This window comes from Zalophus californianus, chromosome 5, assembly GCF_009762305.2.
Source record: "Zalophus californianus isolate mZalCal1 chromosome 5, mZalCal1.pri.v2, whole genome shotgun sequence".
NCBI classification, from domain to species: Eukaryota; Metazoa; Chordata; class Mammalia; order Carnivora; family Otariidae; genus Zalophus; species Zalophus californianus.
This window is the reverse complement of record NC_045599.1, coordinates 67,184,016-67,328,194: the sequence shown is the minus strand read 5'-3', so window position 1 is coordinate 67,328,194 and position 144,179 is coordinate 67,184,016. Positions and strand designations below refer to the sequence as shown.

At 35.9% G+C, this 144,179-nt stretch overlaps 1 protein-coding gene and 1 pseudogene across 8 annotated transcripts; one reads left to right on the top strand and one right to left on the bottom strand.

Moving 5' to 3' along the window:
• Positions 1-44,434: 44,434 nt before the first annotated feature.
• On the top strand, positions 44,435-115,743 carry TMEM161B (transmembrane protein 161B). Of its 8 annotated transcripts, none has more exons than XM_027606398.1 (13): positions 44,534-44,571; positions 63,407-63,510; positions 72,579-72,643; positions 75,245-75,328; positions 77,295-77,392; positions 81,427-81,583; positions 105,288-105,439; positions 105,932-105,992; positions 106,486-106,626; positions 109,265-109,378; positions 111,470-111,644; positions 112,914-113,010; positions 114,174-115,261. In XM_027606398.1, the coding sequence occupies exons 6-13, from the start codon at positions 81,519-81,521 to the stop codon at positions 114,446-114,448; spliced, it is 1,080 nt and encodes a 359-aa protein (XP_027462199.1). In that variant the 5' UTR covers positions 44,534-44,571; positions 63,407-63,510; positions 72,579-72,643; positions 75,245-75,328; positions 77,295-77,392; positions 81,427-81,518; the 3' UTR covers positions 114,449-115,261. The 8 variants fall into 8 exon arrangements, with proteins under 8 accessions (XP_027462197.1, XP_027462198.1, XP_027462202.1 ...); XM_027606400.1 differs by lacking the exon at positions 44,534-44,571 and adding an exon at positions 68,138-68,165 and having other exon boundaries at positions 63,415-63,510; XM_027606396.2 differs by lacking the exon at positions 72,579-72,643 and having other exon boundaries at positions 44,435-44,571; positions 114,174-115,743.
• A 6,733-nt stretch (positions 115,744-122,476) lies between these two features.
• Positions 122,477-123,321, bottom strand: LOC113929542 (annotated as a pseudogene).
• Between the last annotated feature and the right edge of the window lie 20,858 nt (positions 123,322-144,179).

Below are 144,179 nucleotides of genomic sequence, written 5' to 3'. Positions count from 1 at the left end.
GTATTTTAATTGAAAATTTTAACCCATTGAAAGTTATTGTCATAGCTGACATCTTCATGCATTTTAAAATGTGTCATTTTGTTTTATGCTTCTTTGATAATTCTACTGATTTCTAGTTTTGCTGTAAGAAAACTGAAATTTAACTACTTACCCTAGTGATGTTGGTAATATTTGTTTTTATCATTCTACTAAAGATTACCATCATATTACATAAATAAATCCATGTTTCTTTAATGACTAATGTACCAAATAAAATAAAACAAAATATGTAGTACAAAAGAATGAGTACCCCCTACATCCAACATCCAGATTATTGTTAAATATTTTTATACTGTGTCTTTTTAAAGTGATCTTTGCCTCTTGTTTTGAAATCATTCAAAAAATCATTTTATTAATTTAATTCTACATTTCATTGTCTAAATTGTTTTTAACTAACTAATTTATAATGCCATCATTGAGTTTTCCATTTGCTTTGTTTCTCATTTACCTGAAATAGGTCTTCACGGTTTATTTAAGGATAGATGAATAGCACATGTTCTAAGGCCTTCCATACCTGAGACTTATTTCTGCTGCTTTCAAACATAAATGACAAATTTGGTTTTGGTTGAAATTCTTGAGTCTCAATCTTGTTTTCCCTCAGAACTATAGATGTTGCTCTATTTTCTTCTATTTATTATGAGATACTATTTCGTTTGTTATAAGTTGTCTAAGACAAGTTCAATTCTTATTCTAGGATAGGAACTGTTTTTTTGTTTTGTTTTTCCCTAATGCCTCTAGGATCGTTTCTTTTGCTTGTAATTCCCTACAGTCCTGGAGGTATATTTAAATAGTAGTGATGTCTTTTCATTAATTTTGACACCTACAGATGAGCCTATTCCGTCTATATAGACCAGGCTTTCCTCAGACTAGAAACTTTCTTCTGCGCAGTCTAAAATTTCACTTTGCTTTCATTTGTCAACTCTCTGTTCTCTGCATTCTCTATGATCTTCTCTTTCAAAATTTCATTTTTTTCTTTTTTTATTATAATAGAATTATCCAAGTGTATCATCCTAATTGCCAAAATACTTTTCTACATCTGTAATTTATTACTTATGACAGTGTTTCCACTTTTGCAGATGACTTTTCTTTTTGTTTCTTTCTGATCTGTCTATAATTCACATCATCTGGTTTTTAGCCAGCTCCCTTTCATCCAAGTGTGTTAGCTCACCTTTTAGTTCTTGATTCATAGAATCCAAATTTTTCTGGATTTGGGGGGATACAGAGAAGAGCTCTCTAAAATTTCTCATGGTAAACGTTCTTTGAAACTGAGGTATCTATTCATATCATAAAAGTGAAATACTTGAATTTGACATCACAGAATATTTTCATAGGCTTCATATTGTTTTTTTTTTCTATACCTTTATGCATTAGGGAAAAAAAAATCTATCCAGTTCAGTCTTTCGCCATTGACTACTTGGTTGTTCTTGGATCCATTGTCTTAGATATTAGGTTGGAGGGATAGTTGATATGTATTTTTTGCATACAGTTTTCTGGATATTTAAAACTGGAAGCAACCCAGATATTCTTCAGCAGGTTTATGGTAGAACAAACCAATGCACCCATACCATGGAATACTACTCAGCAATAAAAAGGAGAAAAGGCTTGATACACACAACACCCTGGAATAATATCATCAGAGAATTATGCTGAGTGGAAAAAAAAAAAGCCAATGACAAAAGGCTACACACTATATGATTTCATTTATTACATAATATTCTTGAAATAACAAAATTATCAAATGGAAAACTGATTAGTGGTTACTAGGGTTCAAGGAAGGGGTAGGAGTGAGAGGAAGATGAGGGCAGTTATAAAAGGGTAAAAGAGGGATCCTTGTTTTGATGGAAGTGTTCTGTATCTTGACTGTATCAATGTCAATAATCTGGTTGTGATGCTGTATTATCCTGTACTAGTACTATGTTACCACTGGGGCAAATGATGGGTAAAGTGTACCCTGGATCTCTGTATTATTACTTACAACTGCATGCCAATCTGCAATTATGTCAAAGCAAAAGGTTTAATTTAATTTCTATTTTTTTTATTTTTAAAGATTTTATTTATTTATTTTAGAGATAGAGGGAGAGAAAGCACGAGTGGGGGAAGGAGCAGAGGGAGACGGACAAGCAGACCCTGCGCTGACAGCGGAGCCCGTTGTGGGGCTTGATCTCAGGACCCCAAGATCATGACCTAAGCTGAAACCAAGAGTCACACGCTTAACCGACTGAGCCGCCCAAGTGCCCCCAAAAGGTTTAATTTTAAAAGGATTTTTTACATGTTATACGCAAACAATGAATCATGGAACACTACATCAAAATCTAATGATGTAATGTATGGTGATTAACATAACATTAAAAAAAAGAATGAAAAAGGATTTTTTATAGAAAGGATATTTGGACATTTACCAAGAAATCTCAAAAGTGACAAAGTGAAAAGATATTTGACAGGCATGAGGACAAAGCAACAAAAGATAGAAAAGGAAGTGAACCTTCCAAAAATAAATACCGCCCACGGGCAATATTCATGCTTACACTATATATACATAAAGTACAGTCGAATACTTGCTCAGGTGAAATGAGCTCGCATAGATCCTCTGGCTGTGACCTACTACAAGATTTTACCCTGAGAGAGGGAAGGAGAGAAAGTCAATCTCAAATTGATAAGCACTCTTTCCCCAAGGCATGGACTACTTAACTCAGTATGAGAGTTTTGGAAAAAGACCCCATCTGAACCTTCTAGGGTTTACCTTGACTGCAGTACCATCTGATTTGCTCAGAGGTCATTTATTTTGGAGTTCTAAACATATAAACAAATTTGCTGTGATTTGGGAATGTTGCCTCTTTCACCTCTTAGTTGGTTGGTGCTAAGCAACGTTAACAAAGCAGAATTTTCTGTAATTATTCATATAGCTTAGTGGGCAAATCGATGACTTTTTCCTCCTCTGGCCTCTGCTGCTGTCTGTCTACATTTCATGTTATTTAATGCCCGCTCTGTCACTAAATTGCTGCAGTCCTAATATGATAGTTCTAATATGATCATAATGGCTAATCCTCACTGAGTACTTACTACATGCCAGACACATGCCAGGCACTATTTAAACACTTTACATTTAAACTCACTTAATCTTGCTCACAGTCCTGTGGTTGGCTTTTGTTATTATCACCATTTTACAGATGAGGCTCAGGGAGGTGATTTAATTTATCCTAGGTGACACCTGTGCTTCAAACCCTGAAGCCAAGAAACAAATCCAAGTCATTTTTAACTCTAGAGCTCATGCTTTCAACCACTGTGTTTTACTGCCTTCCATGAAACCGTACTATATAGTAAAGTATAAGAAAGTCCTCTAAAAATTGTGTGATACAAACATAAGGTGTGACAGATTCTGACTAGTTAGACCTTACATTTTGGTGCAGCAGGATGACTGAATTTTGATACGTGAGCAGTAGTGATACCCATGACTTCAGGGCTGACCCATAAAACCTCCCTCCCATGATTTTCCATTTGCTTTTTCCATCCTTTGACTGAACAGTATAGACTTAAAGGACTTGCAGGACTCCGAATCCCTTCACTGCTGCTGACAGAAGAGCCACCTAAGCAGGAATCCATGTTGGGCTTTTGCTTGAGTGAGAGAAAAAATTGTATTGTTTGAAACCACTTAAATTTGGCATCGTTTATTGTTAGCCAATATTGAGTAAATACAAGGTGTTAGCAGTATTATTTCTATCCATGTTCTCTTCTGTCTTTCACTGTTTTTCTTGTCTCACCCCAAACCAAGCCTTTAACCCCCCAAGTTTTTGTTCTCAGCCCTCTTATCTTTTTTCTTTTTACTCACCCACCTGCTCGGCAATTTTGTGCTTCACTGATTAGTTCCATGAGTAAGTCCCAAGTTGCTTTCTTTTCCCATTCCTCTCTTTTATAGAGCGACAATACTTTCCTGTTTTTTGGTCACCTCTACATAGATGCTCTCCTTCTAGTCCTTCAGACTAGTCATAACCAAAACCTACTATGCCTTCTTCACTAATCTAGATCCTACCCCCTCTGCTTCGGTGTGCCCAGACTGGAAACAAAATCTTGAATTTATCTTTGACTTTCTCTCTCCTCATACTTCAAGCAATTGTCCCAGTATTCTCCCTGTTCCCTAGTCTTTCTTTTCCATGTCTGCTGTCACCATTCTTTTCTAGATTGCCTCTTCTGAACTTTGTACTGTCCTGCTAATTGGAATTTGGACTCAGATCTGCTTCATTCCAGTCTTTCTCTTTCCCCTGTAATCAGAGATTTAATCAAATCATGCTCAAGTCACCAATGGCTATCAACTGCAGTAATAATTTTAATCATCACAATTTAATATTCAGTCATCAAACAGTAATAATACAAATAATTTTTAGTTGTATCACATTTAGTTGTATCACACTACTTTAGCTGTATCACACTACTTTTATGTTCTAAGTAGTACAGTTTGAATCTAAGTAGTCCGAGGCTTTTCAAGTACTTGTCAGGCTCTTGCTGTTTCTACCCTCACTTCTTGCTTTATCAAGATAGTGCCCTTTTGTCAAGGTCTATCTTAAATGCCACTTCATTCATGAAGCCTTTTTTATTTAAGAGACACTTTTTATTTTGAAAAAAATTAAATGGACAAAATACTGTAATGAACCTTCATGCACCCATTTTACAGCTTCAGTAGTTATCAATTTATGCCCAGTCTAGTTTTATCTCTACCCCTACCTACTACCCTCCCTTTTATCAGCCATCGAGCTACATATAATCACTCTCTCCTCTTTTTGTAGCACTAACAATGCTGTGAGGATTTCATAACTATTGGGATATATTTTATACCCTCTCCTAGATTTAAAGTCCCTTGAAGGTAAAATGTGTGTGTTGCGGCCCTTCAGCACCTATCCAGCACAACCCAGTGTCCTAAGTCTACTAGGAAAAACAATAAAAATTTTTCATTTGAATTGAAATACCTAATGTTATTTGAAAAGGAGTTATTTTCCCCAGAGTTAATAATTGTGTCTTTTGACAAAATTATTTCTATCCAAAGCCAACATGAGTACCAATCTTATTTTTATATTTTCTAGGAAGGAGATCCATGGGCTTCTTTAGTAATCCAATGCCCTATTTAGATTATCTCAATAATCACTCAATTCTATGCTGAACCTTAGCTCAGGGTGACATTAGATAAATCATTTGGAATTAGCATAGTGAATATATTCTCTTTGCCTGTTTCCTTATTAGCAAATTGCATCTTCCCATTCTAGCTCACAAGAGAATTACAAGATTAAATAGGGTAGTCACCTATTTATTATACAAGTTATGAACCATTCAGAATTTCTTTTTTGTCCTTTCTAGATCTGTTGTCCAATTTTGTGTTTTTATTATTCATTAGCTCTCCCTTTAAAGGATGATGTAAAGGGAGAAAGAGGATGTTAGGCTTAAATTATTTAGCAGTGGGGTCAGTAAAAAATTTGGCAGGGTAGAAAATTAAAGCCATTAACTAAAATGAAGATCATCTGCCCTTCATTAACATGAATGACAAAGAATCATCTGTGAAGCATTTTGAATTCCTTAGAGAAAGCCTTTATTTATGCTTATTTATCTGTGTGTGTTTTTATCATGGACATCCTTAATTTCCTCAATTCTGATATTTCATTGATTCAAGAATTTCATCATGCCTTAAGAGTATATATAGTATTGAAACATGAACTTCACAAAATCATTTACTATATTACCACAATAATTTCTAATGTTGAGAATGAGATTGGGGGTTGTATTTAGTTTCTGTTATGCTTATGCACACTTTGGACTGACATAGTGAATCCAACGTTAAACCAAAAAATGGTATTATATAAAAGATGATGCATAAGGCTCTATCTGAACAGTTAGATTATTTTGCAAGGTTGATGTGTGGGAACAAGTCATATAGGTAATAAGTGAGCCTGGGAATTACCCAGCCTGTCATTTCAGAATGTTTTCGTAGTTTTTTTATGCAGTGCATGTGTGGTTACTCTGGTTAAATTATGTCATATTGGGGAAGGTAGGGATAAGTTTATACTTTAGTGGTATTAATTTGGAGATTTGCAAAAATCTAAGGATGCATCTTTATAAAAGCCGGGCTGTTCTATCATTGATCAAGGGATGTAGAGGACCTGGAGAAGTCATCTGGTCCTCTTTACTTTCATTGGGTAGTGCCCTGAAATTGTGCAGAGAAGCCTCAGGCCCATACTGAGATGTGTTGAGTGCCCCTATCTCCCATGCCCATCCCCACGTCAACCAGAGCAGCTCTGCATTCATTGGTCTAAATGAAATGTAAATGGTTGCTTCTTTTTTATTTTTAAATTTAAGTACTCACTGTTAAAAAATGTTTGAAAACCATTGATCAGACTTACCACCACCCGCACTCACTTCTACATAAGATTTTACTTGCACCTAAGGAATCTCTGACATATCTGTTAGGATCCCATTTTTAAAGTCCAGTTATACATTATGTGATTATTAGTCCATGCCTGAGTTAGACTCTGTCTTTTGAAATCTTCATTTCAAATTTTTTTAGTTATCAGATCTTTACATTAGGTGAATTATTGAGTTCTTTCCTTAAGAATTTGTTTTTAAGTATAACCTTCCTCCACCCCTTACCTCTTAAACTCTAGTTGTTCTTTACTGCTTACCAAATTATGGGCAATCTCTGTACCCTGGCATTGCAGTCCTCAATCACAGGGTACCAGAACTATCTACGCTGCACACTTCCATGTGCCTTGAAGTATAGTAGAGCCGAGGGGCCAGAGCAAGGTCTCACACATGCTGGGTTGAATTCAGTCTCATAGCAACAACATCAAGCAACCAAATCTCTGCTATTTTCGGTTGTTCTTCTCATTGTTAGGCCCAAGTAACTAATTTTTTTAAAACTCTGGGGAAGAAAAATGTTTTATTTTTCTTCTCTCTCTAAATAGAAACTGCTGCTTAAGCTGTATGGCAAGTGAACATGCATTTTTCTTAGTTCTGTGTTTCTTCTGTCTTTCAAGAAATAGCGTATTTCCTCACCACTGAAGAAATATTTTTCAGGACACACAGCAATATATTTAACATTAAGTCTGAGGCATGGTTCTAAGGTTAATAAATGCTTAATAAAACCACCAGTGTTTACTTTCTGAAGTCACATAAGAAAAGAAAAATATAACTTTTTTTATGTGTGTAAATTCAGTACTTCTGAAGATGCCAAATGAAAGATTGAAATCCTTCATTTATGACCCAGACAAATAAAATAAGGTAATAAAACACAGAGCTCTATCAGAGTTATTTATTAAGTATTCTGTTTTATTTTAGGAATACTTTAGAGGAGGCATTCTTCACAGTTAAAACCAAGAAATTTAAAATAACAGAAAACTGTGTGGTACATTTTAATTTAATATTGACTACAACTATGGAAACAATTATACTTACTTGTTTTCTCTTTGCTTCTATTCCTGGAAGATTTCTAATACAATCTCAGTGACCAATTTTCTAGACATCACTTGCAGCTTACCAGTTTGCTTCCATTCAGTGATCATTAGGGCATTTGGATGCATTAAATAGAAATATGATACATGACAGATTTTGATAATGTATATAATTTACCTTAAATACTTTGTGGTGATTGCCTAGTGACTATATTTATGTATATTATATCTATATTTATGTATGTTATATATAAATACATATATACAGATAGGCTGAATGATATGTGTCTTTAATTGTAGAATATGCTTTTCTTTTCTCTTAAATGGCTCTTCTCAGTTTACTATATGAATCAGCTCTACTAATCACAGTTAAACTTAAAAACTGCCATTGCTTTTACATTGTTTATACAGACTGGATTGGAGGAAGTGGCAGAAGGGAGAGAGGTGCAGAGGTTCTGGAAGCACTGAGAATAGTGAGGAAGTTCAGTGGCTGAGTCCAGTAGTTTTTTTACAAATTGTAATCCAGAGCAATTCTCCTTAGCTTTGCATTGGCAATTATTTCAGGTTATGTAAATTTTTTTAAAGATTTTATTTATTCATGAGAGACAGAGAGATAGAGGCAGAGGGAGAAGCAGGCTCCCAAGGAGCAGGGAGCCCAATGCGGGACTCGATCCCAGGACCCTGGGATCATGACCTGAGCCAAAGGCAGACGCTCAACCATCTGAGCCACCCAGGCACCCCTATGTAAATATTTTCATTTGTTCAACATAGTAACTTGTCCTTACCATGCTCATGTTCTCATATGAATGTGTTGAAATTAAATATATATATATATATATATATATATATAAATAATTTACTGCTTTCACTTGGAGTTCCTGTCCCTTAGAAACCATTGCATGTTTACTGCTTCCATTGCATCTTGTTGCCTGTGGCATGCCTCTCCCAGTTGAGTAGTCACATGGGCTCCTGATTGTGCCTCAGTTTCAGCTGCCCTGAGGGACTATCGAGTTTTCCAATCTTTAGTCTCTGTCATACTATCCCAAACATAACCTCAAATTTAGTGACTTGTCAGTCCTGGACTTTCCACAAAAGGTGATAACAAACAAATAGAATGCCTTCCAGCACAGAGCTAAAGGTATATGACAGAAGAAAAGACAGTAGACATGTTTTATTTCAACATTAGTAAACTTAAATGCTGCTCTGTTTGTCACAAAATGGAAACATTTTATTTATGTTCTTTCATTCACTTTAGTTATTCCTTAGTACAACCCTGTGAGGAAGGTATTCTTATTATTCCCATTTTACACACGAAGAAACTGAAGCCTAGAGAGGTTCATCATTTTCTCAAGGGCTAGGAATCTCACTAGCTCCATCAACCTTCAACCTTCAGAGTTTAAGCTTTTAAGCAGTGCATGGTATTTATCGGGCCCTTGAGGTACTCAAAATCTAATTAAGAGATAAAGAAATAAAAAAATGAGAGAACATGGAACAATTAGTAAGCAGTTATACCCCATTACATAAAATTGTTACATGGTAATAACTAGCTTTCTTGTTTATAATCCAGGCCGTTATTTTTAAAAATTATATATATTGGGGAAGTAGTGCCCATCTAACTATACTTCTAAGAGAAGAAGAGTAATTGCAGCCTCAAAATGTGGGTTTGCTCTATAACTGAAAAGCTGAAAGTTACCTAAAGATCATTTTTATTTTTATTTATTTATTTGTCAGAGAGAGAGAGGGAGAGAACACAAGCAGGGAAAGTGGCAGGCAGAGAGAGAGAGAAGCAGGCTCCCCGCTGAGCAGGGAGCCCGATGTGGGACTCGATCCCAGGACCCTGGGATCATGACCTGAGCCGAAGGCAGACGCCCAACGGACTGAGCCACTCAGGTGCCCCAATGATTCTTCTTCTTCTCCCACAGGAGATTGTCTTTCTCATCCTAGCCTTACCAGTCTAGGGACCACGCATCACTCAGACCTCAGCACTCGATCTCTTTCAGTTCTGCACATAGCTCATCCATTCAGCACTCTTGCTGTGCAGATGATCTTACTGTGTTTGATTCAGTGTGACTGTCTCTCTTCAAGAGGGCACAAGAGTTCTTTCTTAAATCAGATATTGAAGTTACTACTCTCGTCTATATTTCTTAGTTTTTCTTCTCTTTCTTGATCATCTTAAACTAACACTTGATAAATACTGTCTCATTGAACTTTGCTATTCTATACCACAGAGAAGGCTTATCTGGAGGAAATCTGAGCCCAGTGCAAGATTCCATACCCTATTCCAGATCTGGCATAGTCCACTTTCCCTGATGCCATTCAGCCAGTTCCTGAACTTGGAATGCCTTTCCTTGACCATTCTCCAGGCTGTCACCTCAGACTGCTGCTAGGAGGCCATTTTGTTCTTTGTTGTCTATTTTTCCTGAGTCTGTCAGCATAGTTTTCCTGTGCAGCCCTGGATCCTTGGCCTAGTTTCCTTTTAAGTCAATTGTTAAAGAACCATGTCCCATTTTACTTATGTTCAGAATTTTGCATTGTGTTTCAGATACTTATATCTGCTTCTAGCTAATGAGACTCTCCAGGGGAAATTACAGTCTTCAGAGAGAAATGCTTCTTTTCAATTGTGGTATCAGTTTCATAGTTTTGTGTAAGTTTAACCACTGGAGGGAAAAGGATAGAGGTATTTTGAACCAATGATCCCATTTTTACAAGAGAATTTATTTTAGAATTTCCTGGGCAGGCAGTTACTTAAGTAAAGTTAAGAATTGAAGACTAGATACCAAGTGTCCTGCTTTTCTTTTGCTTTCAGGTAAATATCCCTAACACCAGATTCATTGTCACATCACATCTGTGTAATAAGTCTTTATTGTACATACTGAACATAAAGTAGTGCCCATGATTAAAACAGGCTTTTTTTTTTTACTTCAAACTGTAAAATCTGCAGCAAGAAAACATTTATAGGTGTTAGAGTCAAGCTTTGCTACTATATATGTATGTATACATATATACATATATATATATATATATCTGCTCAAAATTACTATTCTAAGAAAGACCAATTAAAGTAAGATACAATCAAAAAGTGAAAAGATAGTAGTACCTCCCTTTTAAGTGAAAAAAGATCCCTGGTCCAACTAGGGAGTGCTGACTTGGAAAAATTGGTAGTTTGACACTGTGAAAGAAATAAAATTGTCATGAACAAAGGTGAAAAGGGATTATATTTGTCAAGAAGGGATTCCTACTGCATGAACTGTCTGAGGGCTGTGGCACGTCACATCTTGTCTTGGAGAGTTAATGACTGGTAATGTTGAAGGAATACGTCTTTTGTCAGATCATTACAGCAGTCCTAGTTACAACTGCCTCAAGATGTAATGACTGGTTCAGATAAGGGGCCAAAATACTTCAGGTGAAACATGACTCAATCCAATCACCTTTTCCCTGATTAGGAGGGGGAAGCCAAGGCAGTTTTACCTAGAAAGCACTGAGGGTAAGCCCTAGGGCAAGAACATAGAAGCTGCTTCTGGTCCTTAGGAAATGAGGGCTGAAGAGTTTGCTTGGCCTCCAATTCTGTGCTTGTTGTAGACTATACTTTGCTCAGTCTCGCTCTACTACAGAATATTCTCTTTTTACTTAATCATTCTGAAAGAGTGAGAATTAATAATTAAAACTGGTAAATTAAATGAGGCTGGATGAAAAATGTTATTGTTCCTTAGAAGAAAGGACAAAATCCTACACAGTTAAGGTACCTCAAGAATATCAGGAAAACAAAGGGGAAATTGTCTCTTTCTAAGGTTGCAAGAGGTCAAATTTCTGCCTGGTTATAATGAGGGAGCATTGCTTTTTCTCAACTATTACTACATCCCAGATATTGATGAGTTTCTAGAACTCATCTACTAATCTTAACCTAAGGAAGACACAGAAAGATTCCTAATGAAAAAGACACCAAAGGACATCATTAGGATGGGAAATAAATAATCCTCTAAACTGCACACCTTAACAGTTAGTTTTGGGCGCCTGGGTGGCTCAGTCGGTTACGCGACTGCCTTCAGCTCAGGTCATGATCCTGGAGTCCTGGGATTGAGTCCCGCATCGGGCTCCCTGCTCGGCGGGGAGTCTGCTTCTCCCTCCGACCCTCCCCCCTCTCATGTACTCTCTCTCTCTCTCATTCTCACTCTCTCAAAATAAATAAATAAATCTTTAAAAAAAAAAACGGTTAGTTTTAAAGATATTTTCTTATGGTTTAAAAAAATATCAAAGAGGTTTAAAATGAAATAGTGCCTAGTTCACTACCCAGCTCCTGGTAGGTGAGCAGCAGATGTTAGTGTCCTCTTATTCCCTTATTCAAAAAGAATTAATATCCTTCATTCCAATTATAGAGTAGGTCAATTATAGAAATTTGGACAATTCTAAAGATCCCAAAGGAGAAAAAAATCACCTTATAATCCAACCATTCAAAGGTAAACACTTAAGATATTGTTTATTCATTTTCTTACCAACATTTTAAATACTTCACACACACACACACATAGAAATCATTGAGCAAACTTCTTTTTATGATTCCTCCAGTAGTTAGATTTCAGGGCTAATAGTGATCCATTAAAGAAATACAGATCTGCTAGTGAATTATTTCAATCCCTAGATTCATCATACACTGTATAAGTGAAGGGCATTGTAACAGAGTTGATAAGAGCTTTAAAAATTAGGTTCTACCCCTGGCAAAGGGAGAATATCTCCTATTAAGCAAACTGTGGATAACAACAATACATATGGAGAAAATATAAAAAACAATTATCTGAAGGCATGGGAATATGACCAAAAGCAGTAAAAAGTTGGAAGGGAGTGGAAACATTAATTGATAGAGTTAATGACACTAAGTGAATTTCCTGTTTCTGTGGGGTTTTTTGGCCATGTGACTAAAAACTAGTTAGGAACCTGCTGTCTTAATGCCTTAAAGAACTAATATTCAATTAGCCTAAAATTTGTGAATAAGTAGATACAGAGGAACAAAAAAAGCTGATGGGACAAACAGAAAGCAAGAAGATCATAAAATTAAACACCACCAGAATAATAGTTACATTAAATATAAATTGGTTAAAAACTCCAGAAAAGCAGCAAACAAAAACCCAGAAAGCTCTTTGAGAGGATTAACAAAAGTGATAAACATCTAGCTAGACTGATCAAGAGAAAATAAAGAGAAAACACAAGTTATCAGTGTCAAGAATAAAAGGTGTGTCACTACAGATTTTAAAGACAGTAAATGGATAGTAAGGAAATATATGAATATCCTTTTGCCAACAAATATAACAATTTAGATGACATAGGCAAAGTCTTTAAAATATAACTTACTCTAATAACAAAAAAAAATGAAGAAGGAAATCTGAATAGCTCTTCAATTAAAGAAATTGAATTTTTTTTAATGAAAAACCCTCCCACAGAGAAAGCTCTAGGCTTAGATAATTTCATTGGTGAATCCTATCAAACGTTTAAAGAAGAAATAACACCGGTCATATATAAACTCTTAGAAAAGGTAGCAGGAGGGAGCACTTCCCAAATAAAATAAATGGTAGCTATTTTAAAAGCACTGCAATATAATTTTAAACAGAGAAAACATTAAACGTTTGAGCCTGTAACAGTAAAAAAAAAAAAGTATCTTAGTTCATTTGGGCTGCTAGAACAAAGTACCACAGACTGAGTGTCTTATAAATAACAGAAATTTCTTACAGTTCTAGGGGCTAGGGTGAAGACTCTCTTCCTGATTCAGAGCCAGTGCCTTCTCACTGTGCCCTCACAAGGTAGAAGGGGCAAGGAATCCCGTGGCGTCTTTTATAAGAACACCAATTTCATTCATGAGGACTCCACCCTCATGACCTAGGCACCTCCCCAAAGACCTAGCTCCTAATTTGCTGGGGGGGAGGGGGAGGTTAGGATTTCAATATATGAATTTGTCAGGGAAACAAACATTCAGACCATAGCAGTATCAGGAACAGGTATAAGGAGAGTTCACTACATGCCTTAATAGTTTGTGTTTTCCTTTTGGATTTTAAAAGACAGATTTATTATTTTTTGTTTCATAAGTTGAATGAATAATAAATGTACATAGAAAAGACAAACAAGTGGCGTCTGGGTGGCTCAGTCGGTTAAGCGTCTGATGCTTGATTTCAGCTCAGGTCATGACCTCAGGGTGATGAGATCCAGCCCTGTGTGGGGCTCTGTGCTGGGCATGGAGTCTGCTTAAGATTCTCTCTCTCCCTCTCCCTCTGCCCCTCCCCCTGCTCACGTGCTCACTCTCTAATAAAGAAAGAAAAGAAAAACAAAGTTACAAGAATGCAGACAGTGAAAGGGAAAATCTCCTTTTCCTTCACCTGCCGTCCTAAAGTCTCCATTACCTTTCCCCAGAGGCAACCAGTTTTTAAATTTCTTCTCAGTTGTTATGATGATACCTGCTGCATACATAAGTATATATGTGTGTATTAATATATAGATGCCTATCTTTTTAAGAAACTTCTTTAAAATATAAAAGAGTTGGAAATTTTTAAGTATTTTATGTGTGAAAATAATCATTGACCACTTTATTTTCTCTCTGTATTCTCTGCTATACTTCTCAAGACAGGTGGCATTGGATAGTCCTGGATGCTTTGGGAATTTGGCAAGGGGACACTTGAGTTGAGGAAATTATTTAATTTGTATTTAGGGGAATATATTTGGGTGGTTCATAGTCAATTTGTGAAGTTAACTTTTCTTACTAGCATGCCTCCATTTAGGAAGGGTCTTAGGAATTTTCCTTCTCACTGTCCTGACTCCAGGAAAACTGTAGAGCCTAGAGTTGTATCATGATGTGAGTATGTCCCATCTACCCAGCACTACAGGTTATATAGATGGGGGTGGAGGTGGTGGTAGGGGAATAAGCTTGATATATACATAGTTAGAAGATAATTTGTGGATTAGTCTTCCAATAATCAGAAATGCAAAATTATAAAGAAAGAAAATATAGAGGAAAAAGTACGCTAGAAATTCTAAGCAATTAATAAAACTATTACATTATTTTTCTGAATTCTTGTGTTCATAGACTATCTTTGTTTAAGATTTATAAACTTGAGGGGTCCCTGGGTGGCTCAGTCTGTTAAGTGTCCAACTCTTGATTGTGGCTCAGGTCATGATCTCAGTCAGGGTCATGAGATCGAGCCCAGCCTCAGGCTCCATGCTCAGCATAGAGTTTCCTTGAGATTCTCGCTCCCTCTGCCTCTGCCCCTCCCCGACTTGGGCACCCCACTCTCTCTCTCTCTCTCTCTCTCTCAAAATAAATAAATAAAATCTTTTAAAAAATTTGTGGGGTGCCTTGCTGGCTTAGTTCATAGAGCATGTTGATCTTGGGGTCATGAATTTGAGCCCCACAATGGGTATAGAGATTACCTAAAAAAAGTTGAAGATTTATAAATTTGTAAAACTTAAAATTTTATAATTTGTTCTGATTTCTTTTCTCATCCTAAACATTCACTTTCTTATCCATCTTTTAATTTTAGAACTTCAAATTGTTTTAAAGAGGAATCTCAAAATTTTATAAACTACAGGCTGTACAAAAACTGGATCTGCCCTGTTTAAGTTGTAGGAGAAACTGAAGGAGAAAGATGTGAAATTGATCAAGGGCAGGATACAGATGCTCCTTAATTCTAGACTTTAGGAGGAAAAAATATATATATGTATATATAATGGGGGTTAAAATTTAAATATCTAAGAGTAGAATAAAAGAAGATATATAATTTCTAAACTGCTAAAATTAGAATGCACGATGAATCATGGAACACTATATCAAAAACTAATGATGTAATGTATGGTGATTAACATAATAAAATTAAAAAAATAAATAAATAAAAATAAAACGAGAATGCAAGCTTGATTAATTCCACAGAAGATAAGAAAGAAAAAAAAGGTAGTAAATAATATAAAATAAAATGGCAGGAAGAAATATAATCACAGGGGTGTCTGGGTGGCTCAGTTAGTTAAGCGTCTGCCTTTGGCTCAGGTCATGATCCCAGGGTCCTGGGATCGAGCCGCGTGTTGGACTCTGCTCAGTGGGGAAGCCTGCTTCTCCCTCTTCTGTCTACCACTGTGCCTACTTGTGCTCTCTCTCTGTCAAGTAAATAAATAAAATCTTTAAAAATAATAATCACAATACATATAAATAAGTTAAATCCCGCTAATAAAATGAAGCCCTTGTCTAATGGGACTTTCAAAACTCCAGCTATATGCTTTTTAAAAGAGTGAAGGAAAATGGACTTTTAAATTATGTTGGAATATACTCATCAGAATCACCTAGAAACTTTTTTTTTTAAGATTTTAAATTTATTTATTTGTCAGAGAGAGAGAGCACAAGCAGGGGGAGCAGCAGGCAGAGGGAGAAGCAGGCTCCCCACTGAGCAAGGAGCCCAATGTGGGACTTGATCTCAGGACTTGATCATGACCTGAGCCAAAGGCAGATGCTTAACTGACTGAGCCACCCAGGCGTCCCCCACTTAGAAACTTAATATCAGAATCACATAGAGAAGTCATTACATTAGAATCAGGGGGTAGACTTTGGGATAAAGGGATTTCTTTTTTCAGGACTCTAGGAATTAAGTAGATATGTTTGGTATATCTGGGCTCTGACATGATGACTGCTGTGGAGAAAGAAATGGGGTAATGGTGAGCAGGGTAGAAGGTACATTTACTTCTACTTTTCACCATATGCTTTTTTGGGCCCTTTTAAACTTAGTTTCTTCATTTAGTTGGATTTAAAAAATTTTTTTTACCAGTTAAAAAATTGTTCACCAATCAAACAATCGTATTGTTCACTCAAATAATTAACAGGTTTAATAGAATATTTGGGGGAGGTCATCAATTATGTGCTTTGCAATTACGCAAAAATGTGCTTTATGACAAAGGTGCAAGTCAGTGGTGGAAAGGATGATCTTTTGAATAAATGATTCTGGATCAATTGGTGACCTATATGAAAAATATGAACCCTGACCCCTTCCTCACATTATATATAAAATTAACTCAAAATGGATAAAAATCTAATGTGAAGGGTAAAACAAAGAAACTTCTGAAAGAAAATATAGGAGAATAGCTTCATGACCTTAAGGTAGACAATGTTTTCTTAAATAGAAAAAGCACTAACCATAGAGGAAGAGACTATAAAATAGACTTCATTAAAATGAAGACCCTTTGTTTATCAAAAGGCAGCTTTAATAAAATGAGAGAACAATCCACAGAGTGGAAGAAAAATGTAAAACAACTACTGACAAAGGACTTATATCCAAAATCAGCAAAAGAAAGACAACTCAATGTTTTGAAAAATGTGCAAGACTTGAACAGTCACTTCAAAAATGTAGATATCTAGGGGCACCTGGGTGGCTCAGTCAGTTAAGCGTCTGCCTTTGGCTCAGGTCATGATCCTAGGGTCTTGGGATTGAGCCCCAAACCCCTCTCCCCACACACATTGTCGGGCTCCCTGCTCAGCTTCTCTCTCTCCCTCTGCCTCTCCCCACTGCTTGGTGCACTCTCTCTAAAATAAATAAATAAAATCTTTTTAAAAATGTAGATATCTAAATGGTCAATAAGCAGGTGAAAAATGTTTCAGTATCATTATTTTTTAGGGAAATACAAATTAAAACCAGAATCAGATACCACTATACATGCAAGTTTTCAAAATCAGATACTATGACTCTTGTACTTTGCTGGTGAGATGTAAATCTTGGTACAGCCCCTCTGCTCCTACCATTTCTAGCTCCCCTACACCCGCTAGCAAATTATCATGCCACAAAATTCCTTTGCTCATCACAAGACGATAGCTTTTCCTTTATAGTTCAATTAGCAAATATCCGGCACTAAAGAATAGTTAAGCGTATAAATCTGTACACCTTCCTTTCTTACTCATTCATCCTACCTTTACTTTCTGCATGCTCCTTGGTTCCTTATTATAAGACAAAGGGACCTGTGTTTCCTCACTTATTCATAGAGGGATCCTCAATCTATCATAGTCAGCTTAACAGGTAAATTGATGTTATTAGGAGAGAGGGCATGTGGAATAGCTCCTTAAAGACAGAAAACTTAAAATTTTGTATTACCCTCAAGGGGCTCTGTGTATACTAATCACCCTATAAGGAGGTAATAAATTTAGCATGATTATGGTCAGAAAAAAATGACCAGGATATTATGGAAGTGAGGTTGCTCTCACACTCTTTTGGCATGACAGTGGAATAACCCTCCTATTTTATCTGAGCATTGCATCCATTCTATCTCATTATCTAGCAACACATTTTTTCTTTTTTTAAAAATTTATTTATTTTTCAGAGAGAGAGAGTGCACAAGCAGGGGGGAGCAGTGGAGGGAGAGGGAGAAGCAGGCTTCCCGCTGTGCAAGGAGCCTGATGCAGGACCCTGGGATCATGACTTGAGCCAAAGGCAGACACTTAACCAGCTGAGTTACTCAGGTGCCCCTCATATTTTTTTTTCTATTGTAGTTGCCCAGAGAAACAAATGAAAACAAAAAAGCCCACTTCTTTTTTCTCTTTCTCCTCATAGTCATCACACAGTTAAATCACTGTTTTCTGTGGCCAGAGAGTTCCCTCTAGTCCCTCTTCAAATGTAGTCTGTGCTCTTCCAGCCTTTTCTCTCCACAGCACTCCTGCAGTCAAATCAGAGCTTTCAGGAGCTAGTTTCCTCTTGATCCTAGTACTTTCAAAATTCGCTTTCAGGAAAAGGAATTGATAGAGAATTCACATTTTTCCCACAGGTAACTGCTTCAAGGAATTATCTTTTAAAATACAAACAAGTACATTTCTTCTTTTTTTTTTTTTAAAGATTTTATTTATTTGACAGAGAGACACAGCGAGAGAGGGAACACAAGCAGGGGGAGTGGGAGAGGGAGAAGCAGGCTTCCCGCTGAGCAGGGAGCCCAATGTGGGGCTCGATTCCTGGACCCCGGGATCACGACCTGAGCCGAAGGCAGACGCTTAACAACTGAGCCACCCAGTCGCCCAAAACAAATACATTTCTAATGGTGGAATTTTAAGGTCTAACAAACTAGTAAAGGGATGGAGGTTGGTTTTTTTCAGGCTAGTAATCTTCCCTCTAACCTTTCTTCTGCTCCTTTTAACTATAAATGACCTCTTTTCCATGAAGGTTAGTTCTGTTTTCAACAGACTATAAAGTATAGTATCTGATCTGCTGTTAGTCCCATGTAAATTTAATCTATTTTCTTTCAGAGGTATTTCCTTAAAAAGCCAGGAGAAACTGTCAATGAGTTGAAGTTGAAAAAAGTTTTGTTTTTTTGTTTTTTTTTTTCCTTACCAGACTAAAACAACCTAAGTTGTAAGGACTAGGTGATCTCAGTTTTTTGGAAAGTGCAAAGTGTTATTTTTCACGGTTGGTAGTAAACAAAGAACAGAATGCATCATTGACAACACTTATCTAAATCGACCCTTTGGTTTATGGCAGCTTACAATGGACCTGTTTGTAGGTAGGGCCCTGAATATAATAAAAGACCAGCATTCACAACTTCTGTACAAAGCATCAGCAGCTAACCAAGGTCCAACCATTGCTGCCTTTGTACTGAGCATGCAAAATGCTTCCACTGTCAAAAAGAGATACCATTTCAATAGTTTATAAACATATGGTGTTTAAAAGTTACAGACCTGCAGCTTTAACATTTTAAAGTCAGTGCCTCAGAGTATGGAAGGTCCATAATCCAGAGTGATCAGTGGTATGTGTGTGTTATATATCACACACACACACACACACACAAACATATCCATATATATATATATATATATATATATACATATACTGTTAATAACTTGTCATTATTTGAAGTAAGTAAGCAATGCAAAAACTCAGAAAATGATTGTGGGCTCAATTCTTCAGTGTGTTAACTGTGTCCTAGTAAAGGGTATAGAACTCTTTGAGGTTCTCATTTAATTCAAACTCTTCTTCCCTAGTCTTTTTTTATAAATAGTAAATATACATTTTTTAATAAATAGTAAATTAATAAATAAACACCTGTGATATGGGAGTTAACATTAGTCTCCTCACACCTTATTTAAAACTTGATAATGCACAAAAATTTATAAACTCTGCCTTTGATTTGTGTCTTTGACATAGCTTCTTGTTTTTACATAGACATTTGAAACTGGGTATCTACATGAAAAGAATGAAGTTATCCAAGGAACTAGTGGCTGTGGCCTAAGGGACTAGCAGGACAAACTGATTAAATATATTAATGATAATAATAATTGCAGCTACCATATGTAGTACTTACCATGAAAGGAATGGCTTTAAGCCCTTAATGTATACTAATTCATTTAATCCTTGCAAAACACTATAAAATAATTATTATCCCCAATTTACAGAGGATAAATCTAAGGCAAAATTGTTTCTAACATAAGCCTAGTTAGGAACTGTCAGATTTGAATCTAGGTGGTCTGGCTCTGAAGCAACATTCATAACTATCTGAATTCATTCAATTAGCTAATCAGTTATTCAGTCTTTAATCAAATACTTATCAAATTTGTATTATATTCTCAGCACTGTGGTAGGCTCCAGGGCATACATGAATGAGTTTAAGCAGATATGGTACCTGTTCTTATAGAACATAAGGTCTAGGAATGAACATAAACATTAATCAAACAATTATACAAACAAATGTAAAATTGCAAGGTGACTGGTGAACAAAGGAGATGTGTATGATGCTATAAGGGTTAGGGAGATTGGGAAAAGTTTTGCTGCAGAACTGACATATGCACTAGATATGAAGGATGGGTAGACTTAAATTAGACAAAAAAGAAAAGGAAGAGATTTCAAGGCAGAGGGAAGACCACATACAAATCCTCTATGATGAGGAAGAACAAGAAGAGTTCTAGTAATTAAAGAAAAACCAATGAGATGGGATCACAGTGGGTAAGAGGGAGAAGAGTGCAAGGCAAGGCTTGAAAGATTGGTAAGTCCAAACCGGGCATTGAAAGATGTTAAACCGGGGCAGGGATGGTGGTAGAATTACATGAATAGATTTATGTTTTAAAAGGATCATTCTGACTTTAATATTGACAATGGAGTAGAAGAGGACCAGCGGATAATGGATATGAATAAATGAGTAGGAAGATTATTGTAGTGGCCCAGGTGAGAGATGAAGGTAGCCCAGACTGGATTGATGGTGGTGATAAAGAGAAGTGGATAGAATCAAGTTAGGGCTGGCTATAGTAGGCAGAAAAATCAATAGGACTCTCTAGCAAAATGATCTAAGCCAATTTGGTCACACACAACTATTCTGTTCTTTCTCTCTCTCTTTTTTTTAAGTAGTCTTCATGCCCAATATGGAACCCGAACTCACAATCCTGAGATCAAGAGCCACATGCTCCACTGACTGAGCCAGCCAGGTGCCCTTATTTTGTTCTTTTTGACAGAAAAAAGTACCCACCAATTTTTGAGATAAGTGTGTGGTGTACTTTGACACACCTTGATACTAAGTTAAAAGCAAGTCTCAGGGGGCGCCTGGGTGGCTCAGTCATTAAGCGCCTGCCTTCGGCTCGGGTCATGATCCCAGGGTACTGGGATCAAGCCCCGCATTAGGCTCCCTGCTCTGTGGGAAGCCTGCTTCTCCCTCTCCCTCTCCCCCTGCTTGTGTTCCTGCTTTCACTAGCTCTCTCTCTGTCAAATAAATACATAAAATCTTTAAAAAAAAAAAAAAAAAGCAAGTCTCAGACCAAATTCTGCATATAAATAAACATTTTGAAAATAAACAGTTATTAGTAAGGAGGCTTTTATACAACAGTTCATACAATCTCTTCTGTAAGCTCAGTTAAGTTTCAGCTCTCCATCCTTTTATGTACTGTCATGTTGCAGTTATCTGTTGCTGCATAATAAAGGACCCCCAAATTTAGTGACTTAGCAGAACAATAAATATTTATTATCTCATAGTTTCTGTAGATCAAGGCTAAGTCAATTTGGCTGGGTTGTTTTGGTTCAGGGTTTCTCATGAGTCAAAAAGTTGGCTGGTGCTGTTATTACCTGAAGGCTTGACTGGGACTGGAAGACCTACTTGTAAGATGGCTGACTCACATGCCTGGCAAGTTAGTGTGGAGTATTGGCAGCAGACCTGTGGACCTCCCCATATGCATCTCCATTAGGTTGCTTGAACGGCTTCACAACATGGTAGTTGTCTTCCTCCAAAATAGATAATCCAAGAGGACAAGGCAGAATTGCAGTGTCTTTTTTTTTTTTTTTAAGATTTTATTTATTTGACAGAGAGAGACACAGCGAGAGAGGGAACACAAGCAGGGGGAGTGGGAGAGGGAGAAGCAGGCTTCCTGAGGAGCAGGGAGCCTGATGCAGCACTCGATCCCAGAACCCTGGGATCATGACCTGAGCTGAAGGCAGACGCTTAACGACTGCGCCAGCCAGGCGCCCCAGAATTGCAATGTCTTTTAAGACTTAGCTTTGGAAGGGGGAATGAGGGGATAGGGTAACTGGGTGATGGACTTTAAGGAGGGCAGGTGATGTAATGAGCACTGGGTATTATATAAGACTGATGAATGAATTCTACCTGTAAAACTAATACTACATTATATGTTAATTAATTCAATTTAAATTTTTAAAAAAGAAAAAGAAAAGGAACTCTTAAAAAAACACCTTATGATGTCATTTAGGTATATACTCCCAATTGTAACCTACATTCTATTTTACATATGATACATTTATAGCCTACTGAGTAAAGTAGGCAATTCTCATAATTATGGATAAGATTTATGCTTGTAAATCTATTTAAATTAAACTGAAAAAATACCTTTAAAGTGTTTTTTTCTGATTGGAATATTTTGATTATCTTGCTAGAAAATAATCTTGAACAAACATATTGAAAAAATCTTAAATTATGGGTTAAAATGTGTGTTTTCAAAGCAGTGGTTAAGATCTTTTATATGAGTTACTATGTTTTTCTCTTTGGAAATTTAATAAAGCATTTCCAGAGCCAAAAAAAAGAAGACTTAGCTTTGGAAGTCATGTATCTTCATTTACAGAATATCTTATTGGTTACACAGTTTATCTCTATTCAGTGTGGGAGGGAACTACACAAAAGGTTGAATAGTAAGGATTATTTGAATTAAGGTCAATGAGGGCCAATTTGAAGACTGGCTACCGCATATGACTACAACATACATGAAAGGTTCCCTTAAGGTAGATGCAGCAATACTTAGAATCCTTTCAAGTGGCCAGAATCCATTGAATCAAGAACTGGATACATGATGTTTCAGAGATCAAATTTTGGTGCCTTTCCTAAGGATACAGATTATGGTGCTTGTTAGATTTTGATTGCCTATTCTGAAAAAGTGGAATGTCTAAAATATATTAGCCAATTCACATACCTAGACCAACTTCAATTTCATCAATGAAAACCCACTGCTAATATTCATTATGTTAATTAGTAAAATTCTGGTGTTCAAGATAAGTATGACTAAAATGTGTGTCATAGCTTCCTCTGGATTGTGGCCTTTTGGACTAAATATTAGCTGACCATATCTGGGAGTATGAATTCCCAATTATGGCAAGCAATAGCACTTATGATGTAGCCTACGTTAACACACATATATATTCACAAATAATATCACATTGTCTATGTTCAATTATTTTAAAGTAAATTAGATATCATAATACATTCTATAATTTAGAGAGTACAACCCATGAAAAAAGTAACTATATGGCCAATGAGTTACTGAATGGGGCTGCTTATAGTGGATAAAGTAACTTACAGTGGAAATTACTAAATGATCATTAGCAAATCATTTCTGGCACTATGGGATGTTATAGAAAGCACTTATATTGACTTTTATTTTTGAAGATGAATCATTTGAAAGTATATTATAGAGTTACTTTGAGAATTACATGAGTTAATAATTTCAAACACTTAGGACAAGTGCCTGGCACATAGTAAAGTTGTCGTAAATGTGATAATGATGATGATGATGATGATGATGATGGTAGTGATCCTCTAAAAATTTCAGATAGATACATGCCTCTATGATTAACAGGTGTACTGGATACTGAGCCAGATTCCACTGATAACGAGATTCCTCTTAGGACTAAAGAACTTGTTTATCCAACTGCTGGGAGTGCTGTTGGCTCAAGATGTCAGCTCTGTCCATGAATTGCCTTACCCAAGGTCATACCTACTCCCTGGAGGCAGTCTTTATCCAATGAATGGCCATTGATGAGTATAAAAAGGCCCAGGCCCTCTACCTCATGCAAATTTTCCTACATGCAGATCTCTATCTCAGGTTCTGCTACCCAGGAAACATGACTAGAAATATCAGTTGTTACCTAGTGAATTAAACATCTGCATTAACAGACATATCCTGGGGGGTGCCTGGCTGGCTCAGTTAGTAGAATGTGTGACTCTTGATCTCAGGGTTTTAGGTTTGAGCCCCACATTTGGTGTAGAGATCACTTACAAATAAAATCTTCAAAACAAAAAACCAAATATGTCCTTTTTTTTATTGGTTGGTAATAATTAACGCAAGGTATATGTTCAATATACATATATATATGTACACATATATATGTAATTAAAAGTATTATTCATTTAGATTAGACATTTGAGATCTAAAATTGGTGGCAGAGGCTAGCAGAATAAGTTATCAATTGAAATGTTTATCATATTAAATATATTCTTATTAGAGAAGCTGGCAACTTACATATAATTATTTATCTGATATATAGAAAGCACAAAAGGCCGTGAAAACTTTTTGTTTGTTTTGTTTTTTGAAAACTTTTAACACAGGCAATGTTACTATGCAGAATTTATTTGATAGGACAGGCTAGGTAATACTGTAGTAATAAACTATAACAAGATCTCAGGGGCTTATCACATAAAAGTTCTTACTCAGGCTAATCCGCTAAGAGTCTAGGAATTTCTCCATGGCAGCCCTTCGTGTAGTAGCTCAACATTCAAGGTCACTTTCTTCTTCTGATATCTCCATCTCATTTTGATGCTTCATTCTTTGTGCCAGGATAGACATCATGGTGAATCATGCACTGGAAGTGACACAGCAGCTCTGGCCATTGTCTATCAATAGAACAAAGAAATATAACGTTTTACATATCCAGAAAAGGGAAGAGAATGGAAAATATTGGTGACCATTGGTAGTATCAGTCACAAGGACAGTCTTAGATACTATCTAAGAGAGGCTAATATTTTAGTATCCATAAGGGTCATCTTATAAGACAATTTCCCTCTTGAAACAAACTCTATGTATTGATCTTATTCTAGCACAGGAATTAATTTTAAGCTCCTGTGTTTATCAGGAAATCTGAATGGAAATAAAGTTAGTTAAGTATAAACAGAATCAGCAGCTAAAATAGAACCTGGCAAGGTATGGATAGTCTCTTTAGTCATAAGATAAATAGTAAAAAAGTATATCACAATTAAGTGAGCTGTGAAAATTTGTGTAAAAATCTTTTCCAGAGGCTTCTTTGAAAATGTGATTATAAAATTTAAAAACAAGAATAAAATATAAATTAAAATGGGCTTTGCCTGAATTTACTTTCACATTTGACCATTTACTCCTTTAAAGACAAGGAGTAAAGAAAAGGAGTAAAATTACTCCAAGTAAGTACACCTCACACCCTTTTTTCTATGGCATTCTTCAACACGAAAAATGTTTCATATGAGAAACATTTCACATTATTGATTACAAGACAGCTAAACATAAAAAAGTCAATGAAAACAAAAAGTGAATGTAGATACAAATTTCCTTGCTTTCCAGAAACTTGAAGATAAACATAGATTTCTGTGTGTTTGTCTAGTTCTATAAAATTTATCACATGTAATAGATTAATGTAGTGATCACCACAATTAGGATGCAAAACTATCCCATTCTCCCAATGTAACTCCCTCCTACTACCCCTTTATAGTCACACCTTCCCTCCAACTCTAACCCCTGGCACCACTGATGTGTTCTCCAACACTATAATTTTGCCATTTTGAGGATGTTGTAGAAATGGAGTTATATCATATATATTCTTTTGATATTGGCTTTTTTTCAGTCAGTATCATGGCCTTGAGATACATGTAAGTTGTTTTCTGTATGTTGATAGTTTGTTCCTTTTTATTGCTGAACAGTATTCCATGATATAGATGTACCACAGTGTATTCATTTACCCATCAGAGGACATCTGAGTGGTTTCCAGTTTTGGGCTGTCACATAGAGTTGATATGAAAATCTATACATAGATTTTTGTGCAAACTTACGTTTTCATTTCTCTAGATTAAATACCCAGTAGTTAGATTACTGGGTCTTATGGTAAATGTATGTTTAACTTTGTGAGAAACTGCCAAACTGTTTTCTAGAGTAACTGTATTATTTTACATTTCCACCAGCAAAGAGATACAGTTGCTCCACATCTTATCAATACTTGGTATCATAAATATTTTTAATTTTAGCTGGCCATTCTAACAGGTGTGTGGTGGTACCTCATTGTGGCGTTAATTTGCATTTTCCTAATGGCCAACGATATTGGACTGTAATGATGTCTTACATAGCGTTTTGCATTTTTACAAATATTCAATTAATTCTCACAAGTGTGGTGTGATGTATTTCAAGTGATAAAAGGCCGATATTATGTAAATCTGGAAAAGACAGACAAAATGTAACTACACCAATGGAGACTCAAACAATTTAAAAACTCAAAAGGCACTGAAGGTAATTCAGTCGAACTTCCCCGTTTTACAGAGAATGGTGTATCAGAGAGGTTAAATGATTTCTCACACAGCAGGAATCATACAAAAACCACACTTCTGATGCTTGAATCTCTTCTATAATGTCCAATCAAGTAGGTGACAATTTATGCTTGAATCCTTCAAGTGACTGTGAACTCTCTCTCTCTCTCTGTTTTTTGTTTTTTGTTTTTTTTTTAGCCAGTTCTGTTACAGAGTTTCTTGACAATGGGCTGAAATGGTCTATAAACAAGTAAACAATTCTGTAAGTGTTTTGACATTGAACTAAAATGGCTTATTATTGCTCCTGCCACTGGGTCTAGTTTCATCCTCTGAGACTTTCCTGAGGAAGTATGGTCCCTTTTCTGCATACTTCAGATACTTGAAGACAGGCATCATGCTCTCTAGGCTAAACATTTACATTTTCCTCTAGCCATGTCTTACATGAGGTCCTTTATCATTCTTCTTGCTTGTATGTAAACTGGTTCTAGATTTCTTACAGTGCAAAATACTCAACAAAATATTTCTAGTAACACAGAATGTATACATTTTCCAATTATACATATTCACTGCAGGGAGTAATGAAATTTCCTTACCTTTCACTTAGTGTGATTATTAAAAAAATTTAAGCCAAATAATTTATTTTTAAAATTGCATTTTTTTTGGATGTGTTACATGCACATGGCACAAAATTCAAAACGTTCAAGAGGGTTTACAGTGAAAAGTCATGATCCTTAGCCTTCTGTTTTAATATAGTGTAATATAATATAAAATATAGCAGAAATTCTCTTTTTAAGACACAATACTGATTATGATTATGACATCCCATCAAATAGGCTGTACATATCTTTTAAATCATTCATCTTAATTTTTTTTGCTAATATACATAACCTGTTATGGACTTCCTTATGTATCCTTTTATGTATATGTTTTAGATTATTTCTTAAAGTAGTTTCCTAGAAAAAAATAGCTGCATTGCATAGTATGACTTGTATACAATAACTTTCCAAAAAATTACCATTTTATATTTACTCCAGCGGTATGTAAGTGTCCATTTCACCACATCTTTGCAAACATGGAATACTATTATTTATTGATTTTCTTTAAATTTGTTGCCTTGATTTGCTTGTAGTTGAGAATGCATTTTTAAAATTTGCTTTTATATCTTTATTGGCTATTTGTATTACCTCCTCTGGGTGCTTAGGCCCTTGTTAATTTTTAGAAAATTTATGAGCTAGAATAAGAATATCAGCACACTGTTATATTATTGAAAAAAAAAATTTTTCAGTTTATTAAGCTCCTGAAGGTGTTTTACACATGCTAGGGTCAGTCCATCCCAAGCAGTTATATGTAGTTAATTTTTTAAAATTTTTTACGAAATATGAGGCTTTACAATGAACACATGTTGTGATATAGTTTATTTCTTTATAAGTCTGTTTCACTCACCAGATTTTAAACTGCTGCAATCCAAGGGCAGTACTTTAATCATCTTTCTAAAGCCTAACATAGACACTTATACAGAGTAGATGTTCCATAAATTTGTGACATCTAAATGAGTGAATAAACTTAAAAAATCCCTATTAGTTGGTTGGACTCTGCATTTATGGTTACAGACTCCCCAAATTTTATGAATTTTAATTATGACTCCGTTCTTTATCACTGGAACCCCTTTAGTTGTCCATAATTGTTTCTATTTCTGAAGGTTTGTGATGCCAGGTAATATTGAAAAAGTACTTTTTCCAAGAGTAGTTTGGACAGGATTGAGTAAAGTATTGGCAGAGACAGCTACTGGTACTGCTACAGATCAAGAGGGTGGGGAATGGAAAACATTTGTCAATCAAACAGAAGCTCTCTCTGATGACATAGAATACTCTTTGGGGAAACTGGGCTTGGCTTCCTGGTTTTGGCAATGCATAGGGTAACCCTGTCAAGTCTCTTTCAAACCCTGACAATCTCTGTCCAAGCAGAGACTGTATGATCTGTATTTTGCTAACGCCAGTCTGGTTCACATATTCCCTCCATGGAGTGAGTCCCTCAGACTTTCTTCACCCTACATCATCCATTTCACAACCACCACCCTTACCCCCACCCCCTGTGCATTCCTTCCAACCCAAGAAAGCCTAAGCTACTTAAAGATGTTACTGGATTCTTTTAAAACTCTGTGCACTAACTTGATGGGGCTGCCATAACAAATTACCATAGATTGGTGGCTTAACACAACAAAAATTTATTATTTTACAGTTCTGAGGCCAGAAGTCTGAAATCAAGATGTTAACAGGGCTGCACTTCTTCTGAAAGATCTAGGATAAAACCTATTTTTGTGCCTCTTCCGGCTTCTACTAGCTGTCCCCATTCCTTCATTTGTGGCCACATGAGTCCAATCTTAGGCTCTGTGGTCACACTGCCTCCTCTCTATCTTCTCTGTCACATAAGGATACTTGTCATTGAATTTACAGCCTGAGATAATCCAGGGCAATTGATCCCCTCCATCTCAAGATTTTTAACTTAATTACATCTGCAAAAGACCCTTTTCCTAAAAAAAGGTAACATTCATAGTTTCCACAGATGTGGGACATGGCATCTTTTTCAGGTGCCACCATTCAGTTCACTACATCTTGCCTAAGGATACAACCTTTTCCTTCTTCTTTGAAGCTATACCTCTTGAAGTTTTGAAGAAACCCAAGAGGACTCTTCTTTCATCACCACCTTAGTTTTCAAGACTTGTGTCTTCACTTTAAGCACTTCTTTGGGAAATTCAGTCTATTTCTTTGTTTTAGTGGCTTTCTTTTGGAATTCTCCCTTCCCTGGGCAAATGAATACTACACCGATGGGAGGAATATCACTGGGTCAAAAAGCAAATAATTCCAGGTTTTAAATTTCCACTTCTTATCTTGAAGGCAGACATTTGTCCATGTTTCATGTTCTAGCACCTATTGTTTCCCAAAATTTCTCAATGATGGGGATAGTTGTTCTCAGGCCTCATTTGTGCTCCCCCACTAGCATTCCGCTACAAGGCCTGCAATAAGCACTGTTCATATCAGATGACATAATATAAATTGGAGCTGTTAGGTACTTTTTTAGAATTTCTTTCCCAGTTTGGGAAGAGTATTGCTTCCTGCTCATATTTATACTACTCTTTTGGATATTAATAAATTGCTATTTATTGTCACTACTGTGAGCCTAGCTTAACGTTTTGAATGTGTTACTTCTGTTACTCAGAACAATGCTATGAAAAAGATATGGTTGTCTCCATTTCACAGAAAATGGGGGGAAAAGGGGAAAAGGAGATGTAGGGTTATATAACTACAAAGTGTTGAAACAGAGAATTAAACTCAGATTTCCCTAACCCCACAAACACACATAATTCTTTCTACTACATCAACCTTCTTCTCATGTTTCCTTTGCAGAGAATGAAGCAAAATAATATTTAGGGAGTTCTGCTTTCTCTGTCAGCTCTAACCTTACACCAGAAGCTGCAAAGTGGGCTTTTCCCTTCCTTGATCATCTTCTGGCTCTGAATAGAATTTTAAAAAGCCCGTTCTTTGTCCTTTCTTAGCATTTTTTTGCAAGTCTCACCTCATTTGGGGGTTTCAGTTTCCTTGACACTATTCTTTTGGGCCCACGTTACCTTCTTATAATTATCCTTGGTATGTGGTTGCTTTCTCCCAAGGTTTCTGTCAGTTCCAATTAGCCAGGCAATTCCTCCTTGTTGGTCAGAATTAGGTTCTCCAGTTGCTCTGCTGGGACATCAGATCATGAGAAAGACAAATCAAAAACTTGTCAAATGTTTTGCTTTTAGCTCAATGAAACTTTTAAAAGGTGTCCAGTATTTGAATTTTCTTTTTTGATTGGTGCATTGCTACACCTCTTGACAAATAGTGTATCATAGGGCACTGTGGTATCAATAATGAATTCTCTTATAAATAATTACATGTGGCAGTATATATTTGGAACCAGTTTTAAACCTCTCAAATAAAACATTCTAAAGCACTTCCAAGCTTCCCATATACACCTGATTATTCTAACACATTCTTGTTTCTCATCCCCCACTCAAGTTCACCACATGGAGAAATATATGTATTATTTTTAATGAACTGCCTTCTTGTGCATCTCATTTTTCGTATAATCCCAAACCAGAAACTGCAAGGTGGGGTGGGGAAAAATGACTTTTCTGAAGTGAAATATATGTCAGAAAGTCTATGAACTAGTTTTAACACAGAGGGCTATGAATTTCAATGGGAAAATATTATACCTTAATTTTTGCTACCCTCTAAGTGAAAGTTAGCATTTCTTTCAATTACAATCAGGGACAGAGTTATTAGAAGTACTGGTGACATTTTCACCAATAAAAATCACAGATATTTTCCCATCACATTACTATCGTAGTTTGGTGTTTTTTTTTTGTTTTTGCTTTTTTGGTGTTTACTACTTTTAAATTTTAGACATTATTAGATCCTCTGCTAGATTTTGTTATTTGGTGCATTAATAAGGAAGCACATATATAGCACACTTTTTGTTGAATATCTTGATTATTGTATTTTAATATAATTTGTTCCATTAATGATTCTATGCATATATTATGCATTTAAAAACACGATTCTAAAAAGGGCTTTATGGACTTCACCAGACTGCCAAAGGGATCCATGACACAAAAAAGATTAAGAATTTCTTTTATGGACTCTGGTATTGTGGTTAAGAGCATGGAGTTTAGTCTCACATTGCTTGGGTTCAAATTCTGCTCTGTCACTTACAGTATGACTTTGGCTAAGTTATATATACTCTTTGTGCCTGAGATTCTTCATGTGTAAGATGGAGATAATACTTACCTAAAAGTCTTGCTGTGAAAATGAAGTAATATCTATAAAGACCTAAACATGATGCCAGGCACACAGTATGTTATTTATTTTATATCCACCCAGATGATAAGGTTTCATTCAAATCCTATTTACATTTATCCTGTATACAGATTTTTTTTCACTATGTAGTCACTCTCTAAAATTTAAAAATATATTAGTAAATATTGGCTAGTTTCAAATGAATATTTGTAAAATATATGTGTGATATAAGTTTCAAATGAATATTCGTAAAATATATGTGTGATGTTCATTGTACATCATGAACATCATATGCCTTCTACCCAGATTAAAAGGAAAAAAGTTGCTTTAGAAAGGATGAATGTATAATTTATTTCCTAAACCAGAGCACATTTGAGAGTAAAAGTGCTATTAATTATAACATCAGGAAAATAGGTAAACCAGGACTGTTTCGGCTAAACCAAAATGTAAAATCACACTATTTTTATGTTCTTGTGTGCCTTTCCTTATTCCATTCCCTTCCTTCTACAGCTAGAGAAAATCACTATTTTGATTTTGTGGTTATCATTCATTCACTTTAATTTATAGATTTATGTCTTACATTTGTACTCTTAAACAACATATTGTTTACTTTTATTGCTTCTTTAATTTATAGAAGTAGAATCCTAGTGTAATATTCTTTTGCGAATTTCTTTTTTGCTCAAAGTTGTTAGAGATTCATCCATGTCCATGGATTTGTAACTCATTTTTTTCCACTGTTGTATTCTACTGTATGAGTATACACAATGTATTTAATCATTCTACTGTTGATGGACAGTTGGACTGTTTCTAGTTTTTATTGTTATAAATAATACTGTTAAGAATTTTCTTTCTTATATATCCTGGAACACTGCTCCTGGACCATAGGGGATATACCTCTTCAAGGTTACTATATAACGCCAAATGGTTTTCCAAATTGATTATATCAATTTATACTCTAAATAGCAAAGTATGTGTTCTGGGATATTGTCAGACTTTTAAATTTTTGCTTATGCAGTAGGTGTGAAATTGCATTTCCTTGTGTTGGAGAATTTCTTCAGGTGTCTTCCTCTATGAATTGTCTGTTTGGAGTAGTGTGGTGTGGTATAAAGCATTATCTTTTTTTTTTTTAATTAAATGGTAGTAGTTTTTTACATAATGTGAATGCTAATCCTTTTGTTAGTAATAAGGGTTGTAATGATTTTCTCCCAGTTTATGGCTTGTCATTTACTTTCCTTATGGTGTCTTTTTTTTTTTTTTGGCTTTTTTTTACAGAAAATGTTAAAACATATATAAAAGTATGCAGAATAGAATAATGAGCTCCCATTTACCTATTACCCAGCTTCAACTATTGTCAATTCATAACCAATCTTGCTTCATTTATTTATTTTTTTGTTTATTTTATTTTTTTAAATTTTTTTTCGACAGAGAGAGAGAGAATGCAAGCAGGGGGAGTGGGAGATGCAGGCTTCCCGCCGAGCAGGGAGCCCGATGAAGTTATATGTACAGTAGAAAATATGCCTAATAAACTGGTGATTTCCAGCAAGAATGTTAAAGATGTCACCTAGTTTCTTCTTGTTGCCTACAGTAAAATGAGAGGAGGGAGATAAGTTAAAGGAAGGACTGATAAACAACAAGGAGCCAGAACTTGCAGAGTTGAAGATTCCCAACCTTTCCAGGTGATGAATGATGCTAAAATTAGAAAATGGCTCTGAACAAAGAACAAATCCAGGGAGTAACAGGAAAATATGAAGTTGAGGGTATAGTTAGTAAAGCCCTTTAGACCTCAGAAAGCTCTAACATGGCACCTCAGAGTAAAGTCATACAGACAAAAAGGGTGTGCCTCATAGAACCTCTCAACCAAATCACAGGACTTCTAAGTTCAAGGGTGTGGTGCGTCTTCCCAAGGTAGAGAAGGGTTTATATGGAAGAGAGTTATGGGCGTTGCTTTGTCTAATGGCACGAACTCAACTAAAATTCACAGGAAGGCCACAAAGTTTATAAGAGAATTATATTAGCAGAATATACTTTTTTTTTTTTTTAAGATTTTATTTATTTAGGTGCGCCTGGGTGGCTCGGTTGGTTGAGCATCTGCCTTCGGCTTGCACTCCCCCTTCTTGTGTTCCCTCTCTCGCTGTGTCTCTGTCAAATAAATAAATAAAATCTTAAAGAAAAGATTTTATTTATTTATTTGACACACAGAGAGAAAGCACAAGTAGGCAGAGCAGCAGGCAGAGAGAGAGAGAGAAGCAGGCTCTCCACTGAGCAGGGAGCCAGACGTGGGGCTCGATCCCAGGACCCGGGGATCATGACCTGAGCCAAAGGCAGCTGCCCAACTGACTGAGCCACCCAGGCACCCCAGAATATACTTTTTTAAAAGTGACTTTTTTTTTTTTTAAGATTTTATTTACTATCAGAGAGAGAGAGACAGAGAGAGCACAAGCAGGGGGAGCTGCAGGCAGAGGGAGAAGCAGGCTCCTCGCTGAGCAGGGAGCCTGATGCGGAGCTCGATCCCAGGACCCTGGGATCATGACCTGAGCTGAAAGCAGACGCTTAACCGACTGAGCCACCCAGGCATCCCTGAAAGAGACTTTTAAGAGAGAATTATATTGCCAGGCTGTTTTCCAGCCTGTACTGAAAGGAACAGAATACCAAATGAAATGAGGTTTTTGGACATCCAACTTTCTATAGGCAGAAAGCAAGCAGACAACCATAGAGCTGTAAACACGGACAAAGAAGGATAACTCAGTGAGTGGGTCTCTCTCTCTCTATGAAGAGTCATAGAAAATTACTCTCAGGCCTTGAATCCTTATCAAGGGACTGCCAACCTGTTCCCAGGTGGATTTTGTTATTTCTTTCAACATGTGTGCTCATTTCCCTCCTTTTGAATACACATGTCTATGGTATAGGAGATAGTTATCCTATCCATTTTACATTACATGTGTGGAGGCAGATATTTTGTGTCTTTAGTTTACAGGTCTTCAGATCAAGAGGAACTCCATTTAAGGAGCTGTGCTTAAGGAAGTATACCTGAAAATCCTCATCCACTCCTGAACTTGATTTATATTTCTAGGATTTGAGCTAATGCTGTAATGGAATGAGAGTTTTAAGGGATTTTGGGACAAGATGAGTGTATTTTGAATATTGGAAGAATGAATCTTTGGAGCCCAGATTGTGGTAATTCCCTTCCACACTGCATCAGGGATCGTCTGTGGGATTAATAGACTATGGGAGAAGTAATGGTATATCATTTTGAGTGGCTTTGACTTCTTCTGTCTCTTTCTTGTATCACTTGCTTTGGAAAAAGCCAGGTGCCATGTTGTGAGGACACTTAGGTAGCCCTGTGAGTGAGCCATCTTGGGAGTGGATCTTCCATCACCAGTCAAGCCTTCAGAACACTGCAGCTCAGCCAACAGCTTGACTGCAAACTCATGAGAAACTCTGGGCCAGAACACCTAGCTAAGCCATTCCCAAATTCCTGACCCTTAGAAACTATAAGACATAAGTATTTTCAGTTTTAAACTATTAAGTCTTGGGGTAATTTGTTGTACAGCAGTAGATAACTAATGGAAGTTCACATATTGCTTTATATGTCTTATTTTTTTTTTAATTATTTATTTTAAGTAAGCTCTATGCCCAACGTGGGGCTTAAACTCATGACCCTGAGATCAAAAATCATATGCTCTACCAACTGAGCCAGCCAAACGCCCCACTTTATATGTCTTTTTGTTTTGTTTTGCTTTTAAGTATGCTCCATGCCCAACATGGGGCTTGACTCACGACCCTGAGATTTAAGAGTCATGTGCTTTCCTGACTGAGCCAGTCAGGCACCACTTTATATGTCTTTTATTTATTTATTTTTTGAAAAAGATTTATTTATTTATTTGAAAGAGAAAGAGAGAGAGCACATGTGTGAGGACAAAGGGGGAGGGAGGGACAGAGGGAGAGAGAGAGCATCTCAAGCAGACTCCTCACTGAGCGCAGAGCCTGATGTGGGTTTTGATCTCACGCCCGAGACCACAACTTGAGCTGAAATCAAGAGTCGGTGGATCAACCAACTGTGCCACCCAAGCACCCCTATATGTCTTTTAAATAAGTCTCTTAATCTATCATTTTCTCTATCCTCTCTCTCTCCTGCATACATATTTGTTAAAGTTAATTTGTCGCATGATTTTCCATAGATTGGATTTTCCTGATTGTGTAGTCATGGTGTTTAACATGTTCTCTGTATTTCCCGGTACTAGGTTCAATTTTTTTTGTCAAGATTTTTTAGTAGGTGATGATGTGTTTTTCCATTAAGAGGCATATAAAGCTTTCTTTTTCATCATGTTAGTAGCTGTTGATGTACAATGAATAAATCTATTTATTTGTTAACAATCTCAAAATGGCAACTTTCTAATTCCATCCTTCTATCGTCATTCATTAATACATGTATATAGAGAAACTTAACTCATTTATTATGTGGTTACCTGTGGTACAGTGCACATCAAAACGCAGGACAAATGCTTGATTAATTTTATAACATACTTTTTTTTATTGGTTTTCGAAATAATGAATTGATTTCAGAGCATCCCCCAGTGTCAACCAAGTAGATGTTTTTGTTAGTTTTACTATCATTATGAAATCATGGATTTAAAGACATTTAATAATTCCATGTGTTCCAATCCACTGCTTTGATATGTTCCAACCTGTGCTCAGGGGGATATCAGAATTTCTATAAACCTGTACGTCCTTACTGACAGTAAAATTATCCCATCTTTGGCCAGTGGGATGCTTTTCAGTTATCTCCTGAATCCATTTGACATGATTCTAGGATAGCTGTCTTGCAAAACAAAATGTTCCAGGCTCATCTTCTACATTTCCTGTGCTTAACTGAAATCAACTGCTACTCCATGAGCTTATAGTGTCTTTTAAACAGAGGTTTTTAATGCATTTGAATATAATTCTTTTTTCTTTATTGAGTTTGCATTTCCCTACCATAAGATCATAAAGATAATCTTGCTATCTTATCTTCTGAAGGTTTAATAGGTTTTCCTTTCACATTTAAATTTTAATTCACCTTGAACTGATTTTTCTGCATGATGTTAAATAGGGAGTTCCAATTTCATTTTCTTCCATATAGATATCCGGCACCACTTATTGAATTGCTCTTGCTTTTCCTGCTGGCCTGCAATGCCATCTCTGTCTTAAATGAAGGTTCCTTATAAGAGTACATCTATTTCTAGAGTTGTATTCCAGTATAAGTAATTTTTTCCATCCCTAAGACAGTGTCATATTATCCTAATTACTGTAGTTTTAACAGCTTTATTGAGATATAATTTGCATAGCATATAGTTCACCCATTTAAAGTATTAAGATGGGATGCTTTTTAGGATATTTACAGATATGTACAACAATCACCATAGTTAATTTTAGAACATTTTCATCACCTCAAAAAGAAACCCCATTTCCTTTAGCTATTACTACCCTGCGCTCCCATTTCCTTAAACCTCGTCATCCTTAAGCAATTACCAGTGTACTGTCTCTAAAGATTGCCTATTACAGAAATGTCATACGAATGCAATCATATAATGTGGCCTTTTGTGATTGGCTTCTTTCACTTAGCATATTATTTGCAAGCTTCATCCATGTTATAGCAGGTATCAGTACTTCATTTCTTTTCTATAGCCAAATAATATTCCACTGTATGGATATACCACATTTTGTTTCTCTTGGTAAGCTGATAGACATTTGTGTTGTTTCTACATTTTGGCTATTATGAACACCTAACTAGTATAATTTTATAATTCTTGCTATCTGACAAGTTAACTGTTTCCATCTTAAATCTGCTTCTGGAGTATCTTGAAATTTTTGATCCTTCGTGCTTTCATAAAAACTTCAGAATTAGCTTATCAAGTTTCTAGAAAAACTCAGCTGGGATTTTTAATGCAATTGCTTTCATTGTAGGGGAGATTTGCCATCTTAACTCTAGAGTCTCTAAATACTTGGACACGGTATATTTTTCTTATTAGACATTCTTTGATGTCTTTTAATAATATTTTGTGATATTTTTTTCCCTTGAAGGAAAAAAATTTAAAATCATAAATTTGCTCCTATGTAATTCATATTTTCAAAATAATATGGTAAATGGTATCTTTTAAAAAATCATTTTCTAACAGTTCATTTCTGCTGGAGAGAAATGCATTCACTTTTCGATATTAATATTATATCCAGAATCATTATAAATCATTATAAAGTCTTATTTTAAAATTTATATGTAAATTGTTTCTTCATTTTCAATCTTTTTATCTTTTTATTTGCTTTTACTGTCATACAATGTTGGCTGGGATCTCCAATATGGTACTTGTTCCTGATTCTAAGGGACTGTTCCCAAAAATTTCATTGTTAAATGTTTGTTGTAGGTTTTCTTCTAATTTGGCAGAAGGTTTTATCCATGTCTATGTTAATTTTTCCAAGTCTTTTTCTGGGCAATATGTTTTCTTTTTTGAAAAATTTCTACTGATTCAATCTCTTACATAGTAATCAAACCATATTTTCTATTTCTTCTTGAATAATTTTTGAAAAGTTACATTTTTCTGGGAACCATCTAGTTCAATTATATTTTCCCATTATGATATCTCCTCAATCTCTACAGCATTTGTAATAATGTCCCCATTTTCATTTCTAATATTCTTTGTGTTTGCTTTCTTTCTTGGGTAATCTTGTCAAAGATTTGTCAATATTATTATTAAAAGGTAAAACTTCTGACTTCGTTGCCTCTCTGTATTGAATATTTGCTTTTTGTTTTATTCATTAATTTTATGTCCATTACTCTTTTCCTAATCCCTCAGGTTTAGGACAGATTATTAGATCTATAATTTTCAGTCTTCCTTAATTTAATATTTAAATTTTTCAATTTCCTTTTAAGTATTGTTTTAGCTACATTCTATAGGTGTTAATATGTAGTATTTCTGTCATTGATCAGTTCTGAATGTGCATTTTCTATTTTTCATTGAGAATCCTATTTGAATTTGACCCAGCTTATATAGGAATGAGTTTATTTTCCAAATATATGAGGTTTCCTAGATTTCTGTAAAATTATACTGTGATTAGAAAATGTGATCTAATAATACCAATTCTTTTAAAATTTAAAAGATTTTTTATGATTAAATTTCATAAATGGTTCATATGTACTTAAAATATTTTTTATTTCTATTTTTTGTAATGATGGACTTGGTAATTTAGAATAGTCCTTCTTCTCTAAACAACTAGAAAAGCTGGACAAAATATAAAACAAACATCTGACAACATTAGAGAGCTAATGAGGCAGTGAAAAATCCAGAAGAAAAAAAAGAGTTGTTGAATCCAGCATTCATGATAGCTTTTCCTCTGAGGTATCTGCTGATTCCTGAGAAGATGCCCAAGAAGCTTGAATAGAGCTTCTGACTAAATCATGGAGTTAAAAAGATGAAAACTGGGAGTTCAGGGCCTGCTCTGGTAAACTCTACAGGCTTCAAGTTGAGATTCCAAAGATCTATACCCTGGGAAAAAGTATGAATTAGAAGTAGATCTGCTCAGAGTCCAATCATCTCAGTCACTGACTCGATTAAAGAGATGTTAGCTTACTAATGCCCAAAATCCCTGCCAAGAAACATAAATCCTTTCTGCCAAAAATATCATTTTAGATCTCAAAGTACAATTTCTTCCCATACTAGTTCTGGCATTCAATCAAAAATAACAACATAACAACAAAATGTTATAAATAAAAATAAACATAAATAAATAAAAGTAACATAAGTAATACAAAATAAAAAATACAAGTAACATAGGCATCTGGCTGGCTTAATCAGAAGAGCATGTAATTCCTGTTCTTGGGGTCGTGAGTTTGAGCCCCACGTTGGGTGTAGAGTACTTAAATAAAGTGAAAAAATATATATGAGACATATAACTAAATGAGAGAATACAATAAACAACCACAACAAGAAACAAAGGAGCTTCACATAATAGCAGATCCCATAGTTACTAGACACAAGTTTTAAAATGACTAATGTGTTTGAGAAAATAAAAGATCAGACTGAAATAGATAACTGCTAGACAACTGGAAGCCATTAAAATAGAAACAAACAGGGACACCTGGGTGGCTCAGTCATTAAGCGTCTGCCTTTGGGTCAGGTCATGGTCCCAGGGTCCTGGGATCAAGCCCTGCATCGGGCTCCCTGCTCAGCGGGAAGCCTGCTTCCCCTCTCATACTCCCCCTGCTTGTGTTCCCTCTCTTGCTGTCTCTCTCTCTGTCAAATAAATAAAATCCTTAAAAAAAACAAAAAACAAAAAACAGAAACAAACAGAAATGCCCAAATTCACAACAACCAAAAAATAACTGAAATAAATGATTCAACAGATAGATTTAACAGATTAGAGACTATTCAAAAGGAAACAGTGAAGTCAAAGAAAGAATTATCCAGAATGAACCCTGAGAGACAAATGAATGGATACATAAGGGATAATGTAAAATGATCTAACATACATTTAAGTGGAGTATCAGAAGGAGAGAAAGGGGAAGAATGGGGGAGAAGCAGTATCTAGGAGCTGGGAATTTTCCAAAACAGAATAAGAACATCATATCCCAGATTCAACAAGCATTACAAACCTCAAAAAGAAAACCAAGAAAACCCAAAGCATTTAGTTAGATCATAATAAAACTGCTTCAAATTTAAGACAAGCATCTTAAAAGCAGCCAGAGACAAAAAGATTACTTTTACAGGGGCAAAAATAAAAATTATTTCTCAAAAAAATTATGGAAGCCAGAGCAATGGAATGTATCTTCAAAATGATAAAATAGCTGCTCATTCAGTAAACATGTTCTTTGAAAATGAGGGTGAAATAAATAGTTTCAGGATATAAAAACTGAATTTATCACCAGCAGACATTGACAAAAGGAAATACTAAAGCATATTCTTCAGGAAGAAGAAATATGATCCCAGACAAGCTAAGAAACTCAAGGAGTCATAAAGCACAAGAGACAAAGGTAAATGGTTGAGTAAATATAAATGCACAGTAATTGTATAAAAATGATGTCTTGAGGAATTTAAGACATTAAGAGATTAAGTATACACTATGTATATAACATGAAGTGGGGTGGTAAATGAAGTTGATGTGTTCTTAGGTTGTTGTATCATCCAGGAGGAGGTACAATACAAACTACTAAAAGAATATTTAACTCTCAAGCTGATGGGGTGGGAGAAATAGAGTGAGTAAAAATCAATCTAAAAGAATGCAAAAAAGGACAAAATCAACATAGGAGAGATGGGACAAATAAAGAGCAAATAATATCTTAATAGATTCAAATCCAACGATATTAGTAACTGTGTTACATGTAAGTAGATTAAATACTTCAATTAAAAAATATCAGAGTAGATTTAAAAATATATATATTATTTCAACCCACTCCTCAGGTTAAAATGCCTTTCTCATCACACTCAGAATAAAATCCAAATGCTTTCCTGGCTTTCAATGCCAATATAACTTAGCTCTTTCATACCCCTCTAAACTTACTCTTTTTAGTCACCATGCTCCAAACAGGTAAGCTTCTTTGGTTCCTGAAATATTCCAAATTAGTTCATGCCTTAAGGTTTTGTGTTATTGTCCTCTCTGCAAGCATGATTTCCCTAATTTTTGCAAAGCTGGACTTTCCTGTCAAATAGGAGCTTCAATGGCACTTTCTTAGAAGCTTTCCTTAGTCACCTAATCTAAAATAGTCATCTATTTTAATTTCCTGACTAGGGCTATTACTATCTTATATTTTTATTTATGGTCTATTACCACTAAAAAGTACATTCCCTCATAGTAAGGACTATGTCTGCTTTATTTACCATTGTTTCTCCAAGTCTAGAACAGTGACTGGGACACAGTACATACTTAATAAATATTTAATGAATGAAAAAAGTTAATTTAGCTTTTAAACAGTTAGGTATTTTCTTATGATTTTGTCTGTTTATTGCTCTTGGTGGTGGTTGTTTAAAGACTTTTCTAGTAGCAAAGGTATCAAATGATACCAGGTTCCCATTTATGTATGTTAGTGATCCTTGAAAATGTGCATTGTGTAATTTGTGTAAAATTTGCAGTATTCTAATCAATTAGGTATGTGGTATGGTCCTAGCTTTAACTATGGTAACATGTAAATAATGGAAAGTTTCAGAGGAAGGTTACTGAATTATTAAAGGGTTGCAAAATACTTCTGAAGAGCATGTCTGTTTTGTTTTTCCCAAATTAGGAAGATGAGAATTACAGAGAAGTTACAAAGCATAATTTTGGGAAAGAAAGAAAAGAAGCTCCTTTCATCTGTTCTTAAATAAAATAAATTTTTTAAAATTACACCCTTACAGAAAGGTTTAGAAGGTAATTCTAGGAATGGTGATTGATATATTTGGTTACTTCCTTTTTTACTCTTTGTTCTATGTTTAGGATTTTTTTTTGACATCAAAGCAATCATGCTGTTCACAATTTTGTAGACTGCTCTTTCAACTTGGAAAATAAACTTTTTCCATTAGAAAGACTAATTACTTTTAAAAAGTAGCTAAATAATATTCCAATTAAAAATAGCTAAATAATATTCCAATTAAGTATACATGATAGAATTTGACCAATCTCTAATTGGTAATGATTTTTTACCATTATAAGTATTGCTACAACATTTTTGTCCATAAAGCATTTTAAGAGCAATGTCCACAACATTCATTTAAATGGTATTTCTTAAGGAGAAGGAGGTGGTCAACACAAACCAGGCATTTGTGTCTAATGAGGAAAACAATATATATTGGGGAGAAATTACAAAGGCACCATATAAGCACATAATAATCATATTTATTAAAGAAAAGAAAAAGTAATGGAAATTTCTCAGAAGGGGAGTTAATCAGGAAAACATTTTGCAAAGAATATGGAGTGGGCCTTTGCAACAGTGATAGGTGTTAATGGTTGAAAATGTTCCAGGTCAGTGTGGGTGTTGAAAGAAGACATAACTTTTTGCTGGTGTTCTAAAGTATTTGAGAACAGTTCTCACTCAGAACATTGTAACTCAAAACAAAGCCCTAATGAGCAACCAAGCCTTTTTTTTAAAGATTTTATTTATTTATTTGATAGAGAGAGACACAGCGAGAGAGGGAACACAAGCAGAGGGAGTGGGAGAGGGAGAAGCAGGTCTCCTGCCAAGCAGGGAGCCCGACGTGGTGCTCAATTCCAGGACCCTGGGGCCATGACCTGAGCCGAAGGCAGATGCTTAACAACTGAGCCACCCAGGCACCCCAAGCAACCAAGACTTTTATCAAAGATTGGACTCCTAATTCCCTTGCAAGACGACTGAATTTCTTCCTAATCTCCATCAGGCACATATTTTATTCCCTTTCATAATTTTCCCCTTTCTTTGAATCTCTGTCAGAGACTCTCATCTACTTTAAGGAATGGAAATAGGTAAATCTCTCAACTTCAACACATGGAAACAATACAAAATATTACAATTCTGTGGGATAAAAAAGGGAGATGCTGCTTTTAAACATATATGGTATGCGTTTTAGTCTTTAAAAAATGTTACTTTAACAGATTTTTCACATTGTAATAGAAATTGGAATATTAAAGGATATTAACCAAGGGTTATTTAACAACTTGTCAAATACCAAATAAGGAACATAGAACCCCATGATCTATTAAAAATGTTAAGCAGAATACTGCAGTATACTAACGAATACTGTGATTTCCTTTCGTGGTTTTACGCTGGTAGGAACGGGTTCCATCCTGATAATAATTCCAGTCTTACTGTCACATAGGAGGAGAGGCTTTTTGAACCTCAATGAGGCTGCCAGGTTTAGGATGGATGTAAGAACCAAAGTGTCAGAAATGAAAGAGTAAGTCTTCATAGAATGTGTTGTCACTGACAGACTGATAGCCAGTTTCCTTCTCCACCTTTTCTTCCTCAAGGATAGCAGCTGCTTCCCACAGATACACAAGCAGAACGACTCCAGTTCTTCTCTACCACACTTAGCATCTGCAGATGCCTTGGGGCTTGTCTATTTACAATGTTGTCCCTATACAGCAGAGGTAGAACCCTCAGGGAAGTTCTGGACTGATTCTCAGCAGGTCTATTTCACAAACTATTTCCCAGCCCCACCCACCTCCAGCTGTTTCCAATGTTAGTACTTGTAATTCCTCTATCTTGTCTGCCACATTACTCATCTCCCCCCAAAAGTTAAAAACAACTCAAACATTCAGTCTCTAGCCCCCTTTTTAATATAAAGCAATTGCCCTGTGCATGCTGCTTCTGGATAGCTAAGGAGTGATTCCAAGGGTCTTCCGACCATTTACAGACTGGATATCATGCTCTCCAAATACTTTGAGAAGTACGGTGAAACAACATCCATAGCCACCCCTGCCTGCCCAAACTTCTTAACCTCTGGTGAAGCTTCCTTGTTTAGCTCCCCAATTCCAGCTTTATGACAAAACTAGACAGTGGCAAAAAGAGATCCTGTAAATGAAATCGTAGACAGTCACGTCTTAAGCAAGGATCCCCAAATTGTGAGACTAATTTCTGGGTTAAAGGTGTTCTGTATATCCATTTCAACCCTGCCTCCAGTACTGTGACCAAATAAAAAGGCACAGAGTTGAAGGGTACAAATTTGGGGGAAAAAAACAAAAAACAACACAAATTTAAGAGGTACATGGGAGTTTCACTTTTTTCCAGCTGATGATACATATATATATATTTTTTTTTAATAAAAGGAAACCGTCCATATTGGAATGTATTTTCCAACAGGCAGAATTCTCCTCTTCGTTTCTCTGATCTTGGTAGATGTTCTTCTGGTTTCCACTGGTATATATATATTAATAGTGAAGAAACGTCTCAGGGTCAAATTCCACTGCCTTGAGGAAGGGAGAGCTTTAGGATGCACTAAAGCAGGTAAAAGAGACGACAGAGGGACAGACAGGTCTGTGGAGATCCGGGAAGTCTCCAAGGACGGTCAGCCTGGAAAAGGAAAAGGTGGGGGGAAAAAAAAAAAGGCGTGGCTCAGCTTAAGCAACTACTGTTGTCCCAGCACGAGCACGGCCTGTGGTTTTTCTCCTTCACTTGATCGTCTGGGATCGGCTCCCACCCGGTTCATCAACTTGCGCTTCCATCACCTCCCAATGAGAGGACACGCTCCAGCCCGAACCACCCAACCTACCTCCGGATCCTCACCCGCGCGGGTCGCGCCGCCCGCCCACCTACCTGTGCTGCGCCTGCGCCTCCCTCAAGCGCTCTCAAGGTCAGCACCGCCCCTAGCTTCTAACCTAGCACCCACGGAAGTGGCCTTAGAGGACGTCCTGCGTATCCTCACCTCTGCGTGGCGTGGGGTCGCCGGCGTTCAAGAGAGGGGAGGGACTTCCTGTCCCGCGCGGGCAGAACTTCCGTCAGAGCCGGAAAACTCTTCCTCGCGTTGTTTAAGAGGCTCCTGGCTGCAGGGTAGGGAGGGAAGGTCCAGGACGGTCCCGGGGACTCCAGGGCGTCTGGCCCACGACCTGTCCTTGGCGCCATGGTGAGTCCTCCTGTGAAGGTTGGAGTAACAACAGTGGGAAGTTAGGGGCCAGGAGGTTAGTCCTGTGAAGGTAGCCAGTCGGGTGCCTAGCTGAAGATGGAGAGGGCGAGAGCAATGGGATGAACCACGGGGTCAGGACTCCCCACCTGTCCCGGAGCTCCTGGGCCCCTGAGGAAGCGGCATCCGCCCTGCCCAACCGCGAAATCTGTCCAGGAGTATGGAGTAGGTAGCCAGAATGTTCGTGGCCCATTCACTGTGTACGGCGTGTGGCGCCAGGTGGTCCCAGAGTTGACCTTGCTGGGTTGATCATCTCCGTCCCTCTCTTTTTCTCAGCTGCTTGGTAGCAGCCAAGAGCTTAAGATCTTATAAATTCCGTCAGCTTTTCCAGGTGGACACAACGGATCCCTTTGTAGAGGATCAGCGCCTGTCACTAAGAGAAAGGGCAAAGTTAGCTTATCTTTCAAACTCAGCCCATTTGTTTGCTTTTTGTTAAGTATTTATTTGACAGATCGAGAGAGAGCACAAGTAGAGAGAGCAGCAGGCAGAGGGAGGGGGAGAAGAAGGCTCTCCACTGCGCAGGGAGCCTGACGTGGGTCTCGATCCCAAGACCTTGGGATCATGACCTGAGCCGAGGGCAGCCGCTTAACCAACTGAGCCACCCAGGCGCCCCAAAACTCAGCTCCCCAGGCGCCCCAAAACTCAGCCCATTTGAAATTGGGAAGGGTGTCAAATGAAAAGTTAAGACTTAGTAAGGAGAAATTTTATTGGAAAGGAATATTGCAAGGGCTTGGGGAAATAAGAAGAATGCCCTAACCGTAAGATACGCAAGAGTCTTAAAGGTTAAGCAAAAAGGTTTTTCTTTTTATTAGGGAGGAGTAAAGCAATCCTAGAAAGAACCAAGTGTGGGGAAGTGAGATGAAAGGGAAGTACCACTGAACAGTAGCTCAGATTGTTTTACCCTCAGGCCAGGGAAGTTTATGCTGCTTCAGACAAGGGTGGGCCAAAATTCAGGAACCTGGGGAAAGAGGATCTTCCCCAGAATTTGAGTAACAAATATTTTGTACCAGTTGATCTATGGGGACATGCCATTCATTCAGTCATTTATGAAGCAAAGGGAATTTGGGGGCTTTGACCTTGTCATAGGTAAACAAGTGGGGCATCTTAGAGTCTTAACCTAAGTCCTGTGGGGACCCCTGGTTCATTGCAGTAAACCCTTTCCAGAACACAGAGGGTGTGGGGGCTATTTCTTAACCTTTGCTGCTTTCCAAGATCACAGGGATCTGGTAAAGTTCAACGTTGTCAATTATTTGATCATATAAAAGATTTCAAATTCTCATCCGGAGGGCAGTCTGTCTTGGAATTTAGCCTCTACCATGCTTTTTCAGGACCAAATGTTGACATTGTTCAGCTATTGTGTTTGATGTTGGACTTTTGAATGACTTTTAGAAACTTAATGTGAAAGAAAAGAACTTCAAAATAATGTGGTTTCTGGTGCACTCTACCAGCTAACTTAACCTATGACTCTTGGGCACTGTGTGTGTGTTTAACCTCAGTGAATAATAACACTTTGTATTCATAAAGAGGTTTTTTCTTTTTCCTTTTGGATCAGTGAAATTAGACAAAGACAGGGAATAGAAGAATGAGAAGGAGCGAAAGACAATAATTAGCCTAACCACCTCCACCCCCCAACCCTCCCTATTTTACATAAGGAAGAATCTGAGGTCTAGAAATAAGCACTGGTTTATCTAAGGTGACAATAGTTTGGCATAGTCTGGACTAAAACTCACGATCTCCACTTCTTAAATGTAAGCTCTGTTTTTGACTTCTTCGTCTGAAAAGTTGAAGAAAAGTATAATAAAAATCCTTAAAATAGTCACAAAGAAGCTCAGTGTGAATTTATTCCCAGTATTCTGTAATACTAGAAGAACCCATCTCCTGCCATCTCAAAATTGTAATTTTGTTTTAGGTTAAGGAAAACTAATGCTGTTTCTCAAAATGTCACTTAAGAGAATGTCACCTGGAGAAAGTCAGTAACTACCAGCCAGGTAGTTGACTCCGTTCTGGTATTGCTTACATTTCTGTGTTAACTCCACTTTAGTGTTCCCAGTCATGAAATTGATGTCTGTATATGCAAGTTTGGTCAGTGCTTGGAATACCTCAAAAAAAAAAAAAAGGGTTTAGCCATTAAATGAAGTGAGGGGTTGAATTTATTTTGAATACAGCTTGGTTAAATTAAGAACCTTTGGACTAGGGCGCTTGGGTGGCTCAGTTGTTGAGTGCCTGCCTTTGGCTCAGGTCATGATCCCAGGGTCCTGAGATCGAGTCCCGTATTGGGCTCCCTGCTCAGCGGGAAGCCTGCTTCTCCCTCTCCCACTCCCTCAGCTTGTGTTCCCTCTCTTGCTGTGTCTCTCTCTCTCTCTCAAATAAATAAATAAAATCTTTTTTAAAAAAAAAAAGAACCTTTGCCCTGCTTGGGCCTAATGATATGCAAGGCATGTAGTACTTGAACTCAGAAGACCCAGATTCTGCCCATTATTTGTTATATGAATTTGACAGAATCACTCAACTTGGTAAGGGTTCCAGTTTCCTCTTAGATAAGAGAAGTGGGGCTTGGTGGAGATTAAAACACCTTCTGACTCTCACATTTCTGATTCTATGACTTCAGAACATTTTTCAGAATATGTACATGTTTCTGATTAAATAAAATTTAGTCTGATTTCCACTTTTTTCTTTATCCTTTTGATTTTTTTTTTTAAGATTTTATTTATTTGACAGAAAGCACAAGCAGGGGGAGCATTAGGCAGAGGGAGAGGGAGAAGCAGGCTCCCTGCTGAGCAAGGAGCCTGATGTGGGGTTCAACCCTAGGACCCCGAGATCATGACCTGAGCCAAAGGCACTCTTTCTTTCTCTCAAAGAAATTAATAAATAAATTCTTTAAAATAAATAAAAGAGTATTTTTTATCTTCTTAATATTGTGCTATGGTTTTGCCCATGTTACTAAGTCAAGCATGAATACAACTTACTGCAAAGAAACTTTGAAGAAATAAACTTGTCTGTAAATTGTCTTTCTGCTTTTTATGTACCACCTGCCCTTGAATTAGGAAAAAAAAATCTTTGAAGTTCTGGTAAAATGAACATTCTCTTGGTTTTGATTGGAATGATAATACTTTTTGTTTCACCAAACATTTAAAAATCATGCTCTTGGGTGCCTGGGTGGCTCAGTTGTTGGGCGTCTGCCTTCGGCTCGGATCATGATCCCAGGGTGCTGGGATCAAGTCCCACATCAGGCTCCCTGATGTGAGACCTGCTTCTCCCTCTCCCACTCCCCCTGCTTGTGTTCCTGCTCTCGCTGTGTCTCTCTCTGTCAAATAAATAAAATCTTTAAAAAAAAAAAATCATGCTCTTATCTCAAAAGTATTAATCATTCATTATTTATTAAGCATTGTCTGTATGTCAGCTATATCTGTATTCTTGGCAACAGGGATATAAGTGTTTATTACACAGAGAAGCCTGCCCCTGTGGATCTTATGTTTTACTGGGAGATTCTGATGATAATCAAATGAGACATAATATATGTAGGTCGTGATAAATGCAACAAAGAAAGATAAAGTAGGGTAAGGGATAGAAGATGATTAGGGTGGTTATTTTAGATAGGGCATTCAGGAAAAGCCTCAATGAAGAGGTGACATTGGGGGGGCGCCTGGGTGGCTTAGTCGTTAAGCGTCTGCCTTCGGCTCAGGTCATAATCCCAGGGTCCTGGGATCGAGCCCTGCATCTGGCTCCCTGCTCTGCCAGGAACCTGCTTCTCCCTCTCCTAATCCACCTGTTTGTGTTCCCTCTCTAGCTGTCTCTCTCTCTGTGTCAAATAAATAAATAAAATCTTTAAAAAAAAAGGTGACATTGGAACAAATATGACTATGTTTAGCATATATGCCTGGTATCTATGAGTACATATTTATGAACTGTACCCTAAAAAAATACTGTAATATTGGGCACAAAGCTTAAATTGTAGTTCTGTAATTTTTTCTATAAAGTTAAATATTAATAATTTTTCCAAATAGTGAACAGGAAAGTATGTTTCTTTTTTAAAAACAAAAACCTCTATAATAGTAGGTGATACTTAATTGATTTATGCCACCTATTTTTTATTTTTTTTAAAGATTATTTTAGAGAGCGAGCGAGAGAGAGTAGGGGCGGGAGGGGCAGAGGAAGAGAGTGAATCTCAAGCAGACTCCATGCTGAGTGTGGAGGTTGCCCCGGGGATCTCAGGATCCTGAGATTATGACCTGAGCCAAAATCAAGAGTCGGATGCTTAACCACCTGAGCCACCCAGGTGCCCCTATGCCACCTATTTTTAGTCTTTTAACTATAGTTCTTGAGAGAATACAACTCATTCACTCAAAATATCCTGATTTTACATTCATGTCTTTCAGTTATATAAAACAGACTTAGTAATTCCATTGTTAAAATAGATTAAAATATCTTTTGTGTTTTGCCCATAAACAAAAGATTTAGAAAAATCTGAAATCATTTCAGCTTTTGATACTTTGATATTGAGACTCAGGATCTTAATGTCTGATTATAAAGTTTTATTTATTTTTAAAAAATCTTTAGGTAGTGTGAAAAACCAATCTGCTCATGCACGTGTATTTTTTTTAAGATTTTTTACTTTATGCATTTGACAGAATGAGAGAGTGTATGAGAGCACAAGCAGGGGTGAGGGCTAGAGGGAGAGGGAGAAAGCGAACTCTGCACCGAGCAGGGAGTATGATGCGGGGCTCCATCTCAGGACCCTGGAATTGTGACCCGAGCCAAAGGCAGACACTTAACTGACCGAGCCACCCAGGTGCTCCCATACATACGTATTCCTGCCTTTTTTTCCTAAAGAGAAAAAGTCACATTGGAGGATTCTGCTCCATCATAATTCCACTAAGTTGAATGTTTATTAAATATTTTTATCATTTCAGAAGATTTTGGTCATTTTTATGATCAGTATAAATGATTGACTAAAAATGTTTCTTTATGGTTTATGTGTTCAAGTATGAGTGTTTATGACTAGAATTATCTGTTTCTGAATACAGTCTTTCTCAAAAGAGAAGCCATGACTTTTTTCCTGAAAAGTTCTGCTTTTATTAGTAGTTAAATTATGTTTAAATTCATGCTTACTGTCTCTCCCCTCCCTTTCCCTATTAGACTAATTAACATTAGGACAAAGAAGCCTCACTGTATCATTTGTTACTAGACAGCTTAGTTGGTTGGGTAGGTCAAATGCTAACTAGAATTAGAAGTAGTTGCAAACTAAATGTGTTTTCTAATCAGGAGGGACAGACGAGAACTTGGGTAACATTGATTATAATGTTAAATCATAACTATAACATTAGTTCTTTAAGACTCACACTATTTTCTAACTTGATTTTAACTTTTATTGAGTGCTTATTCTTGGTTTTGATAGAGAGCTTCTCAATTGTAGCAGAAGTATTTAAGGTCTTCATAGTTCTCTTGATAAGAGAAAATGGCAGATCATAAAATGAATCATTTAATAAGAGAGAATTGGCTAAGTATCTGAGATAAACTTAAAAAACAAAACAAAACTGTACGACTATTGGTATTCACAGATCTCTGAGAGAAATTCCTGCACACCACTGTTGAGGGGAGAATGCTGGGCAGTGGGCTAGGTGTACTCTTGCACATCAACTTGGAGCTCTGATTTACTTTAACTTCTATAAATGTTAGTTCGTTTAATCCTTATGAAGAAGATACTCCTATCAGCAGTAACTACACCTCACAGGCTTTGAAGGTGGTTTAGAAATGGTAAATATGTGAATGCCAACAATCCATTGTGTATTTAATTAAAATACTGCAGTCATCAACAATAAAATCGTTGAAGATTTTGGAGATCATTTGCCAACTCTTGTCATTTTGTAGATAAGGAATGAGTCCCAGAGAGGGCTTGTCTAACTGCTATTAGTGACAGAGAGAACTACTTTGATTCTAATATGTTTAATTATTCAGTACATTAAAATATTTACAATAAATGCAGCTTTCTAATAGTTACCATTAGGAGTGCACATTAAATTTTCTTGGCTTTTGTATATGGCTTAAAATTTAGAGTTGAGCTGAAATTTTTATTTTAAATTTGTTTGATGAATCTTTATTAGTGTGCTTACCAAAGTTGTAATTTTTAGTTTAAAAGGATTTCTAACATGTACCTATTGTGTTAAATTGAGAGGATTATCTTGAAGAAATAGATAAATCTCTTTCTCTGAGATATAGTATGTTGTCTGTTGATCTTAAAGTGAATAATTTTCTTTATGTTAAAGTTCAACTCTTAGCACATATTAGGAACTTTACAGTGAAGGACAGTGGGCAAGTTTATGCTTTATCCTTTTATTTCATCTAAAAGGTAATATTCAACATATCTTGAAAGCCTGCCATGTTAGGCACTCTCTGGGAAGTGGGTTTAGGGCTGTAGAAATGAGATGAATACATTTTCTATGGGGGAGAGACCCTCAAATTGTTGGTCACAGTTGAGCATGATAAAGGCTGCTTTGGAGTTGTGCATATGTTTTTTAACAAGGAAGATTTTACAAGTGAAGTGAATGTTGAAGAGTGGTAGGAATTGGTCTAAAGTAGATGATTTATAAATGTCAAATATAAATTTATTAGTTTTGACTAAGAGCTTTGGATATAGATCTGTAGGGATATTTTCTGTAATGTCAAAAAATACAGTTAAGGAAAAATACCAGATTTAGGGATGCCTTCTTCCATTGAACCTTTTATTTGTTAGTTATCAGTGCTGTCATAAAACATGCACGGGTAGGAAGAGGAGAAGTGGCTTGTTCACGTCTTTAAAAATAGTTCATCCTTCATCAGTATTTTAATTACTGGCTGGTATTGCTTTATATGAGATACTGCATAATTCACTCAACCTACTGTAACTGGAAAATTATCTTTTAAAATAAACAACTGTTAATTTCAGCACTAATAGTTGAAATAGTTAATGAGTTATATTTCATTAAAATGCCCACTATTGTTGTGAAAAAGTATTCTTGTCCTGTTTGTTGTTGGTCTTCCACTTTGCCTTATCAATTTATATCAAAGAAAATGTCTTAAGTTTATTTCTATATTTATTCAAATTCCAAGGAATGGTTTTATATCATCATCTTAAGCAGGAAATCTGGAGCAGTTGTTTTTGAGTATAGTTAGATCAAATTGATGCATTCTTCTACCATGTTTGTCTAATTAAGATATTTAGGATGTACCAAGGCATTTTATTGAGGGCTTTTGATTTTTGACCTTAAAGTACGTTAAATTTCTTATTCTGAGTTGGCAAATGGCAAACATTTCTGCTCATATTTTTTACTTTAAAGAATTAAAAACATATTTTGTGCAGTGAAATGTGATGCTGGCACGCCAAACAAATTCTGTAAGCAATTAAATTTGAAAATGCTTGAATTCAAATCAGAGCTGTTGATAATTGTGTTTTACAGTTTTCTTTCTCTTATTTTACCTTCTCATTTATATAATTCTTTTGGTAGTATTACTTCGAAGTATATGAAATTGCTGTTTTTTGTAGGTCAAAACAGTCAAATATCTGATTTCATATAATTCAGTTAGTAAATTTATATTAATAGGTGATCTTTAGCTTGTGTTCTCTCAAAACCTTTTGTTATTTTCATTTTATTTAGCAAAGTTTTCCTTTTCTTATTTTCAGACCTGTTTACTGTCTGGAAGGGCTGGAGCTATATTATAAAACCAGATAAAAACCAGGGTAGACCAACCACATAATGAACCCTAAGATTCTAGAAATGGTCTATGGGCAAGATTTTCCTTGACTATTCATGATTGTTTTATGCTGCTTTTACCTGCTTTGGCATTATGTGGAAGGATTTCCTATCTCGATTAAATCTAGACAGCCCTCAATCCTATTGAAGACCCTCCTGGAAGTAATCATTTTTTAAAAAAACAGCTTGGGTCTGTCAGTCATCCACATGTATAAGTTTATCAGACCTTTCTTCCTGAGTTTCTAGACCTCTTCTCAGTCACATTGCCAAGATCCTGACCCTGATGTTGTTATTCTTCAAGGTCTCTCAAACTTGGTCCACTCGGTTTTTAAATTTAATACATCTCTATACCTATTTGTGCTTCTCTTCAGTAGGACAAAGTCTCAAAGTTTTTTCAGCTTAACACCTTTAGTCTCATTTATTTCTGATTCTTAAGTGATTAAATTCCCACAAACTTCTTTCTAGAATATTCACCACCCCCCAAACATTGGTTCCTTCCCTTTTGCCTTAAGCATGTATATTTTCCCCATTATGAAGATATATTTTTAAATATATTTTTGTATGTCCATCATTCTAGTATCCAACAGCTTTTCTTCTTATTGCTCACTTTCTCCAAAGAATAATTGTGTTCGTTATTTTCATTTTATCTCTACATAATCACTTAAGTTTTATCCTTATCAGCGGATGATACAGTCCTTGCAGAGATACTTACTAATGGTATGCCTAATTCCCTTTTTTCTCTAAAACTCTTAATTTTTTGGTTTTGGTTTAGCTTTTTTTTTTTTTTTTTTTAAGTAAACTCAATGCATAGTGTGGGGCTTAAACTCAAAACAATGTGTGTAGGAGTTGCACACTCCACTGACTGAGCCAGCCAGGCACTCCTGGTTTTGCTCTTGTTTTTGAAGCTCTTTTAGTTTAGGCTCTTATGGTGTTGGTTGGACTATTTCAAAGGACTTCTAATTTACCTCTTTGCTTCCAGTTACTTTTAACTTTTCACTTTAATTTTCCACCATAGTGGCAGTTACCTTTCCAAAATACATTTGATTTGGTTCATTCCAGTCTTAAAATCTTGGACTTATTTCTAAGTACCTGCAGAAAAGTCCATTGTGTGCAGTCCATATCAAAGTCTACAGCATGTGGAATTGCTCATTATTTTGGATCATGCCATTTACTCTCTTTGTACAGGTGGGTATATCTGTCTGAACTTTTTTTACTCTTCTGTGAGAGTGGGATACTTATTTAACCTTGTAAGTTCAGATGTCACCTCTGTGAACCAGTCTTTCGCAGTGCTCCCATTTAGATTTAATCACTGCCTTTCTTGGAGTGCTCCCATAACTCCGCATTGACCTCTACCATACCACTTATCACGTATAATTTGTAGGTGGCAGTTAGGGGTGGTTAACACTTAAAAGAGTTTGATAAAATTACATGATGAAAGGTACAAGTTGTTCCCTCACCTTGAATTTAGATTTGGATTGGTTCTAAGACCTAAGGCAGATTAGATGGTAGCTAAAGCAGTGGTATTTACATATCAAAAGATAGAATAATTTTTAGATAGGTTTTTATCTAAGGAAAGAGTGTCAGTTGGAATGCAGTTTTATCGGTTGAAAATCTAGAAGTTTCAGCCAGAATTGAATGTATTTATCTAGAACTATTTAGGGTTGAGAGTATTTCACACTCTAGCTATTCTGTATATTTCTTTTTCTTTCTTTCTTTTTTTTTTAAACTTTAGCACTGCCTGAAGGAGCTATCCCTCAGTGCTACTCTTTGATCTAAATCATTACCTCCCTTGAGGAGCCTGGGTGGCTCAGTTGGTTGAGTGTCCGACTTTTGATTTGGTCATGGGATCAATCCTGGGGCTTTGTGCTCAGCGCAGAGTCTGCTTGGGATTCTCTCTCTCCCTCCCGCTGTGCATCCCGCATCCCCCTTCCTCTGCTAGCTATCATGGACTCACTCTCAAAGTAAATAAATAAAATCTTAAATAAATAAATAAATAAATAAATAAATAAAAATAAATTACTACTCACCAAGCAGCCTACTTAAAATTTGACCTCCAAAGGATCATTAAGACAGTAATCCAGTGAGTGGAACACTTAATGAACTTGAACATCTGATCCACTTGATAGTTTGCTTCCTTGTAAATTAGTTGATAAAATTGTTACAACTTGATTATTGTCAGTTTCATATAGATTGATTGTACCAGCAAAGCATGTATTTTTTTGTGTTCTGAAAAAGCTGAGGATGTAGCCAAGTTGCTGTCCTTGGAAGACCTACCTAAGGCTTGTTAGTACACATCTTGAGTTTCCTTCAGTCTACAGTTTTCCTGCCCAGTGGCTGTAGGAGTCTACCAGTCACTCTGACTAAAACATCCTGAAATAATCTTTGAGATATTCCTCATTTTTATTCTACCGTTGTTTTCTTTCATGTTCAGTCACACTCAGAGTTAATCTGATTGGTTTCCTTCTTACGTACTTTTATCTTTTTTTTTTCTTCTTGCATACTTTTATCTTTTTTTTTTTCCTAGTTTCAACTGCTTCTACCTTAGTCTTAGGTTTTCTCTTTCATTGATTAAATATATTGCTGTATCTCATTTTTCATATATGTTACTTGCAGTATTTCATCCTCGTACCTCTGCTTAAAAGTCTTCCAAGGTGATCTTTTTAAACACCTCAGCTAAATTTGTTCTCTTGGTTATAAAGACTCAACAATGTAAAATTTTGTTTTCATCTTATTTCTCACAGTTCTTTGCCATATAATACTAAAGTTTGCTTTGGTTGAGCTAGGATTTTCACTATCCCATGGTTACTCTGTTTGTCATTTAACCTGGAATTCCCTTTCTTTTATTCTTCACCTCTGATTTCAGTTTTCATGTTAGGTTTCATCTACTCAAAACTTTCATATTCAGTTTTTTCAATTTTTATAAGTTTTGTTCATAGTACTATGCAATTTTATGCTGCAATATTGCCTTAATGTATTTGTTGTTACCTAGTATGATAATCTTGGATTTTAAGTTAAGACTGATTCTTTTGTGCCTTTCATTCATTCGTTCAACAAATAACAAATGCCCTTTTATGTGCCTTGAACTATTCTAAATGTCACTGCGCTAAGTATTTGGGATATAATAGTCAGTGAAACACAAAATTACTTTGCCAAGTTCCTGATAACAGCCAGCAAGATAATGGATGTATGTTAGGCAGGCAGCCTATACTTGTAAATTAAATTTTTGTTTGCTTTTACTATATATAGATACAAATAATTTCTATAGTGACATGAGTTGGACTTACATGATTTTAGCATTGTTTGAGTGAGACCCTAACTCATTTGTCGCATGATATATAGCTCTTAGCACCAAAGTAAAAGACACTATGTACTGCTACTATGTTTAGCACAGCTCTTCCTCTCATGCCTGAGCTTAACTGTCTTAATGCTGCTGAGTTAGCCCTCATCCATTCTTTACATGCTCTTCAGAGGGATTTTTCTTAAATACTGATTTGATACTACTTTTCATGGGTTTCCTGTAGCTTTCAGATTATATTCTAAACCCCTTTCATTTTGATGGCTCACCAGACTGAGTTCATTGGGTCTTGACTTAGGCTTTACCTTTTTCCAAAATGTCCTTTCACAGCTTTTTCCTCTTAATAATTTTCTCTCTCTCTCTCTCATTTTGCTGTGTTCTCAGAATCTTCTGTCTATCCTCTCATTTTGTGTCATAATGGTCCCATTTACTCTCCTAGTTCCCTGGCTGCTCATTGGTGGCAGGGACTGTGTTATTTCTCCCTATTGCGTTTGAGTGATCCAATGATTAGCACGTGTACTTTGTTGCTCATCAAATGTTAATTGAATGCACTGAATTGATTTAGTGGAAAAAACATTAGGTTGGAAATTAAGGGTCTGAGTTTTGGATAAATCTGTAACTTTGATCTTCGTTGTTTGAACCCTGATTTCCTCATTTGTAAATTGTTCAGAGATGGTTTAAGTGCTCAAAGTGTGAATTCTAAGTTTTATGTAAATCTAGGTTGAAATAAAACTTAGACCTTTAAATTATTTGAGCGTCGTTAAGTCTATCTCAACACGTTTAGCTATCACTAAAACTTAAACAGTCAAGAGACAAAAAATAGGAAGGTCATTAGGTAATGGGGGTGCTCTGATCGGATGGCCCGGTGTCCAGAGTGGATGGGGGCCAGCAGCACAGACCCTAAAAGAATTCACCAGTGGGAGAGACAGCAGAGCAGAGACTGTCTGCGACTAGGCTGTTGTGAGGGCCAGCATTTTTAGGGCAAAGCAAGGAAGTATGAGGACATACGGAATTTTCCCCTTTTGGGGGAATCTTAGGAACTGTGCTTGCTTGTAATTGGTCAGTTAGGGCTTGCAGTTGTTTTGAGGTGGGTGCTTAATGAGCCTGTTCACATTCAGCTTGGTGGTCTCTCTGGACTCTTTTCCATTGCTCTAGCCTGTTGTCTAAAAGCAGCCTATACAGGTAATATCCTCTTTCCTTTTTCTCTCTTCTAACTTATTCAGGGAGATTATACTTGAAATCATTTGGGCTGGTCTGAGTCCCAAGTATATATGCAAATATGCCTCCTAATGGTAAACAGTGTGTGCTTTGTTTCAGTCTGTCAGCAGGAGAGCTAGTTTAATGAAACAAAAAAAAATGTCAACTCCACTGAGTCTGACAAGGTATTCCAAATTTGAATTTTAAAGTTGTAGCACTTATATTTAAGTTTTGGGAATTTTATTTTCAATATTGACAAGTAAGATAAAATGTTGATATCTGATATATTTTATTTCTTGGAGGATTGTTTAATCTTCCTTGATAAGAACTTTTTTAACCTACCCAGAAATGATTACTGACAAAAACTGAAATGATTATTCTTCTAGAGACTTAAAGGCAAATAATTTTATCTTGCTCTTCATGGCCTCAGGTTAATAGATATGGAAAGGTTGAAACCTAAGTTGCCCTAGTGTTTCACCCTTCTTGGGTGCTTATGAGCTATTTCATAAATGACTTTTCCCAGTTATAGTTATCAAGGGAATCAGGGCCTAGGGGCAATGAATCTAGACAGAAACCATCTCTTTGGTCAAGTTATTGTTTTGATACATTATTAAGGCTGCTTGAGTCAATGATCCATATGGTTATGTTTGAGTCTTCAGCCATGATGGACTTTGTAGCCTCACTATGTCTCTGCACAGTTTAACAGTTTCCTGTTGTGAAATATATGGTTGTTTATGGTCAAATTTATTTAATCATTCTCTTTAATTAAAAATGAGAAAAAAAAAGAGAAATATTTGGGGCACCTGGGTGACTCAGTCAGTTAAGTGGCTGTCTTTGGCTCAGGTCATGATCCCAGGGTCCTGGGATCAAGCCCTGTACCAGGCTCCCTGCTCCGTGGGGAGCCTGCTTCTCCCTCTCCGTCTGCTGCCACTCCCCCCTGCCTGTGCGTGTGCTCCCCCTCTCTCTCTGTCAAATAAATAAAATCCTTAAAAATTAAAAAAAAGGGAAATATTCAGGAAATTTTATTTTTAAGTTAGACAATTCAAAAATTCTGCTTTTGTATAAACTTGGGCATACGTAGGTGCTAAGTTGGGCAGTGAAGACAGGTTGTTAGAATGGTTTGTTTTTAAATTTCAAATTGTGTGTCTCTTAATGAATACTTTTTATATTTTAATATGTTAATCCCTGGAATGTACGCTGTAATTGCTAATTTCATAGTAATGTCTCAAAAGTTGGTCTAAATTTAGAATTCCTAGTATATTAAATTGATAATATATAATTCTGTAAAATGATTGCCATTTTGAAAATCTGTAGTCAGTATATACGAAAAGGGTAACTTTGGTGAAATAGTTTCCACATAATTTTACCTCTCTAAAAGATTAGATACATTCTAGAAAAGATTTGTCTACTATTAGAAAGTCGGAAGAATACATACAATAATGTGTTTAGCACAGTATATAGATGAGGCTTTGAGAAAATGTTTCTAACTTTGTTTAAAAAGGTGGAAGTGGCATAATAAAGGAATGTTATGAGGTTACATTTTTGCTTTGAACAGTTTTTTAGTCAAACGTTAACTACTACATTGAGATTGGTGTTTGCATTTTTTGGGGTGGTTATTAATTCCTCCTTTGCCACCATATTTGATAAGCCTCTGAATTCTGCAGCAAGATCTTCAGAATGCTTTTCTCTTCTGAGTACCAAAGATACCACTGTAATTTATTTTATTTATTATTTTTTTAAAAAGACGTTGTTATTTGACGAGAGAGAGAGAGTGCGAGCACAAGCAGGGGGAGCGGCAGGCAGAGGGAGAGGGAGAAGCAGGCTCCCCGCTGGGGCTCAATCCCAGGACCCTGGGACCATGACCTGAGCTGAAGGCAGATGCTTAACCGACTGAGCCACCCAGGCGCCCAATACCACTGTAATTTAAAGCTTCATTATTTCTGGTCTGGGTCATTGCAGAAACCTAGTTGATAGTCCTAATTTTAATCCAGTTTGCTTATTTTTGTTTTTTACTTTCACATGATTTACATCTTCAATACTGTGTCTACTAGTGATATGCTCAGTGATTTGGAGTAAGAGGAGAGAGTTGAGCAAAATATCTCACTTCCCCAGTTCATCACATTCCATCATATATATTTTCCGTATTGGTCTTTCTGAAATGCCATTTAACCTGTAACATTTATTAGATATGACTAAGATATGATTTCTGGTATTAAGGAGTTTACACTCTAATAAACTGGTATATATGTTTGTGAGAGATTGTACTAGATGACCTTGAAGATTCTGTGATACTATCACTTATTGCTTTAAAGACTGGATTGAGATTCACTTTGTCCACAAAACTTTCCCTGACTAAAAACTTATCTTCTGCTTTTTAGTCTATAATCTCAAATAAACCAACCTTCTGACATACTTGTTAATATATTTCTTGGTCTTGTTTTGCCTGAAAGAGTTCTTTGTAATGGCATTCATTGTATGGAGATTGCAGAATTTCTATCACAAACTACACAGAAAATAGGATAGTAAATTCAAGTGATAGGAAATGTGAAAGTAGAAAGGTAAAAATATAACCTTTGATGTTAGGTGAATACAAAAGTGGTCTGAACTTTAACCCAACTGGTAGAATATAAGGCAGTAAAATATCCACAGTAAAACCAGGGTTGAGACAGGTTTCAAAAGCATTTTAAAAACAGTCCTGTTTAAGAGCCATTTTTTACTTTCTTTTTTTGGAGAACTGTCTGTTCATATTTTTTACTCATTTCTAAATTAGGCATTTGGTCTTCTAGTACAGTAGTTACCCTCCTCCCTCCCCACTGTCTGTGGTTTCACTTCCATGGTTTCAGTTACCTATGGTCAACCATGGTCTGGAAGCAGATGATTCTCCTTCTGACATACCATCAGAAGGTCAGTAGTAACCTAATACTATGTCACAGTGCCTATGACATTCATCTCACTTAATCTAATCACGTAGGCATTCTATCATTTTACATCATCATAAGAAGGATGACGATAGTATAGTAAGATATCTTCTGAGAGAGAGAACACATTGATTTAACTTTTATTACAGTATGTTGTTTTAATTCTTCTATTTTGTTACTAACAATTGTTAGTCTCTTACTGAGCCTAATTTATAAATTAAACTTTGTTGTAGGTATGTATGTATAGAAAAAAAACATTGTGTATGAGAAAATGCTCAATCACTTGGCATCAGGGAAATTCAAATCAAAACCACAATGAGATACCACCTCACACCAGTCAGAATGGCTAAAATTAACAAGTCAGGAAAGGACAGATGTTGGTGAGGATGTGGAGAAAGGGGAACCCTCTTACACTGTTGGTGGGAATGCAAGCTAGTGTAGCCACTCTGGAAAACAGTAAGGAGGTTCCTGAAAAAGTTAAAAATAGAGCTACCCTACAGCCCAGCATTTGCACTATGAGGTATTTATCCCAAAGATACAAATGTAGTGATCCGAAGAGGCATCTGCACACCAGTGTTTATAGCAGCAATGTCCACAATAGCCAAACTATGGAAAGAGTCCATAGTATATACAGTGGAATACTACTCAACCATCAAAAAAATGAAATCTTGCCATTTGCAACTGGATGGAACTAGAGGATATTAAGCTAAGCGAAATAAGTCAACCAGAGAAAGACAGTTATATGATCTCACTCATTGTGGAATTTAAGAAACAAAACAGAGGATCGTAGGGGAAGAGAGGGAAAAATAAAACAAGATGAAATCAGAGGGAGACAAACCATAACAGACTCTTAACCATAGGAAACAAACTGAGGGTTGCTGGAGGGGAAGGAGGTGGGGGGATGGGGAAACTGGGTGATGGACTTCAAGGAGGGCATGTGATGTGATGAGCACTGGGTGTTAAATAAGACTGGTGAATCACTGACCTCTGCCTCTGAAACCAGTAATACATTATGTGTTAATTAATTTGAGTTTAAATTTTTTTTAAAAAGGAAAAGCTCAAAGGAAATAAAAAAACATTGTCTATATAGAATTTGATACTATCCCAGGTTTTAGTTATTCACAGGGGGTCTTGGAACATATCTCCTGCAGAATGGGGAGTGGGTGGGAGGGGGAGAGTACTGTTGTTGATTTATAAGAACTCGCTATTTATAGTATAAGGAAATTATCCCTTTATGATGTGAGTTACAAATGCCGTTTCCCAGCTAGTCATTTGACATTATTTATATTCTCTATTACAGAAATTTGATTTTTTTAATTAATTATTTTTTAGAGCAGTTTTAGGTTCACAGCAAAATTAATGGAAAGTACAAGAAAGTTCCTGTATACCCTTTCCTTGTATATGCTCAACCCACGGCCCCCCACCTCCTCCCCACCCCCCCATCACCAGTTCACTCCAGAGTAGTACATTTGTTACAGTGATGAACAGTCAGTTGAACAGTTTGTTATAATCAATGAAATTTGATTTTTTTCTACTTATTTTTTGGTCTTTTATCACTTAGGAGACTTGTCGTTTTTTGAAACAACTTCTCTGTCTTGAAATTTAAAAACTTAAAGTAAAAACTTAAAAAAGTTATCTTACAATAGTGGTAATAACAATGACAATAACAACAAATAGTACTAATACATATTGAACTTACTCTGTATCAGGCATAATTCCTAACCAAGTTAGGTAGGTTGAATTAGTAGCTTTATTTTATAGGAAAGGTAATAGAGGTACAAAATGTTTAAATAACCTGTGAAAAGTCATGCAACTAGTAGATGGCTGATTCTTTCCCAGGCAGTTTGGGTCTAGAATCCATGCTCTTAAACCTGTACTCTATACTACTTCTTTTTAAACACTTTTATATTTTTTTATGTACTTTTTTGGTATATTAGGTTTGAGGTAGGAATTCAACTTTATTTTTGGACTGCTTGGATAGAGGGAAGAGGTAGCAAAGAGGAGTTTGAAGAATTGATTGTCATGGTGTGAGTAAAGCTAGGCATGTGGTAGACCTTGTGGGATATTGCTGTGATTTAAGATAAGGAAAGGTTATTTGGCGAGATGAAGTGATCTTGATGGTAGATGTTTCAGTGGAATGGGCTGAAGCACAAGTCAAATGGGAACTGTGTGGGGGCATAAGAACATAGAAATAGTGAAAACAAGTCTTTTGTCAAGTAGCTACGAATATAAAGGAGGAGGGCTATAGAATGAGGGAAAATTACTGTTTTATTTCAGAAAGATGAGAGAGACAAATGCTACAAAGCTGGTAGGAAGGATTCAGATACAGAAGAGATTAAAGAAAATATAGTAAGTAAACTATTCAGTGGTTGAGGTTCCTGAAAATCAAGAGAGGATGGACTCTGAAGCACAGATGCAGGGATTTGTGTAGAAGATGTTCTGTTATTTCTAGAGGGTGCAGGAAAAGATGGGTGCAGATACAAATGATTGTGAGCTTGTTGGTAGCAAGTGAGAGTTCTCATTTGATGGTGTTTCTTTTCTTTTCTTTTTTTTTTTAAGATTTATTTGATAGTCGGAGGAGGGCCAGAGGGGGAGAGAGAATCTCAGGAAGACTCGCTGCTGAGCAGGGTGCCCCACATGGGGCTCGATCTCACAACCCTGAGATCATGACCTGAGTTGAAATCAAGAGTCAGATGCTTAGCTGATTGAGGCACCCAGGCACCCCGATGCTGTATATTTTCTTTGTGAAGTACAAGATGTCCTCTACTGAATCGAGAGTTAGAAAGGGAGGTTGGAGGTGTGAGGAGATGGGGGAAGGTTTTGAATTAGTTATCACAGAGAACAGGGAGGGAATAATGAGAGTAAACTAAGGAGGTTTTTGGACATTGTTGAAGGCCTACCCACTGGAAGTTGGTGATGACATCATGAGTTAATTTTTTTTTTTTTAAGATTTTATTTATTTGACAGAGACATAGCAAGAGAGGGAACACAGGCAGAGGGACTGGGAGAGGGAGAAGCAGGCTTCCCACGAAGCAGGGAGCCCAATGTGGGGCTCGATCCCAGGACCCTGGGATCATGACCTGAGCCGAAGACAAATGCTTGACGACTGAGCCACCCAGGCGCCCCAATTTTTTTTTTTCTAATGACTTTCAGGCCAGTTCTGTCATCACACTTACTATAGTTAATGTTCTTTAATCATTCACTTAATCATTTAATTATCAGTACCACCTTAGAAGTAAAAGGTAGGGCATACTTTTAAAGCTTGCCAAACTAATGTTTTAAGTGTGTTGAATAGAGTAAGTTTGGAGAAAGATGAAAAAGATCACTACTTTTCACTTCATTTTGATACCCTTAAATAATGGAGAACATTTCTTGGGAATTGATTTTAAATGTGCATGCTAACTCATTTAACTTTTATTAAAATGGATGTTACCCTCGGGTAATTTGTAGAAGATTGTGAGATCAAATGTTTTAAGTTTAAACATGTGGTTTTGAAATGCTTAAATGCCAGAATAATATGTATTTTAACAGTAAACTCATCTTTTTTCAGGTATAATTTTCAGAATGCATAGAAAGTTTTCCACCAGTGTCCTCAAATCTAAATTCATTCATTGTTAAACTTGTTTGTTTGTTTTATACAGGGTGTGATAGGTATACAGCTGGTCGTTACCATGGTGATGGCCAGTGTCATGCAGAAGATTATACCTCACTATTCTCTTGCTCGATGGCTACTCTGTAATGGCAGGTAAGGCAAAGTTAGGCTAATTGTGTCTGGCACTTTCAAATATCAGGCTGATTGATTTCCCAGAAGTTAAGTATGAATTCCTATTTTTTAAAAACATGCCAAAAAGAAAGTTCTGAGAAAAATCTAGCTTCCTTATTTTTCTTACTTTAGATATTAGTAGTTTTATTTTTTTAGTATAAAGGTAATTGGATCATGGTCAAGAATTCACTCCTCCCTCCTTCCTGTCCCCTTTTGTCCATGGTCAATGAAAATACCAAATAACTTTCCTGTAGTTACCTTCTTAAAAGGTTGGTCAACAAGGGGATGAGACTATACATTGAAGTGTTTAAATATTTTCACTGTTGCTGAAAAAAATGAGTGAGAGTGTATGCTCTATTATTGGTGACTCAGTTGAGAGTTTATTATGAGAATTAGGGGTTCTTTGTTTTACTGCAAAGAATTTTAAACTTTAACTTGACAAGGAGGAGGCAAAGTTACTTTGTATGGTTTTAATTTTGTCTACTACACTATAACCTTACTACTATTCCTAATCCTTCCACAAAGGAGCTAAGTTTCCTTGCTGATATTTTTACAACAAAATAATAAAATCGAAAGTAAGGAAGTTGAATTTAGGGGATATGACACAAATGCAGGAAAATTGCATATAGAAATACTTGGCAAAATCCTGTGCAATTATGAAAGGTAAGTTGTAGATTTGGTACCATGTCTATAGTTTTATCTAATTATTCATCTCCAGTAAATAGCCAAATTCTGTTTACTGATTTGTAGGTCCATTTTCTTTTGTTTAGACCTTTTGGACTTAGAAAACAATTAATAGCTCTTATCCTCCTAATGATTTTATACACTGCAAGACTAATAATAAGCCTTTATTATTAGTTCAAGGCCGTTCTATCCACAAAGCTAAATTTCCATTAGAATTTATTTTCTAGTTTAATATTCTTTATGCTTCATACTTTTTTCATATCGTTTAAATATAGAAAAATACTTGGATTGCTTAAAAATATTTTTGACCACTGATACACACACACACACACCCACGCATACATGTATGGAATATGAGAGAGAACAGCTGTTTAAAAACGTGTTTTGTTTTTAAAGATTTTATTTATTTGACACAGAGAGATGGCAAGAGAGGGAACACAAGCAGGGGGAGTGGGAGAGGGAGAAGCAGGCTTCCCACTGAGCAGGGAGCCCAATGTGGGGCTCCATCCCAGGACCCTGGGATCATGACCTGAGCCAAAGGCAGCCGCTTAACAACTGAGCCACCCCAGGCACCCCTAAAAACATGTTTTATTAGCAAAGTAAATAATGACTAAAGTTTTAGTGAAGTTGAAAACCTCTATAAAGAGTATTTATAAGAGAAAAAAATTAGTCATCTGCAACTAGTTTTTAATTGTGTAGTCTTATGCCTTATGTAGTCTTGTTTACTTTTTTGCTTATCAAACCCCTTTCTGTAGATCATGAAAGGATAAACATCAGGTAGGCAAATTATCATTCATTCTAAATAAATGGAATCTGAAGTAATAAATTACATAAAAATATGTTAAGGTAACTTGTTTTCTACTGAAGAATTCCATGTTTATAGACTATGATGAGTCTCCAGTGAGACTTCCAGATCTCTTACTGGCTCTAAAGATCTGGGCAGTCTTGTTTCATTTTAGGGTATAAGCAATTTCCATGTTTTTACCTAATCTGCTTTCCATTTGTTTCTATAAAACTTACATGCACCAGTAAAAGCTAAACTTCAGAGATTGAAAACCTAATTCTTTTCTCTTTGTTACTATTAGAATTATGTATTATAATAAAAATCTCTGCTTTCTTGACAAGACTTTCATAAAATACTACTAATTTGAGGGGGAGGTAAAAATAAACATGAAGTTAATTTTTTGTGACCCTGATTTGCTTTTGTAAACAGATTAACTTTAGTGTTTAATGCTGTTTCTAATTCCAAATCAGGTTCCAAGGATAGCAATCAGAATTTTCTAGTAATAGTTAACTTTTCTGCTATAATCCATTTCTTTTCCTGTGTTGTTTTTAAGATCATCTATCTTTCTTTAATGTTAATCCTGAAATTGTTAGGTCATGAAGTCAAATTGCTAAATGTTGCCTAACTGTTGAATCAGATCATTGATTTTATCCTTTTGGCATAATTATTGTTATATCATCCTTTTATGATATGAAATTATACTGTTTTAATATTGATAAAAAGTAAAATGCCTTCTAAATTGCTCATGTAAAAATTTTGATCAGAAATGACCGTTTGCATTTTAAATCTTATGATGCTGTTGAGTTTAAGAAAGAGAAAGATCTGAGGGCATTCTTTATCATCTATAAAATGTTTAAAGGAATTTAAGGGGTGAGGCTCATGGCTTGGGAGTGACTATATTGAATGGAACTATTGAATAGAACTATTAAAGTGAATAGATATGTAGATTCCATGATAGATTAATCATGAGTATGACAGAAGAGACATGTTTTTAGGTTCTGTATCTATCGTCCTAATATTTGTCCCACCAGTATCATATCTTCATATTGTAAATAAATACTCATATTTTTCTTAACAGATATGGCTTGTCTTTTTGTGTCATATAAATTTATGTCCATATCTCTCATCAATCTTTGTCTTTTTTAATGGAAGGTTTAAAGTGCTGTTGGATTTTTTTTATGTTTCTACTTAATGAGTAAGCCTCCTGCCATTTACTTGAAGAAGTCATACCTTGAAGGAATCAACAGTTTTGCTTTTATATTAGCAGCCTGTTGATTTTTAATATAAAAAAATAAGTTTCCTAGGTCTTGTTAAATAATGTATATTGCTGTTAGTGTTGTATATCTGTATTTTTTTTTCGTCACCCTGGTTTAATTCTATTAATATTGCTTTTACATTATTATAAAACTTAATATTGATAAAAATTTTTATTTCTGTTATCCTGTTTGGATCTGTACCCTGAACTAGGTAGCAGAGGAAATGGGTTTTGTGGTATGTTAGGGCCTCAGAAATCTCAGTGTCTGAACTTAGTTTCTCATTCCAGTTCCCCAGGTGGGATTCAGGGTCAGATGGGACAGTCAGGAAGGGGTTGGGCACCTCTCCAGGTAGATTCTTCACAAAATGATATTTTAAGGGTTCAGCTGTCCTTGAAGTGGTGACTTTGGGAGTCTGTGCTTCTTTGGACTTGTTGGCTCTTGTATTCCTCCTGCTGCCTTGGAATCTTGTGTTACAGATGCTGTGTCACTTGGCAGCTAAAGGGAGTAGGCTGTGGATTTTTCAGGTGATTCAAGGGGCCAAGCTTAGAAATAGACCTATTAGTTCTGCCCGCATTCCATAGGCTGGGGCCCTGTGACTCTTCAGGCCAAAGTGCAGGGGAATCTGGGAATGTAGTTTTCATTGTATCTAGGAAGTAAAAAGATTGGTGAGTGTCTGATCCTTCTCTGCTGTAGGTGATGTGTTTATAGATGAGAAAACAAGTTTTTAACTTTACTCATACTCACATACTGAAAAATGAAACAGATCTAGGCTTCTTATCCTGAAGTTCAATTCACAGTATAGTGTTTATTTAATGTGTAGCTGCTCATCAACTCCAGATGTTGTCCTGGAACTGACATACTTGAACAGAGTTTGGAATTTGGTGGTGGTAACAATTACTGTGCTTTTGGCAGTTAACAGAGTAATTTATTATTTTTTTTCCTACCTTTTATTCCTAGTGGTACTTAGCCTTGTATAAGCTATCCTTCTGGTTGTATATAGTTAGTGTATGTTTGTCTTTGCTTATTGTATTCTTCTGGCTTTTCTGTGACTACATAGCCACCTTTTATTCTGAATGAAAAAGCACCTCACCATTGATTTTGATTACCATACCATAAATGTGCTAAGTGTGAAGTAGAGTTTAAGAAATATCATCTGTTCAAATTATACTTCTCACCCCACTATTGAAATTAAATTTATTCCACATTACTAAATTATAAATATTTTATACTCCATTCTTCCAGTTTTCTTTAATAGAAAAATATTTTTCTCAAAAATGTTATTCTTTTTTTTACATGCCTTTTTATGTGACTTTTATGTGACTGTCAGATTTTGTTGAAGGGATTCTGCTTTAACAAGAACTTAGGTAACAAAATCTCTTCTTCCTGTAACCTGTGAGCATGTGTTACTAACCTTGAAAAACTCAACTGTGAACAGTCTAGTGCTCTCACTGCTCAGTTCCTCCCTCTCTCCCCAAAGGGAGGGAAAACCATGGGAACTTGGTTTCTTTGTACCTTTAGTACGAACTGCTTTCCCTAACATACACTTCTTTTTTAAAATTTTTTATTTTTTTTAAGATTTTATTTATTTGACAGAGAGACAGTGAGAGAGGGAACACAAGCAGGGGGAGCGGGAGAGGGAGAAGCAGGCTTCCCGTGGAGGAGGGAGTCTGATGCGGGACTCCAGCCCAGGACCCTGGGATCATGACCTGAGCCGAAGGCAGACGCTTAACGACTGAGCCGCCCAGGCGCCCCTTCCCTAACATACACTTCTAACAGTTGCTCAGATCATACAGAGGTGTTCTGTATCATGTCCAGCATACCACTTTATAGTAGCCAAATTATTCTCTACTTACTATTGTAATTAAAGTTCCTTTTTGTTTTGAAGTTTGCTTGGCCCCTCTTTTCATGGAGAGGTAAGTGATAGGTTACATTCTTTGTACATTTGAATAGTGGGTTTTGCATGAGGACGTAGGATTTTGCGTTTTTTTTTTCGTACTAGCTTCCTTGCTGACCTGTTTTCCATTTCCTTGATTGTTTAGCCTAAACTTTCTGCATTCTTCTCTGCCCCTTTATTTCCCAAGGCTCTCAACTTTGGTCTGCTTCTTACCATGTGTTCCTCATTGAAAACTTGTTCTGGTTCGATTTATTTTGATTTTTCTCTCATCTATATTGGGTAAAGAGCGTGTAACAACACCTTCATATTCAATTGCTGTAATTCTTTTTGCCTGTTATCTTTTGCATGTTGCCTGATCCAAGCATCTGCAAGTTCCCTTTGGTGAGAGAAACCTACTATTCAAATGCACAGTAGGTGGGACCTAAGACCCAAGGGAAAGGTTTAAACTGTCAGCTACCACCCTTATGGAATGCCTGAGTCCTTGCTGTCCTTGCCTTTTAACTTTCAGTTCCAGAATGCCATGCTGTTTTATTAAAATTTCCAGTAAATAACAAGAGAATGTATATGCGTTAATGATATTTTAGCTACTTGTGCTGAAAGGTTTTCTAGGTTTTAAGTGGTATTTGTTTTCTCATTTTTTTTCACTTGTTAAAATTATTGAGATTTAGAATGAAGACTGAAAGTATAGTTCGTTCAACACTACATCAAGAACTAATGATGTACTATATGCTGGCTAACTGAATATAATAAAAAAGTAAAAAATAAAAATAAAATAATAAAAAAAGAGTATAGTGAGCTGTGTTTTGAAATAAGAGTTCTGTATAATTATGTATTAAAACCTTTTTTTTTAGTACTAAGCTTTTCTCTATTTGTTCATGCTTAGATTTCCATTTTAAATTTCTGAAATTTATAGTTTTGAAAAATTTTGAGGTGGTTGGCTTTAAGTGACATTGCTGTTTAATTTTTTTTTTTGAAGAATTTGGGTCAATACATTCTATATTTTCTGATACCTATTTTTTCAGTGCTATTGAACTTTAGTAAGAAAAGTTATAGTCTGATGGTATTTTATGTAAGAGGTTTATATAAGACAGTTAGTAAAAAATTATTTCAGTGATTTAGTGAAGTGGAATACCAGGTTGGCTTTATTATCTGAGACACTGCTGACAATTTGAACATAGGTGAGAAAAGCCACTGAATAGCCAATGTAAATGTCATAAAATACACTGACATTAATGCATTTAACTTAAATGTAAGAAGTTCAGTTTTTTAGTGAGATCCTATTAATACTTTCTATTTTAAAGGTTTTTTTCCCATTTCAAACATAATATATGCCTGTGATATAGAAAAAGATAATAAATTGATAAGAAGGAAAAATAAGAGGTAATGGACTGTATTCTCATCAGCTGAAGATAATCACTGTACATTTTGTTGTATTTCCTTTTAATCTTTTCTTATATGTTCCTGTCATAGTTGTGATGATACTGTATGTGCAATTTTATAACATTAACACAAAACATTTTTCTCTAATTGTATTTTTGTAACCATTCTTATTAACTGCTGCATAGAATCTAAAGCTAATTAGCTTTTACATGTCTTCCAAGCCCATATTAGAAAGGCATGGTTCAGCAGTTACAAGCAGATTGCAAGTTATTTTGCTAAGATAGACATACCAACTAGTAGCAAAAGAAAAGGCTAAAAACTGAGACCAGAGCTTTAAGTGTCTAGTACATGGGAACCACATGGTATGGAATCCAACTATGTATGAAGCACTGTCTGTTAAGGAAAACTGTGCAACTGTCCTTCTAAGTTTTACTTTGAACTTTCAGACCTTAGCTACTCCATGCTGCCTGGCATTCTTTGTCTGCTCCACTTCTCAGGCAGCTTTCAACTCAAATCCTTTCTCCTCAAATACTGGGCATGCCTGCCTCAGCCTCAGCTCTTGAAACCAGAGCCCCGCAATCGTTTTCTCACCACCAAACCCACAACCCTATTTACATGTGCAACCCATCTCTATTTTTTAAAAAATGTCTATAAATTCTAATTTTGGCCTGAGGAGGAGGTGTCCTGTCTGTCAGGGCCCAGTTCCTGCATTTGTGCTCTATATCTCTTTCTCTCTAACTTTCACCTAATTCTTCCTTTCTTCCTTGTCTTTAATTGTTTCACTTCCTTTGGATTATTACTGTTAGCACACACACACATACACATACTTTTTTTTTTAAAGATCTCTTATGAAAAGTAACAGCAACAATAGAGTCACAGCCCTGCCTCTCTTCTGCCTTAAAAAACAAAGCCCCTCCCATGTCCATTTCTTAGTTTTGGCCTATTTCCCTATATTCTGTTGTAGCAACATTTATCACATGAATTGTCTTCATGAACTCTGCTTTTCACTTCCTTTTTTTTTTTTTAAGATTTTATTTATTTGAGGATAGAGAGGGCACAAGTGGGGGCGGGGGCAGAGGGAGAGGGAGAAGTGGGCTCTCCACTGAGCCGGGAACCCGACACAGGGCTCAATCTCAGGACCCTGGGATCACGACCTGAGCCGGAGGCAGCCGCTTAATCCATTGAGCCACCCAGGTGCCCCTACTTTTCACTTCCTTATTAACTATTTAGCCTTCTACCATGTTTTATTTTCCCCTTAGGTGATCTTATTGATTCCATAAATACCACAGTTAGGTAATGACCCCAGGTTATCTCTGAGCTCTAGATTCTAGTATACAGTTGTCCTCTTGATGTTTTCACTTATTATTTCATAGGTACTTAAAAACTCAGCATGTTTAAATTCTTGATTCTTCCTGTTCTACTCCATCTCAGAAAATGTGCTACCATCTTCCTCAGATCAGAAGGGTAGATACCCTTCATTCTTTTTTTTTCCTACTTCCTGAGCGTCCAAAATATATCTCCTTTTCTTACCTGCTTCTAATTCAGAAAGCAGCAAAAGAGATCTTAAAGGGCAAATCAAGTTATTTCTCTCTCCTGTTTTGAGCATAAAATCTGAACTCCATATTGTGACCCAGGAGACTTTGCATGATGTGTTAACTTTTTATCTCTTCAGCCTCCCTCATAACGTTTCTCTTTGCATATGGTGTAACTGCCTCTTTGGCCTTTTGGTTACTGCAGTGTTCTGTGTTCTTTCAGGCCTTTGTGCTTTTGGACATGCTCTTCCCTGCCTGTAATGCTGTTCCCCTCCATGGGTATGGTGGGTTAATGTCCTCTCAGATGGGTTTTCCTAACCTACAGCCTAAGGCTTGTCTCTCTCATTTTCACCATTTGTTTGGTTCTTTTGTGTAGTATCCAATTTGTAATTTTTTGGTCATTTTTTAATTGGTTAAATTCAGCCCCAATTAGAATATAAGCATCAAGAAAGCAGGGACTTTGGCTTTATTGTATGTGATTATATCTCGATTGCCTAGCAGAGTACTTGGCCCTAGGGAACTCCATAAGTGTCTGATGAATGAATGGATGGATGGATGGTACATGAGTAACAGACTAGAAGTGGCCCTAAGAGCATCCACCATCCTTAGTTTCCAGTTTTGACCAATAATTATTACTGATGTAGATGACCTGAGTTGTCCAATAAAAGGTATAATTATAAGTGCAATCCATTTTAGAAAAATGGGTTCACAAAAATGAGATTAAACAAGTTCTAGTATATTTAAAAAGAAAAACCTAGAAAATGTAAGAATCTTAAAATATTTCGTTATTATAGTATTCTAAAAGTAACTTAAATTTTCCTATACTAAGCGTTCTTTCACTTATTAGCAATAATTAGTAATTTCTCAGAGCTAAACGACTAATTTTAGTCTTTATAAGTGAGTTATTGCTTAAGTGTTCTTCTAAATGTTATGCACTCAATCCTCATCATTCATGCACTCTGTATTTGTGATTTATGTACTTGCTGAAGTTCATTTGTAACTCCCAAATTCATACTTGGGGTGCTTTCAAGGTCATTCAAAGACATATCTAGAGTGGCAAAAAATTTTAGTGGCCCAATGCCCACGTTCCCAGCTGAGGCCTCGTTTCACCTTTCATATTGTAAACGAGTGTGCTTTTCATGGTCTATTTAGCATCATGTTGTTCACATTTTAGCTTTTTGTTGATTTTACTGTTTAAAATGGCCTCCAAGGATAGTGCTGAAGGGCTGTCTAGTGTTCCTAAGCACAAGAAGGCCATGATATGCCTCATGGAGAAAATTTGCTAGAAATACAGAACTCAGGAAAATACTATACTTAAGATTACAGTTATTAAGTAAGCTTTGTTTAGGCATGGGTTATAGTGCTGTTGGCTGTGAATTAAATGTTTAATGAATCAACAGTATATGTTAAATAAGGTGTCTGTAAACATAAACACACATAAAACAAGGTTTTGTATTGATTGGTTGATGAAAATGTTGTGACCAGAGGCTCGCAGGAACCTAACCCTGTATTTCCCCTAGGAGCAATGTTCAGTGTTCGCGGCGACTTTATAGAACATAACTACCGCGAATAACAAGAATCGACTGTAAGTTAAAATTCTGGACTTAAATGGAAATTTCAGGAAGTGCCTCCTCACCCATGTTTAATTAGTTTAGAGACTTTTTGGTTGGGATATATATTTTATTTTAAAACCTTTCAACTATGAGGAGAACTGAATTCATTTTGGTTCAGTGATCCTTTTTGAGCACTTACTATATGCCAGTTACTGTACTAGTTTTGAAGTATACAAAAACAAGTCAGAAAATCGTTACTCCCAAGAATCTTTCAGTTAGGGGAGTATTTCATTTTAATCCAACTGGTCTGATACCAACTGCAATTTAATTTTGACACTGCCTGGAGTTAACATAGACTCCATGGGTTAAAGACAAAGTTCTCTTTAAGAATGCCTAGGCTTCCAGATGCCAGCTGCAAGTTCTTGGAATCCCCAGGCCACCCATACTTTTGAAAACTGGCTACTGGCTACAAATTGGGGCATTTCTATGACACCCCTCATGTTCAGTAATTTGCTAGAACAAGTAGAACTCAGGAAAGTGCTATATGCTATACTTAGGATTACAGTTTTATTATAAAGATGGTAGAGGAATAGGTTTGGGAAGAAGTGCAGTTTCCATGACCTCTCTGTGGAGTCAGGGCCTGTCACCCTCCAAGCACATGAGTGTTTTGGCCAGCCAGGATGCTCCTCTGAGCTTCATTGTTGAGAGATATTATGGAGTTCCATTACATAGGTATGATTTTAAATAACTGGACAAATGATTGAACTTAATCTCTAGCCCCCATCTCCTTCCTGCAGATCAGGTGGTTAAGAATCCCAGCTCTAATCACATGGTTATTTCTGGTGACCATCTACCATTCTGAAGCTATCTGGAGGTCTACCAGGAGTCCCCTTGATAACATAACAAAGAAACCCCCTATCACTCAGGAAATTCAAAAGGCTTTTAAAACTCTTTGCCAAGAACTGGAGAATGTATCTGGTTCTCTGTTTTATTTTGACCAGATACATTCCTTTTTTACACCACAGGGCAACTTGCCTTATAAATAATAAAAGGTAAATTAGATGTTTGCCAGATAGGGGCATAGGTGTTTATAAGCAGATAGAAGAATATATGCGAAAACATCAAGGGATGAACAAATTTGTGGAATAGAATGTCATTTAGCTAGAATATCATGTTCAAAAAGTAGTTGTTGAAGGTGAGTCTGGTAAAGTAGATAATACTCAGGTCATGAAAGTCTGGAAACAGGTCACAAATCCTATGCACATTTGGGCCTTATAGTGTGTGTTATAACTTTAATGGAAAATTTCAAACATATACAAAGAGTAGACAGAATAATACAGTGAATATATAATGAATATAATGATCTCCTATGTATGTATCACAATTAACACTTGGTGGTCAACATGTTTCATCTGTGTTCCCCTTCATCTCTCCTCCCCCCAACATATTATTTTGTAGCAAATATTACTTCATTCATAGATACTTCTGTGTATATCTTTAAAGTATGTGAGCTTTTTATAAAAATAACTATCATCCTATTTTTACAGCTAAAAGTTTTTAACAGTAATTTTATAACATCATCAGATATCCAGTCATTATGCAAATTGCCAATTCTTCAGTGGTTTTAAAAACAGCAAATCAGTTGCTAACATTTTTAATTGAGATATTTTACTTTAAAAATTTAGATTTTTTTGTAATTGAAAAATTGGAAGGTTTAGCAATACTACGTGTATGTTTCTCCTTTATAAAAACAGGGCCTTGATGAAAGTCTTTGCCTAGCTGCCTCCTCACTGCTTTACCTTGTGAAGACTCTTGGAAAGGATTTAAACAGGCATTTACCTTGATAAGATTTGCATTATGGAAAGATAACTTTGGGATCAGAATGCATTTAGGGGAGTGTCCAGGGAAGACAAGGACTCCAGTTAAAAAACAGAATTAATGATAATATGTGGACAGGGTGCATTGAAGATTAAACTTGAATATCAAGTTTAGGTAGCTGGTAGATAGGAAATCCAGGTGAGACAGGGAAGGATTAAGTGACTTGTTTGGGTCTTTTGACGGTGTGGTGGAGGTGAATACACCCAGTTACTGGAGCCCTAACTTAAAGGGTTTTGTAAATACAATTTACTCTTATTTTTATATACATAAAGTTTTAGAATTCTCCAACTAAATTAAAGGAGGGGAGGATAGGAAAGGAAAGCAAAGACTACTTGTAGTTTTGAGGACGTTCAAAGGACTCTCTTTAAGAAAACTGTCAGTTTCTTCCGTGTAAATGAAGGATGGGTGGAGAGTTCTAATGAGCTCCTGCCAGCTTGCCTGCAGAATTCAGTCCATTTACTTTTAATAGTAGGCCTGTATAGCCTTAATATGTATTAATAATTGTCAGTGATAAAAAATACACCTATAAACAGCATTGCAGGGTCTGGCATCTAGTAAGTGCTTGGTAAGTGCTGGATTTGAATCGAAACCCTTATAAGGCATAAGCAGTAGTATCTTAATTCAGATTAGAGTTTTTCACCTGGTATTTCCCTTCAGTTTCTTCATGAATAGGAAACTAAATAAATATTTGTACAATAAATGAATAATTCTGGTGATTTTAATTCCTTTATTTAAAAGGATTCTTTTTTTCTTAGTTTGAGATGGTATCAACATCCTACAGAAGAAGAATTAAGAATTCTTGCAGGGAAGCAGCAAAAAGGGAAAAGCAGAAAAGATAGGTAAGTTACATTGTTGAGCTTATAAAGTGTTAAGTATTTGAGACAATTTATGTAAATATATTTTGTACGTTCCTTAAAGGAACATTTACTGATAATGCTATGCGTGTTTGGTAGATTGGAGATTAAAACCCATGATCTAAAATAATTTTGAATTGCCCTTTAAGAAAATCCTGTATTTAGTAATATGATATATGAGCACAGAAATGATTATTTTACTTAAGAATGGTTAATTTTATTCTTTGTGTTTAAATTATGAAACCAGTATAGCCATCATATTAAAACTTGCTGGGGGTTGTCTGGGGAGAAAACCAGAGCCCATCTTTTTACCATCTAACTCATTTATCTGTTGATTTGAGTTCTTTTCCAGAATTTACTGTTATTCGTTATTATGAAATTGGGCAAATTTACCTGCTTTTGACCTCTTTTCTTCATTTTTCAAATGAAAAGGGTAGCCAGTATAACTTCGTAGGTCCCATTCAGTTGCTATATATTATATTCGCATTTAAAGTTTATGAAGAAAACTGCCTGTTAATAAACCTCACTGAATGGACCACAGCAGCCTTATCTATGAAATGGAAGGACCAAACATAGTAATTCTGAAGGATCTTTCCAGCTTTAAAATTTTATATCTCTATTTAAATTGAATTCTCAAGTAAAGTACATGATAATTAGCCTCTCTATATGGCCTTAGTGTCCTCAGCTGGGGAGGACTTAGGACCTGAAACTATGATTCTAATATATTACAGAATGTCAGTGACAACAAATTGTCACCAGGTTTCTCATGTGTATCATAAAAATGATATTAACCTGAGCTAATGCATTTGTAGGTGCTAAAGTTTTTTTTAAACATAATGATTATTTGGCATGAAATTGGAAATTTTAAAAAGACTTCTGATCTCGCTAACCATTCTCTTTTACACTTATCATTGCAAATACACCTTAAAGATCATTGGAATATTGAGTGTAAGCCCTCCTTCTCTGTTTTATTTTGAAAAGACTTTACATGTACAAAATGATGCCAAAATGGCACTGTCTTATTCCTGGTAGCAATAATTAATATTTGATTTATTGACATGAATTGATATTTTTACTGAAGTTTTTCCAGAAAAAATGGAAATTGTTTCTTGGTATTGTAATTAATGCTATTGAAACTTAATTTATTACTTTCTATATATGTGTGAGTGTCTTTAAAAATTAAATTTGGGAATGATACGTGTGCACCTAAAGAATTCTTTTATTTCCCCCATTTGTGATTCAGTAAAAGCAACTCCAAATTAGCCTTTCACATAACGGAATTTCTTATGCACGTAAATCTTAATATATTTCTTCAACTCTGACTTGTTTATAGCTACAGGTCTCTTTATACATATGTGTGGACATGTATAATTTCAGAGAGAGATGCATTTTGGTTTAATTTCCTTTTATTTTTGTACCTAAAGAAATAAATTGTTCCAAAGTGAAATACAAGAAAGGATGCCAGTTCCTTGCCTTTGCTTTCTTATATGAATTTCATGTCACAGAGGAGCCACTTTATCCTCTTTTAGGTATTCTGAGATTTTCTCCCATATGCTTAAATATTATGTGATAATGGTGTTTCTTTAATTTTTTATTTGCTTTTACTCTTGTACCTAAATGAAAAGATGTTAGTTGTCTTAAAATCTACAGGAGAGAGAGTAGGAGAAATAGGGTGAAGTGCTAAGCTAGTAATCAAGATTTTGTCACTAATTTAGGTAAATCTTCCCCTGGTAATCTGCATATTCCCATAATAATTTATATCCACATTTTGTAGTCTTCCCTTTAAAAACTACTTTTGTAACTTTTGACTCTTTTACCTCCTTTTTGATGAAATATTAGAAATTCTGCTTCCTTTGTGAAATTTAAAACCCCATTTGTGATTAGTTGATATAAGCACTTGGATAACAGTATAGGTAACTTGCTTTTTGTGTCACTTGTCTGATTTTTATAGGAAATACAATGGTCACATTGAAAGTAAGCCATTGACCATTCCAAAGGATATTGACCTCCATCTAGAAACAAAGTCAGTTACAGAAGTGGATACTTTAGGTAAGGGAAATCTTGGTAAAGTGTTCTGTAAATCTTAGTTTTATACTATGCTAGTGAAAGTACTTTCATTTTACCTATTGTGGCTAAATTTTTTGTTTGGTTTTTAATCATTAAGTCCATTTTACAGAATATGAAACCTTTTTCAGAACTTAGAAGCTCAAAATGACTTCATTTGAATTGAATTTCTTTTTCTATTCACCTAACCTGTACTAAGAATTATTTTTCCCATTTTTCAGAAAGGCTGACTTACATGTTTGTTACACACTTTCTGTTTCATGTTGAGATCACAGTCACTTTTCATTATTTTGAATTCTAGACTTCTTGCCATAAGTGCCATTTTGCTCCTTTTATGATGTGGCTTGCAGAAATGCTTTTGTGTGTTTGTTTTTAATTACCTGTACTTAACAGTGATTGAACTTTATGCTCATGCTCAGTAGACAGGGAAGTGGCTTTAGAGCAATGAACTGGGTTAGGAATCAGAAAACTTATTTAAGATTTACTTTCACCCATGGGATATTTCTGATAAGTTATGTGGGTTTTCCCCCCTGTATATCAATGATTATAATTGTATAACTATAATGATTTTATATTTAAAGTAAAATTTATGTGAAATTTGAATCCTATAAGAGAATGGCATCTAAAGTGGTATTATATTAAACACTGATTTTCAAACCTGACTGCCCATCAGAATACCTTGAGCAGCTCTTTTAGAAAGAAAGATTCTTCATATCTACCCCTGGAGATCCAGTAAATCTAGAGTGGGTTCTGGGAATTTGTATTTTTTAAAATGCTCTTAGTGGTTCTGACTTTGGACCAGGTTTGAGAACTAATGGTTTACATGAAAAGTGAGGAATAAAAATAACATATTAAAAAAAAATAATTTTGGGGTTGCCTGGGTGGCTCAGTCAGTTGAGCATCTGCCTTTGGCTCAGGTCATGATCCCAGGGTCCTGGGATTGGGTCCCGCATTGGGCTCCCTGCTCCTCAGGGAGCCTGCTTCTCCCTCTCCCTCTGCTGTTCCCCCTCCTTGTGCTCTCTGTCAAATAAATGAATAAAATCTTGAAAAAAAATAATTTTGGTAATGTATAAATATCATATGTAATTTGGCCCTTCTTGGGTTAAATCATAACCATCCCTGGAAAACCTTAGTAGATTCATGTAGCATCTCATATAGAATTATTTAGTGATACAAAATGGCTTCAAGATACCTGAAAGTTGATTCTATATTTACAAAGATTTTTTACGTGTGTGTATATTTTATATATATATATAAAGGGTGTCCTAGAACCCAAAAATGTCAACGAGGAACAGTATAAATCAGTATCATTAAGACTGTTATGACTGATTATGTTATCCTCTTTTTTCTTTTTAACTTTTTCATGCAAAATCTAAAACATTTAAAAGCACTTTGACTTTTTGACTGGTTGTCACATTGGTTTTATTAATTTTTTATGTGTGCTTACTTGTATAAAATGTTCACAGACGTGTAAATATAAGAATATATACATAGTCTCCCTGATTTCTAGAACAGATTTTTGTCATTTTTACTAGTAACTAATGTTAAATGAATAATTACCAGCTTATTAACTTTAATAATAGCTTAAATTTGAGTATTTATTAGGCATTGTTGTAAGTGCTTTATGTTTATTAACCCTCTTCCAGTTCTATGAGGTATGTAACTGTTATTGACCTTTTTTTTTGCCTTAAACTCATTGAACTCATATAGTTAAATAACTTGGTGTGGCTTATTCACTAAATGTGGTAGAGCCAGTTAGTGAGAACTAGGCTATTTTAATGAACTTAAAAAGATTAAAATTAAGGCCTTATCACATAGCTTATTCAATATTTTGTCTCATTAGTACAATTTTGAAACTAATTGCAAATGGTACTAGTTTAACAACTGGCCACATAATTTCAAGAGCAGAATAATGGGGAGATGTTTTATTTATGTTTATGTAATCATTTCTGAATGCATGCTCTGTGTGTGTGTGTTTAGGTAAAAGTAGAGGGTTTTCTCCCTGAATTTAACATACACTAAAGAGCTTAAGGCAAACCACTAGGCTTGATGAGCTGTAAGTTTTCTTTTGTTTCCAAATAGCCTAATAAAAGACACATAGGTAATTATATTATTGAATACAAAAAGAATATAATACTTGGGTTAAATATGTAGCCAAGATTATGTATAATTTGTACTTAGGTTGAATGTATATATATTATTGGTATCCCAATAAGTATCTTGAAAGTCTGTCTTAATTTGTATTAGCTATCTATTACAAGAACCTCTTAAAGCACATAAAAATATTTGAAATGTCACTTGGCTGTTTGCTGTGAGTGAATTCCCTGCAGGAAGCCTCTGACTGTAGGCAGCATGGAGAATTGGAGCTTCAGTTATTAATAAAAATTGAAAGCCTTTAGATAAGTGGGTATTTGTCTACCCAAATGGATATTGTCTGTTCTACCCATTTCCCTGTCACCTTCTGGAAAGTCATTGAAAAGGGTGATTTTTAGAGGAGAAGTGAGGTGGCTAGAGAGTAAGAATCCTTCAACTACTTGAGGGTAAATCTTTCAGACTTATATTTATAAGCTATTATATTTATCAGGAAAAAAGAAAAAAGAAAAAAAAACCTAACACAGTTAAAATAACTTGAAGCAAATTAAAAATTTACCCAGTCATAAAAGGATTTGGAATTTTTGCTGTCTTATAGATAAGTAAGTTTATTTGGTTTGTTTTAATATTTTAAATAAGTCTTACTTTGAGTGGTATTTTCAAAATACTTTTTCTACGAATGCATGATTTTAAAATATCCTCAGATATTACATTTTACAACTAAAATTTTTCCATAGCAATGTAGATCATTATGTACTAGTGGGAACATAGGAATTGATGTTTATGTATGTGACTTATTCCCACATTTTTAGGAGGTCTTCTACAAAATGATGCTGATACTTTGGACTGTACTCAGGCAGTAGTAAACCAGAATATCTGAGATGAAAAGAGAGATAGAATCATATTTACTCTCAGAGAATGCTAATTTTAATGTAAACCCTTTGTTGGAAGGGGTATGGTTTTATGGAAAATTGACAGGCATTTTGTCAGCTTTTCTTGCAGGAACACAAGTAAGAATAGGAAGTATACTGATATGCTATTTTAGTCTGCATTAACTCACAAAATTATTAATCCTCCTTTAGTGCATGCAGTTAATAACCATAGCAAAGCTTAACTCTCTTACTTCACAGAAATGAAAAATATAAGTAAACTTATCTTTGTATACCAAGTTATATCCTCAAGTTCAAGTATGGTACTTTAGAACCTTAAAAAAAAAAAAGTCTTGAGGGGCACCTTTGTGGATCAGTCAGTTAAATGTCTGGCTTCGGCTCAGGTCATGATCCCAGGGTCCTGGGATCGAACTCCTGTCTGTTCCCTGCTCAGTGGGGAGTCTGCTTCTTCCTCTCCCTCTGCCCCTCCCCCCTGCTCATTCTCTCTCAAATAAAAATCTTTTTTAAAAATTAAAATATATTTTTAAAAAAACTTGAGGGGTACCTGGCTGGCTCAGTTAAGTGTCCAACTCTTGGTTTCAGTTCAGGTCATGATCTCAGGGTGGTAGGATTGAGCCCCGCATCAGGCTCTGCGCTCGGTGCAGAGTCTACTGGAGATTATCTCCCTCTCCCTTTGTTCCCCCCCCAATTCCTGCTTTCTTTAAAAAAAAAAAAAAATTTTAATTTCTGTAAAAAACAGCTAAATCAGCTGAGAAAATACCAACTCATTTTGCAATCATATATTTTTTAACAATTTAAATAATTTTTGATAGCATTCTAGGTTTTAAAAATTTAATTTGTGAAGTATTAAAATTTAATTTTGAGTGTCAACATTCTCAAGCTGTTTCCTGCATTTTTAGATTCATCAAACCTTACATTGCATATCAACAAATGAATAAAGTTGTAGCATGGTTAAAGTTAACTATAGATAAATCCTCCTGAGCTATTTATTTATGAAAGTTTAAGTAAACTTTTTTTTTTTTGACCTTTATTTTTCAGCATTGCATTATTTTCCAGAATACCAGTGGCTGGTGGATTTCACAGTGGCTGCTACAGTTGTGTATCTAGTAACTGAAGTCTACTACAATTTTATGAAGCCCACACAGGAAATGAATATCAGCTTAGTCTGGTGCCTGCTTGTTTTATCTTTTGCAATGTATCCTTCAAACATCATTAATAGTAATTTATAAGTTTGTGTTCCGTTTGTAGCTAATACAGTTAGATCTCATTTCTGATTTGAAAAAAAATTTAGATAGAGAATTTTTCATTGTTGAAATCCGCTTTATTTAATAGAAAAAACTTTCCAAGTAGAGGTAAATAGTTTAAAAAGTGAAATACAAGAAAAGATGCCAGTTCCTTGCCTTTGCTCTCTTACGTGAATTTCATGTCACAGAGGAGCCACTTTACCCTCTTTTAGGTATTCTGAGGTTTTCTTCCATATGTTTAAATATTATGTGATAATGGTGTTACTTTAATTTTAGATTATTGCACCTTTCTCCCCGTTCCTTTTCATTCCCTTCACTTCTACCAAAATAGTAAGGAAACAACTTTTACCAAATCAGTTTTAGTGATACCTATGAAAATATTATTTATAGCTAAGCATTATATGTTTTACCAACTTCCTTGAACAATTTTTTATTCTTGTATATAGATGCTAAACTTTTTTTACAGAATTCTAAACCTCAGTAGTTCAAATACATCATTTCTATTTTGTTTTCTCTTGGAAATATCCTCCTGTAGCTCTCAATTCTGTAAACTTACTGCATTGCTGTTAACCTGGGATTTTCTTCACTGTCTTTCTTCACTGTCTAAGAATTCTCTGTGCTGCTTTCTGGATCACATCTTCTGCTCTTTGGTTTACTGTCCTTTGGCAGAGCGCATTCTATAGTGTCCTGGAAAGGGGTGCTACAGTTTTTATTTTTGAAATCTTGCATGCCGGGCGCCTGGGTGGCTCAGTTGGTTAAGCGACTGCCTCCGGCTCAGGTCATGATCCTGGAGTCCTGGGATCGAGTCCCTCATCCGGCTCCCTGCTCGGCAGGGAGCCTGCTTCTCCCTCTGACCCTCTTCCCTCTCGTGCTCTCTGTCTCTCATTCTCTCTCAAATAAATAAATAAAATCTTAAAAAAAAAAAAAAGAAATCTTGCATGCCTGAAATGATTTTTTCCTCATACTCAGTTGATGGTTTGGCTCAGGACAAATTCTAAGAAAGAAATAGTTTTTCCTGGGAGTTTTGAAGGTTCTTGAGAAACTAGATACCTTCTTGCTCTTGGCATATGCCTCCCTTTCCCCTCACATACACCCTCTAGATGCTTTTTCTCTTTTGGTATTCTGAAGTTTTCATCATTAATTGGGTTAAATTCTAGGTTTAGCTTTTAAATCTGGGGACTCATCCTTTTTTACTAGGCCGTTTTTCCCTTACTTTTATTAAAATTAAACATTTCCTCCCCCATTTCTGCCTCTCCAGAGATAGCTCCTTTTTGTTTGATGTTTACATGCATATTTCCATGTGGGTACAAAGCTCCTGCTTGATTTTAGTTTTAGGCTTTAACTGTTACTGTTGCCGTTTCACTCTGTAAATAAGGATTTGGCACATCTGCCTGGCTTGTCATCTATCACTAATCATTTCCCATTCACCTTGTCTTCTGAATATGGTAATGTCATTTTTTAGAGGAATTTTACTGATTTTTTTCTTCTCATTCATTGTATATATGTACTTAAAAAAAAATTCCTTTATACTGCCATTTTGGTGGGGATTAGGGAGAGAGACCGGAAGTCAGTGGATGTACTCAATCTTTTTTTTATTCAGAAGTTTTATATTGACTATGATAAAAGTCTGTTTTCTGTCGTCTTTTTCAGGGGCTCTTCATAATGACTTGTTCTTCCTTTGAATGGTACTTTAAAATTATCTCCCATTTTTCATTTATTTTATTTTCTTGATTTTTCTCTTAATTTCCTCTTAACTCTTTTGTTGAATTTTTTTATATCAACCTTTTAAAAAATTTCGAAGACTTTGGATGTTCTATTTCCATAACATTCTTTTGTCATGGATGTGTAATATCTTTTTAGTTCTAAGGATATTAGTATCTTTTAAGTTTTAATTTATGCCTTGTGTTGTTTATTTTCTGAGTATCCACCCCCCCCGCCTTTTTAGTCATTGTCATGTTAAGAGATTGTTCTTAAATGTCACGTGATCTTTGATTATCTTTATATTCAAGAAGGAGGCATTTAAAAATTAGAAGCTTTGTACAAGTGGCTGGAACTTGTTGATTGGTGGCCTTTTTTGCAGATGACTGAGTGGGGACCGTACATTATCCTGGGGGGACCTCTTGATACAGTATCTGCAGGTTGTTGGATCTGTCGTTTTCTCCAAGCATTGTCCATTCTCTCATCTTTGAGGTGTAAGTCTGACAGCCAGTGTTACGGGTATTGATTGGGGAAGAATGCTCAGATATTCAGCATTTAATGTATAGGCATTAATTTAAATGCATGTCTGTGGGCCCCCTGTGCTTCTTCTTTTCAGGTCTTCATTGTCACCCTAAGTTTTGCATGGTACTCCCAAGCCCAGTCTCTGATTTAATATCTTCAGATAGTATTTCTTCTGGGTTCTGCCAGAGTTGAGGAAGGGCCATCACCTAATCTGTATGATTAGGCAAGACAAGATCTGGCAAGTCTGATTACTGCTAATAAAGTCATTCAACCTGTCATCCTGTTTTCATTCATCCTGCAATCCTTCCTTCAAAGGTCCTCGCTGTCTCCATTTCCTGACTTTTCCAGAGCTTATAAATGAGTTGGCTTTCTTTTTACTGAGTTTCTCCCTTTGTTGACCCAGTGTAACAGAGAAGGCAGAAGCCTAAATCAGTTATTTCTTGTCCATCTGTAAGTCTTCCAAACTTTTGTTGACATTGCTTTTCTAGAAACTCATTTTCTTCCTCCTCTTTGGCTTTTAGTTTCTTTGCTATATGGTTTATTTAGTCAGATTTCGGGAGTAAGCAGAATAAATGTATATCCTACATCTTTTATATTCAACTAGAGACTGCTGAACTGTCTTTTAAAACTAAAAATGGATACTGTTTTAAATATATGATATGATTTGACAGTCAACATCACTATCCTCCTTGTTGACTCTTTTGGATTGATTTAGGTATAATGTAGACCAGAGGGGCCAGAACAAAGTCTTTAAGAGTTGACATCTTCAACCAGCTGTATATTCTGCTGGATAGAAACACTGATCATATGTGTCAGTTGAAAAACATCCCCAGATATCTTGTGCTGTACTCATTTCAAGAGGCGATTAAGTTGGGGCGGCTGGGTGGCTCAGTCGTTAAGCATCTTCCTTCGGCTCAGGTCATGATCCCAGGGTCCTGGGATTGAGCCCTGTATCGGGCTCCCTGCTTGGCAGGAAGCGTGCTTCTCCCTCTCCCACTCCCCCTGCTTGTGTTCCTGCTCTCTCTCCTCTCTCTGTCAAATAAATAAATAAAATTTTTTTTAAAAAAGATTAAGTTGATAAGCAATTAGAATATTACTTTTCAATTCTATAGTGTTAAATATGTAAAAATACTATGCAGTCAGAATAAAGACCCAGCCATAAATATCGAGTTACATAAACACACTAAAAATACCTTAACTTGATAATTAGCACTAGCTGACTACATGCCGTGTTATTTTTTTCATACTTTGAGTTCTCATGTTCACTGAAATACTGCTTATTTTGGAATATTCCTCATTTTCATCATGGTTGGTGGTAGCATATTAAAATGGTATTTGTGGTATTTATGTAGAAATGCATACTTGATATACAGTTTTATTTAATGTTCTACAACCCTTAATACCTATTTACCAGAGAAATTAGAAAAATGTACCTCTTAAGAGCTACTCAGATTATTGTTTATGTGAATAAATTTCATCTTTCATTTCATTCAGTAATGCCTAATAATGCAAGAGCAAAGGTCCCACACAGTCTTCAGCACTGAACTGGCTCTGCTTAGTTTTAAGTAGTGCACTCGTGAAATGCTCCAGACAATAGCATCTCTGCGGGAATCTGGTAGCTGGCTGTCTCGCACCATCCTAGAGAAGACAGAAAGTGCTGAAGGGCTTTAGAATCCAAGCTGTTTTCTGCCAACTTTAACCCTCCACAAAGGGGATAGGGAGGAAGGAGGAAAGGAGAATTGTGTGTATGTTTAGGTATGTGATTTTCCTTCAGACTTGTGGCATGTGAGAAAATGACCTACTGCCTTCAGTGGTATGCAGGAAACCAGAATTCAATGCCAGCTCTCCAGATTTAACATCAGGGAGGAGTCTGTTTATAGCCTATATTTTATCTTAGTTATAACATATCTGGTTTGCCTTTCACACCGTATAAACAGCGTATAACTGCAGTGACCTCTGGCTTCTCTTTATTTCCTTATTGTATGTAGCCTACTTATTAGTCAAACACATGTCTCCATTGATTACATAGGACAATAGCTCCACTTAATTCCAGAGTCACACATACATCAGTTGATTCAGAAATTCTCTGCAGTTGTTACTGATAAAATGTCCTTTGTTAAAGTGGTCCCACATTTAGACATGTATAACTTAACTGGCTCACTTTAAAAGTGAAGAAGAAAACTGTTTCATTACATGGTCATTTTGTTTTTTTCACCCCATCAGTTTTATTTGACATACTCATGTAGGACCACAATTAAAACTTACACAGAATCTTGGAAGTTCTAAAAGCCCAGGAATGAGTTTTTTTTTAATGTGTGACACTGAAATCTTGAACCCTGGTACCTAAAACTGGGCTGTCTCTTGTCATCAGCTCTGCTTTCTGTTTCAACAGAATTGTACATGGATCTCAGCTATCACACCTTCTGGCCTCACTCCTAAACCCAACCTTATTCTCAGCTTTACTCCCTTGCCTATTTGTAATTCTAACCACCTCTTTGATTGAGTGTGTGTGTTCCATGTCCATTTATGCTGAGTTACATGGTATGGGGAAGATAAAAGGGTAAAGAAAGCCTTAGAGTGAGGATGGAACAGTTGTATTAATTGTCTTTCCTGCATGATGGCATGAAGTCTTAGAGTCACTGGAGAAATGTCTACTGATTCTATAATAGGAAGTATATCATTTTCATTTATGAATAAAGGAAAAGCAAAAGGTAAAAATGATGCTTACAAAAAATTCAGTTATCCTTTGGTGAAAGTAAAACTTTTAAAAATTAAAATACTCTACAATCTATGGATTTTTTTTTTTTTAAAGAACCTTTTCTTATGAATAAGCTGTATCACAGAGTAATATTGAGTCAATTACGTGAATTTGAGTGAGAAGAAAGCTATTCTACAAAGAATGATAAAGCTTCTCAGTAGTCCTATTATATTTGGTTAAAGGACTGGATCATTAGTCACATTTCCACACTGCTTATATTTTACAATGTGGATGGTTTAAGGTACAAAACCCTATTATGTATGTTTTAAGGCTGTGTTTTAAAATTTTAATTTGCCTTGGTTGCCAGACATGCAGATTTCATACAGTGCCAAAACTTGGGAATGGTTTAAATGGAAATAAATTCTAAGGTTTTCTGTGTTAAATATTGAGTTCTGTATGTAGATTTGTAAATTAAGGTGTGCAAATTAAATGCTGCATTTGTTTGCTGTAGGAAATAGACAACTATAGCAAACCAGCACAACTTGGTCACCTTTTCTAAATTCCTTAAAGGATTCTAAATTGCTGTATTTGTATTTTATAAAATGTTCTGCTCTATATCGATAAGAAAAATGAAACACTAAACCCTAAAGTGAACTGCATAAGCTATCAAGTCTCCTGGTGTGAAAGGAACAGAGTAAAAGCTATTGAACCTAAGCCAAATTACTTGGTTAAAAATTTGTACATAGCATGGTGTGTCAAAGATTGTTTCTTTTACAAACTTGTGGAGATCTTCTGTGATACCAGTGTTGCCACTTTATTTGCCTTTCAGGTTGGAAACGTAGAGTTACAAAGAGAACTTACTTTGGGAGATAAAACCAGTATTTCTGGTTTATTAATTTATAATTGAGACTTTTTTTCCCTTTCAGCTAGGAAGTGATAATTTACCTTCTACAGCTAAAAATTTGAGGATAATCTTCATTGTTTTGCTTTGTTTTAATCCAGATGATTAGTTAATAGTTTTTTGTTGCTTGCTCATCTTGTTAAATAAAACCTGTGTTTTATATGCTCTCAAAAATCCATGACTGTTATTTCCTTCCACAATCTGGCTAGGCTAAGACTGGCTGTAAGCTCTTGTGGGACAAATTTTAAACATGCATAATAGTTTTTTTGCTTAAGTCTGAGAGAAATCAGGTTCTGTTTCTTTTCTCTTTAAATCTTCTTCTCTAAGAAAATATGAAAAAATATTTTGGTTTAAATTATCCAAGTTGGTTGTTTTATATTTTAAGTTGGAAGACAGGATCAATTCTTTTTAAAAGGATTTTACTTGATAGCTCATAAGGATTAATGTACTTGTTCTCAGGGTATGTACTGTAGCAGATTCTTGGTATAGTTTTTAGGCTTTGCAGTGACGATGCAAAGTACAATGTGTTTTCAGTATTTTGGTTGCTTTTACTTATATAAAAATAGATGTTGGGAGGGTTAGCCATTTGAATAGAAAAAAATTTTTTATTGTTAGTGGTCACAAAAACAAGACTATAATCTTTTATGGAGTGGAAAACTTAGTTTACATGAAAATGACTTAGTTGAGTGGAAACATGTTATATTTTTAAAAGAGAATATAAATTTTTTGAAAGAATTTTGAGAAACTTCTGTGAAAACCTCTGTGTTTATTCTTAGGTTAGTGTACATTAGATTTGTGTATTGGCAACAAAATACTTATTCTCATAATGTGATCTTTTTCTATTTCTATTGATAAATCTTTGAATAATTTCAAGATGTTAGGGTATAGAAGACATTTTCTTAATATGAGAATTGGGTCTTTAAAACAATGTAAGTACAAACTAAATTGAAACAGTGTCTTGGTAAGTAGATGTTCTTTAAGTTGTTAACCTAGATCTGAGAGAAATTTGCCATTTTAGATCTAAAAATTAAGCCTATTCATCATTTAAAAGCTCTTTCTCCAGCTTGAAGCTAAATATATTTAAAATATTTCCTACTGATTAAATCTTTCCTTTTGTCCTTGATTTTCCTTACCTGTTGAAATTTTGGTATTTGCATGGATAGTTGCTTAATTCCAGTTGCAAAAAATGTTGACACTAAATTAGAACTTTAAAAATGTCAGCCATGTGGCAGAAAAAAATTTTTCCCATCCCTAACACTCTTTTTATTTCAAGGGTTGAGATTTTATAAAGTAAAATAAGTTAACCTTTAAAGTATGTGGTTCATTCAGCTGGGACTGAGGGGTTAAAAAGAAAAAAAAAAGTATTAAAAGAAAATGACTATTTGCATCAGTAGTTTTGCATATGCAATTTTGAATATTTACTAATATTCTTTATGAAAGTCTAATATACAGAATGATCTATGAAGATAATAGCAAGATAAAGGTAGTGGAAGAGTTTACTCAGAAAGCACTTGACCATCATTTCCATTAAATTTTAAATCAGGAAATTTCTGTCTTTACCTAGTGTTTTTTGCTATGCATGTCTGTAAATATAGAAGCCTAATTTTTTTGGTATAATAATGTTATTTACATTATCAGGTTGTATTATGTATGAAAGGATAAAAGTAAGTATATCATACTTACTTGGAAATTGTGGACAATTTATGAAGAAAGAAAAGATTTAAAGGAACTAAGTTAGAGAAATTCATTTTGAAATCCATTCCTGTAGTATTTCAGGTATAGTCTATTACGTATTTTTCTATATGAATAACTTACGGCTAATAAGCATATCATGGGATTAGAGCTTAAAAGGAATTTTCTTTCCTTATTTCAAAATATTTTGTTATATATAGGTATTAGAGAAATTTGGTAAGTAGCTCAACGAAAAACTTTACTATCTTAGCTAGTATAGACAGTCTGTGCAAGTGATCTCAAAATAAAGTTACCACGGTTGTCAGTGAGGAACTCTAAATAGGGTACCACAGTGTAGTTATTTCTCCTGTCTCTTAAAAAATAAGCCAGTTTTATATTCTGATATGTCAAATGCTAATGAAAGTGTCTTCATAGGAAATTTTTCTTTAGTTTACTACTATATACTATTTAATAAGTTTGGGCTTATTATATATTAATTGAATAAAATACACATTGCTTCAAAAGTTTGGTAAAACAAGCAGTTGAGTTTTGAGTTGAAACATGGTGAAGATTCTACAAAATAAAATCCCACAATAGACTTCAGTTGGTTCAGCAACTCTTTGCTAATTCTTTTGGCCAGGAATAAAGTTTTAGGCACAGGTGTTATTGCTGGAAAATACTCAGATATTTTTCTTTTGGAGGGAGACTAGAACTCTTGGAAAAGCTGCCAGTTTACTTCTTTACTTCTAAAATAAGTTGAATATTTGTTCTGTTCTGGGTTGTGTATACATCAGGTTTTTGCCAGTGGATGTTTAAATTGTATTGAAATCATACAGTTTTATGATGATAGTGTTTCATAGCATTGAAGCATTTCTAACAGTTGGTTAATATTAATTACCAGTAACACTTCACTGTATTTTAATAGGATGTTGAAATAATTTCAGTGCATGAGATTGAAAAGGTAGTAAAACATACATATGTGTTTTATGCTGTGAATTCATAGTTGTTTAGGTTCTGTTAAACTCCAGGACATAATGTACCTTTTTTCTGGAGTTGGGGGTATGTTGTAGATCAAGACTTTATTAAAACCTAGATTGAATTTCTTAAAATGTCAACTATTGTCCAACAATATATACACATAGGTTATATAGACAAAAGTACTCAACATGTCTTGAAAACCGAGTCTGCTTCCTGATCCCCTTTGCCACTTCTGTTCATGTTTTAGCTGGTTATTTTGGCTTTTAAAAATCTTTGTGTTTCTAAATATAATGCTTATACTTCTGTTAATTCGAGAGTTCTGATAGGTGAGGATTTTCCTTTCTTAAATTATGCCATCCTCTCTGCTTCCTCTCCTTTATGTTCTTAATTACTTTACATTTTTACTGAAAAGTGTCAATATTCAGTGATTATTACACATATGTAAATAATATTCATATGTGAGCATTATAAGGTATTACAGCTTCTTTTGTAATTTTTTTCATTACTTTTTAAAAATTTACTTCTTTTTTCTTTGTATTTATTATTAATTCCACTAGCTTCTCTGTATTGTTTTCCACAAGGTCGCTTATAACTTGTATTAGTTCCCCCACCTTTCTCTTTCTCTGTGGAGGTACCCTTCCTGGAGACTTCCCTTCTCTAGCTTTTATCTGGAGGGATTGCTCTCAGGCCTGCTAGACAGCCATCATTCTAGGACTTACTTTTGTTGTCATCTTGGAATTCTCTTTGCCTTTCTCCCAAGTTTAATTTACCATTTCCAGAATTCAGTGTTTTTCTCTTTCTTGGTTTGTTCAAATGTTTTGATGGAGCTTTCTGCTGAGGTGTACATTCATGGTCACCAGTTTTATACTACAGTCTGGAAAGTGTCTTAATTCTGTACTCTAATTAACCTGGGTACAGAATTCCAGGTCATCAGTATTTTCCTTCATAATTCTGAAGATGTTGCTTCATTGTTCTCAGCAGACTTTACTGTTAGAAGTACAGTGTCATGATATGTAATCTTTTGCATATAATTTGTTTTTATTTTTCTTCTCAGGAAGTTTTTACAATATTCTCTTTCTTTGGTTTCTGAAGATTCATGATCACGTACCCTGTTGGAAATCTTTTTTTCATTCTTTGTGCTGGGCTTCTGGTAGGCTATTTTACTTTGGAAACTTTGAATTTGGAAATATCTTTTATGTTGTCTTTGATAACTTCTCCTCTTTTGTAATCTCCCCACCTCCTGTTCTCTTTCTGTCTCCTACTTTTGTTAGTCAGATACTGTACTTCCTAGATTGATCCTCTCATTTTGTCACCCTTTATGCTTGATGGAACTTTGCCTCAACTTTATCTTTCAAACCTATTTTTTTAAAATCTATTTTGCCTAGGGTACCTGGGTGGCTCAGTCAGTTAAGCATCTGCCTTCAGCTCAGGTCATGATCCCAGAGTCCTGGGATCGAGTCCCACGTCCAGCTCCCTGCTCAGTGGGGAGTTGCTTCTCTGCCCCTCCCCTGGCTCGTGCTCGCTCGCTCTCTTGCTCACTCTCTCAAATAAATAAAATCTTTAAAAAAATATTTTGCCTGTTCTATTGATTTTTGTTTAGCCTAATGAAATAGCTTTATGAAATATAGATATATCTCATATGTAGATATCTATGTATAAGAACATATCTGTAAAAAATGTTTATTCTTCTGCCTGTATTATCTTTCATTTCTCCAAGTTAGTTTTTCCCCAATGCTATTTTTTTCTCTTTTACATAAGATGCTATGCTCTAATACAGAGATTGATGAACTGGCCTGCTGCATCTGAGTTGCATCCTGTTTTTGTATAGCTCTTGAGCTGAGAATGGTTTTTAACATTTTTAAAGGGTTGTTTAAAAAGATTAAAGAGCCGACAGAAGAATATGCTACAGAGACTATTGATGGTCCACAAAGCCTAAAATATTTACTATCTGTTCCTTAACAGAAAGTTTTCTGATCCCTGCTTTAATGTCTATAGATTCCTGGCTTTTCTTTCATGTTTAAGAGTCAGACACTACGAGTGTATCGGAAACTGTATGGACGTAGGGCTTGGTTAGCCTTTCTGGAGATTAAAACTTGGTAATGCTGAAGTTAGTTTTGTTCTGGGTAGACCGTAATGTCATTATCTATTGGACTTTTCTTTGGGGACTTTTGGTTTCTCTAGAAGAGAGTCTAATCTTGCCTGAGGGTGTGAGCCTGCTGCACAGGTTTTGAAAGTGAGAACCCCTTTGAGTATGTAGGCTTTCATTTATTCTGATTTCAATACAGTTACCTTAAACTAAATTCTGTACTTCAGAATCAGTTTCTTCAGAGGCTAAATCTTCATCTTCTGCTGGAGTCACAGTGAACTTTGGAACCCGGCTGCACAGGGAGTGGAAAGTTGGGCATCCAATTTCTACTTACAGAGAGGTCAGCATGACACTGCTGTGTTTTGTAGAATATTGTACCTCCTAGATTAGATTTTCATGGAAAAGGTTAGAAGATTTAAATGTAACTGGGAATTGTATATGAAGGAAAATTAACTTAATTTTTTTATCATTGTATAATCTGTTTGTCCTTGTATACATTATCATACTACTTTTTGGTATTGGAAGTCCATTATTTTATTCCATTATGTAGAAAACATCGTTATTGCTAAAAACTACAAAGAAATCTTTAATGTTCAAAACAGTCCTCTGAGGTGGTAGATGTATTAGTTGCTTTTCACAAATGAAGAAATTGGGGACAGAGAGGTTAATTAACTTTTATGTGGGGGAATCACCTAGTAAGAGTAGAACCAATATTCAGGCAGGCAGCCTAGACCTAGAGAATGCTTTCTTTCCATCTATGTTACACTGTAGTTCAAGATAGCATATGATAGGGGCACCTGGCTGGCTTAGTCGCTTAAGCATCCAACTCTTAGCTCAGCATAGGTCTTAAGCTCAGGGTCATGAGTTCAAGCCCTGCATTGGGCTCCACGGTGGGTATGGAGCCTACTTTAAAAAAAAAAATTAAAAAGACAGCATATGATATACATACCAGGTGAATTAGGGTAGTGATTGCTGTGAGTTCAGAAGAGGGAGAGAATGTCTGAGCTGGAGAGTTAAAGGTAAGCTTTATAAAGGATGTGGAGCTTGAGTCTTTGAGTAGGTAGAGGGAGGGGAATAAGGTAGTTCAGATATTAGGTTGTGATCTCTAAGACAGTATAGCTGTTACCTTTAGGAAATGTTAACACACCATTTTGATTTAAGTAGAGCTTGGGGACTGTTGAATGAAAGCTTGAACATATGGGTGTAGCCAGATCATAATATTACATTTCAGAATATTGTATGTGTTATCTTACACTGTAGGTTATGGGAAGGTTTTGTTCTAATATGGGATTCAATAGATACTTGGTTTTAAGATTCATCCAGTATTCAATATGAATTGAGGATGCAGAGGTTATACAATTTTTGGTGTTGGTGGTTAATATATTAAGGTAGTAGTGATAAAAGGAAGATTATGCTTCCTGCCTGGATTAGATTACATCTAATTTTGTTATTTTCTTTCCTTTAGTGTTGACATATTTTGTAATTTAATTATTCTGTGGTAACAAAGTATTGCGGTGGGTGTAATATTTGAGAAATTTCATTTTGGTCATTAGATACCATTTTTGGCTAAGATGTTGTTTTGCTTTTCATTGTAAGTGAAGGAGTTGGAAATTGTCTCTAGATTCTCGTATCTGTTTTCAGTAAAAATGAAGCAGTGTTTTTCCAGCCTGGGCTTAGGGCCCTCAGGCAATGAGAGAGATCATAGCTAGATCTCAAAAGCAGTTATGTTGTGATTTGGTAGGGAGGGAAGGTTGTATTTGTTTTTAATTTTTTTTAATTTTTTAATTTTTTTATTGTGTTAATCACCATACATTACATCATTAGCTTTTGATGTAGTGATCCATGATTCATTGTTTGTGCATAACACCCAGTGCTCCACGCAGAATGTGCCCTCTTTAAAACCCATCACCAGGCTAACCCATCCCCCCACCCCCCTCCCCTCTAGAACCCTCAGTGTGTTTTTCAGAGTCCATTGTCTCTCATGGTTCATCTCCCCCTCCAACTTACTCCCCTTCATTCTTCCCCTCCTGCTATCTTCTTCTTTTTTTTTTCTTAAAATATATTGCATTATTTGTTTCAGAGGTACAGATCTGTGATTCAACAGTCTTGCACAATTCACAGCGCTCACCATAGCACATACCCTCCCCAATGTCTATCACCCAGCCACCCCCTCCCTGCCACCCCCCACCACTCCAGCAACCCTCAGTTTGTTTCCTGAGATTAAGAATTCCTCCTATCAGTGAGATCATATGATACATGTCTTTCTCTGATTGACTTATTTCACTCAGCATAACACCCTCCAGTTCCATCCACGTCATTGCAAATGGCAAGATCTCATTCCTTTTGATGGCTGCAGAATATTCCATTGTGTATATATACCACATCTTCTTTATCCATTCATCTGTTGATGGACGTCTTGACTCTTTCCACAGTTTGGCTATTGTGGACATTGCTGCTATAAACACTGGGGTGCACGTACCCCTTCAGATCCCTACATTTGTATCTTTGTGGTAAATACCCAGTAGTGCAATTGCTGGATCGTATGGTAGTTCTATTTTCAACTGTTTGAGGAACCTCCATACTGTTTTCCAGAGTGGCTGCACCAGCTTGCTTTCCCACCAACGGTGTAGGAGGGTTCCCCTTTCTCCGCATCCCTGCCAACATCTGTCGTTTCCTGACTTGTTAATTTTAGCCATTCTGACTGGTGTGAGGTGGTATCTCACTGAGGTTTTGATTTGGATTTCCCTGATGCCGAGTGATGTTGAGCACTTTTTCATGTGTCTGTTGGCCATTTGGATGTCTTCTTTGGAAAAATGTCTGTTCATGTCTTCTGCCCATTTCTTGATTGGATTATTTGTTCTTTGGGTGTTGAGTTTGATAAGTTCTTTATAGATTTTGGATACTAGCCCTTTATCTGATATGTCATTTGCAAATATCTTCTCCCATTCTGTCGGTTGTCTTTTGGTTTTGTGGACTGTTTCTTTTGCTGTGCAAAACCTTTTTATCTTGATGAAATCCCAATAGTTCATTTTTGCCCTTGCTTCCCTTGCCTTTGGCGATGTTTCTAGGAAGAAGTTGCTGCGCCTGAGGTCGAAGAGGTGGCTGCCTGTGTTCTTTAGGATTTTGATGGACTCCTGTCTCACGTTTAGGTCTTTCAACCATTTGGAGTCTATTTTTGTGTGTGGTGTAAAGAAATGGTCCAGTTTCATTCTTCTGCATGTGGCTGTCCAATTTTCCCAACACCATTTGTTGAAGAGACTGTCTTTTTGCCATTGGACATTCTTTCCTGCTTTGTCAAAAATAAGTTGACCATAGAGTTGAGGGTCCATTTCTGGGCTCTCGATTCTGTTCCATTGGTCTATGTGTCTGTTTTTGTGCTAGTACCATACTGTCTTGATGATGACAGCTTTGTAATAGAGCTGGAAGTCCGGAATTGTGATGCCACCGGCCTTGCTTTTCTTTTTCAATATTCCTCTGGCTATTCAGGGTCTCTTCTGGTTCCATAGAAATTTTAGGATTATTTGTTCCATTTCTTTGAAAAAAGTGGATGGTATTTTGATGCGGATTGCATTGAATGTGTAGATTGCTCTAGGTAGCATTGACATCTTCACAATGTTTGTTCTTCCAATCCATGAGCATGGAACGTTTTTCCATTTCTTTGTGTCGTCTTCAATTTCTTTCATGAGTGTTTTATAGTTTTCTGAGTACAGATCCTTTGCCTCCTTGGTTAAATTTATTCCTAGGTATCTTGTGGTTTTGGGTGCAATTGTAAATGGGATCGACTCCTTAATTTGTCTCTCTTCTGTCTTGTTGTTGGTGTATAGGAATGCCACTGATTTCTGTGCACTGATTTTATATTCTGCTACTTTACTGAATTCCTGTATGAGTTCTAGCCGTTCTGGGGTGGAGTCTTTTGGGTTTTTCACATACAGTATCATATCATCTGCAAAGAGTGAGAGTTTGACTTCCTCTTTGCCGATTTGGATGCCTTTGATTTCTTTTTGTTGTCTGATTGCTGTGGCTAGGACTTCTAATACTATGTTGAATAGCAGTGGTGATAGTGGACATCCCTGCCGCGTTCCTGACCTTAGGGGAAAAGCTCTCAGCTTTTCCCCATTGAAAAAGATATTCACTGTAGGTTTTTCATAGATGGCTTTTATGATATTGAGGTATGTACCCTCTATCCCTATACTCTGAAGAGTTTTGATCAAGAAAGGATGCTGTACTTTGTCAGATGCTTTTTCTGCATCTATTGAGAGGATCCTATGATTCTTGTTCTTTCTTTTGTTAATGTATTGTGTCATGTTGATTGATTTGCGGATGTTGAACCAACCTTGCAGCCTAGGGATAAATCCCACTTGGTCATGGTGAATAATCCTTTTAATGGACTGTTGGATCCTACTGGCTAGTATTTTGGTGAGAATTTTTGCATCCATGTTCATCAAGGATATTGGTCTGTAATTCTCCTTTTGCATGGGGTCTTTGTCTGGTTTTGGGATTAAGGTAATGGTGGCCTCATAAAATGAGTTTGGAAGTTTTCTTTCCATTTCTATTTTTTGGAACAGTTTCAGGAGAATAGGTATTAATTCTTCTTTAAATGTTTGGTAGAATTCCCCTGGGAAGCCATCTGGCCCCGGGCTTTTGTTTCTTGGAAGATTTTTGATGACTGCTTCAATTTCCTTAGTGGTTATAGGTCTGTTCAGGTTTTCTATTTCTTCCTGGTTCAATTTTGGTAGTTGATACATTTCTAGGAATGCATCCATTTCTTCCAGGTTATCTAATTGGCTGGCATAGAGTTGCTCATAATATGTTCTTGTAATTGTTTGTATTTCTTTGGTGTTGGTTGTGATCTCTCCTCTTTCATTCATGATTTTGTTGATTTAGGTCATTTCTCTTTTCTTTTTGATAAGTCTGGCCAGGGGTTTATCCATCTTGTTAATTTTTTCAAAGAACCAGCTCCTAGTTTCGTTGATCTGTTCTACTCTTCTTTTGGTTTCTGTTTCATTGATTTCTGCTCTGATCTTTATGATTTCTCTTCTCCTGCTGGGTTTAGGCTTTCTTTGCTGTTCTTTCTCCAGCTCCTTTAGGTGTAGGGTTAGGTTGTGTATTTGAGACCTTTCTTATTTCTAGAGAAAGGCTTGTATTGGTATATACTTTCCTCTTAGGACTGCCTTTGCTGTATCCCAAAGATTTTGAACAGTTGTGTTTTCATTTTCATTGGTTTCCATGAATTTTTTAAATTCCTCTTTACCTTCCTGGTTGACCCATTCATTCTTTAGTAGGATGCTCTTTAGCCTCCATGTATTTGAGTTCTTTCCGACTTTCCTCTTGTGATTGAGTTCTAGTTTCAAAGCATTGTGGTCTGAAAAGATGCAGGGAATAATCCCAATCTTTTGGTACAGGTTGAGACCTGATTTGTGACCTAGGATGTGATCAGTTCTGGAGAATGTTCCATGGGCCCTAGAGAAGAATGTGTATTCCGTTGCTTTGGGATGGAACGTTCTGAATATGTCTGTGAAGTCCATTTGGTCCAGTGTTTCATTTAAAGTCTTTATTTCCTTGTTGATCTTTTGCTCGATGATCTGTCCATTTCAGTCAGGGGGGTGTTAAAGTCTCCCACTATTATTGTATTGTTGTCAATGTGTTTCATTGCTTTTGTTATTAATTTCCTCATAAAATTGGCTGCTCCCATGTTAGGGGCATAGATATTTACAATTGTTAGATCTTCTTGGTGGATAGACCCTTTAAGTAGGATATAGTGTCCTTCTTCATCTCTTATTACAGTCTTTGTTTTAAAATCTAATTTGTCTAATATAAGGATTGCCACCCCAGCTTTCTTTTGGTGTCCATTAGCATGGTAAATGGTTTTCCATCCCCTCACTTTTCAGTGTGGGGGTGTCTAAAATGAGTCTCTTGCAGACAGCATATTGATGGGTCTTGTTTTTTAATCCAATCTGATAGCCTGTGTCTTTTTATTGGGGCATTTAGCCCATTTACATTCAGAGTAACCTATTGAAAGATATGAATTTAGTGCCATTGTATTGCCTGTAAGGTGACTGTGACTGTATATTGTCTGTGTTCCTTTCTGATCTATGCTGCTTTTAGGCTCTCTCTTTTTTTAGAGGACCCCCTTTCAATATTTCTTGTAGGGCTGCTTTCGTGTTTGCAAATTTCTTTAGTTTTTGTTTGCCCTGGAAGCTTTTTATCTCTCCTTCTATCTTCAATGACAGCCTAGCTGGATATAGTATTCTTGGCTGCATATTTTTCTCATTTAGTGCTCTGAATATATCGTGCCAGTCCTTTCTGGCCTGCCAGGTCTCTGTGGATAGGTCTGTTGCGAATCTAATGTTTCTACCATTATAGGTTACATATCTCTTCTCCCGAGCTGCTTTCAAGATTTTCTCTTTGTCTCTGAGACTCGTAAGTTTTACTATTAGATGTCGGGGTGTTGACTTATTTTTATTGATTTTGAGAGGGTTTTCTGTGCCTCCTGGATTTTGATGCCTGTTTCCTTCCCCACATTAGGGAAGTTCTCTGCTATTATTTGCTCCAGTATACCTTCTGCCCCTCTCTCTCTTCTTCTTCTGGGATCCCAATTATTCTAATGTTGTTTCGTCTTATTGTATCACTTATCTCTCGAATTCTGCCCTCGTGATCCTATAGTTGTTTATCTCTCTTTTTCTCAGCCTCTTTATTTTCCATCATTTGGTCTTCTATATCGCTGATTCTTTCTTCTTCCTCATTTATCCTAGCAGTTAGTGCCCCCATTTTTGATTGCACGTTATTAATAGCTTTTTCGATTTCGACTTGGTTAGATTTTAGTTCTTTTATTTCTCCAGAAAGCGTTTCTCTAATAACTTCCATGCTTTTTTCAAGCCCAGCTAGTATCTTTAAGGTCATGATTCTGAACTCTAGGTCCGACATCATACTAATATCCGTATTGAGTAGGTTCCTGGCAGACGGTACTACCTCTTGTTCTTTTTGCTGGGGTGATTTTTTTCATCTTGTCATTTTGTCCAGTGGAGAATAGATGAATGAGAGAACAAAGTGCTATCAGGTTAACAATGTCCCCAGCAAATATACTCTATACAAATCAGAAAAGACCCGAAACCAGGGGAAAAGGGAACGAAAGAAAAAAGAAGAGGAGAAAAAAAAAAGATAAAAACAAAGAAAAACAGAACAAAACAAAAAAACAGAATGTGATCAAATATGATCAGGCTAGTGCATAGATCAGTGCCACACACTGGATTTTGGGCATATTTTGGCCTGTTAGAAGAAAGTGCCTTCTAAAATTTTAAAGGAAGAAAGACTTATATATGTACAAAATAAGGGTTGATAAAATGAAGGGATGGAAGTTGACTGTAAAGATGAAAATTATAAAAGATTTTATAAAAGGAATTGATAAGATTAGAAGTTGTTTGAAAAAAGATTTAAAAAAAAAACTGAGAGAATGTGATCAGGCAGAAGACTAGAACAAAGCCATACACCAGTGATTTAGGGTATATTTTGATCTGTTAGAAGAAACTGTATTTATATCTCAAAATTTTAAAGAGAGAACAACTTACATATATATATGCCAAAAATAAGGGTAATTACTATGAAGGGATAAAATATGACTCTAAAAAATAAAAAATGTTTTTTTTTTAAAAAGGGATTGATAAGATGTTGGTTGAAAAAGGGGAAAAGAAAAATTAAAAAAAAACCAGTTAAAAAATTAACTTTGAAAAACTAATGAATCATGGTAAAAAAAGTCATGAATTCTATGTGCAGTATTCCCCTAGCGCTGGAGTTCTCCCGTTCTCCTTGATTGGTAAACTTGGTCTTGGCTTGCTGGCTGTTCGTGCTGATCTTCGGGGGAGGAGCCTGTTGCTGTGGTTCCCAAATGTCTTTGCCGGAGGCGGAATTGCCCTGCCCATTTCGGTCAGGGCTAAGCAATCTGCTCGAGTTTGCTCTCAGGAGCTTTTGTTCCCTGCAAGCTCTCGGTTTCAGCTTTAGAAGACCAGCGTGAAAATGGTGGCCTCCCAGTCTCCCCCCAGAGGAGCCAAGAACTCGGGGCCCCGCTCCTCAGTGCGCCCCCAGAGAAAAGCAGTCACTCCCGTCTCCCTGGTCTCCGGCCGCACTCCGTGCTCACCCGGCCTGTGATCGAGCGTTTCTATCTCTGGCACCTGACCCCGTGTGGAGTCTCCAAACCCAGCAGATCCCTGCGGTGCGCTCTTGCGCCGCTCTTCCCCGGGGAGGAAGGGGAGTCTCCCCGGCTCTGCCACTTGTTGGGTCCCTGCTGGAGGAGCAGTGGCCCGACTTCCAGTAAGTGGTCGCTTCTCTGTTCAGAGAGTTGTTGCTACTCTCTTCTTCGGTCTCCTGTTCAGTTTGTAGGTGTTGAGAATGGTTTGATCCCTATTCAGCTGAATTCCTGAGACCAGACGAAATCCCCGTCTCCTACTCCTCTGCCATCTTGCTCCGCCCCCCGTATTTGTTTTTTTAATCTTACTTCATTTTCCTTATTTTTCCCAGTGTGTAAACTCTTCGTTATAATGCCAAGAAAGAGATGGACCTATAATGTTTGATACTAGTAAAATGAACCACCAGTGTTGTTTCTTTTATTTTCAAGTTTTGGAGAAGAGTTAAATGAGTAAGGAACACAGGATTCAGAATATCTTAGAGGGAAAAATGGGAGCATCTGTATTCTAGAATTTCATCATCACTCTTAAACAGTGTTTTTGTGTATCACTCCTTGAATGCTGAAAGTTAAGATGAAGTTTAAAAGACTTGTAAAATTGTTCCTAACTTGCTTTATTAGAAAACTTGGTACTCAGAGATAGATTCTCTACTTCATTGTAAGAAAAACAATGATTTGCATGGGGAAAAGCTTTAGTAGTCCTATTTATTGAAAAAGTCAGATTTGTTTTGTTACTTGCTTTCATAATCACACTTTAACCTGGGTTCAGCTCTTAATAAAGTGATTAATATCACTTAATCATAGATATAATGAGGTTATGCTTTTATAATTGCATTATTTTAAAAATAATTGTATAATAGGATCTTACATGTGTAATACTTCTCTGAGAAGTTAGGAAGTTTTAAGCAGAGAAGTCTTAATTTTATAGTTTTCACTAATTGAACTACTAAAAACTAAATCATAATGTAAATTTAAGCTACAATGTGTTTGTTACTTTTGTTAATTAGAAAACTATCGGACAAACTTTGATTATGCAAGATTAAGGTTTAGGTTAATGCTTTGTAGCTTTTTTTCTGTATGCACACATAGCTCCTCTCAAAAGCATCTTTCATTACAAACAATATTATTTTCACCCAGGTTAATGGAACAGGTCTGCGTTGATGGTGGGGCAGATCCTGCCTTTATTTCCCCTCGCTGGAGACCCTTTTTTTTTTTTTTTAAAGATTTTATATATTTATTCATGAGAGAGAGAGAGAGGAAGAGGGAGAAGCCTGATGCGGGACTCAGTCCCAGGACCCTGGGATCATGACCTGAGCCAAAGGCAGACGCTTAAGCGTCTGAGCATCTGAGCCACCCAGGTGCCCTCACTGGAGACTCTTGATTTCTGTCAGGGCACTGTGTTGGGTATATAGTCTTAATATTTTTTTTTTCCCTTGGAAAGTCTTTATACTTTAAGCAACTATAGACCACTAGTGTTTGTCTTTGATGTGAGAGCATAAATGCAAAAACTCTAAAATGAAGGTATTCTTACAGAAATGGAGAAAAATATAGTGGTAGGATATATGTAATGATTAAATTGTAGAAAAGCTAAAAATAATTCATATTACATCTTAAAATGATGTGGAACCTAAAAGTGCTTTGTTAAACCCTCGTTAATCATTTTAATTGAAATTGACATCCTATCAATTTGACAGTCTTATTTAAGCTGAATATTACAAAATCATGCCAACTTCTGCAATGATGCGATACACTCTTATTGCTTATAAATGATTTAGTAGCTATTAGCCAGGGTAGGAAAAAGATAGACAAATATGTTTAGGGAAAACTTGTACAATAATGTTGTCTGATTTTAGAAAGAACGGCGAAGGGATAACACATGGAATATCACAAAATACCACACTGCAAGATAAGAACTGCAGTGTAAATAACACTTTGGAAATTCTTACTGTAAATTGCAGAGATTGTCGGTTTTGCAGATTTATAAGACTTGAGGATTTATAAAAATAATTTTGCTTCCCCTTTCCCCCTTAGTGCTCAGTATCATAGAAACTGACATCTATTATTGTGTGGGTTAGCTTTTTACTTCAATAGAGTTTCAGATTTCTCTATTCTATACCCAGAGTACTACAGACTTAAATTGAGCAAGATAACTTTGTGATAGAGTGCTGTATATTTGCTGGAGGTAATAATTGTAAACTAATGGTGTTTGCTTGTTTATTAGTCTTATTTTTTTACATTAAAGAAGTAATTTGTTCAAATACTTAACCAGTAATATATTTAACCTGAGTTATGGTGGATATAAGAAGACATTTAAAATACCTGGTAAATGACTTCAGAAGTTGTATGCTGAAGTTCTATATGTGTATTCTGGCTATATATATTCTAAAGCAGGTATTCACTATAGTAAATATGAAAACATGCAGAAGTCTTTTATTAAAAAAGTTCAGGGGTTATCATCTAGCTTTTCATTATCTGGTTTTGTCTTATCTTAGAAGCAAATTGGGTATTTTATTTATAAACTAGCATAAAAATATTACAGTCTATAAAGAAATATATTAAAAAGTTGAAATCGGTTTCTAGTACAGTGATTTGTAGGTAGTATCTCCAAACTAATTTGTAGATTGTTCTAAAATGCTTAGAAGTAAAGTAATACTTTTTTAGAGAAGTAATGCTATAAATGGCATCTCCCCTGGCAATATTAGCCCGTGAAAGTTCATTTTGTCTGTAACATAGCATTCAAGACCATAGTTCTCCAAAGAAAATAGCAGTGTTACTGGTAAGTAATTAGGAAAACAGAGAAAGTATCTTGCATCATGGTATTTAAGAAAAAGAAGAGATTTATATGAAAAGGAGATTAGCTGGAGTGGAAATAACATGAGATGAGAAGAGATGGGAACAGTGAAGGCAGGAAGGGGATGATACTCACTGAAAAATGAGCTGAGTAAAGGGTGTTAATAAAATACTTTCCATCACACTATTCTGTGGTCCTGGTTGCTCTGGAATAAGTGGGTAAAGATGAGCTATTCCTGTACTTTTTTTTTTTTTTTACATTTTAAAGGGGAAACTATCTGCTAAATAAGCCTTAAGAAAACAAAGCCATAGCTTTTATAAAACCCAGGCAGTCCTTTACATTTATAACCATGGGTGGTAAATAATTTATATTTGTTATTACCAATAACAAAGATCTGTAGACTAAAACTTTTTCTACATTGAGGTTTTTTTTTTTTTACTTTGAGTATATTGTCCCAGGCAAACAGTGTTGTTTTTTATATCATTCTTCAAAAATCTTTTTACCCTTGAAGCATAGAATTAATACTATTTCAGCTTACCTAAACTGCCATGTAAAAACATTTCTATGGCAAAATTCATTCACTGATTGTTTGAGTACCTACTATGTGCCAGGCATTTTTTGTGGCACTGAATGAGACAAGAATCCTTGATATAATGGACTTTACATTCCAGTAGAGATTTATTTCAAGTTCCATTTGAAAAAATGCCAAAAAGTCATCTGTCTGTATTACCTTTGTCTTACTTTAGGCTAGGGGACCTTAACTAAGAGCAGCTGGGAAGCAGCTGGGAAGCATTTATATCCAATATTCTAGGTAGTATCCAAAAAAAAAAATAGAAGAATGGGTAATAAGTTTATTAACCATTTTTAAATAGGGCAAAAAAGGACAGCTTTTTAAGCAGAAAGGATGAGAGAGTTCTTACCCTTTCCCAACTTTTCAAGAAGGAGTCTTCTGATCATGAGAATGTTTGAACTATTCACATCTTTCATGGCAACTCTATTTTTAGGTTTTTTGTGTTACTGCTAAACTACCACATAACTTAGGTGCTGTATACAGTTTAGAAGAGGCAGTATAATAAGTTAAGTGAACATTCTGGATCCAGACTGCCTAGATTTTAAATCCTTACTTCCTCTAATTAAGCTGTGTGCTCTTGGGCAAGTTACTTTTCTGTGCCACAGTTTTTTTAAAATCTGTAAAGTAATGATGATAGTTAGCTAATGTGAGGATGAAATGAGTTAATTGGTAGTGCCTAGCACTTGCAAGTACTAAGCGACAGCTGTTATTATTTTCCATGCTTGACATATAGTTGATGTGAAAGTTGCTTTTCTAGATTTTTTTCGCCAAGCACCTTATTTTGTTTGGCAGGTTTATGCTTTCAGGAACAATTGGATATAATGGAAATCTGGGTTCTAGTTTTGCATTATCCACTGGTTTGATATTTATTTGATCACTTGGAGGAGTGGGGGAGTTCAAATAAAATAATATTTTTACATAAAAGTATTTTATTTTTTTAAATAATTGAGCACATTGAACCTTTGGTTGTTTTTGAGTACTCAGCTGGAACTTATTTTCTCTAGGTTTTTTGTTTAATGGTAATCTGTGAAACGATACCAGCTTACCATTGGCTATTAGTAATTCTCAAATTTTGAATTATTGGATGATTTACAGATGATTTCTGTGATGTGTGTATGTTTAATTCTAAATATAATTTATTTGAAAAACATGCTAAAGAAAAGGTAGTTCCCTAAAATAACCTCTACCTTGGCTTTTCATGTCACTGAGAACCTGTTTCATAAAATTATTATAATAACCTCCTAGTAAAATTTGAATCAGATAAAATAGAAATACATTCTTTCCCTAGTTACAGCTTAACATGTATATGTGCACTTTTCATTAACTTAAAAATGTTATAAACTTTGCTAAAATTTGCTTTGTTTTTATGTCCTATTTCCTGGAAGACTAATCAGATTTTCATTAGTTTTTCACTTCCTTCCAAAGGGCACCTTGTAGATAAGCATGTTGTAGAATCAAAATAAACGTTGTAGTCAGATTTTATTGGAGTTTAAGTCCTATGAAGATGGTTCTGTTTAACTCCCACAGTTACTTGTGGTTTTTCCTGAACTTTTTTTTCTGCAGCAAAGTTCTATTTTCATTAACTACACACTATTTTAAAGTAGAAGATGGTGGTGAAAGATCAGTCTGTGTTACCTTTGGATTTTTTTTCTTTGTGAAAGCAATGGCAGTCTTGATTGTAACAGAAAACTATCTGGAATTTGGACTTGAAACAGGTAATCATTTTATATAAGTTTAAAAATCAGTTTTGCTTTATCAAGTGTTAATATTTTTTACTTCATTATTATGTTTTATATTTGATATGTTTTTAAAATTAGGTTTGAGAGTATATTCTGTAATGTTCTAAATAACCTTTATTATTCCTAATCTTCCTTTTTTTTGTTTTAGCTAAACTTTTTGTTAGCTTCTTCTAAAAATGCTGCCCCCTCATTTTTTCCTTAAAGTTAAATTTAAGTTTCTGCAATGCTGAAGTTCACTCAAATAGATAAAGATGCAAATTTTATGCACACTTACGGAATGTACAAATATCAAAGGGTTGTTTTCAAAGACTATTCCTGCTAATAACCAAATTTTATTGCATTATGGCTACTAATTAGCACATGAAAGAGCCTAAGCTAGTCACTTCAAGATTTAAGATGTTCTGTTTCCTAACATTTTATTTCCAAAGAAAGATTCTGTATTAAGAATAATTTTTTTTTTCCCTGCAGGGTTTACAAATTTTTCAGATAGTGCGATGCAGTTTCTTGAAAAGCAAGGTTTAGAATCTCAGTAAGTTTTCAAAAATACTAAGTATCACTTAAGTTTAATTTTTTCCATTTTTTTGTAAAAAAGCATTTACTGTAAGTGGCTTTGTGTTTTTAATCCTTGAAAAGAGTTCTCTAAGTAGGACTTTTAGAAATATCCTCACTCGTAGTTTTTACATATGTATAAAGTTAGTATGTTTGATGGAATTCTTACTTGGATTTGCTCTTATTTGATTTAATTCCTCTGCCACCAGAGATTAAATAACTTTGTACCTGAGTCATATATCAAATTCTATGTTGAATATGCAGGTTAGGTTGTTACCAATGTGGCTAGAGATGCCTGTTTTAGTTTACAGTTCACCAAAATCCATTATGGATAATTGAGTAAGAGTAGTCTTTTTGTAAAAGTTTACTTAGTTTTTGTTACTACTATTATTGTGGTTTGCAAAGTAATTGATTAGAGGAAAGGAAATTCCTAGGAAGTTAAAGAACTTAATACTTTTTTTTTTTTTTTTTAGGGGTCCTGTTTCAAAACTTACTTTCAAATTTTTCCTGGCTATTTTCTGTTCACTCATTGGGGCTTTTTTGACATTTCCTGGATTACGACTGGCTCAAATGCATCTGGATGCCCTGAATTTGGCAACAGAAAAAATTACACAGTAAGCGGAAAATGTACATAAGCACATGCAGATAAATATATGTTTTCCATCTTAATGAAGGTATATTATTGTAATGAAATCATAAATTATTGTATTGAAAATTAATAAATAACCATTTGATGTCACACTACTTCTTCTATAAACAGGTTTCTTTTATTTACTTCTAAAGTTTGAGTCCTGTGATTAAAAACATACATCAATTACTAAATTTCTTTTTTACTTGTTAAAAAAAGGAAGTATCAGTATTTATGTTAGTTCTTTTTAACTCAGAAGTCAATGTTTATAATACTGTAGTATCATCTACAGCTGAACTAAGGATCTATGGTAATTCTCTTAAATCAGAACATTTTCATTAAAATATTTAAATTTTATGTAAGTAATTTTAATTAAATACTTTAATTTTTTATTTAAAAGTTAACTCTGTATACATAAGAAATGTATGTTTTTCCTAAATTACTGATCGGTTTATGAGACTCTTGTTAAAATAATATGTTATTTTATTTGGGGATTGCTGATACTGTACAGTATTAAATATCGTAGATTACTTTTAACTGCCAATTTCTATTTTAGTTCTCAAATGGAGAAATCATATTTGAATCTCTACATATAGTTCAAAGCCCATTTACTATATTCTTTGTGGTTGTTATAGATGTTTTTTGTTGATGTTAGACACCTTGGCGGAATGACAGGTTTATATCTTTCAATTCATATCCAGACCCAAAATTTCCATCTTGTCTTTATGTTTTACAGTGGAAGCCCAAGTTGAGAATATTCCATTGATATATGTGTATATAATCTTTGAGTTTCTCTGATCATTTTTCTTAACATTTTTGCTCTTAAAACCCTGTATTAAATGATGCTGATTCCGTAGTCTTTTCACATTCTTATCTCTTACCCATGTCATTTTCCTTTATTTTAATTTTGAATCTTTTTTGTTTTTTCCTTAACCTCCATTTTTCTGCATATTTTATGTCTCTGTGTGTGTGTGTGTGTGCGCGCACACGCACGCATGTATGTGTGCATGCCCATGCGTGCACGCCTTTACCTATTCTCACCTCCCAGTACCCACTTCTTCATCCCTCTTTTTTCCCCTCCTTTTACTCAGTGTGCTCTTGGCTACATCCTGCCTTTCTCCCAACATCCATCCATCTTTCTAATGGCTTCTTTTAAAACAAAACCTGGTTCTCCCCCTCCTTTCTACACACACACTTAAGTCCACTAAACCCAGTGTTAGGATTTAAATAAGCTGAAAGGGTGGATGGAGGGGAGCCCTTCACCAGCTACCGAAACCGCTGTGGGCTGCTCCTTGATGCTAAAGTGTTCCCTAGCAACACTGCATACCTAATACTGCTGCTTTCTTCCCCTGTACCAGTGGTTTACCCAGGCTGGGGGATGAAAGAATCACTTTATAAAAATATTTAAAGCATTTAGTGGTGATTTAGGATTGGGAGGGGGCACATCTTAGTTTCCTTTTCAGTAAAATGTAGCGTCTTTTTCAGATTTTTTTCTCCTTTGGGGTTTGGAGCTTCATTTTCAGTTCATTGCAGCCCCTGGTTGTGTTGTAGCACTCTTGCCATGATACAGGAGTGTGGGCAACCTTGTTCTGGTGTGAGAATAACATGACTGGCACAACGAGCAGCGTTCTCCTCAGCCCCATGGCCAGACACTAGTACTTGTTTAAATGCCAGAGCTTAGAACCAAAGTTCCACCTTTCCCTGTCAGGTGTTCTGACGCAGCCCTGTTTTCCTCACATAGATCACTGTCATTTTCACTGTAGTGAAGATTTTGAAATGTGTGTGTATGCATGTGTGTGTATTTAAAACCCTCCAGTTTAGCCCTTCACTGTGGTTGATCCTGAAAACAGGACATGGTAATAAAATAGAGGAATTTGTCTTTTTTCTGAAATAAGAACTGTCTTTACAGTCATCTGTCTTTGTAGGATACAAACTTGGGACAATAATTAACAATGAAATTATAACTCAGACCTAAAACCTTTTGGTGTATTAGGTATATTGCCTTTGTGGAGTGATGTAAATTTTCTTGGTATGTATAGGATAGGGAAATTCATAATACTGCATGAAGAAATAAAAATATATGAAAATCATTTATGATTCTAACAGTGTATGCCTTCTAGTATTTTGGACCTTGCTAATCACTGACTCTTATTTGTAAACAATAAGGAGGCACTTTGTTTTGGCTTGCACTGAAAAAGTGTCAAAAGATGATACCTCTATATTGAAAATCCATTGGATTCATTGACTGTATAAAGTTAGTCATTTAAGTACCTGTGTATTAAATCAGGGATATAGTAGGGGGTAGTTAACACTAGGATAGAACCGAACAGATTTAGATTTTAGTGCTACATCTGCCTTTAACCTGTAATATTGCCATGAGCAAGTCATTTAACTTTCCTGAATCTAAATGTTCTCATTTGAGAAATTCAGATAATGAGGTAGTTTTGCAGGGGCTCAAATCAGTGTCAAGTGATAATGATAAATAGAAAATAATGATGACATTTGTACCTTAATACAGATACTGAAAATAAGTTTCTACCTTCATTTTGTAAGTTCCAAGTTTCTGTAGTTAATTAGTATATTTTGTTCCTGGGTTTTTATATTTATTTCTTACATACTTTCAGAACATTACTTCATATCAACTTCTTGGCTCCTTTATTTATGGTTCTGCTCTGGGTAAAACCAATCACCAAAGACTACATTATGAACCCACCATTGGGTAAAGAAAGTGTCCCTTTGTAAGTATGGGTATTTGAGGGCTAATTTTTATTTCCTTATAGAATCAAAATTTTTCCAAAATGGTATATACTGTATTTTAAGTTTTTTAATGGTAATATTAGGATACTGTATTTTTAAAAGATTAGTAGAAATGCTAAAAGATGTGTTCTAAAACTGAAGCTACAAATCATCATTAACTTTTTTATGATCTTCATTAATGAATGTGAATGATTGTTAATCCACATTAACAGTTATCTTGTGTATTTGTAAGTTTTTCTGCCTTCTCACTTAATGTCCTGTTGTTATCTGACATTTTTGGTTTTGGGGCCTATTTTTAAGATAGTTTCTTCAGTTCTTTTATCCTTAACTGTGAAAATTACAGAGTATAAAATAAGTAGTATAAATGGAAACTCAATATTTAGCCCCTATAAGAGTTGTTAATATTTTCCATATTTGCTTCACCCTTTTTTTGTTTTGTTTTTTTAAAGAAGTTTTTCAAGTGAAGTAGAGATCTAACATTTTTACCCCTAAGTACATGAGTATGTACCTCTAAGAAATGACATTTTCCAACATAATATTATCAGCATACCTATCACATTAAAAATAATGCCTTAACATTGTTATCTAATATTAGGTCATATTTCCCCTTTTAACAGAGGAAGATGGTAAGGAAACACAGAAACAATTTATTAAAAGGTACTGATAACTGTACTTACGATATGTTAACTCATTAGCATTGTGGAACTATGTTAGAATAACAAAGATTCAGACGAAGCTGGTTCAAACCCCAGTTCTGATCTTCACTGAAACTGTCACTTGAAGGAGATTATTTAACTTCACTGAGCCTCTGTTTCCCCATCTGGAAAATGAAGATAATAGTATCTACCTCACAAAGTTATCATTGGAATTAAATGAAAGAATGCATGTAATGCAACCAGCTGGAAGTAAATGCTTAATCAATGTTTCTTTCACTGCTCTGCCTCATCAAAATTAAAGTAGAAAACCTTGACAAGTCATTGACAGTATACATTTTATATTATGTATTTCTTTTAGATCCTGGTACACATTTGTCTTGGAGTATATAATCAGTGATGACCATGACTTTTTTTTTTTAAGAGTTAATCTTATTGAACTAGGGAAGTAGTCATTGAGATTGTAATGTTTTTTCCCCCCACACAAGTAAGTCTTAATGGTAATTTTAACTTGACAGATTCACATTTTTAAAAGTAATTTCACACATTTTAGCCATCCTATATTAAGCTCCTGATGTGCTAGAGTTTAGAATAGACAAGGAACATGGTATAGGTGTTACTTTCAAAGTACTCACAGTGTTACCTTTTACCAAAGGAGAAACCATGGTCTTTTTTTTTTTTTTAATTTTATTATGTTATGTTAATCACCGGTCATCAGAAATTACCTCTTCTTTCTAAAGTCCTTTAAGGAGCCCTCTCCAGTCAACTGAAGAAAACATCATAAGGGTACACCTTCTACCTGGAATCCTCATCTTAGTCTTGAGGAATTGCTGACAACTGAGCCAGCTTGAGCACATAGGTTAAATGACTTGTTGGAGAGGAATCTGAGACATCTGATTTCTTCATAATATATTAGAATTTCTGGTTTGCCTATGATCCCAATCAGGAAGTCAGCAGAGTGAGAGATCCTGTTCAAATATCTACATAATCAGACAAAACTCTAGGCATGGGTTGTTGAATTGATAGTTCCCCAGGCAGTCTCCTATAGTTTCCTTCTTTCTCTTATTCTCCAGTTTAAGAGCACCCAGCTTTTCTCTTCATTTCACAACCAGTTTTTTTTTCCATGGAGGAGGGTAGATAGTGAAGAGGATCCCAGGTACTTTTCTACATTTTTCTTGTAGATACATATCTGTTACTACTATACTTTCATGATAACATTTATCTGTCTAGGTCTGTTATACAAGTTAAATTATTATATATAGGTAAGCCTGTAGTATAGTGGGATACTTTTGTTTTATATCTCCAACTGTAATTAAGTATAGATATCCTATATTTTATGCGGTGAACACTGACACACATAACTAGCATGCTAACGTATTTTGGTCTTTGAGAGCACCATGTCAACTTCTTGATCTGTAGAATGACAGAAGCTACATTCGATACTCTGCGACTCTGGTTAATAATCCTGCTGTGTGCTTTGCGGTTGGCCATGATGCGCAGTCACCTGCAAGCTTACTTAAACTTAGCCCAGAAATGTGTGGATCAGATGAAGAAAGAAGCAGGGCGAATAAGTACAGTTGAGCTACAGAAAATGGTAAGTTTCATACTGTAGTCACAATGAAGACTAGCAAGCACTGTATTGTAAGAAAACTAGGCATTTAATTTACCTTAATAGTAATTTTATCCCACAGTACTCTTGCCATTAAATATATGGCATAATCTTAAATTGACAGATACTGAAGAGATCTCAATCTGATTTTGGTGCTAAGGGAAGAAAGAGTCTCAAGTCCTCTTCCTGCCTGAGTACTTGAAGTATCATACAGTTTGGGTTGCAATTCTGTGGTGTATCTACTATTGCTAAATGGGACCCCCATTTGATTTGGAAGACATTATAAAATGTTACTGTCTAGCCTTTAAGACTTATGGGGTAGGAAATACTAGTTCTAGTGGCTAAATTAATTCCATGTAACATTATTCCAAGTATTTGAACATGAAATGTAAATATTTAACTTAATGGGAATTTCAGAAAAGGAGAGGGCTAGGAATCCATCCACCATTATAGTTAACTGGATCTGTATAACTGGATCATGTCTGTTTTTTTTAGAAATTTGGTGTTGAGTGCTCTGTTTTTCACTTTCTTTCATAGGGTGTTCATCAAGATTCAGACACTTTTTTTTTTTTTTACATATTTTCGTTCTCTCTATGATAATTTTACCTCAAATTTTAGTTGTATATGTTCATATAGAATGGGGACTTGATGTTTTTATTTATGAGGGTTTTATGTTATTTTTATTTAGCTTGATGTTTTTGGTGTCTGTCTAGAGATCCTAGCATTTTGTTTTATATTTGAAATGTAAGTGAATATACCATTTAAATTTAAGGGATTATTTTCTCCAATTTATATTAACCACTTCAGAACTATTTTCAAGGAGTTTAATATTTCCACATTTACAACTTATCTTCAGGGGTGCCTGGGTGGCTCAGTTGTTAAGCGTCTGCCTTCGGTTCAGGTCATGATCCCAGGGTCCTGGGACCAAGCCTCGCATTGGGCTCCCTGCTCAGTGGGAAGCCTGCTTCTCCCTCTCCCACTCCCCTTGCTTGTGTTCTGTCTCTCATTGTGTCTCTCTCTGTCAAATAAATAAATAAAATCTTAAAAAAAAAAACCAACTTATCTTTAAACTGAGCCTTTCTGAAGTCAGTTTGGGGGCATTTATAATGAAGTGCAAACTTAATAGGGTTTAGCTTCCTTCCCATGATGGGATTACTTATCTCTTAAGCAATTCATTTTGACAATTATATGAAAGTTTAATTCACTCATAACATGTCAGCCGTATTAGACACTTAAGAATGTTGTTGGTTGCAGGTGGCTCGAGTCTTTTATTACCTTTGTGTCATTGCCCTGCAGTATGTGGCACCTCTGGTAATGCTGCTTCACACAACTCTGCTTTTGAAAACACTAGGTAGGCTTGCCCTGGCAACTGGGAAATGTGTTGTTTTACTTTCTGCCTATAATTAATAATGCTTTTTGTTACCTACAAAGAAATATGCTTCTTAAAATTGTTTTCTTTAAAAGTTTGACATGGGAAACTTTTAAAAGTTGATTCATCATCTTCAGATTCATATAGTTTTATAATATGCTTTACTTACAAGAATTGTTTGCTAAGATTGATTCCCAGATTTACTGAGAAACTTGAATGAGCACTCTTGGTTTTAGTTATTTTGTGTTGTAAGAGGATGATGGAAGGTTTTGTTAGTGCCTAACATTTCAGTTATTATAAGGTTGTTGTATACTTACATGAATCCAGGATCCTTTAGTGAGTTCTCCTTTAGATTTTGATAGGATAAAGATTTCTCAGCGGAAGAACAAAGTTCTCCTATAAGTCTGTTCACTAAACGAAGTTCCTGTGTGGTGTTATTTGAGAACTATCCATTATTGTATTGATTATTTCCCTTTGCTTAGATCAGGCAATCAGTCAGTGTGGGGGTTTAAGAAGCCCAAAGGAACTAAAAGTATTATTTGGGTGGGCTTCGTAGATACTATAGAGCTGACGGTAGATGTAAATGGCCTTTAGGAATCTATGGAACATAAAGAAGTAGCTCAGTTATAAATTATGTGACTCATATCCTATCCAACATAGGAAAATATATGATGAAAAACTTTCTGGAAGCTATTAATAGTCTCTCACATTGAAATCATAGATAGTTTCTGAGAAAGAAATTTATTCTGATATTCTAGAGGTAGAAAAGATTTCTAAGAAGTTACTGAGTTTGTCCCTGTCACTCCAGTAGAGGCAGTTGATTAATGTATTATACAAGGAAAAAAATTGTTTTTATTATTTTACCAGATTTTAGTGCAGTTAGTTAAAAGTAAATCAGACTTTTAAGTGTACTTTTACTGGTAAGACCAGCTTGTAGTCTAATCAAGTCAAATGAATTTTTTACCAAATATGTAGAAAGGTTATTTTACTTCATTTTCAATGTGAAATAATTTGTTATGCCACTAAACTTCTTGTTCTTAATTTCAAGTATAAGTTAAAAGATTTTTTTTTTTTTTTTTTTTTTTTAATTAGCGGTCTTGGAATTAGTTAGTCTTCAAGTTTTACTTTTGTCTTGAATTTTCTAGGTAATCATTCCTGGGGGATTTATCCAGAATCTGTCTCTACCTTACCAGTGGATAATAGTCTACCCTCCAACTCTGTTTACTCTGAATTACCATCTGATGGGAAGATGAAGGTAACTGTTACACAAATAACAGTGGCACTGAGCAGCTTAAAAAATATTTTCACTCCTCTCCTTTTTCGAGGACTTCTGTCTTTTCTGACCTGGTGGATTGCTGCTTGTCTCTTTTCTACAAGCCTTTTTGGGCTTTTCTATCACCAGTATCTGACTGTGGCATGAATCTCAGTTAACAAAAAAGGATATCCAAGTCACACTTTGATTTGAAATATTTGTGCCCTTGAAGGGCTGTTGGAAACCAGAAGAAAGCAAATACAAAGGAAAAAAAACATATCAGAATATCTTGTTTTAAATGCTTCCTCTGTATTCTCAGGGTGAATCAGTGGTATAATATTTAAAATTACAGAGTAGATTATTAACTGCTATACTGTGGCATTGGAATTCTAACTCCTTCTATTAACTGATGTGAGAGGGCTATCTACAGGGGTAATACTTTTGATTACCTTGGTTTACAGAAACCTCTAGCAGTCTTTGAAACTTCTCAGATGACTCCAGTTATTGATTGATTGCTCTTAATGGTATAAAGGTACTGTCAGTATTCGTAGTGGCTGCCTGTAGAACAATCTTCAGACTGAGCCATGCTTTGGGGGAGGGAAAGGAGCTAGAGTCACTTCTGTTGGTAATATATTAGTTACTCTTCAAACAACAATAGCAAAATCCAACAGAAAGGAAGAAATAGCTACTGTATATTACAGTAAAGAAAGCTGCATAATAATTTTAAATTTAATGGAGATGTACATGCTGAGTATCTACAAGTACTGCTGCTTGAGAATAGCAAGAGTATTGTTTTAAAATGTATTCTTTCCAACTTGAGGGATCTTTTAAAATGATTGGCTATATGAACATTTGCAATCTTGCTAATAGGCTTGGAACTCCCATATTTTATTTTATTCTGTGATCCTAAATACGGTTCTTTTAATTGTCTAAAGATATTTATCAATATTGATCAGACTTTTAAAAAATTACTTTAATCCTGCTGACTACTTGTATGTATTGTATATATATTATATATTAAATATATAATATATTGAGATTATAAAAGGTGAAAATATTGGATCCTTATAATATTTTAAGTTGCTGAATGTATATTAAATGTGATTGAATGAGATGTGTTTGTATCTAGAAATTTTCTTTCTTTTTGGAATGAGATTAAAATACATTTTGAAAGTTCATCAGATCAAGCAATTTATTTGCATTGCCTATGTGTGAGACTGCTTAAAATTTTAAAAATACTTGGGTGATTTCTCCCAAATTAAAATTCTTTTTCTGTCATTTTCAAACATCAGAACCTTTCCCACTAACCAAATATACAGGAATAGTTTAAACACATGTTAAATAGGATTTAAGTATTAGTGTTGAGAATAAGAAATGTTAATATTTTCTTTTACAGAATGAAATTGAGGTAATTTGAATGATAAATTCATAGGAAATGAAAAAAAGTAAAAATTTTTTTTGATGCTTTGTTTATGTAAAACCCAAAATTAAGAGTTTTCAGTTTTTAAGGTGAATGAATATAAGAGATAAATAAGGTTTGTTTTCTTTTTTAAACAAGTAGTAGAGTTTATAGATAAACGTTCTTCCATAGAATGTTCTTGAGAGGCTGTATATTAGTGCTATTGTTTCAGTGCTGTTGTCACTATTGAAAGCAATTTTGAAGGTCTTTTGGACTTACTTTCAAGGCTTGTGGTTCACATTCATTTGAATAATCGCAATACAGACAAGTTCCTGTCTTTAGGTATAGATTAAATATTTTGGAATTAGCTGAGATGTTTAAATATGAGTGAGTAATAAGTGCTTAAGTTGGATAAAACTCTTCAGCTAATATTAATTGTTAATATAGCCTAATGATAGTTCATGTGTATTTCCAAAAACATCTTGAGATAGCAGCATCCACTAAAATAAGTATCTTTTAACAAGATTATAGGGAAGTATGACACTTATTTTGTATGTGAACGTTCTCACATGTTGGACTTGAAAAGAACCTCACCTGATACTTAAAACCATTTTTATTAAAGAGCTACATTTTAAAAACTATAATTTATTATTTTGACTTTCAAAGATTGTACCGTGGAGTAATCTAGGGGGTGGGGTGGGGAGAAGGCTTAGAATTTATTATTGGATGAAGTAACATGCATTTCTAAAATACTCTTGATTCACTCTTTTTAGCCTTGAATTCTCCCTCAGTATATTGTGAACTTGTGCAAACTGCACATTAACTTAAGTAATGGGTTTGATTTAGGTTCTTTTAGCCTTTCTAAACAAATTTGAAGAGAGTGATGGTTATAACTACTGGTTTATTTAAGTATCTTGTCTCTGTACACAAATTCTGTTCCTGAGTGTAAAGGGTTTGTACTTTATGTAAACCAAATAACACTTTTTTAATAGAGATATAATTGACATAAAACATTGTATTTTAGGTGTACAACATAATTTTATAAATATGTGTTGTGTGTGTATATACACATACATGTATCCAAAATGATTCCTAATAACATTTTAATATTCTTAATTAGGCCAGTAGAATTCTTATATTTTTTTATATTGGGCTCTAGTCAATAGAAATGCTTCATAGGTCAGTTATTTTATATTTCTACTAAATTAACTAGGAATCCTTATAATCTTGCTTCCATATGATTTGTGGAATTGCATTTGACAATTTGTTTATTCCTCCCCCCCACCCCCTGCCCATTGCACTATAAAAATCAGAGCTGTATTCTCCCTTTTACCCCCATTGATATGTCTGAAATGAAAAGCATATAATTTTATCTTAATATCTGTATGCATTTTGATTATCTTTGGCATTTTCCCCAGAATTCCAGTTGCTATGCATAAGTGACCAACGCATCCAAGCAGAATGGGCTCATTGTCTTAATTGTTTCTGATACAAATACCATTGGTAAAATAGTGACATTTCTTCTTGAGTTATGATTCAGAACAGATATTCATCCATTAATGGAATTGATAGGTCCAGGAAGCAATAAGTAGAATTCATTATGAAATCTATAATTGGAACTTCACTGGATAAATTTTATTCTTTCAAATGAAAGATTAAATTCTCAGTACTGAAAAGCATAGGGTCTCAACATTCTCTGAATTCAAACACACTTTCTGAGCCATCTCATAATTGAAAATGGTCTATCGTGGTATATGGCTCTGTTCACCAAAACAAAACTAAGTGATTTTTGAATGTGGATCATCCTGCATCTTCACAGACCTTTAGGTGGCTTAAGGAATCAGATTTGAACACATTTATGATCCTAGACCATGAACCCCAGTATCTCAGATATTTCTACTATCTTTTAACTCCTACTTGTCTCATTATGTCTGTACCCTGAGTTCATAGCTGAGCTGGTTATATGCCATGAATACTCTGACATGGACACTAAGGATGATCACAAAGCTAATGTCAACCTTCCTCTCCTTTAAAATGGTAAACATTTTACTTTTTTTTCTTCCTAAGAAAAAAGAAAAACCAAATACAGCCTGTCCATACGTTTGTCTTCTGTTAAAATTGAACTCCTTTTTTTAGCTACAAACTATTATGTTGGATGGGCTTATCTTCAGTGATTCAGAGAATGTGTATTTTTCTATTTCATTGTTGTTCTTTCCTTCCCCCCCCTTATAACTCCCTATATGTGGTTACTCCCCTCCTTTCCTCCACTTGGCAAAAGACTATTCATTGTCTTAAATGAAGACGCAGCGTAATTTTGTGGAAAGAACGTTAATTTAACAATCAGGAAACATCCCATTACTGCCTTCAGGTAGCTATTTTTTTGCACTTAACTAGGCGTTCAACCTATACTAATGAAATAGAATTGAATTATCACTATTGACCTCAGTTTTATCATAAAATAAAATAAGGAATTTACATTAAATGTATAGCTATATATTTCTACAGCTGGTATCAATTTCTCTTTGTGTTAGCATGAGAAAAATGAATAGCAATTTTTGGCTTTAGGAATGGGTCACAGATCACGTTAGAGGGTATTCACTTACCGTTCCTTGAAAATGACTTCACAAAGAGTGTTTTCTCCAGGAACATTTTGCTTTGTACTCCTTTAATTACTCATTCAGTAAATCTTTTTTGAGTACCTACAATATTCCAGAAACTGCTCTACATACAGCAGTGAAAAAAACATCAAAATCCCTTCCCTCAAGGAGCTTAGAGTTCTGTGCGGGATTGAAGCAAAATGAATGAGTCAAATGTAGGATATGTTAGATAGTGATAAGATCTAATGAGTGGGGAGGGTGGGGAAGAATCAGGGAAGGGAAAAGGAGTATGAAGTTGCAGGGTAGGGATAAAGTTAAAATTTTAAGGAGCCCATGGAGAGAAAAAACCTCACTGAAAAAGTAATTTCTGAGTAATGACTTGCAGGAAGTAAGACCTATCATAGTGTTTTTTTTGTTTTTTCTTATTAGCAGTTTTCTTAGTAGTTCATTGGTTGACAAAACACCCAGATTGTTTGGACTTTGCTATTTGTGAGCTCCCTAATGAAATTTTTGAAAAGATGGACAGTATTATATATTCCCCTTTTCAGACTGGTGTATTGTACATAAAGGATTATAGGCATTGAATTTAAATGCTGCTTGTTTGCTAATGAACAGTAAAGCATGTAAGAAACATAATCTCCTGAGTCTGCTGGTTATAGTTTTTCTGTCAAGTGCTTTTTAACTTAATTCAAACATGTTTACATTTTATTTCAGTAGAACTTTTAAGGACTCAAAGGATTTCAAATGAATTGCAGGACCCTAGAGCAATATGATGTGTCCATTTGGCAGACAAATTTTACCCACCAGTTCTTTAATCTGTCAGATAATCTGTTACACAAAGATAATTATGCAAAGGGTAAGATGGCTGAGGACAAATTTGATTAATAGCATCTTACCAAAATTTTAAATATTCTAACACAGTTTGAGTAAATCAAGTGTACCCACTGCTGAAGTATTAAAAATGAAAGAATGTATTTTTTTAAATAGTGCTGTACGAAAACTTGCTTTAACGTCTCTTTTACTTGGAATGTATTTTTCTTTCTGTAATTCTAGTGAAACAGTTTATATTTATGAGTAGAAAATTCCAAAAGACTAAAACAAATGAAACTATGTTAGTAGAATTACTTTAAATAAGGAGCAATGATAAATTACAGGAATTACTGTGATTGTGTGTTTATGTGTATATTTACTTGTTCTATTTTTAACATTTCCTCAGATGACGAAATGTAACTTTATTCCACATGTTTAAATTTCTGTCATTATAGTAGATAGTCCATGTACCAGTTTGGGTAAGTGGCTTATGTCTAAAGTTAATAGTCTGGCAACTGAACATTCTGTTGAAACTGAGTATCAACATCAGAGAAAAAAACTGAATTATAGGAATAAACCAAAATTTTATTTAACAAACGTTAATCGTTAAAAGTTTTTTTAATTTAGTAGTGAAATTTTACAGTAATGGAGAAAGCATAGTCATTTCAACTCTTGGCACTAGAATAATGAGATATCCACATTTTAGAAAATGAACCTCAGCCCCTCCATTTGTAGTATGTAGTACCTCAAACTACACACAAAATTTAATTCAAGAGAGACCATATACCTCTTTGTAAAAGCTAAAACGAGATAGTTTTTAGAGAAAGTCATAACAGTTTGGTAATTTTAGGGGTGGGCAAAGGTTTCTTAGTATGTAAGCAATAATCATGAAATTTGTTTTAATGATAAAATAGATTTCATAGAGATTAAAAATTTCTTATCAAAAAACCTGTTAAGAAAATAGACATGTCATAGGTTGAGATAAAATTTTGGTGTTCAGGTTATATAAACAACTACCAAAAAAAAAAGTGGGCAAGAAATTTAAATAGACACTTCACAGTTGACCACAAAGCAGATGATAAAGTACTCAACATCTAGCAGTTTTAATATGATGATTCTTCTTATAATTTTCTTAAATTTCCTATACTGAATTTGTTGAGGTTCTTAGATCACTAGGTTTTTATCTCAGGTCAAGTTAAAGACTAATTTTTCCATCTTGAGAAAGGAAGTAGAAATGCAGTTGCATTGCATTGTTGGATTTTATAATTTTTTTAACAGCTCTTTTGCAGAAGAATGTGTTGAAAGAAAAGAGTGCTCAGTTCTTAAAAGTTAGGACTGTTCAATAAAATGTTAAGTACCAGCACTATCTAGATCATGCATAAAAGGTTTTTCAGTTATGTGATCAGACATATGTAATAAATTTGATAATAGTTTTCTTTGCCTCTTAAGTATTGATTTTACTTGAGAGTGTTAAATTCTTGGCAGAAGGAGTGGAGTTTAGTTTTCACATTTTAAGTGGAAGAGCACTCTCTGGTCTTGTCACTTCATTTGAGTACCACTTAGAAGTACCATGTTTGTAATTGTTAAGCTATATTTGTTGCTGATTGTAAAGCAATAACATGTTTGTCTTTTTTTTTTTTTTTTAATTCTTTCCACAACTCATTGACACAGTTTGGTTTTGTTTAGGTGATTTTTCCTCTCTGTGCTTATTTTGTATAGCTTTTATGGCTATATCTTGAAGTTCACTAACTTTTTTTTTTTGTAGTTTCTAATCCAGTTTTTTTTTGTAGTTTCTAACACTAATCCAGTGTATTTAACCTTGGACCTTTTTTTAATCTCTAGAAGTTCAATTTGGGTCTTTTATATTTCCTACATGTCTCTTCTTAACAGGTTTACACTTTACTGTCTTGAACATAAAGAATATAAGTTTATAATAATTGATTCAATATGTTGATCTAGTAATTTTTTAAGTAGGTTCCACACCCAGCATGGATCCCAATACAGGGCTTGAACTCATGACCCTGAGATCAAGACCTGAGCTGAGATTAAGAGTTGGATGCTTAACAGAGTGAGCCACCCAGGTGCCCCAATTAATTTTATCTTCTCTCTCGCTTTGGAACTTGTGTCTGTTGATAGATTTTTCTTATTTTGGTTCATATTTTCTAATTTGTTTGCCTTCCTGAAAATCTTTGGATGGCAAACACTGAATTTTGCCTTGTTGGGTATTGGATATTTTTATATTTCTTTAAATATTCCTGAGCTTTGTTCTGGAATGTAGCTAAGTTCCTAGGACACCTAGGAGACAGTTTTCTTTTGAGGCTTGCTGTTAAGACAAGAGCAGCCTTTAAGTTGGTGCTAATTTTTACCCACTACTGGGGAAATACCCTTCTGAATACTCTACCAATGCCCACTTTGACTCCTGGGAACAGGAACTATCCCCACCCATTTGAGTCCCGAGGATTGTCTGCCTGTTCCTTTCTGGTGGTTCTTTTCCCCAACATTGGGTAATTTCCTCAATGCATCCATTCATCAGAACTCAGCTGAAGACATGAAAGAATTCTCTGCCAATCTCTAGAGTTCCCCCTCTGCAACTCTCCTTTCTGATACTCTTCCCTGATTTTTAGTTGCCTTTTCCTCACCAGATTCTCGGCTCAGGGAGATCAGTGGATTGGGGTTTGGTTCTTTTCTGTGCTGTGGCTTGAGTGCTTCAGTCAGTAAGCTGGAGCAGAGTTCACTCATAATTTTCTTCTTTCAGGGATTATGGTCCTGTGCTGCCCTTTGAATAGTTCTTTAAGATAGAGTGCATCTGATCCCTATTAATTTCACTGTGGCTGGAAGTAGCAGGCCCCAAATTCTGGATTTTAATTTTTTATTAGAGACTTTCTGTTCACCATGAAGAGTTGGTTCAGAGACAGCCTTCCATTCACATAGTATTTTATTTTTATTATTTCTTTCTTTTCTTTCTTAATTGAGTTTTTATTGGTTGTTTTGAGGATCAGTACAGACATTTCAGTTTGTACACAATTCTTAACATACGTACTGAAAATCTAAAAAAAACCATGTAGTTGTGATTCTTTTCTACAAGTTATTCCAGTGACCTTCCAGCTTAAAATTTGGAGGCAAATTTTCCTTAACAGTATATCAAGTACCAAGATCTTCAAATGCTGATACACTGTTAAATTGTTAAGTCCCATTAATTCACAATTTAATATCATATACTCAAATTCTCAATCTTGCACAGCACATTAACAGAGTTACTAGGAAAACTGGACTACCACGACCAAGATGTTACAGAGTGCACAAGAATTCTGACTGGGAGAGCCAAGATCTAGGAGTGGTTTTCTTTAGGAAACAATGCTACCAAAAACAACATGGGAATAGAAGTAATTTAAAATATTCAAGACATAGTAAATGCACGACTGACTCCAAATTGCCATTTAGTATGCTTGGTATTATAGGATATAAAAACTACCCCATATATGGAATGTTGAGCTGATAGCCAAGACAATCAAAATCTCCCACATTCAATATCCTGCTATTTCCTGGTTGTACCAAAAAATAAACAACCAGCAAATGATTTCACCTCTTAAAAAAAAGCATTTACACTTAAAAAATGGGATGAGGTAGGATTCCCTCCTTCTTAAAAATGTTTCTAGAGCTACTAAAAAACTTGCATTTACAAAATAGTTGATAAAAATATTCCTCTGGATTGTACAAGAAGGGCGACAGGGACCACTGATAAGACATGGTTTATGGTATTAATCAGACTTGGCTTCTTTTTCTCCTGGTTCATCAGAGGCTGCTCTCCTCATTTTTAGTTTCTCTGTTTTCTGCAGGTAAGTCTTCTTTTGTTTCTTGGTTAGCCACTTCAGCCTGTTTTCCCTTTGCTCCTGTTTTCCCCTTTGTTTCCACTTTTTTGTCTGAAGATTTATCCTTTCCTGCTGCCTTTTTTGGCTTTGTTTCCACTTTTGCAGGAGCAGGTTTAGCTGACAACCTCGCTGACCTCCTCTTGGGCTCCTCCTTCGCCGCCCCTCGGCGGAGCTGACCTTCCTCCTGGGCATCGTGGCAGTGGGGCAGGCGCATGTCGTGTGCCTGTGGGCCCCGGTGCACCAAGAGCCTTTGCGAAGCTGGGCTGCCTGACCGCTGCCGCTCCTCCCGCCACCCCAGCTGCTCCACACAGTATTTTAAAATATGTATCACTCAATATCGTTTGTCATCAGGGGAATGCAAATTTAAACCACAATGAGATACTGCTGTATACCTACTGGAATGGCTAAAATTAAAAACTTGGTGGCTCAGTTGGCGAAGCATCCAGCTCTTGATCTCAGCTCAGTTCTTGATCTCAGGGTCATGAGCTCAAGCCCTGCATTGGGCTCCACACTGGACGTGGAGCCTACTTAAAAAAACAAAAAACAAAGAAGCTTCTGACACCACTAAATGGTGACAAGGATATGAAGCAACTGGAACTCTCATACTTTGTGCTACCGGCACACTGGGAATTATACAATCACTTTGTTAAAAGTTCTAGTAGTTTTTTTTGTTTTGTAGAACTAAGAATACACCTGCCTGACAACCCAACAATTCTACCCTTAAATGTTCACCCAAGAGAAATAAAAATATATTCACAGAAAGATTTAAGAATATTCATAGCAGCTTTATTCATAATAGCCCCAGACTGGAAACAGCCCAGGTGTCCATCAATAATAGAATAAATAAACACATCAGTGTATATGTTCAATGGAAGACTCAACATAGTAGTGCATAGTAATACACGCATAGTGACTTCATTACAAAGGGTACAGGATGGAAAGGGAGGGGAAAGCTAATTTTACAGTGAAGAAACCTGATAAACCTCATCCTAACAAAGTGATCAAGGTTAACATCAGTAAATTATGTTAATAATATGTACCTTTATTTTTTTTAAAGATTTTATTTATTTGACAGAGACAACAGTGAGAGAGGGAACACAAGCAGCGGGAGTGGGAGAGAGAGAAGCAGGCTTCCCGCTGAGCAGGGAGCCTGATGTGGGGCTCGATCCCAGGACCTTGGGATCATGATCTGAGCTGAAGGCAGACGGTTAACGACAGAGCCATCCAGGTGCCCCTATAATATGTACCTTTAATATGATGTAAGGAGAATGGCACTTTTCCACTAGTTCCTCCACAGAACCAATAACACCGGTATGTATAATCATGAGAAAAACATCAGAAAGAGGTCCCAATTGAAGGACATTTTATAAAATACCTGACCAAGAGTTCTTAGAACTTTCAAGAATATCAAAAAGAAGGAAATTCTGAGAAACTATTAGAGCCAAGAGGAGGAGACTGAGGAGATATAATAAGTAGATATAAATGTTGTATCCTAGATGGGATCCGGGGAGAGAAAAAAAGGGCATTAGGTAAAAACTAAGGAAATCTGAGCAAAGAATGGACTTTAGATAATAATGTATCAGTATTGGTTCATTAGTTGTGATAAATGTGCCATAATAATATAGGATGTTAATAAAAGGAACAACTGGGTATGGAGCATATAGAGCTCTCTCTACTATCTTTGTAGTTTATTTTAAAAAATATATGAAGTTTACAGTTTATTAAAGTTATACAAATCTTAGACTCCAGGAATGCTGAGTAAGAATGGAGCTCATAGTTAGGTTTCTGAATGCAGTGGAGTGTTTTTTCTTGTGTAGCAAGATAAAGAGAATAGGACAATGTAATATATTCTTCATGAAGCTAAGTTGATATAATTTTAAGGCTCTTTATTCTAAGATTGTTTCTAGAGTTTGTGATGTTAAAATATATTTTGCTTTGAAATGACACTAATAAGTAGATTTGGTCTACTACTATACAATCATAATAAAAGTTGATTATTAGTCCCTGAAATTAAAAAAAAATTCAGAGCCACAGCCTTTATCAGTTCATTTCCTGAAAACTCAGAAAATTTATATTCCTGCTTCATAGCACTAAAATACTATTGCTTTATGGTATTTCTCTTACGTGTACTTTAACCTGGTTTAAGAGTCTAGATAGGTATCTGATCCTTTCTGGCACCCTTCAGCAAAGGAAATAAAAGCCGAAGAGCCAAATAAAGTGAGAGTTCCCAGAGTCTCATCTCACATCCATCCAGTGGTGAAAAGAAATTCCAGGATCTTCCGAAGTTCAGAATCCAAGAGAAGAATTCTTTCATCAGTTCTTTCTTACCAGTGAGGTGGAAAATGGAGGCACCTTCATTTGGCACCCCAGGGCAGTGCATTCAGAAAGTGGTGGGAATCTGTCCATAATGGAACCCAAAAAGGTTAATCATGGGTTTTTATGTTTTAGGGTGGAGTGAGCTGGGGTTTTTTCTTCCTAGATTTATAAAAGTTGCAAATTCCACTGACCTTTTCACGTTATCTGGAAATAATTTAAACCTTCATCAGCTTCTACAACTGCTATGACATTGTATGGTAGTACATTTAGAAAGCAATATGAAGTTTCAAGTGTTCTTGTTGATAGCTGTACCTTTGTACATTAAATGTATGTTTAAGTGATGTGTATCCTCCATTCAAATGTGCATTAGTTTGCCCAGCAAACTAGTGGTTACTGTTGGCCACTGTAATGTGTGCTGTGCGTATACATGTGAACAAGATCATCTTTGCCTTGAAGTGGCTCCTAATCTAGTTGAGAGACATGATTGCCATACAGTATGATAAGTACTTTATTGAAGATTAATATGTATTTGATTTTTAGGGAAAACTTTATGAAGGACAAAAGCTGTCTTGGAAGTTGGAGTTTGTGTGGTTGAATCAGCTGAATGTTAAGAAAATCAAGATGTTAAAGAGTTATCAATACTCTTAATGTTAAGAGTAATCAAGGTAGAAATTTCAAACTTAGTAATCGGAATAATATTGGAAGAAAAGATATATTCACCAATCACAGATATGGGGGGCAACAGTATGAACCATTATTTAAACCACTATTTTAGAGAGGTCTGCAAATCTGAATTATAAACTTGATTTTGGTAGGATTCCTTATTTGTAAGATGAGAGAGTCTTACTATCAAGGGAAAAGAAAGATACGGTTTATTTCGAATCCCTTGCCTTAATCTCTTTGTAGCTGCTAATGGAACACAAAGCAGAAGACACTAAGTATATGAAGCATACACGTATCTGGAGACAGAGACAAAGCTAGAACAGTCTAGAGGTGGAGCTTAGATTAGGGACAGTGGAAGAAGGGGTGGGTTGTGTGCTGCAGAGAGCGGAGAGGTACTTCTACAGCAGAGTATCTTTTTGCACATTCAGTGCCAAGGCAAAGACCATGTGATAGTCTCAAATGAAGATAATTATTGGCTAGTAGGCAAAATGAAAGTTGTAGCAGCTGTTTTCCTGGATCTCTTCAATTTTAATATTTTCTGCAAAATGTACAGTTTAAGATGGCTGACTCAAACTCACACGAACCCCTGGTTGCACTGCTCCTGATGTTGGATGGTGTTGAAGTGTATGGGGCATCCAGCTAAAGGGAAGTTGAATTACGGATCTTTGTCATTCAAGTTTAGTGGGGTATATTTATGTGGTTTTCTGTCATTTCCATGTATAGTTATTGTTGGCCATCCAAGTAAAGCATGGCTTCTAGAATATTTCTAACTCCCACCGTGCTGACTCACTCATCCAGCATCATGTCATGAGATGCTGGGCCAGAGATACGTCATTTAATAAAAATATGTTGTTTTTCTGGATTTTGTGAGATTGTTGTTATTTTCAGTGTTTTAAGTGATTTTTTCATTGTAAGTAGCTATTCACTTTTTAACCTAATTCTGTATACATAATTACATATTTTTCTTAAAGAGAATTCCTCCAAATTATTTATGCTTCAGAACCCACAAAACCTGAATCTGCCCATGTTTAATTCATCTAATAGGACTTCAATTCATTTCTCCCTTCTCCAATAACCAATCAATCAATCAAAGAAGTGACAATAATTTGTCCATCTGCCTGCTGATGCATATAAGTACAAGAAGGTAAAACTTTATTTCAAATTGAGACTACAAATCTTTAAAAAGGAACTGCTTAGTTGAGGTATTGTTTTCACCTGCCTGAGTTTGTTATATGTAATCATTTCCAGAACTCTGACTACCATATAGTTCCTTCTTTAATACTGCAAGAGGATGAAAGGCACAGAATTGGTTCTAGAGATGAGGATACATTGTCACCAAAGAGGTAAACCAACCAGAAGAAGGAGGCTGAGAATTTAGAAAGCCAAGACCACCCACATGCCTGTTTATCATTATCCTGGGAGTTAGAAACAGAAACTTTGGACAAAGGAAACATTCCTCACTGGGGGAACTTTTAAAAATAGTTTGCAGTGGCCCTAAAAGCTGGGCTGGTTGTTAGGAAGCTGCCTCCAGAGACCACTTAGCAAGGGGATACTATTAAAATAATTTTATAAACCTCCTGAGAGGTTTGGCAGCTTTGGTAGGCTTGATTTTTCCTCGAGTGGGAAAATGGTCCAAAAGATTTGGCATGTGGAGAAAGCTGATTGGACAGATGAAGGCTAGACACAGGACTCTAGATTTAGTTGGGTGACTTTTGAGGGCTATTCTGTAGGTAAGAATATGTAAGTGGAAGGATATAGGGAAGGTATACACATGGATTCAAATCCTAGCATATTTATACTACTTGACAGGGCCTACTTTCCTCCAGTATTATGAGGGTAACAGTACCTTCCGGGGTATTCAGGGTTGTCATGAAAATAAATCAGTGACTGACATATAGAAGATCAGGGGTTCATCATTGGGGGGTACACAAATGACCGTGAAAAAGGAAAATAAATTTTTAAAATAGCTCAGCAACCTCAACATTTTATTAAAATATTCCTGTGTGTGAACATTTGGAAGAGAAAGTGGTTCGTAATATTCATCAAATTCTCAAGAGATTTGTGACTAAAAAGGTTAAGAATCATTAAAGTAGGAGCTCATTTATGTTTGAGAATGAATTGCTAAGGAAAAGGTCTGAAGTCTCTAGAATAGTCACCAAAAAGGAAAGGCTGGGATGGAAGAGAAATAGGTAATAGTGGGGAAAATGATCAAATTGACACTGATGAAATAAAATAATTATGTATTTGTACTCAGTCTTTGTAAGTATATTTGTTTATATAATGAAAAGAATGTAAAATACTTCCCTCTTTTTCATGCCACAAGAACATGGTTGATATTTTTTCAATGCAAGTAATTCTAAAAAGCATTGGGATAGGCATTTGACAGTGAATGTAGTCCTGGCACTACCACTTTTAAGATTTATGCGTGTTTTGTGCAAGTCATTTGCTTCAGTTTCCCCAAGTATAAAACAGTAATGGTAAACCGCTTCTTTTTAATAATAATGTTTTAAAAATTGACTAGTAAATGAGAATATGTTGAATTTCTTTTAGGAAGTAGCTACTTAAATTCAAGGTGTTATAGCTTATTTTTTCTTTCAAAATTCAATCCCTTTACAAATTTTAACAGGAATGATACCCTGGTTCATTTTAATAATTTGTTGAGAAGCTTAAACTATTGGTATCTGCACCTTACAGGTCTATCGTATTGATGGTGGATACCATAAGTAATCAATTTCTTTGCATGTCTAGTGTTTACACAGCTTTATCATACCACTGATATTCTATTGCCAAAGTCTAAAATCCCCTCGCCCCACAGCACACAGACTCGTACTCATTCACGCATCATCCAACTAAACCTATGCATCATTACATCCTTAGCATAAAGATCACCTTCTTGGCAGGGAGGGGGTGGGCTTTCTTCAATCTACAGTTGAACAGCTTCGTTTCTTGCACTTTAATTACTTGTTCAACTATTATTTTTTGCTGCCAGACTATATATAAGGACTGGGTGGCAAGAACTGAGGGGTTTCCCCCCTCCACTACTATCTCTCTAGGGTTTAGCAGACAGCCTGATTTATAACAAGCCCTTAAAAAAATTATTTTAAAACTATCTTAATTTGTAAGTAGGCTCCGCACAGATCTTGAACTCAAAACTTGAGCCGAGATCAAGAGTCAGATGCTTAACTGATTAAACTACCAGACACCCTAAAACTATCTTAAATTTACATCTAAGTTTCAAATATATTACAAAGGACTTTTTTTTAATTTGCTGAACTATTTGATAGTACGTTGCTCATGAAATGCCCTTTCAGTCTGTAATCCTATAGTGTTTTCTTGTGAAAGACCTCCTATATAATCAGGGTGTAACAATGAAAATCAGAAATTTGATATTGATACATAACTTCTATCTAAATTTTAAACCACAGTCAGGATTTGCCAGTTTTGTTGATAATATCCTTTATGTAATCCAGTATAGAATTTCACTCAATTTAGTTGTCAGGCCCTTCAGTCTGAAATAGCTTTTTAATCTTTTCTTGGTGTTCATGGCCTTAACCGTTTTGAAGATTTTAGGCGGGTTATTTTCTAGGATGACCCTCAGTTTGGCTTTTTCTGATTTTTATGGGTAAATTCAGGTTATTCAACTTTGGGAGGATTATCACATAAGTGACATCTTGCTTTTCTTATTGTATCCTATCAGCTGGCATACAATTATTGTTCACTTTAATCCCTTGATTAAGGTGGTATCTGCCACTCTGAAGGTTTTTTTTTTTTTTAATCTCTTTGTAATAAGTATTTTGTGGAGAGGTACTTTGAAAAAATGTAAATATCTTGGTCCTCACCAAATGTACAATTAACTTAAATCATATAGACTCATGCTTATTAAATGGGTCGTAACATGTTACTATTGTTATTTACTGTGATGCTCATACTGTCCCAGATAATGCCAGCGGAAGTTCCTTCAGGCTGGCTTCTGTGACCCTTGGATGTGTCTCCATAGTTCTCTGAGATCTTTCTTATTTTCTGGCACCGCAAAGTATTCCAGACTCCTCTTGCACTTTCCCTACTCTGGAATCAATCATTTCTCTAAGAAACCCAGTTTTCTTTTAGTGGAGAATGATAGACACCATGAATTGAGCATTCAGGTGTGTTGATTGCCTTTGGATCATCCTTGTTCCCAGACTTTCTCAGTGGACAGAACTATGGAATAGGTAAGTCTGATTGCACGTACACATGCACACATGCTTGTGCAAATATGCGGACATTGATTTACAATGATTTTTTTTCATATTCCGTCTCTATATATTGACACCATTGCAGTGCCATCTCCCCACCACCCCCCATGGATGCCCACCTGAAGCCTTTAAGCACCGCATTGTTAAAGAGGAGGAAGGGGTCAAAGTACTTTTTAATACCTGAATAAAAACTAACTTGAGATGTTACCTTTGTCTCAAGTTCCTCCAACTTCTTGATATATTTTATCTCCTTTTCCAGACTAATCTGCATTTCTCTGGGTATATGATAGGGAGAGCTCTTGCCTCATCGAAAGAGGAATATAAAGAGTCAGTGCTTTTCTACTTTTATCTTTTTTGTATTTGTATTTGTTTAGCTCAGTATTTCTCCCTTAGTATTTTTAGCAAGAAATGCTTTATTGTAGGATTGTCGCATACACTGCAAGATATTTTGTTCCCTGACTCTACATTCACTGTTGCCACCTGAGGCCCCCCACTTAATTTTCAGCTGCCTTGTAGGAAAGCAACCCTCCCCTAGTTGAAAACCCCCGGAGCTCTTTGCAATTGTATAATAGCTGTTCATTTAATACATTCTTAGGTTCACACCATTTCACATGGAAACACAACAGTTTAACTACCTCAATCTATTCTCCATCAAGTGGGTTAGCCTTGTAAAATCAGTGCTCTCTCTTTTGATAAAAAAATGCATGATTTTTGGCTTGGTAAATGTCCCCTCTTGATCCTATTTTGGGCACCTAGGCCCAAAACCAAATGCTGCTTTGTAAGAAAATTTTCTTCCATCATTGAAATGTCCCTTAAGTTCCCAATGCCATATATGAAATGTGTGTTGTTAGCTTTTGAGCTGTATATTTTTATAGAAATGGTAGATTGGGTTTAGTCAAGTCAGCTTCTAGGTAACAGTCAAGGCTAGGTTCATAAAAATAGGAACTGAGGACTGTCCCTCTTGGGTGTCCCTCCTGCTGATGTGCTGAAGACTGTTTCTCTTTCTCTGATTAGATGAGGAAGGGCCACATTTTCTCTGGGCCAACAGGCTACTGGAACAAGTTCATTCCCCTTCTTCACTGTTGGTGTGTATAGTAAGTAGCCTACTTTCATTGAGAAGATAGACAATCTCCAGCTAGAGATGTTTCTTTCCCTTAGTCCTTTTAAGCTGCTATAACAGAATACTATAGACTAGGTGGCTTGCATATAAACAATAGCTGCTCTTTTGGGTAGAACCCATGACAGAGATGTTCACTGCTTAACAAATTGAATGTTCCCTCATACTTCCTAGCTCTTTTTGCAGTTAGGCGGGGCCATGTGACTAGTTCTACCAACTAGGGTGAGTAGAGCTGTGAGAGATGTGTGTCACCCAGCCTCAAATTTGTAAGCATGTATTAAAAAAAAATGTTTATGAATGCTTTCAAGTGAGCTAAATTTGAGTTGTACTAAAACTGGTCATAGAATGTTTCTAATTTCCAGCTATCCTAGGAAATGAAAGACATTATTACATTATCGAACACCATCATTTAGAAACTAATGGTTTGGTTTTATTTGGTTTGGTTGTAAACAAGTCTGAACGAGGCTTGATAACTCATTACCTGAAAGGACCTAATCCAAATGGGATCAATTCAGTAATTTAAAGAAAAAAGCAAATTAGAAAATTGTGTCAACATGACAATATTTTAGTGCTGTTCAGTTAGTGGTTTAAGCCACAAGAAATTTATTTTAACTCAAAAAGAAACTTAGACACTGTAAAGTGCCTTAATTCACTTCCTTTGCCTTCCCTTCCCTTACTTTCCCTGGCAACCTGGTACATCTTATGTCAAGGGCATTCCCAAATTGCATCAGCAATTTTTGTGCCTATGAATGACCTCTTTTAGTTCATTAGGATCCTGGACACCTCTCTCTCTCTCTCTCTCTCACACACACACAGACACACACACACCCCTACCATAGGGTATCTTGTCTAAAATCAAATATTTCTTCATCTGAGAAATTTTTAGGAGTTTGATTACTTGGTGCTATTGAAAAATGACTTGGGGCGCCTGGGTGGCTCAGTCGGTTAGGCGGCTGCCTTCGGCTTGGGTCATAATCCCAGGGTCCTGGGATCAAGCCCTGCATCGGGCTCCCTGCTCGGCGGGGAGCCTGCTTCTCCCTCTCCCTCTGCCTGCCTCTCTGCCTACTTGTTCTATCTCTCTGCCAAATAAATAAATAAAATCTTTAAAAAAGAAAAGTGACTATTTTGCACATTGTGTCCTTATGACCTTTTTTTTTTCTTTTTTTGGCACTTGGTGAAAAAAACAAGGAGAAAAAACACAACAATTTCACACCTAAAACTGAAGGAGTTGATTACTGTGATTTTGATGATGTACCTTTTATACGTTTGCAGTGGTTAAGAAAGACTTTATGGTTTGGAGCATGAGCACTTTAAAGTGATTCAAAATTATTGAAGAGCTACAAATTTTATAAAGTACTTCAATTTGTTACTGACTAGAGCAGCAATGGAACGATTCAGCAGAGCTTTTAGTACTATGCACAGCCTGCAAATGCTCTCATAATCTTTCCAGGTGTTGCTCCTTTACACTTGGGGGCTCTGAATGTTCCTGCCTAGAGACAGTCCATTGCTAGCAGAAGCAGAGCTGCCGTTTTGGAGACCTGCGCACCACAAAAGTGGTGCTCACACATGGGTGTAATTTTGGCAATGCTGCTAACTCCAAAGCAGCCTTCCATTGTTACTCGGCTTTGCCAGAATTTAAAAAAAAAAAAACGGTTGGTCTAAAAAACCACTACTGGTCACTTAATTTAGTGTCTGGATGGGCATAGGCATGTGGGGAGTGCAAAATAAGTGTCATAAATGTGGGCAAGGTGGCTTAGACACTGCAAAATGAGATAGTGACCTTTTAGTTCCTTTGAGACAGAGACTAATGTTTAGAAAGTTGGTGCTTGTAAGAGAGGTCAAAACTTTGTAAAAGCAGGTTTTAAAGATTTCTTTCTACTTTGCCATTAGCTTGCATTATTTTGCTGGACTTTGATTTGCATGTTTTAGAGCACCAGTAAGCCCTGCTCATGTAAAATAGGAAAAATAATCTTTGAAATTTAAAATGACCACGTAGTTTAGATATTGACTTGTAATATGGGGTTCCACTAAAACACGTGTATAATTCTGCCTTTTAAAATCGATTTACACCCCTGGGATGTCCTGAATAGTACATGGCTCCTCCATGTGATGGCTGTGAATGGCACATTTCATTTCTTTAGAGTTAGAGTTGTAGAGCTCAGCCAGTTCACTAAGGAGAATGTAATCTTAGATCAGAACAAAGCTAAATGCAAAAAAGTCAGTTCAAAGACATAAAATCAGTTTGGCATGGTGGGGTGTAGGTGGTGCATTCAGCAGGTTTCTAGTTTAAGTTTCTGGCAACATTAGATGTCCAGAAAACCATGGTCTATTTTGTTACCCAGGTGATTCTTGCCAGAGATGAGATTAGAATCCACGTTTCCAAGACTCCTATCTCACCAGTGTGCTTTTACTACTGTGCTTTTGAGCATTCTATTTAAAATTATGATGTGTCGTTTTAGAAGAGGACTTAACATGTTAGGATATAGCTTATAAATAAATTTTAAAAACAAAATGGAACTCCAGTTTTTAGACTTAAGAAATCTAGAATTTGCATTGAGATTTATTAATATAATTAATTAGAGTGCCCAGCACCCCCAAATTGAAAGGCACTAAGCATTTCTCCCTATCTGGCTATCTTGGTGGAGTTTCCAGTTCATACCCATGTGAATGCCTTTTTTATCACCTAAAATATGAAGCAAAACTGATTTCTGACAAGATCCAAGACTTCAGAGCCACAGTATGGTAAGGTAGAGTCCCATTCATCATACTTCCTCAAGGATAACAGTAGAAAAACGATGTCATTTTAACATCAGACTTTCTAGGAAAATAAATTATCTCCCTAGCTTCCTTCTTCTGTGTTTTCTCTTTAAGTGAACTAATACATGTAAAGAACTTAGAGTGCTTGACTCTTATTACCATTTTATCATTTGTTATCATTATTTCCTCCTTTTCTTTACTCAGTTACATTTTTTTCTCCAAATAGTCATGTGTATCCTTGTTTTTTTTTTAAGATTTTATTTATTTGGGGGGGGGCAGGAGGAGGGGCCAAGGAAGAGGGAGAAGCAGACCCCCCCACTGAGCAGGGAGCCCGATATAGGGCTCAATCTTAGGACCCTGAGATCATGACCTGAGTCGAAGTCAGACACTTAACCGACTGAGCCACCCAGGTACCCACCCTATCTTTGTCTCTTTTGAGATACTGCTTTATTAGGAAAATTGGAATTGATGGTGACTCCCAACTCTGCTTCAAAGGGGGCCCAGATAAAACTTTGCCAAGTCTGTGCACCAGCTCACCCCGAGTGTCACAATCTCTCCCTGTTTGTGCTCAGTTGGGGAATATTAGCCAGATTCATTTAGTTCTGCCTAATCTACCTTGTGGTTTATTTGATTAAAGTGTGAGCACCTGGATATTTGTAAACAGAACGTTAAAATATCCAGACATTCTGTTTTCATCAAGAAAATCTAAGAACTGCAAGTGGAAATTGCTAAAACTTAGTAACATAATCAAGAATGAAAGATATTTGTCCTTATTTTCTAAGCAGACAATCAACTGTAAGTAAGGCTATTTGCATAGTGAATTAGTATTATATTTTAATTCAGCTCCAATGCCAAGCAGATATGGTCTTTAACCTTGCTGTAAGAATGTGGTTTGTATACCAAGATGAAATGTCTAAATGTCCATTCAATAACTTTATAGAGTTGATCTAAGAAAGAAAACCTGATTTGCCCTCAGTGCTTATAAAACTGTTATTTTTGAATTCTGTGAGGCTTTTGTTTTTAAGTTAAATACACTGAATGAGTGCTAACACTTTATAAGCTGGATATTATTTTGACTTAAACTCTTTATGCCATGTAAACTCTTTATGCCATGTAAAGATGCTTAACAACTGAGACACCCAGGTGCCCCTACCCATCACCCATTTAACCCATTCCCCACCCACCTCCCTCCATCAACCCTCAGTTCTCTATAGTTAAGAGTCTCTCCATGGGGCACCTGGGTGGCTTAGTCATTAAGTGTCTGCCTTCGGCTCAGGTCATGATCCCAAGGTCCTGGGATCAAGCCCCACATCGGGCTCCCTGCTCAGCGGAGAGCCTGCTTCTCCCTCTCCCTCTGCCTGCCTCTCTGCCTACTTGTGCTCTCTTTCTGTCAAATAAATAAATAAAATCTTTAAAAAAAAAAAGTCTCTCCATGCTAATCTCTGTATTGTTCCAGTTTTAGTATATGTGCTGCTGAAGCGAGCACTGTTTTTTCTAGGCTCTTAACACTAACATAGGACTCCCTGGAAATAAATATTTTATATCCATTTCACATTTTGAAGCATAGTTTGCAAAAGAAAGAGTTATGTTTGGTCATTCAAATCATCCAAGGCTGTGCCTTAGAACTATCTAATTTATACTGTAAATTAAACTCAGGTTCATGATTGATTACAAACTGCCAATAAAAAGCAATAAATCAGATGTCTGAAATAAGTAAAGTGTGAACAATATAAAAAGGTTTTTAAATTTTTTAAACATAAGATTCTGATTCAACATGGCAGTCTGACCCTCCTAAAACATTAATAAATTATAGAAAGCCATGTTTAAATGTATAAAAGAACATAAGAAGAATCTGCGAAAGAGAGATTTTGTAAAAGTTCTAGAAGTTGAAAAATAGATGGAGGAATGGTAACTAATGAACCAGGGAGGAAGCAGCCACTACCTAGAATATGCAGAGGTGACTAGAGACAAAGAGGGGTCCAGACTGCCTTGTGGAACCCTGAAAGGCTCAGAACTCAGAAATAGGTGTGAGGGAGGATGAAGGTGAGATGTGTGACTAAAAACAGACATTTAATTGATTATATGTGAAATCATCAATGCCCCTACTCCAATATGTACAGCATAGGCAATTGTATCATTTTGCAATATAATGAAAGTCCTTCTCTATAGAGAAATTGTCAAAGTGGATCCAGGGAACTTGTGCTGCCATTGATACTACAGAACAAAGACTTGTGTGTTATGACAAGTATGTGTTCTTCAATAAAATGGCCAAAGCTCCCAAATTACATTTTATTAATCGAACTGCCCGTAGATAAGACCCTACCCATGTTCAGAGAGCAACCAGTCAGCCATTTTACTATTTCCTATTTATAAGCAGATGCCAAGCATCTCTAATCATTTGAGAAGAGCCACCATTATGAATGAGAAAGGCCCAGAAAAACTCATAAAAAGAGAGAAACAAACACAGAGATGACAGTACTTTGAAGGAAATAGATTGTTCAGGAACAACAAAAACAAAAAAATCCGTAAAAGAAAGCATAAACGTCAGTAAAATAAGAACGGGATGGAAAAAAAAAAGATTATAGATGGGGTAAGTGTTCCTTGCATTTAAAAATGTGATTATCAGGACTCTGAGAAACAAACAGGGTTTTAGAGGTGAGGAGAGTGGGAGATGAGTTAGCCCAGTGTTGGGTATTAAGGAGGGCACGTACTGCATGGAGCACTGGGTGTTATATGAAAACAATGAATCATGGATCACTACATCAAAAACTAATGATGTTTTGTATGGTAACTAACATAACATAATAAAATAAAAAATGTGATTATCAGACTAAAATACAATTGAATGAAGAATAAAATTAAATTTCAAAAGAAAGGTAGAAAGGTAAATAGAAAATATAAAGGACATGCAAGAGAGAAAAAAATTGTCTTAAAAGCTAATAGGAATTGGGACGCCTGGGTGGCTCAGTCGTTAAGTGTCTGCCTTCGGTTCAGGTCATGATCCCAGGGTCCTGGGATCGAGTCCCGTATCAGGCTCCTTGCTCAGTGAGGAGCCTGCCTCTCCCTCTCCCTCTGCTGCTCCTCCTGTTTGTGCTCTCTCTCTCTCTCTGACAAATAAATAAAAATCTTTAAAAAAATAAAAAGCTAATAGGAATTTTAGAAACAGAAAAAAAAGACAACTAAAGAGAGGAAATAGAGTTAAAGACCATGAGTACTCAGGTTGAAGGTATCAATTCAATGCTCAGAACAGTGAATAAATGCAGACCCATATTCAATATGTTATTTAAATGTACAGAACACTAACGATAAAGAGAAGACTAAAAGTTTCCTGGGGGCAGGGGTGCCTGAACTTTTACAACAGAATCAGATTCAGTTGGTCTTCGTATCAGCCATAGCAAAAGATAGTAGAATAGTGTTTTAAATTTTCTGAAGGAAAATATTTTAAACCTAGAATTCTTCACACACACACACACACAAAATAATCAATCAATCAATCAATCAATCAATAAAATGACATGACAGGTGTCTGGGTGGCTCAATCGGTTAAGCATCAGACTCTTAATTTTGGCTCAGGTAATGATCTCAGGGTCGTGAGATGGAGCCCTACATCAGGCTTCTCACTCAGTGGGGAGTCTGCTTGAGATTTTCTCTCTCTCCCTCTGCTCCTCCCCACCCCATGCACACGTGTGTGTGCTCTCTCTCTCAAATAAATGAATCTTAAAAAAAAAATGACATTAGATACAATGCAGAAAATATTGGCTACCACCCAGGAAAATAATGAAGGATGTCTCAGCCTATCAGTTGTAGAGACAGCTTGGAGAGCTATTTGTCAAAATTGGAGCAGAAAAGGAGAAAGCTCACGGAGGGAGGTTTTAGATAAATAGACTTCAGAGGTTTGATTCTAATAAAATTTATGGAGGCAACAAAGAGAATTCAAAGAAAAAAAGAAAGGCAATAAGAAACTCCAGGAAAAACAAAAAGGCTGTACAAGAGAAAATACTACAGTTGTGCAATAAATCAATAATATTTACATTGTCACAATTGTAAAACTTTATTGATTTTCAACTTTATATTGAATTTATAAAAAGGTACATAAACAATATTTTAAAATTTTTTTAAAGATTTTATTTGTTTATTCATGAGAGACAGAGGGAGAGAGAGAGAGAGAGAGAGAGAGAAGCAGAGGGAGAAACAGGCTCCCAAGGAGCAGGGGCCTGATGTGGGACTTGATCCCAGGACCCCGGGATCGTGACCCGAGCCGAAGGCAGATGCTTAACCATCTGAGCCACTCAGGCGCCCAGTACATAAACAATTTTATGAATTTAAAAAGCAGAGTGTAATGTCATCAAATTTGGTAAGATAAACGTAAAATACAAAAAATACTCTTTGGGTAGTGAGAGATGGGAGGAGAGCTAAAGTGCGAAATCAAAGGATATTACCTGAGGTTGTTGCATCAAGAAACACATGTGAAATATTTAAAATTAAAAAGACAAACATTGTAGAAAGTAAAACGTGGTGAGGAAACTATATTGGGAAAATGTATGGGAAGTGGTACATATAGGTAACCTATATCTGCATTTCGAAACCATGGCAGGAAGTTTATGACATTGTCCAAAATTAATAAACAAATAGGTGTATAAACATAATATTTAGCAATATGGTAGTAATCACCAGAAAGAAAATCAGAAACAATGGAAAACTTAAAATGATTCTTTATGAAGGGGTATAATGAAAGTGAGGAAAGGGCAGGACACTTCCTTTTCATTATAGTCAATCTATGTACTATTTTTAACCATATATTATCTTTTACCTTGATAAAAATTTGTAAAAATATGTTATTATCAGAGAGAGCTCTTCTTACAGGAAAATTAATGACTAGATTAAAAAGTCTGTCTCCTCATTTCAAGCTCCCTTATGCCCTTGCACACATCTTCCTCACATTTCAGGCCTTCTCCTGAAGTTAGATATTCTTTTTTTTTTTTTAACATTTTATTTATTTGTCAGAGAGAGACAGAGGGAGAGAGAGCACAAGGAGGGGGAGCAGCAGGCAGAGGGAGAAGCAGGCTTCCTGCTGAGCAAGGATCCCAATGTGGGACTCGATCCTAGGACCCCAGGATCACAACCCAAGCCTAAGGCAGACACTTAACCTACTGAGCCATCCAGGCATCCCTCCAGATTAGATATTCTTAATACTTCAAAGACAGTACTTTTGGTGGAGGTAGGGAGATTGTTTGCAAGTTTATCTCTGAAACACAAAGAGCATAACATTGGTTTCATGTTAATTGTAACAGAAATATTCTCTGAAGATACCAAATTGGGAAAAACAGTGGGGATGTTATGGAAGTAGCTAGAGGAGCCTAACTCAACTGAAAATCGGCATTTCAATTTTCAAAACAGAGTCAATGCTGAAATTAGGATACAATTCAATCTTATAATCTATGTCACATATGTGTGATAGATTATATCTATCTATCACATAACTGATATTTACTATATACTTATTTTATAGAAAGTTCTTTGTATCCATTGTATTTAATCATTACAATTCCATAAGGTTGGTATTTTTATTGCCATTTTACAGTTGAAGAACTGATGCTCAGAGAGGTTAGGTAACTGGCCCAAGGTCTCACAGCCAAAAAATGAGGACTTAGAGATGTGAACCCAGCTCAGCTGACCCTACAGTTCATGCTGTGCTGCCTATTTATTTATTTGCCATTAGAAATATGAGTATAATCTTTGGATTCTTTGAAGCACCTGCTATTTTTCTGAATATTTCTTTAATTCCCATGTTCTTATATGTCTTTCAACAAATTATGTGACCATCAGTTTAACACTTTTGTGTGAAAGTACCACCTAAATGGCTAAGTGCCCCCTAAATGGCTAAATGCCTCCATTTGAAACTTGGCTCCACCGTATAGCAGTCATCAGCATCATATGATGTGGAGTAATGAGTCAAATCCCTTGCCTTGATTTCCATACCTGTAAAATGGTCAAAATAGCCTATGTCTCAGAGGATTTTCCTGGGAGATTGAATGAGATAATCCACACAAAACACTAAGAACAATGCCTGACACAATAATCTCTTGGACTTCCCAAGGAAGTTTCATTTTCACTTCTCCCATTTCCATCAGTTGGAAGACTTTTAAAAATAATTTTATGATAATGGACTGCTTAATTTTATTTCAGATTTATTATATGTATTTAGTATTTTATTGTGTTCATTTTGTATTTTTCATTTAAGAGCACTTATAGGAAGTGTCCTAGGAATTACTAAAAAGCTGCCACTTCTCCCATGATTCAAATAGTCTATAGACACTGAGTACCCTGCATATTCATTCATTCTTTTATTAATTAACTCCTTCTCCCATCCATGTGCCAGGTATGCTGATAGGAGTAAAGTAAAGACATACTAGTGTTCTAACTCCATCTACAAAAAGGCAGGTAAAATATGGTGCCCAAATTGGTATTTGATCTTCTGTATTGTATGAATGCTAGCTGTGGTAGGAATTAAGATAATGGTATCTCGAATTCTAAATGTGCCTTTGTTAAGTCACTTGTAATCTGTTAACATTTAATAATTAAATGGTTGTGGACTAGTGCAGCAGAATGGGGCCAAAAATCCCGTCAATGAATGCAAGAGGATCTTAAGCAGCTTATTGAAATAAAAAGAAAGGTAAAGTTTCCAAAATGGTATTCAGCCTTTATTCTGTGATGGAAAAAAAAAATGCCAGTGCTTTAATTGCAAACATCGTTTCTTAAAACATTCCAAGTTTTCCTTAGAGACTTTCAGAACCAGGGATTGACTATCCTTGTGCTGCTTGGAAAGAAAAGGGCTTGATAAAAGTGTTATGTCTGCTGGCACAGTTTAATCACTTAATACCTTGTTCCAATTGAAAACATAACCCAACCCCATTCAGATGATTGAGCACCTACACTTGATCTGTCTATGGCTTGTGCAGTCACTGATATTTCCAAGCAAAGTCTTGTGATTGTCGAAATGGAAATTAATTTCATAGACTTGGGCCAAATTGAAAAAAGATTGTTCATTGTAATCTGCTGCTGCTGATTTCTGAAAATGTTGCTCAGACTAAATAAGTTTGGGTCAGCCTGGAAGAATGGGCCTAGGTGGGGACTGGGTATTGGGAATAGAAGAGGGACTGGGGGGAGAAGAGGAAGAGAACTGAGAAAAGATTATTACTGGAGAAAAAGACAACTTCAAAGACACTATTAGCATATTCTCTACATATTTCTCTCTTTCTTTAAATTTATTTATTTTTTAGCAATTTCTACCCCCAATGTGGGGCTTTAACTCAGGACCCCAAGATCAAGAGTCCCATGCTCCTCCAACTGAGCCAGCCAGGCACCCCTCCACATAGTTCTTGATTCATAATCACTGAAATGAACTAGCTGTCTTCCAGAGAAAGTTATAAAATTATCAAAGGTATTAATTCACGAACTTCAATAATAGCCAGAGGAAAAATTTAAGCTCTTTTTAGGGTCATAAAATTCTTATAGATAACACCATTCCTGAGATCTTCATTTTCTACAACTAGATGGAGTGCTATTGTACAAGTTCACATAGCATTCAGTGCCCTTAAATTACTTTAAGAACTAACCCTTTCATCCATGCAAAGGAATGCAAATGAAATGATTGCTGGGCTTGTTGTGTTTTTGCCTACAAATGCTTCCAGTATAGATCAGTGGTTCTTTTTTTTTTTTTTTAAGATTTTATTCATTTATTTGAGAGAGCCAGAATGAGAGAGAGAGAGAGAGAGAGCACATGAGAGGGGGGAGGGTCAGAGGAAGAAGCAGACTCCCCACCGAGCAGGGAGCCCGATGTGGGACTCGATTCCGGGACTCCAGGATCATGACCTGAGCCGAAGGCAGTCGCCTAACCAACTGAGCCACCCAGGCGCCCTAGATAGTGGTTCTTAAGCTTTTCTGAATCGTGACTCTTTAGGAATCTAGTGAGATATGACCTCATTTACAGAAAAGTGGATATATGCATCAAGATACACAATCCTTTATAATCCATCCTGTATTTCCTTGGACTGTTACGGGGCGATGGATCAGGTTAGACAGTCCTCCCAGATGGTTAAAACAGAGTATTACATAGACAGTTAAAATACAGACTTACTGTATAAAATAGCCAGGAAAATGTTTATTAATAATGTCTATGTAACTGTAAAACACATTGAAGTAAATATTTTATAGACTATAATTTTGGGGGGGTGTCTAGGTGGCTCAGCCGGTTAAGCGTCTGCCTTCGGCTGGGGTCATGATCTCAGGGTCCTGGGATTGAGCAGGGCATCAGGCTCCCTGCTCAGTGGAGAGTCTGCTTCTCCCTCCTCTTCTACCTCCCTATGCTCATGCTTCTCTCTCTCTCTCTCTCACTCTCAAATAAATAAAATCTTAAAAAAAAAACTATAATTTTTGAACTGTAGATTATTTAGTTCAATCTCCAAAATTAACAAAGCTGAGATCGAGTAAGGAGAAAAGAGTTATATTCACCCACTAGTTTATAACAGAGACTAGGTTATATTATGTTCTATGAATATACATCTGTGTGCTAAACTTTCAAACTGCTAAATGAAAAGAGTAGATTTAAAGGACAAATTTAACTTTTAAGAGGGTACTGTTGCTTGTCAATGATATCTCTTCTGGGGGTCCTGGGTGGCTCAGTTGGTTAAGCATCTGCCTTAGGCTCAGGTCATGATCCTGGAGTCTGGGGATCTTGCCTGAGCCCTGCGTCAGGCTCTCTGGTCAGCAGGAGTCTGCTTCTCCGTCTGTCCCTCACCCCACTTGTGCTCTCTCAAATAAATAAATAAAATCTTAAAATAATAATAATATCTATTCTGATCTCTACCCCCAAATATTAGGGCATTATGTAACAAAAGGAGGAATTAAATTAAAAAATGCTTACATCTGTATTTATTAAATCAAAACCTCATTGGGATAAATATTTTTATTATTTACTCATTTTTAAAATGTCACCTCTTTCCAACTCAGTTGTGTAAAAATACAGTATTTTTTCAAAAAATTTTGGGTGCAATTAATTTTCATGAAGTTTTCATGAAAACTTTCATGAAGCTTTAAATTCAAGAAATTTCAACATTGTTTTCCGGGGAAGATTATTTGAAAATAAATACTTTTCGAATTGTTAAATCGATCAATTTGTTAAAAATCAAATGGTTTCAGTGCATGAATCAGATACAAACAAGCAGAACAAATAGGAAATAAATTAGGTGCTATTAGGAAGGATTTTAAAATTGCAATCCTATCGTAGCTGTGCCTGAGAACCTTCTGTGAAGAATCGTGGGAGGCTGGAGAGGGGTCCTGGCATCTGCCTTCCTTGTGCCAGTTGGCCTGGGGCTCACATTCTGAGAAACCCAGACGTTGATGCTCAGCTTGTCCTGTTGAGGCATTGCTGCCTCCTCTTTAACTGCTATTGTCTCTGAACAACAGTGGCACACCTGAGAGCACTGTCCCCACTTCGATATTCATCCTCCACCCTAGAGGCTTTGGGGAGGGAATATTGTTTTGACCTTAAGCTCCTTCCAGAACACTGGGTTCTGAAGGTGGTTACTGCCAGGTGATTAATTCCCACTCCGGAGGCTGTCAGCCCCCTGGAGACAGCTGGTGTCTGTTCATGGAGTGCAGAGGCAACTTCCTGCCTCCCTGGATGTGCACCCTGGCACTCTGAGCCCAGAGCTCGGTTCAGTGCAGACTCCTCCCCACGCTCCCTGTCCTGCCAAGGGCTTTCGGGGTTCAAGCTGGCTTTGAGCACAACTCACTTTCAGAGAACTGCAGCCTTCCTGGCCAAAGGAACCAAATGCTCGGGACCTAGCACCTGCAGGAAGCAGAGGCACTGGCCTTTCGCTTCCTGTAAGTTCTGCCAACTGGTGTCCATTTCCGGACCGGCTTTCTTTAGCTCTCTGAGGAGAGCTGGGGAGGATACAGTTGTTTCTCAAATTGCACTGCTGGAAGGGCAGGCTCGGTTGGGTAGGGGGAGAAGCGCGGGAGTCAGCCACTCTGGCCCTCGGCCTCTGGTCCAGGCCTCCCGGCGCTGGCGCTTGTCTAGTGGGAAGTCCGGAAATGGGTGAGAAGTGGGGCCCCCGAGTTTTGCATTCTTGCTTCTG

Coding starts and splice junctions, on each gene's coding strand:
- TMEM161B (XM_027606396.2), top strand. Junction 105,440..105,931: donor GGAATTTGGACTTGAAACAG/GTAATCATTTTA, acceptor TTTTCCCTGCAG/GGTTTACAAATTTTTCAGAT. Junction 109,379..111,469: donor GGTAAAGAAAGTGTCCCTTT/GTAAGTATGGGT, acceptor CTTGATCTGTAG/AATGACAGAAGCTACATTCG.